Raw genomic sequence first — 107,297 nt, forward strand, 5'->3', positions numbered from 1 at the left:
GGCTTAAATTAATAAGTCTTAGCCCCGCAAGGCAGTACCACAAACGTGATTTACAAAGCGATACCGGAGTAACCGAAACTCTATTTTTCTGAAACTCGAATTTAGGTGCAGTAGCAGTCCGTAGTTTGAAACAAACGAAAATCAGTAATTTTACCAAATTAGCAACAACTAACGATTGAGAATCTTTGCGAAGTACCGAATGAGAGCTATTTCTATCAAATCGCGGGCCAAGCCGCGGTTAACAGCTAGTTTTCGTATAGAAACTCTTATCCGATTTGAATAAAACCAACGCGAAAGCGCTGTTTAGCGCGAGTGACGGAGGGCCCTCTAACCGACGCAAATACGAGGAAAGAATAGGAAACAAAGAAACGCTTTAAGTATAAATAGTAATTGGGGGCTGGCATATTATCGATCGGAACCAAAATACGTAGACGCTTTAATCGAGTTAACCAGAAACCAGCTAAACGCGAAGAGAATGCCGTTTTCGTGCCGTTATTACTTTACAAATAAATTTCTGTTTAAATTTAGGGAACCGAAAATTTTAACGTAAAAACGTAGAAAAAATCTTACCAGAAAAGTTGTGCGATAGCGCCGATTCGATGCACGTATGACTAGCGAGTAAACAGAAAATCGAGTTTTGTCGTGTAGTATATTTTCCGTGCCTATCGCAACCGGTTTACCCGCTTTTTTCTGCGCATATTTATTTATTTATCCGATTCTTGGCCAACTATCGATCACGCAACTTTTATAATTCTTCTTGTAAATTTTTATTTTATTTTACTTAAAATTTTCGGGTGAAGGAACTTTCTCGCCATTACAAATTCCTCCGTCCACGACGTAGTTAAATGCAGAAATTCGGTATTTATTTACCTCGGTCCAAACGTCATTTCTACGTCGGTAATAATGTTACATTATCATCCAACTATTCATTTTTGTTTCTTTTCTTCGCCTCTATTCTTCTTATAGATTCGTCGTTCGATGGAATTTATTGTCTGTCGAACGAGACATTTTATTTCTAGCGACGCCCGCGGAAGTTAAAACTACTTTCTGCATCCAGAATTCGTTTGTGCCTTTCGGGAGTGGCGTGGAATGACGCCATCGGCCCGGGAAGGGAACGTCTTCCGGAAAGACGTGCGGAAAACTCGGAAAACTCTAAGCGCTCGGTGGTTCAGCTACTCGACTGCCGGTGGCCCAATGATTTAGGAAATTTCGATTCGATTCGAGGGTAATTAGGTGAGTCGGCACGACGGGCGGTTCTCGAATTTCGAAAGTCGAATTAGCTTACGTAGGCTATTTTTCGTGGTTAAGCAAATAATCAACTATCGGCGAAACTATCTCGCTAAATCATCGAGGAATATCTCGAGAAGGTGATGGACTCTGCACTTCTGGACAAAATTACGAAAACTTTTCGCGTTTCCAATCGTACGCTGTTAATAACCGAATTAAATATTTTTAAACGTTTAATACTGTAAAAACTTTCGGTATTTACAGATTTACAAATATAATTTGAAGCTTTATTATTAATTAAATTTTTTATTTCATTCTTACAATTTTAACAGAAATAATCTCGAAAACAAAATTCTTAATAAAAAATCCCGCAACCGGGTGCTTAACTTTCCCGGCAACAAAGGTAAAATTGTGTGTCGCGAGATTTTATTTTGAAAGCGTTTTACATTATTAATTGTTAAAAAATGGTAAAAAGCTTAGTTTTGAGGGTGGAGACGACTTTTATATAAGGCTTTATAATTTATCGAAAGTTTATGGCACGGAGCTCCGTCTCGTCGATGAGTTGCCCTCGTCTATCGATGCCGTATTAAAGTTCGGCAATTAGGATTAAATGGTCGGCTAATACTTCTATCTAGGCAATGGCATTTTAGTTCCCTTTACCGAAATAAATGCTTCCGACCCGGTGGGCGCGTGATGTTTCGCGTACCGTTACACTCGCGGGAGACGTAATTCGTCGAGTTACACGCCAGATGCGTGTTATTTTACCTCGGTCCGACGAATAACTCGTCGCTCCCCGTCGTCCGACGACGAAAAACGACATTCGTCGGTAAACAAAACGGTATTTCGCTGCTCCGCCATCCAGCTTTGGCGTTTGCTTGTCCCTGGAAAACGAATGCGGTTCGTAAGTTTTGTTAGAAGTGGGCGTGACACGAGAAACCAATTCGATTCTTAAATGACGACCCGAAGTTTTTTAATAATCGAAACAATCATTTCTTGAGAAGGTCGCTTTAAAGGCGGCATTATATCGGCTTACGATTTTCTACATCGAACTATCCCAACGAAAATTGTCTAATATACAAGACGTGTAATGTTTATTTTAAAAACGTTTTCGTATATTTTCGTGTATATGAATTTTGTTTTTAAGATTATTTCTATTAAAATTCTGAGAAATAAAATTAAAAAGTATTTTAAAATAAAGCTTAGGAATTGTGTTTCTTACGTGACTTTTTGAGGCATTAAATATTTTTAAAACTATCTGTTACCACGAGCACGCGATAGGAAATGCGAAAAGTTTCCGTAATTTTGTCGGGCAGTGTAATTTTCTCGACGGGGGACACGCGTCCACACAATTTTTGTACGGTTTTCTTTACCTGTCCTAAAGTTCAAACCGCTTCCGACTGTGACGAATTCATTTTAATCAAACCGAATCACGCCAAACAGATTTTTCGCCGATCAATTCATCGCATTTCAGAAATTGGTGAAACTGTTTCGGCTTCTACGATTTATTACGTAGACGTATTATTTCTGCATTGCCGTAGGCTGTTATTTCTCGAAAACGTAATTTCTTCTTTTTATCGTTTCGGTCGACGGTTTTTTCCATCGCAGCCAAGAACGCAACGTTTTGTTAAACGACTTAAATTTTTTACAATAGACACTACGAAGAATATTTCCGCAAATTTCGTGCCTTTATAATTATAAAATCGAGTAACATTTACAAATTAATTATTTTCCCGACTGAACTCAATCTACAAATGTGTAGTTAAATATTGCTTTATTAACGTATTCGGCCACTTTTCGAAAGAAAAAAAAATCTATTTAAGTGGCTTTTTAACATAAAAAATGCCGCCTAAAAATAAAATTTAAAAACAGATAATCGGAAATTTAAAAAAGTTTTCGTGGAATTATTAATATTTTTATGAAAACTTTCGCCTTTTCAAAGTTTAAAATAAACTGCACGAGAAACGTAAACTTGTTTTCAAAAGTAGAAGATTATTTCGACAGAGACAAATTATACAACTTGTTCATTTATAATACGAAATTTATGCAAATGTTGGAAAAAAGAAAATTGACATTAGCTTTTATTATTAGGCCTATTATTAATTAACTGCAATTTTGTATAACATTTATATTTCCAGGGAATTTATTGCTTGATTAAAATATAATACGAGTAACGTCGTACGAATCGACGGCCGATCGTGTTAGCTTTGAAAAAATTTTAAAATGTGTAACAAATTGATATTTACTTTACTTACTGTTAGTGTGATTCTTCTGGCGATACAAACAATACATAGGCCTATACTATAATGGTAAACATCTTTCGAAAGGAAATGGAAATAACGCGTGCAAGATTCGACGGTCTCGGTTGACAAGAAACAAACCTACGAATATTGTCCCATAACTAAATAAAACTTCGTAGGTTAAAAGTTTTCTTGTCAAATTTTTGTATTTTATTTAAACGTAATATTTTAATAATTTACCTACAGTTCTCTAATAATTTACTTATCGAAGTTTAGTCGTTTTCGTGTCATTTTAATATTTTATTCCCACTGCGGTCCCCTAGAGTTGGTTCCCGCACCCAGTCGACTTTTTGCCTCCGGCTCTCTGGATATGTTCTGTGGCCCCGGGAACCACACGGCCCCACGGTTGAGAAACACCCTTGTAGGTGATGCGATAAGGGAACTCTCTGTCTAAACTTTTAAGTTGTTGGGTTGCAATTTGAAAAAAATCGTAAACCTGTAAATTCCCATTGTGGTCCGTTCGACTGTTTGTCTGTCCTTCCGTAATCTCCAGAACGGTGTTAGATCGACGAAAGTCGAGACCAGATAAGGAAAGCTCCAATTAATTATATACCAACTTCGGATCTAGAACGGAGTCAAGCCATTTTAATTCAAACATTTACCCCAGAATGGAATTACATAGATGATCGGCTGATATCAGGAAAAGTATGACGTACAGTACGGGGGCAAAACACTATTAATTTCAGGCGGAGAGCGTATACTGTATTTTAAATTAAGAATACCGTATAATTAAAAATTGCACCGTGTCGCGATAAATAATTGCTCGTTGTAAGTTGTAAACCTTTTCGAGCAATCGATCTCCTCGGACGTTTACGCAATAAAGTAAATAAACAATAATACATACGAATATAGACATCAAACGATTTTTTCGGTTTCTTAAACTTTAATGGAAAGTATGTAGTTACGTAAATTTAAATTTTGCAAAGTTTCTCGCGAAATACAAATAAAAAGAACAAACACAAAAATTGAACGGCGATAATTTCGCGTGTGAAAAGTTAACAGAATTCGTAGTTTGAGTAAACGCAGATACACTTGTTCGTCGTGCGCAGTGAGTAGACAAATTTTGGCACCTTCTCAATTTTTTTACAGAATTAATTCATTTATTGTATATACATAGGGACAATGCTAACGACGTTTACAATTAAATTCTACAGAAATCAAAGAAACAAAATGTATAGTCTCGCCTAAAATTATTTTCTTTAATGTCTAATTTATTGTTTTTAATTCGACTATTAGGTACTCGCTGCTATTATTCTTATATAATTGTATAGTAAACTCATTTTCCTGTAAAATTTTAATATTTTTACGCTCTGTGAACACCGAGTCACGTTCACTGATATCAAATTACCCGATTACCGGAATGATTTTTTTCAATATTACGTAGTTATTGGAATTTTTTTAATTACAGTACTTCAATGATAATCGAGAGAGATACGAGAGGAATACTTTTCGACCGCGATTTCGTTACAAGTTTGATTAAAAATAAACGATTTGTATATTTACTTATTTTACATAATTAGGAACGATAAACTTTTAAAAGATCACGAGTGAACGGTAACCCAAACGGAGTACTAAGGATCGATTGCGTCCGTCGAGTTACACCCGAACGAGGGTCTGCCGAGTAACTTGCCTGTAGAGAACTTGCACGAACGTCATTTCACGTGCACCATGTTTGTGGTGATACTGTATATGTAGATTTGCAATTTTTTTTTATAAAACTTATCCCTACTCAGAAAATTAATTCCCTTTTGCCATTTTATAATTAAAAATACAAAAAGTTTCTTTTAAATAAAATATCAACACAGACGACGACACTCGCAGTTTTAAATGTTGCCGAGAAAGTTAAGTAACTCGATGCTCGAGTTTTTACTAGATTATTTAACAACTCTTACTAGTCGAGACAGCGGTAAATTTTATAGTGGAGTCGATCCGCACGAAGATGACGAATTCGTTTTTAGAGGATCGTAGTTCGTGGCCGAATTGAGAATATGGCGACACCTTGTCTTAATGACCCGACTTTTAACTCTTAGCCACACAAAAACGCACAAGTCACTTATAGCCGAATTTTGTAGCAAGTGGCTGGGTCGATGCAACAATTTTGGCAGAGTTCTTAAAAACATACCTTTCCTAGCGAAAGAAATTTAAGTACCTTAGAACAAACTATAACACTTAATCGTTACATCTTTGTCCCGACTAAAAATGTACAGTACGTTTTATGACAGTTTTATTGCACATCGAACGTCATCGCTTCTAAGTGCCGCCTGGCGATTCTTTCCTTCGTAATTGTCGAAATTGTTTTATTTTGTTTCGTAATTTATTTACAGCTGTCTCTTCGTTAGACGAACCGATCAAAATTTACGATTTTCTCATTTAGTTCGCTTACTCTGTCGAGTATCGGCTGAGGTTTTAACGAAACGGAAACGTCGGAAATATGGCGCCGGTATTATTTATCTAATTCACGGATTACAGCAAAACACGAAACAATGTCGGCCGACAGGCCAAGCATTTCGTCGTCGACCTACCGCTCCGGGGAACCGTAATCGAATTCGGGAATTTTTAGGAAGGTCCGTCTCGGTCGTGTCTGCCCCTCGGTACTTCGACCGCCTCTTGGCCGAACCCACGACGGGCCTGCAATAACGACCCTGTTGGCTCCGACAGTCATAGAGTAAAAAATATTCTTAAAAGAGATGTACTAAATCGTCTCCGTTAAAGATTTAACGAAAAAATGACAAGAATGACAAGTTATTCACAAATGTCAATCACTGGTAACATCGAATAATTTCAAATTTGAAAACTGCTTTTCGTAAGGTAGAGGTATTTGGGCTTTTAGTCTGTCGACGCCATAATAATTGTACGTGGAAAGAGACGGTCGACGCGTAAAAGTCATCGGACAACGTTATTTGCATATTGAATTGATACGAAATAAATAAATGATTTGTGAAAACGGAAGTAAACGGAAAAATTCGATCAGACTCTTTTATAGGGGACCAACGGGAGGGAGGGTAAGCCGTGACCTTAGCTCCGGGTCTTAAGCTGTACGAGAACCGAGCAGAAATCTGTATAATATAACTTGGATTACAGCTTTGAAAATAAACCGAGAACGTGACGTCAGAAAAAGCGTAGAAGGATGCGGAGGCCTCGGCCCAGGGCCCGGCACCGCTTTCGTAAAAGACACTCTTATTCTTTGTTTAAACGGGGTATATCGATAGATACAAGGGTTGCTTTCTTTTAGTCGATCCGCGTCGTAATTACGGAAGAAAAATCAAATAAGACAATCAACCAAGTTTTTTGGAAGCGACTACGTCTTTTTATTTAATAAAGAAAATACCGATAAAAAATAAAAAGCATTAACGCAGTAGTAGGCCTATCGAAGGTTTCCAGATACGAATATTTTCTTATAACTGGCTTTTTTATATTTTCATTTGTGAAATTCTTTCCTTAAAGCGTAAATCTCCTTTTCTGGTAAAATGACGGCAGATAATTCCCGTTACGGAGTTTCTTCGTTTTTTGTTACGTCCTTCTTTAAACCTCTCGTTTACACTTTTCCAATCGGTTAAGTGTAGAATTGCGGTTTCTTTACGTCGTCTGAAGTATAAAAGTTTACGAGGCGACTATTTGATAATTTCCTACTTTTGCTGTTTTTCGTCTTTTCACTACGACTTTTTTGAGTTTTGTGGTTACTCAATCCCGACCTCAGTCGTCGCATTAACGTTTAGCTTTAATGATATTACGTCGACTATTCCGAAAGGTGACGATGGCAGCGCTCCTATCCCAGGGATACGGACTCCAGTGGAAAAAAGTAAGAAAAAACCTCCTAAATAATAAACTATAAAAACGCTCTTGGCTATTTTGTACTAAAATTATCGGAAATAAATTGAGAGTTAAACCGAAAATACAGGCCATAAATTAAAACTGTTCGACAGTTGCTGCGTTAATTAAAGTAATTAGAATAAACTAACAATTAATCATTGGCAGCATTAATTCTGCGAATGAATACGTAAGGAAGACGACCTTAACTATTCTCCGAAAACTCCGCAAGATTTTTGCGAAACACCCGAGGATTCGATTAGAAATTGTTTCTTTTTTCGATATTTTATGACGATCCCGGTGCCTCCACCGATATTTGACAAGTTTGACATTTTTTCTCGGTAATCACAATATAACCTTTATAGCTAAACGTACGACGATATAATAATTAACCGAATAAATTTAAAAAAATAAAAAGTGCCGTATTTTTGATCGAAGTACTATTTAAATTAAGATTGTCTCTACTCTGAAAAGTTTTTCCAGGAAAAAAGAAAGAAAAGAACAAGCGCTGGAAAGAAATAATTGCTGCATTGACAGACAAAGAATTTCCCTAGTAAATATAAATAAAAGCGATACCAAAGACAAACCAAGGTTATCAAATTAATCTTCGGAGTTTCATTACAGAACTTGGCTTCTATTCAAGTTTTTCGAAGACCCGTTTAATTTTATTACATTCATTACGTCGAAGCTAATTTACAATAGAGATAGAACAAACCGAATAAAAAGAACACCGAATTAAATCTTATAAAAATTGTATTTTCATTTATTTGCAATTAAATGATCATTTATTCTTAAAAAAAAAGTCGATTTGTTTTAATGTTTTGTAAAATCGTGTCGTATGAATAATACTCAAAGATGGCTTTTTTTATGTTACCAAATGTGTCGTCGTACGATTTGTTTCCATGACAATGACGATTAAACGACGGAGAATATTTAAGTTAATGAACGAATTTCACTTATAAATCTGGATAAAAGTAGACGCAAATATTCATTTTTATTTTGCTTACATTTATCGTTTTTGATCGAAGTTAAAAACACAATGCTTTGTGTTTCGTTCGAGCACAATCGTTTGACTGTTTATGTAACTTGAGCTGCCGGTTCGATGCGTGACAGGAATATTGATATTACTTGTTCGCTTATCTGTAAAATTTAAATTTCGTATTAGATTTTAAAATTTTCTGTCAATTCGAGTAGAAAAGGGTCCTTTTTGATGTAATATGTATATTTCACAGTTTTTGTTAAAATTATTAAATTATTATTATGATGCTGTGGAATGTGTTCTACTCGGTTTTTTACCGAAGTGTAAGTACCGTGTCGAATCAAGGTCAAGACCATTAGATAATTATCGTGTTACACGCTGTTCGTCTGGCTTATCTGTGTGATTTACGACAGTGGGTGATGTACAGTACTGTACGTGCCTTAATGTTTCTAAACGTCTGTGCAAGAAAAGACTACAGGTACAAAATCTGTATACCTCACTCTCATTTACGGATTCGATTACGTCTCCATTTCCGAGGTCAAAGTCTTTCTTTTTCGAGAGTCCTTCTTCAATAGGAAGTGTTTATTATTGCTATTATTTTACTTTATTGGCAAAATAAAGTACAGCTTTTAAAATAGCCAATCTACTATAACCAGTTAGAGTTATGCCAACGAAAAGGCCGATAGTAAATTATTAATACTATTATTTTAACCACGTCTGACAATTGGTCTTTGAAAAAAATCTTTCTCGCCCTTTGAATGTACTGTACAGTACGTTCTATGTGTTTTTTTTTATATTCACTGTAAACATCTATCGTGAAATATCTTTGCTAGTGTAATATTTTTCTACACATTTAATATTTTTTTGATATATTCGGATTAAAAGTTGAATGGATGTGAAGAAGGCTAACTATAACTTTTAAATTTTAATTAAGACAGTATAGTGTTTCAAATGAAAACATCAAAAAAATAAAAAAGTGGTTAAAATCGTTAGTAATTGAAATAAACGCAATTTAGATAATGGATGATACAAAATATCGTGGAACCAAACTACGAACTGTAGATAATACGGCGCACATCCGTGACTGAATAATTGGACAACTAAACGTAACCTATACGTACTGTACAGTACAGTAAGTACCGCGCAAATTGATGAAGCAATCATTACTTGTAATTAACGAAATGGACCGTTGTCTTTCGTTAAAATGTATTCGGAATCTCTTATACCGACGTGTGATAATTGTACATTTCGAATTGGTTTTAGAATGAGTTAATGATTTAGAACAAGAGAATAAGTTTGTGATGGTTATAATAAAATACGTTTAATCCAACACCAGCAGCCATCTTGCAAATCGTACGGCCAGACAAAAACAATGACCTGTTGATGAAACCGTGTCTCGTTCTATAATTTAGGCTTAGTAAACACTAGTGTTGTGTGTATTCCAAAGACACTTGGCAAGTTTTCCATCAAATATCTTTATTCATTTTAGTTGACTATCAACTAAAATGAATAAAGATATTTGATGGAAAACTTGCCAAGTGTCTTTGGAATACACACAACACTAGTGTTTACTAAGCCTAAAAGCAATGACGTCACTAGTAGAAGTTAGCGTAGATAAAAGAAGCTGACTGAACTAGCTAGAATTCTAGCGGTGGGAGGAGTCGAGCAGTAGTTTGAAACGGTTCAACATCGCAGCATTAGACTTAGCAAGAATTCTGCATTCTTCTTTCTTTCTGTCTTCCTTTGCTCGGGTATATATGGAGACTAGCCTAGAATTCTGCGTTATTGAACACGGCCCAGTTTATCTAGTAACCAGGATGCTACGATTATACTCGCTGCCATCTATCGACAACTAAGCTCCGCCCACAGGGAAGAAAGCCACCGGGTTTTAGAATTACGTAATTTTCTTGCCACCGTCCACCGCAGCTACACTTACTCCACGCTAGACACGATTTTTCCTTCGCTCCATCTAGTGGTCGGAATACAATTATACAGTAAGACCCCGCTTAACACTGCCTCGATTAACCCTATTTAATATAACGCGGTCTGCTCGAAGCCTAAAGAAAGCTCAGAATTTACGTTGATTCAAATTAACGCGACATGTCATCGATTCGTATATAATACGATTATTTCCAAACACGAACCAATCGGCAAAAGATGGCAATTCGTCGTAGCGCCGTACTTTCCTTAAATCTATGTTTGTTTGGTGCGATTTTTGAAAAAACATAACGTGGATGCCATAGGAAATATCAACTTGGCTCGGCAAGAATTAACTGATAAATGCGTGAACGGAATGTGGAAGAAGTTATGGCTGGAAGTATCCAAGAATTCTCGACGAGAAGAGCCTATTAGTCGTATCGTTAGGTTGACCAAATTGTCAACCTAATCGATACAGCGGAACTAGAAGTTGTAGACGAGCAGAATATTGGGGAGTTACTGCAGGTTTCTGGTGAAAACCTCACCAACGACGACCTTCGAGAACTGGCAGAACAAGAAATTCGTGTAGAAGCGGAAAATTGTTAAAAATTTGGTGACGATAAACGAAATCGCTGATCAAATTGTAACGAATGATCCAGATTTTGAAAGGAGTGCAAAATCAAAACCAGGCGTTTAGGATGCGATCTTCCGCTATCGATATTTGCTTTAAGGAAAGATTAAAAAAACACAAATGAAACTACACGACTTTATCGCAAAAAAAGAATTTCAGAAAAGCCAGGACTTTCGTCACAAAATATGAACTTTACGTTTGTGTGTGCCAGTGGCGTAGCGAACATAACTGGCGTCCCCTCCCTTCTCCAGAAAAACATATACAGGTAGTTTGTCTTGGAGACCATTTGGGCGCCCTTCTGCGAGTGGCGCTCGGGGCACGATACACCCTTGCACCCCCCTCGCTACGCCACTGCTGTGTGCATACGTTTATGTGTTATTTAACATTAACATATATTATTATGCAAATTAATATAAAAATAACTTAAAATTATAGTAAAATTTGTTATATATTTTGTCTACGAGGAGTTAGCCTATTAATACAAGGTGATCAATAAAGATTGATTATTTTCTCTGAATAAGGTTTTCCTCCATTGCTAAAGCCAGTGTAATACGTCCTATTAATAGGCTAAGTTCTCGTGGACAAAATATATAACAAATTGAAAATAAGGACATAGAAAAATATAAATTAATTATAGTAAAATTTGTTTTTTGTGGTCGTGTGTTTCTCTTTCCCTATTTACTCCATGTTAAAATGACCTCGTTTAACGCTGTTTCGCTTCAAGGTCCTAGAATGTAAGGTTAGCTCATACAGCCGATTTAGCCACTTCCTGCCAGATTCCGGATATACGTCATCCGTAGTCGAGCCGTGGTCGAGCGACCGCTTCACCACAGTAAGCCAAAGAAAATACAAAGAAAATTTTGGAATTTCACTATTTTTGTTACTTTGTTCGGCGTTTTTAGACTCATAATCTTCGAAGGTAAATATATCTATCGTTATTACTATTATTAAACACAATTATGTCGATAAAAATTGGAATACGGAAGTAACAAAAGTGTTCCTAGAACCGTTTGATATTCCGTCGTCGTCTTTACTCTTCGTTCTGTAGAAATTACAGAATGCGGTTACGGATAAAATATATTTATTACTAAAATACTTTAAAATACTAAGAATAGTTTTCTGCGTGTATAAAAATAGTATCCGCACGACGAAACGACGACTACAAATAATAAGCTGGCCCCGTAACGGGACGGTAACACTTTTAAGATAACTCGAGATGTAAAAAAGAAATCTTGTTTATTATTAATTAATATAACTTTTCTAAAACATGCATATTTGCGTAAAATGCATACAAATGCAAAATATAAAAATGTTTTATATATTTAGTATAAATTTATTATAGCGTTATTTATTTGTATAATAATTTTTATGTAAGAAATGTTAATACTTCTTTTTACCACTTCAAAATATTATATCTCGATTAGATTTATTTGGGAAAATAAAAAAAATACCTAAATTTTGTTATTATTATTTTTAGATGTTGGTGAGAGGTTAGAGCAAGGTGCGCTGTTGCAACTTGTAATAACGGCTATGGCAAAACAGTTATTAAACGGGAAAGTTGGTTATTTTAGATTTCCTAAGGATCCAATAAGAAGAAGAAAATGGATCCGTAATTGTAAAAGAAAAGACAAATTTAATCCCGATTCTCGTCACGTTCGCTCCGATCATTTCGCAGAAAATGATTTTGAGAGAAATTTAAAAGCCGAATTATTAGGTTTATTGGCAAGACCTAAACTAAAGAAAACTTCGCTACCGACAGTAAATTTAGGAAATACAGAAAATGAAAATATTAAGCAGTCGAATGAAAGAAAGAATCGTTTATTACAAAGAAATAGGAAAAAAAAAAATGGCAGGAAAACTTTTAGATGTAAATAAATGGGATAAACCGGAAGAATCTCTTAACAAATGTAACAATTGTAAAACTTTAGATCTTAATTTTAAATTTAAACACGAAAATTCTATTTTAAAAATGAAGATTAAACATATTGAGATAAGAATGCGAGCGATCCAGAGAAATCTGAAACTGTGGAAAAGTAAAACTGTCATCATTCAAAAAGAACACGAAAAATTGAAAAAATAAATGAAAAAATAAAAAAAGATTTTGTTATATCAATATTGAAAGGTACCTTTACCGAAACACAAATATATAATCTGCCGGAGGGAGAAAAAAATTAAATAGAAGAAAAAAGATATGAATCTGGCATTTAGTTTGAGATATTTAAGCGTAAGATCATATTTATACTTAAGAAATCGAACGAATATCCCGTTACCCGCGGTTTCGACGCTTCGACCGCGGGCTTCGAAAATAAATCTTTTCGAGGCGTATTAAATGATGTTATAAACATCGTGAAAATTAAAGGCTTCGAACTTTCGGAAGAGGAAAAACTTACAGTTCTTCGGTTCGATGGGATGAAGGTAAGTACTGTATGTACTGTACTCGTATTGATAAAACCACATAATTCAATAATTACTTTAATTTTCTGTTTTAACATTTTACTGATATTTCGGGTAAAGCGTATATATGAATATCATAAAGTGAGGGATAAATTTATTGGACCTGTAAAGGTCGCTTTTAACGTCCTAAGTCGAAAAGCCACGCGACCGAGATAATTGGACCCACCTGGCGTTGGGGCCATAAACGGCCGGAAAGATCAAAGGAGTGGCGCCTCCGTTTAAGGGTCAATGTGTTTGCTACGTGTCGGCCGGCTTGGGAAAAAAAAATGTAAACAAGGGACGGACGCGAATGTAAGCTACATCGTCGGGAAATAGGGCGGACGTCTTTGGAAGCTCCCAGGGGAAAAGAAGAATCTGATTGGCCGCAAGTTGTCGCCGTAGAATCCCTTAAATTGTAAGGGATACGCGAGAAACGGGGAGAAGGGCAAGAGATTGATAATACGGTAGTCTCAGGCACTTGGACAGCCCGCTGAGCGTAGAGAGAGTGTTCTCCTCTGACAACGATCTCAGGGACTGGTAAGTGCGGAGACTGGACAGGCCGTATAGTTTGAGCCATCTCCGAAATGCGACTTGAGTTCCCCGGAGTATAACAGTCCCCAGTAGACAAGCAGACGTGAGATACCACATCCTTGTTGCATAGTGTGTGTAATGTTGTCGAACATTGTACATCCTGTAAATATTTGTTGTGTAAATAAACTGTAAATATTTACTTGTTGAGTGTGGAGGTGTAGCTTTCCTCGAACCATTGCACGGACATTCTCGAGTCGCAAACCCCAACTCGAGACAGATCATCGTAAAGATCGTAACGGATTAATAAGGATCTTCACTGGACCCAATAATCAAGTTTTAGTATTGATGGCGAGAGGACTATTTGCATGGTGGAAACAACCAGTTTATTTGGATTTTGATGTTAAAATGAAAAAAACTTTTATTTACTTGTTATTTCAAAACTTTTTGATGCGGGATATACTGTTTTTGCTGTTGTTAGTGACTGCGGTGGACAAAATATAGGATTACGGAAGGAATTAGGGATAAATATATTCGATACTAAATTTATACGTCCATCTAATGAAAATAATATATATTATTTTCCAGATGCGCCTCATTTGTTAAAACTCATTAGAAATTGGTTTTTAGATACGGGTTTTCTAACTTCAGATCATACATTAATAAACAAGGACTCGTTACAACAGTTATTTCAAATAGATTCCAATGAAATAAAAGTTTGCCATAAATTAAAAGAAGAGCGTATTACGTGTCAAAAATTTTAACGACAAAATGTTAGATTAGCCTATAAATTATTTTCTAATTCTACAGCTATTGCTATTAAAAGATATATTAAAACCGAAAATGCCTTAGCAGCTTCTGAATTTATATCATCAATTAATGAATGGTTTGATGTTACCAATAGTACAACACCCATTTTTCGTTACAAAATTGATTATTTCTCCAAATGTGCTTACGGCATTAACATAACCGAACAAAATAATATACTCGATAATACTTACAGAATAATTGAAAGTACGAGATGTGTACGTAAACAATCGCTTCAAACATTTCAAAAAGGAATGCTTATACAAAAAACCTGCACCTGATCACTCGCTGAGAGGTATTTATTCTTAACACAAACGTTTTCCATCCAATCAATGGATCATCATCAGGTAAAATTAGAACATTACATAAAATAAAACAACAAGTTCAAAATACAAAAATATAACGGCTAACCAATATGTAACTAACAGCACAATAACGTTTCTAAATATCGAAAAATTAATAAAAATGCTGCTAAAATTAAAAATAAAGAAATAATATATAACAAACAAATAGTGTATACAAAATATTAATACCTCTGCCTTAATAAACAAATTAATAACATTAAATGTTAACACTGCTTAATAAGCTGTACAGAGTTTTTCATTTAACTATACATATTAATAAAGCTATTGCTCTTATTTGAAGTTTACAACTGCAAACTTCCATGCGGAAGGAAGTCCCTCGGCATCTCTTGCGTTGATGCAATTCCCTTTAAGCTTGCTTTTATAGATTTCTAATTTTTCGGCCGTTCTTGCCAAGGTCGGGGAGTGTATTTGTTTCAGTATATCTGCTTCATTCCATCTTACTATTGAGCCTTCCGTTTGCGCCATTTGTGACAATACTGTGGCATTAGAACCTTTTCTAACATCAAATCTGTGCTCTTTTATCCTTACCCCTAGGTTTCTGGTAGTAACCCCAACATAATCTTTATTTATTCCTAACATCTGATTCTCGTAAGGAATCTTATAAACGCCGGACTTATCCTCTTTTTTAATTATCCCTTTATCATTTCTAAGAATTCTGTACAGATTCGGAGCTCTTTTTAAGATTATTCTTGTATCCTTTATATTTGCGATTTCTTTCATAATGCTTCCTAAGTGTTTGTTGTACGTAAATTTTGTGTATGCAGATGGACGACGACCACGACCAGGTACTGCATCGGTACTAACTTCTAATTTATTGATAATCCCCTTTAACACATTCCTCTTGTAGCCCAATGCTTCCGCTACCTGCGCGATTCTTTCTATTTCTGCATCCCTATCTATAACACTTTCGCAGTATAAAAACGCCCTCCTGACTAACGCTCTAAAAGCTGCTAATTTATATTTATAGGGATCGTTAGAGCCAGCCGGAATATAAAGTGGGCTATCGAGTTGGTTTAATAAATACCCCGGTAGATATACGTCCCTCTCTAAACATAACCTTAATGTCCAAAAAATGTATCATAACAGAGCTTTTTTGCTCTAGTTTTAAGCTTAGGCCATCTTCATTATCATTAATCTTGTCAATAAATCTAGCAATTAATCGATTGCTTTTCCAAATTATGAATATATCATCAACATACCTTTTGTAGTATACGATGTTGTTCCTGAAATTACGCAAAACTTTAACCTCAAGCCTACTGACTATAAGCTCACATAATAGCCCAGAAATTGGGCTTCCCATAGGGACCCCTCGGCATTGCTTATACGTTTGTCCTTCATACGCAAAGAAGAATTCGCAGCAAACGAGGTTAACCATCATCATGAGTTGGTAGACAACTCATTTATATGATTTCTAAGGCAGGGTTTATTCTGGTCAAATAATCCAAAAGTGCTTCTACACAAGATTCAATCTTGATAGAAGGGAACATATTTTCGTAATCCAATACAGTCCCAACTTCGTCATCAACTAAGTAAACCTCTTGTAGTTCTTTGATTACCGTTACCGGATCCTTAGCCACCAATTCATTGCTTTCCATCTTGGAGGAGATATATTTATGCAACATTTTTTCGAGGAGAAACGTAGGCGCTTTCCGTCTTTCAACAATAGGTCTGATTATTAGCCCCTAGACTATTTGCCTTTGCTAAGACTCATAAGGAAGGCAAGAAAATCAGACCTATTGTTGAAAAACGGAAAGATACGGTGGGATACGGAGAATTGACCAACTGCGCGTGCGCTAAGTCGCCTCAGTCAATATACAATCGGAAGTTGTGCTGGAAGCAATCGACGAAACTTTGACGAATTGGTTGAAACGTAACTTTGGACCGACAATGCTGCTTCTGAATAATATAAAATTTTAAGATAAGAGTAACTTTGGTCATACAAAAATAGAAGAATGATAAAATGAATAAATAATTATAGTGTTAGATCTGGCAATAACTACCGATGATTTTGCGCATGCTCACGACGGACTGCTTATTAAACCGTGAAAAAAGTTTGTTCCTTTACGGATACGGAAAGGCCTTATGGTAGTTTATAACTATTGCTATAGATATCCAGTGTAGCAAACATTTACGAATACGGATACGGTTACGTTACGGGGTTTATAACTCGACCCTTAGCGCTTTGTCGTCTAGGAACGCATTCCCGCGTTAAGCGGGGTCTTACTGTATTTTATTACAATTGTCAGGGGCGAAAGAGAAAAAACATCAAAATGGATATGATTATATCTTTCACCAACTGACTGGCTTCCTTGTCCAGAAGTGACACATCCAAAAGATGTGTCACCAGAAACTAACGAAAAAATTTAACCCCCTTATCAACCATTATCACCGCCAATTTCCGCCTGGGTCAACCTGCCATCTTCCACCTGCCCTCCGAAGAACTATCGAAATGTCTAACATCCAGACGAATCTAGAGTTTCTCCACATAATCAAGGAACAAGGAACCAGCTTATCAAGTGTATAACGATTACAGGTATTTATCCTCGCTCGCACAAGTGTAAACTCTCTGTCTATCTCGCTCTTAAGTTTATATGTGAAAATAGTTATATAAATAAACGGGTATTATTCTTTTATAATTGAGTTATAGTGCACACTTCTTCCTTCCGATGCGCTGTCTCTCGGATCGTCTCCATCTCGAATCCGACCGCCAACAAACGCGACCGCTCGCGCATAAACGAAATTAGAGACCATCAAGGTTTCTGTGTCTGTCCTTAAAGACACAGTGGTGACAGAATCCTGACGTGGCATCAACAAAGTGGTGCCCCACCCTTCGGTCTCGTGGTGCGGAAGCATAGAGGGCGCTTCGCGCATTGTCACACAATATAAAATTGTTATTTTTTCATACCGGTAGGATAAGCCTACATAACACTCCCAAAACTGAATCTAGCACTCTGACGGTTAAAAGAGTGACGGATAATCGTGTTTTTACCGTATAACTGTATTATAAAATATTCAAGTTACAATACCTTCGTATGTATTACAAGTATTCGACAGTTATAGAATATAACTGTTAAATATAATTATTAACTATAGTTATAACGCGGAAATTTTACACTGATTTTTCTTACTTCCACTAAAGTCGCCATTTTTGTTCAGACAAATACAGATCGGTTTCGAACTAATAGCAATTACCTACGATCAGGGGCGAATCTACATAGGGACTAATAGGGCTTAAGTAGACCCTGGGCCCCAAGTGTTGAATTATCGTCATACTTTTTCATTAGCAATCAGCACTTATCGTATAATAAAAAATAGTTATTACTAATAATATAATTTATAGTATTATTTGTTTTAATGTAATCAACGTAACTTAATTGGTCAGGTCACCAAGTTGCAATTTTAAATCCAGTCTCGAATTCGAATGCTATAAGGAGACTAATAATAATGGCCAGCCTGCGTTATAAGGCAACGGCAATGCATGCAAGGAGGGGAAAAAAGGAAAGACAGAAAAAGCTACAGAAATGGTAAAATTATTTAGTGTAAGAGGCAAAAAATGGAGCACCATTAAACTTTAATAAGCCCTAGGCCCCGAAAAACATAGATCCGCCCCTGCGTACGATTAAAAATATTTTGCTACGACATTTATTTTTCTTAATTATTAAAGTTATTTGATATCATTAAAATCAGATGAAACGTAACTTATACGAATTATCTTGTTAAATACATTAAACATAATTAATTCTAGTTATGTATATACGAGGGGTGAGCATTTCATTTGGGGATTAGCAAAAACTTATTATCAGCCGCAACGATAACACTTCTCGCATTGTCGAAAATGACTTCCGAGACCTTTCTAATGCAACGCTGGAACAACGCAAGTTCGAGTTAGAGTATTTCGAAAAAGACAAATGGCCGGATGTAATAGAGAACATTCTCCATTACCTACAGGTTTTCGTTTAGCAAAGAGAAGATAAGTCGAAACACGAAAACAATTATGAGTTTGGATTCATTAGACATGCGTTACGTATTACAAGTCTATTTTTGTTACGTTCTTCTAAACCGCTTCGGTTACCGCTCTGCAAATTTTGTTTAGTTATCGTCTCAGTTTCTGTTCTCGACAGTATCGTTGAGACCGTGTTTGAAACTCCAGGATAAACCGGGTACACTATGACATTGTTGTTTTGAATAAATAAAATTCGCAGAATTTTTTGATTAATCAAAAATAGTTTTAAAGATTTTATTTTTTGTTTATAAAAATAACATTAATTTTTATAGGAACTTCTGCAGGCTCCGGAATTTTCTCCAGGTCCGGGAAAAATTTCCCTCTCTCCCCCGTTCTGTTTTCCAAATCTGTTCTTGTTAGTTTTTTTACCTATTCTTCAGAGCCCTAGCAAGTAGCAACAGGGTCTACGATGTGACTAAACTCTTTCGGATGGCAGTGCTCGTATGCGGTAAATATATATGCAGATACATAGCCAAACGATCGTCCTAAGTACCCGGGCTATAAATCACTTAACTTTTAATACTAAATAATTTGCTACTAGAGGTAGACGTTGGGCGCCACCTAAGTTAATAATTAATTAAGTAATTTAGAATGACCTGGAAGAAAAGAACTGGCCCGGGTTTGAACCTCCGCTTATCGCGCGGTGCGTTTGCCAGTTGCGGCATCCGGACACCGCACAAGCCTTTGCTTCCAGATATATTTAAATTTAGATATAACCTTACGCGGTTAAACACGTATTTAAGGCAATCGTTTGGCTAAAATCTATATGTGTGTCGGGCTTTGGATTGTTTAATATACTTATAATATATACTTTCGTTTTCAAATAGATTTAAGCTACAGTTACGTTTTTTACACTTGGACTGTAGCTATTAGGTTTATTTCTGGCTACAAAAAAAACTAATCCTAATTTTTTCAGCTTGCCCTGTAGTCTCTGCAGTGATTTATTCCTGGCTGCAAGACTACTGTTCCTGTTATGTTTCGCAATCTGGTTTGTTATGTTCTTTGTACCTGTTTCTCCAAAGTTGCATTGGCTACGGTCTCTGTATCAGTAACTTTTTCTATAACTTTTTCTGTAGTTGTATTGGTTACAATCTTTGTATCTGTTTCAGTTACGTTTTTTGTTGTTGTTTTGGTTACGGTCTCTGTAATTGTCTCCGTTCCGTTCTTCAAATCCGTACCTGTTTCGTTCTTCGAATGTGTGTCCGTTCCGTTCTTCGAATCGGTACCTGTTCCGTTCTTCGAATGTATGTCCGTTCCGTTTGTCAAATCGGTACCTGTTTCGTTCTTCGAATGTGTGTCCGTTCCGTTTGTCAGAATCGGTACCTGTTCCGTTCTTCGAATCGGTACCTGTTCCGTTCTTCGAATGTGTGTCCGTTCCGTTCGTCAAATCGGTACCTGTTCCGTTCTTCGAATGTGTGTCCGTTCCGTTTGTCAAATCGGTACCTGTTTCGTTCTTCGAATGTGTGTCCGTTCCGTTTGTCAAATCGGCACCTGTTCCGTTCTTCGAATGTGTGTCCGTTCCGTTCGTCAAATCGGTACCTGTTTCGTTCTTCGAATGTGTGTCCGTTCCGTTTGTCAAATCGGTACCTGTTTCGTTCTTCGAATGTGTGTCCGTTCCGTTTGTCAAATCGGCACCTGTTCCGTTCTTCGAATCGGTACCTGTTCCGTTCTTCGAATGTGTGTCCGTTCCGTTCGTCAAATCGGTACCTGTTCCGTTCTTCGAATGTGTGTCCGTTCCGTTTGTCAAATCGGTACCTGTTTCGTTCTTCGAATGTGTGTCCGTTCCGTTTGTCAAATCGGCACCTGTTCCGTTCTTCGAATCGGTACCTGTTCCGTTCTTCGAATGTGTGTCCGTTCCGTTCGTCAAATCGGTACCTGTTCCGTTCTTCGAATCGGTACCTGTTCCGTTCTTCGAATGTGTGTCCGTTCCGTTCGTCAAATCGGTACCTGTTCTCGTTCTTCGAATGTGTGTCCGTTCCGTTTGTCAAATCGGCACCTGTTCCGTTCTTCAAATCGGTACCTGTTCCGTTCTTCGAATGTGTGTCCGTTCCGTTCGTCAAATCGGTACCTGTTCCGTTCTTCAGATCTCTTTCTTTTTCGTTATCCGGATGGGTTACGTTTCCTAGAAGAGTTCCTGTTACGCTTACGACGTTCACTTCCGACATCTTGCTCATATTCGCTGCATTTTCGATCGTCTTCACGTTCACTAAATTAAAAACCGAATTCTCAGCCGATTTCAGTTTGGAGCAGACGGGTAACGCGAACCAAATCTGAAAAACATATTTTAAAAAAGTATTTAAGATTTTTAAACGCATATTTCATTTAAATTACGCGAAAAAGTTTTAATAAAATAAAATTAGTAAAAGCGAAATCTGAATGAACAAATTAAAGTAAATTGCTCAACTAAAGAAATAAAGTAGAGCAGCCGAATTTAGCCAAAAATGTTCCTGTATAGCCTAATTAAAATGATAAATGCCATGTGTAAAACACTACACGAAGAATCGGTACAGAGGAAGCTGTGTTCACTTAGCTTACAAATTTACAGATAAAGGTTAACTATGTCGAACAAAATATAAATGAAGAAAGAATGCAACAAAGCGTATTGTTAAGAGTAAGAATAAATGAAGGAATAGAAAAAATGGAAAGAAAGAAAAATATTCGTTATTAATAATAAACAGGATAAGAATCAAATGGCGTTGAATGACACCAAAATGGAAATATTTCTCAAACCGTACGTAAAAATATGAATATATTTAAGAGACTGGCTCTTCTCTCTCTTCTGCCAGCGAACAAAAATCAGTCGTTGACACCAGATACTGCAAGCGCTTAGGGCACTTCTAGGGCTGAATTTACATCAAATCCCTACTCGGCGAGAATATTATAGTCTACTCGATACGTGCAAAATATAGCGAAGTCTCGTATAACGGTGTACGTTTTCTTCTTCGACGTCTGGACCTACATTTAAATTTGCACAAAATCATCTGATAATGTGCATCTCGATAACGCGATTTCCTATAACACATTGTATAGGATCCGGGCGTTGTACGGAAGCTTAAAATTGTTACAATACTTTTTCCGTCACGGAAAAACAAGGCGAAAAAACAATAGAAATGGCAGACAATGCTTATGATAAACGTTATACGAAAAATGTAATAATAATTCTCATCATCATTCGGTACTAAGGTACTTTATTTTACTGTGGACGCATTATCTTTTCTCTGTAGCTACGCATCGGCTTTGTTCTTTATTCTGCGAGGCTGCGGAGTACTTAAGAAGGATGTCGGATCTCCGGAGGCTTTACGAATAAAATTTAAAGGAAAAATTCGTCTTAACAGATCTAAAATTAGATTTTAATAACTAATAATTTGATACGGATCGATTATTTCGTTTCTTAAAATAATAATAAGGTGCCGAGTTATCGAAGGCTGACTTAAACTACATCCTTTAAGAAGAGAGATCGTCGTTGCGATACGGAGTCGGTTCTCCCAGTTTCCTTCTATTTTACACGTGTATCGAGAACGTTCTATAACATTTGTCTGGTGGTATGTAAAAGACGCTCGTTTGTCGGCACCACGGGTAACGAACGCCTTATTTTTCATTCTGATTCCACTTTCTAGATGGTCCTCCCAAATCTCTTCCGGAGCAAAATCTTAGTCACACCTTTGCTGAGAGAAGTGACTTGTAGTTTTTGGACGTAAGTTGGATTGCATTGGATTGGCTCGATAGAAACGCAACACTAAGGCGATCTGCCAAGTGGGTACCACTTGGGAGGACTTTCTGTTAGAAACCGGCCGCTATTCGGGTGTTATACGGTGTTAAGAAAATCCGCCATCAACTTTCAGTGTTTGCTGGCTTATATCTACTCGGTCACTTTATTGGACTGAGCTTAAACGTCGTATAGTCAACTATAATTGTTTTCCCTGGTTTTCCAAACATTCCATTACAAGAATACAGGCCTTAACCAGTTTTAAGGTATTTCTCAATACGTATTTGTAAATCAAATTATTATTATTTTAACAAAAATACAATAGAATATCAAATACTACCTTGGAGATACATTCCAAACCTTTGACGCAGGAACAACGGGGTATAGTTCTGTACAGAGTGCCGCTGCCATCGTCGCAGAGAGCTCCTGGAGATATCGTTTCGTTGCTTAAATCGATCGATTCGATACAAAAAACTTGAAATTTCACCAACCTTCTTTCGGTTTAGGTTGACACGTTTTGCCTTGCCCCGGTATCGACAGGCAACATTGATAATCTTTACATTCGGAATCGTCTTGGCAGGACGGAAGATGAATCGTGGATGTCTGAAAGGAATAAGAGTCTCGTATTTTTTCTCCGCGAAAATTTTCCTTGTTCAATATTTCAAATTATTCCTACAGAGCGAGCGCTTTCTTCGTAAAGAAACTGCATTTCTTAAAAAATATGTCAAAAATAGTCATCATTTAAGAGTCATACGGACTGGGTTCATCAGTGGCCGAACGGTTCTGTCGCCGAACACTCGGAATTCGGTCGAGGATTTGCGCCGGGCCAGGACTGGTTAGCCACGTGGAGTTTTACCGGGTTTTCTCCTCGTCTGTAACGTCTGAATAGGAGCCAGATACCCTTAAAAGATCCCCCGGAAGTCATTTTCCCTCGCGAAACACGCGTATCCAGAAAAGGCAACGGGGAACCACTCTGGTACTAACTTCCTCCAGGATAACACTCCGCTCGCAAAGTAATTTAATTATTAAAACCAACGTTAAAGAAATTATGCATAAACTATATTTATAGAAATATTAAACAGAAAAGTTTTCGCTGTGCAGAAAGGATAGTGTTAAATCAAAAATGATAAGAAACTTTAAATAATTACAATAGGTCTATAATAGTTTTAAAATGTAGTTATTTTTAAATTAAGGCCGTGACATTATTAATAAACTTAACTCTTATCCACTTTGGGTGTACTATAGATTACCACCTATGGAATTTCGGGACTTTGAGTATATTTGAACTCAGAGGACCGAGACGAGTTCAACGATACTCTATTTTTGGGCCGGAGGCAAAAAATTAAAAAGTTATCATACTTTATTCGGCGATCGCGCGATGATCGAGAGTCGCGTCGCTCTCTCCCTAAGCTTATCGCGTGTTTAACAGGCAGTCCGGCAAGTCGGCCATATATCCTTCAACAAAGGCAGATGTTGATCCACGAGCCCACTGATCGTCTACAGTTCGAGTAAAGTCCTGTTTGCACACCCTTGCGCCTGCGGCCCGTCGACCTCGGGGGGCTACGGCTCCTCAGTCTCGCTATCGCTCGCGGTCGGCTAGTACTACGAACCGATCGCGCTATCGCGATCGGGAGTCGCGATGCTTGAACAAAAGGAAAAAAAAGAACTGGCGTTGGACTGTTCGCGCTTCCGACGGACTCCCCCGGGAGGGGAGCCGCCGGCAGGCCGCCGATTGTTTAACGTCACTAGTTATTGATTCACGGTAGTTCTTGAACAAAAGAAAAAAAGGAAGTGGCATTCGACTGTTCGTGCAATTTCTTTTTTTAATTTGTTTGCAGGCTTTACCGCGAGATGGCAGCACTAGCAACTATGGGGCCGTCTGCACGAAAGCATTAAAAAAACTATGATAACTTTCTTATTTTTCGTCTCCGGTCCAAAAGTAGGGTATCGTTAAACTCGTCTCGGTCCCCTCAGTTCAGATATATACTCAAAGTTCCGAAATTCCATAGGTGGTAATCTATAGTATCCGCTAAACTTTTAATGAACTCTTGTACGACAGGTAACAGAGCAAAAAATTATCCTAAAATTTGAATAATTTTTTAACAAAATACAGAAAATTACCTGACATCCCGTTACGAGAATTGCGACTAGAATATATACATTCATCTTGCTTCGTTCTCCTGTTTACAGCCAGAAAAGCGATTGTTAAAATGATTTTAACCACGAACGTAAACAGTTATATTTATTGTACAGTTTATCATTCTTTTATAGGTGAGAAAATATCCGTTTCGCCATAATACTTTTTATTACGCAATTAAAACCGACGTCGCAATTCGCAAGTAAGTAGAACACCAAAATAAGTTTTGATGAAATATTCGATTTTAAAAAACAATACGAAATATTTTTGAAAAATTATTTTGTTTTTATAATTTTATAACCAAAAGCAATTTTCGAGGAAATTAAAATCCGAAAGACGTTTCAAAAGTGCCGAGCGCGATATAAAGGTTTCGATGGTCGGGACAGCTCAGAAGTAAACATTTCTGTAAAGAATTTGCTTTTTATTTTTAAATCATTTTCTTAAAATTATTTAGTTAATTTTTATCGCCGATTTAAAATTTTATTATTAATTAGAGAAAGACAGAAACTAATGGTAAAACGTCGAGCAAAAGTTGGGATAATTTCGAATTGGGAATGTCTTTCGTTACTTGGTGTAACTTGGACGTATTAGTATGAACCGACACTCGATCTTCATTACGCATTTTCCATCGATTGATAAGTAAAAAGATTGATATGACATGTCTGAAACGATTTTTCAATTTCGGAATAAATATTTATATTTTCACAAGTCGATTATTAACATCGAGTCGAGGTGATCCTTTGGCACGAAATCTCTAAACTCGTTTCGAGCCATTTACTCGACCTCGACTAATTAAAAATATTTTTGGTATTCAGATTAACCGGAGAAAGTATTAAGTCACGATTACTCGTCATTACTTTTAATTCGAGTAAATTTAAAAAATTAAAATAGATTATGTGATGTTCTTCGTAACAAAATATCATCATTGCTTTATCTCGATGGAAACTTAAAAATGAATTGAAAATTACTTGGCCCTTCGAATCTACTTATTGAAATGATTTTTAATAATATTTATTAATCTATTTATATTTTGTGTCGCATTTTCACAATATTCTTGTCCACATTTATCACGAAATCTTTGCACCGTTGTTTGTCATCCTGCAGATATTTTATGAATAAATAAAATAACTGTTACAACAAAATTTAAAAAATTTCTGCATCTCAAACAAACTTTAGTTTGATAAACAGAATTGTTTTATACACAGAAGTTTATGAAAATATTCCAAAAATATGAACAAACTGATTTTTTTAAATAGCCGTTTTATTAATTCTTCCTTCCCTCCTTAAAAGGTTCTTCCAAACTAATTTTCATCGCATTAGATTTAGGTTTCAAATACTATAAAAAAGTATCTAGCTACAATTTTTGATGATATTCGCTAAAATATAAATGTGTAGTAAATATGTATTTTCCGTTTGAAAATATTATTGCATTGTAACAAACAATCGGTTAAAGAATTTTTAGGACTTCGGGAGTAAGAACAAAATTGCTATGTAGAACATGTCACACGGGAACACTATTTGACGAATAATCGAGACAGAGAGTTAGCGAAGCCTCTTCCGTGTGGCTTACAGAATTGCGTTTGTTCTCAAAATCCGTTCGATCGAAGTTAATTAAACTTTGTCATTTTCCATTAACTGTCGTGAGAAATCGAAAATGTAATTAAAAAAATGGGTGATTCGTGACATCGCTTTCGAGATATAAGGTCATTGCGTGAAGGCGCGCGACAAAGCGATATCGCACGAATCGCGCCGTGTCCCACGGTGGCTTGCGCGTCTTCTATGGGCTTGTCGAGTTGAGTTTGTTCTCGAAATTTAATGAGTCAATTTTGATAAAACCTTTCCATTTTTCATTAATTGAGACGAGTAATTCAAAAATGTAATGGGGGTTCATTTAAATGTAATAAATAGGTCATGACATAGTTTTCGATATACAGAGATATTAAACTGATCGTGTTTGTGCACTCTGACGAGCTCAGTCGCGCGAATCCTTTCAGTCGCGTCAGGTTTAAGCCTAGCGGTCAAATAAAAACAGCATTGCGTGTGCCTAACGAAAAATAGACGAGAAAAACGAACAATGGACGAGAACAAAGCGATAGTCGGAGATTGCTTTGTTCTTGGATCGCCTCTCCTTGTCGGCAAATGCAAAGTTCTCCTGTCCGCGTTTGTCAGATACAAGGATCACCTCTTCTGTGCCTAATGAATGCGAGAATAAATTCTTTCTTTTCTGATACGACAAAGTGGCACAATGTTCTAATAAGTTCTACCTACGTTGTTATTCATCAAATAGTGTTCCTGTGTGATAAGTTCTACGTAGCAATTTTGTGCGTACTTCCGAAGAACAAAAGAAAGAACAAGAAGCAATGAAGTACTAATATTTCAGGATCTATCTGTAAATTATGATTCATTTTTCATCTGTTGTATGCAATGTTTGTTGTTAAATAATATTAAAGAATGCTTCGTTTCTCACCTGATATTTTACGATATCGTTACAAAATATCTATCTATCGCCCGGGTTCCGGGTTCGAATCCTATGTTGATCCGGCATATTTCTTGAGTAATTTGGTTCGGTATTTCCACGTAGTCTAGTTGTTACGATACTGGCTTGAAAGCCAGGAGATCCGGGTTCGATTCCCGGCGTGGAAAGTTACTTTTCTTTGACGACCGGATGGCCCAGCGCAAGGGCGTCGCCAGGGGGGAAGGAGGGGCAGCTGCCCTCCCCTAGAAATTCAAAAAAATTTTAAAATGCTAAGTTTTAATTAAAATAATCTTAGGCTTCTTGTAAGTTAAAAAAATATTTTAATTAAGATATTTCTTTTCCGGTACATAGTAAATGATTAAAACTTTATGAATCGTTTTTATTTTACCTACATACAATTCATATCCTCTATCAATTTACATCATCTTGACCCTCCCCCCGGCCCATTGGCTGGCGTCGTTCTTGGCCTAGCAGTCAAGGTGGCAGCCTACCGCTCTGGGGGACCCGGGATGGAATTCGGACGGGTCGAAAAATCTCCAGAAATTTTTCGGGGGGTGGTCCGTCTGGATATGTCGGACCCCGTCTCTCACCACCCAGTCGCCCCATTGTCAGCCTGGCCGAACCCATAATGAGCATGCTCCCGCAGGGCGGAAAGAGTTTTAAAAAAAGTAATTTGGCTCGGCTCTACATTTATCTTTCGTTCTCGACCGACATAATTGCCATCCGACCCAATCGAGACGGGCGAATACTGGACTTGACCATAATGAGGAGATGGCTGCGCGGTAAACAATAACCACAAGATTATGCTACGTTTAACCATCACACGTATTAGCTTCCAAAAGTAAGAATCTATAGACTTTTAACCAATAAATACGTGGAGCGGGCACAATAAAAACTTTCATTCATTTCTTGGCGTATCTTCACTAACCCGAGAAATAAATTTCGAGTTAATTAGTTAAATCTTATATTTTATTTAATAATTAATTAGGTGATGAAATAAAATAGTTAAATAGTAATAATTTGAATAGAATAAATTATGTTTAAATATTATTTTTAATTTTCGTTTTAAATTAAAAAGAGAAAATTAGCGCCTCCTGCGGTCGTCTGCTACTATGGTCCCGATTGAGAGACGTCGAAGATGGCGTCTGAGTTGAAGATCGATCATCCCAACGAATCGATTGAGACTCTAAATCGCGAAGTGGAACAATTAAAAAACAGGTTAGAAGAAGAAAGGAAGAAACTAAACGATGTTGCCCGTGAGTATATTCTGGCATTTTGCTTTTTCATCCAACGTAATTTCCACTTACCGGTGATGTAAGCCTAAGTTTAGGGTTAAATTGTTTACTTTCGTACAAGTTTTGTTTACTTCAAATTTAAGCTTTCTATATTATTAAATGTATAGAAATTACGCAAATAATTCCTAATTTAAACATCCAATTCACTTTATATCCTCATTTTTTTTCAATTTTTACACGAAATAATCACCTGTAGGAAACCCATTTCACAGATACATTTTATGAAAATTAATATATTAAATGACTGCTTTTAATTGAATTAAAATGTCGTCTTGCTTCGGTTTGTATTGTTTGCTAGTTTTTTTTTCCTTAATTTATGAGTAAAATGCGGATGAAAGAAGCAACATTTACTCGTATTTCATTATTCATATAATAAATAAGCAGTAATAATTAGTAGATATTTGAAAATTAATTTATCACTGAACCGTATAATCATTTATAACAACTCTTGTACTAATATATTTACTTACGTGTATTGTACAGTTTATTTACAGTTTATTGTCAGTTATGACAGGTTATACCAGGTTTACCAAGCTTAAATCTGCTGTTTGCTAATAGATGGTGTAAGTGAGCGAATTAAGCTACCGTGGAGATGCCATACTTGTTTTTTGATGATTTTGACATCTATCGACATTAATTGGTGCACGTCGTCGGCAATTTCGTACAACAATGTACGTTTTTCCTTTGGTAATCGTGTCTAGTTTTGTGCCAGAAAAAGAGCGTGTGTGGCAAGCTCTGCTTTTCTGCTTCGATTTGAAGAAATCGGCTGCCGAAGCACGTTGAATGCTTGTGGAGGCCTATGGTGACGGTGCTTTGTCGGAAACCACGTGCAGAGATTGGTTTTGTCGGTTCAAAGACTGCAGTTTTGACCCGAGCGACGAGAAGCATGAAAATTGGCCCGGGAAGGTTGAGGACCGTCGATTGCAGGCTCTTTTGGATGAGGACGATACCCAATTGCAAGAAATGCTTGCCAAGCAGTTGGGTGTTACTCGACCGGCCATTTCCGTGTGTCTATGTGCCGTGGGAAAGATTCAGAAGACTGGAAAATGGATGCCGCACGAATTAAACAATAGGCAGATGGAGCAGTGCAAACACACGTGCAAAATCTTGCTCGCCAGACAAAAAAAGAAAATCGTTTCTGCATTGGATTGTAACAGATGATGAAAAGTGGATATATTTTGAGAATCCTAAACGCAAGAAATTGTGGGTTGATCCAGGCAAACCGTCAACATCTTCCCCGAGACCAAATTGCTTTAGACGGAAGATGATGCTGTGCGTTTGGTGGGATCGGCAGGGTATCGTCTACTATGAGCTGTTGAAACCTGGTGAAACTGTCAATGTCCACTGCTATCACCATCAGCTGATCAAATTGCACTGTGCTCTGCGTGAAAAAAGACCGGATTATCGGCAAAGACGCGACGAGCTGATTTGCCTCCGGGACAATGCACAATTGCACGCATCAACATTGGTTTGAAACTACTTGGAGACACTCGACTGGGAGGTGCTACCCCATCCTACTTATTCGCCAGACCTGGTCCTTTCTGACTATTGCCTGTTTCCGTTGATGGGCCATGCGCTCGTCAAGCGGCACTTTGATTCTTACAAAGACGTCCGAAAATGACTTGATGAGTGGTTTGCCTCGAAAGAGAAGGAATTTTTTGGCGTAGTATTCACACATTGCTCAAGAGGTGGAAAATACGTGTCACTAGTGAGGGAAAGTACTTTGAATAAATTTGTTTTTGCTTTCTATGAAAAAAACATGTTTCTCTGACTAAAAAACAGCGGATTTAAGCTTAAACACCCGGTAATTAGTTAAAATTAAAATATTATTATTTAAAATAAGAAAGAATTGATATTTATTCGGTAGACGTATTATTTCACTGAAGAAAAGAAATGAGAAAGATTTATAAATACAGTAGAGTGTCGTTAATCGGAATCGCCGGTAATTGGAACGATTTTCAGTCGGACTGTGTCGTGCCGAATCGAACGTTTTTGATACTAGATTTACTTCTAAAGTATAATTTTCATGTTTTTATATTCTTCAATATATTTATTTTGTTTGTACAAAATGAAGAAATAATTTTTAACGATACAATAGCCTCGATTATTATTATAAAAATTTTCGTTAGGCTTAAAATCGACGAAAATTCAACACAAAGCGACATGCAACGGAGAAAAATTTGAACATTGGACAGGTTAATATATTTTTTCATACATAATCGGTAATCGGAACAAATCACTAATCTGAACAACCCCATTCCCCAATTGATTTGGATTAATGACTTTCTACTGTATTTATAGAAAAGTTGCCCCACCATTTTATTATCGACGGTATCGAATTGGAAAAAATGACCCACGTCATTTTAAAAGAATAGGATTTACGTGTGCCACTTTGAGGTCATCTTTTGGTTTTGTTAGTTGTTATAATAGACCAAGGTTGTCTGACCTTTCTTCTTAATGGGCCAAATTAGAAATTTAGGTATACAGGTAACCCCCGTATAACACAGGATGTTTTGCTGTGTTATGCGAATCTGTGTTATACGAAACAAAGAACTAGTAAGAAAAGGGGGGTTAGGTTCCAAAAATTAAAAAACATGCAATTATATTTTCATAATTAAGATAAATATCTTTATTAAAATTTTCTTAAGAAGTGATACATAATAATATAAATTAAACAACATCAAAAGCAGAAGCGTCGAAATCTGGCAACACTGAAACAAGTTTCGAGAAGGAACGTGTATTGACAGAAGGTGGGAAAAGAAAATTTACATACTGTACTTAAGTACTAATAGTTCACAAAATTTATGCAGGAAAATCTGATAGTACATATGTGCTCAAATGAAAAATGTCAACTGAGGTATCTTTTGCACTTGAAAGCTTTATCAAGTTTGTTGAACTGTTGTATGTGGATTTCCCTAATTTCAAATTAGATAAAGTTCGCTTTCAATAGTTTTTATTATATTTCATGTTATATGAGGGTTTTACTTAATTCTCGAACCGTGTTAGAGTGAATCCGTGCTTTAAAAGAACCGTGTTATATGGGGGTTACCTGTATTTGGCAGGCCACAAAGGTAATTTATATAAATATATGCTTTTAAAAAGTTCAGAATGTGAATATCGAATTTTAATAACAAATATATATAATTACAAAAATACTGTATTGTTGACATTAAAAAAGAAAAGAAATTATACTTGTACAAAATAAAATTAATTCAATGCTATTTTTGACATTTCTTTTTTTAAATAATATTGTTATCTGCTTTTGTGGTACTAGTCTTAATTCTAAGAATGTCAGTTAAGTGGGAATCACTCAACCTATTTATTTCAGAAGCTTTGGAATTTTTCAAGTTTTGCAAAAAGAATTGTTTACAATAGTATGTACTACCCCACATGCATAACAATTTTCTAGATAAATTGATAGTTTTATCAAAGTCATTGAAAGAATGAATTTCTTTATAAAACTCAAGAAGGGAATGTTCTCTATGATAGTTTTCAAAGATTTCCCACTTTGAAGTTCAATGAGTTCTAGCTGGTATTCAGCTGATGCTTCCACATAATTAAATGAAAATGAATCACTTAACTAAAGTTCACAGGAAATTCTTCTTTTTTTTTTTTTTAATAAACTCTGAAAATGCACAATTTCACACGGCAATTTTATTGTGACAAATTAGGCAAATAATATTATCACGTTTCGATTATGAAATATTTTTCTGGCCAAAAGTTATTGAATTTTTTCTTTCTCTTCTGTTATTTTTCTTTTCTTAGTATTAGATGCCACAATCAAATGCTAGGTTATTAAAAATATAAATTTAAAATTAATGAAATAATTATAAATATAATTGGAGGTTGAAAATATTTAAATTATTACATTAACAATAGAAATATATAGATAGACCTATGTCTGTATTATATACCTATAATTGAAAAAATGCCCAAGTGGAAGGGTCTAATTTATTCTTTATTTCTATAAAGAATAAATTAGCCCTTTCCACTTGGGCATTAGTTCTAGCCTTGAGTCACTAAAAATGGATGACACTCTTTTGAAAAGAGGGATTACGTGTTTTTTTTGTTCACTCAATGAAAGGAGGTACCTATTCTTTATCACTAACAGCATTGTGTCATTATGAAAATCCTTAAAACTGAAACAATTAAACTGACAGACCATGCCAGCAACATTTTTGATTGGTCAGTTACAAATTATGCCACCAATTACGTCATTACGACATCAAAGTGTATTCAGTGAAATGAGAATAATTTTTATGACATACTTTACCAATATAAATGTAAATGTATCTAAAAATTTGAGAGTGCAGTGGGCCATATAAAAATATACAGTAGGTCCAACCCATGGTCCGCAGCCCGGCCTGCGGACCATGGGTTGGACATCCCTGTAATAGACTGCCTTTTTTTCTATGGTTTTGAAAATTTTGTTGTCGATATATTTTTAAAAATTTGTTAATTGATGATGTAACTATAAAAAATTTGTTTTGTCAATTAACAAATTCAGAACAGTTAAAGCTTACGCAGCAAGTAGCGTCGGAACAACACGGGTACAGAAAGCTGGTGCACAAATTAATACTTCGATACCAAAGCACAGCTCAAGACCTACCGCAAAGGGAAGAAAGACTGGATAAGGACAAGATCATCCCAATCACATATAATCCGTATGTCCGAAAGCTATATGGCAAGATAGCAAAAAAGAAACACCTACGCATCGCCTACAGAAGGTACAGGACATTATTTAACATCTTGACCAATGGAAAGATGAACCAAATAGAGATAAGCTGGCCGGAGTCTACACTGTTCTGCTTATGGATAGCAGATGGGACAGAAACCTTCTATATGTGGGCTCCACCAAACGATCACTTGAGATTAGACTTAAAGAGCACGCCACGGATATTCAGAGGCAAAGAAGCACAACAGCGCTGACAATGTACACATCCTATCCTGATGTTCACCCTGAATTAGATAAAGCCAGAATTATCCGCACCGCACGGCACCCACAACATATGAAATGGCTGGAGGCGGCCACCATATACCTAGCCAGCCTTAAGGAAAATCGGCGCATTAATTATAAGGACGAGATTACGCTTTCACTAGCGTGGCAGGCCCATATGAATGATAGTTTATGTTAGCCGAGTTGGTCAACTAATGCGCATGCATCAGTATTACGTAGACGGGAAACGTGAATTCGAACATAATTTCGACAAATTTGAAGTGATTCAAACGGCAGTTCCAACGAAATTCGTATTACCTGAGAACGTTTGTGGTTCGAAAACGTTTGTATACACCTATTTGTGTTACAAGTTTGGACAAAGAGGGATTACACACCGTGAAAGGTTAAGAGGTAATCAGAACAGTTAAATGTTTAAAAAGTATATATATTTTCCATATGCACTCCTTTTCTAAAATTAATTCTATCCAGTTGTTGAAAACATTTATCATCTTAATTTTTAAAAAAATTAAAAATATTTTAATGATAAATAATTTAAGAGAAACAAATTATGGCCGAAATGATACCGTGGAAAAAATGAGTGATGTCATTTTTTTACTTCTATTCTTAAGGACCGGTTGTGCAAGTTATCATTTAAACTAACTGTCTGTGGAATAAATTTAACTTTTTTGTTAATCTAAAGAATGAGCAATGCTTGTTTTAGGACTTGCTTTGACTTGGCAGATGGCTATTGGCCACTTAGCCGAAAATTCTTACCCTACAGTCATGTTACTGAGACGATGATAAACAAAATGGAGGACAAAAAAATGATTAGGTGAAAATGTGGAATGGATAGGAGTGTAGGCAAAAATATATATCTGTGGATTTGGTAGATACTATTTTCAATATTTTAATGTATGTATTGTACTTTGTAATGGAAAATGGTTAATTATTATGCTATATGAAGAAAGGTTCACTTTTAAAAATATTCTTCAATATTAGGATAAATGTCATTTAAATAATTAAGTCTGTTCTATAAGAAAAGATCAAACTACAATATGACAAGAACCTGCAACCTTTACTTACCATGATGATGAATTTCCAATTTCACTACATAGACCCTTCGCTTCCAGAGTTTAATCAGTTTAAGAGATATTGCTCATTAAATGCAATAACATCGTAAGTCAAAAATGACAAGTTTTGAGTTATTTGTACCAGTGGAATGGACTTTGAATATACTTTTAACCTCAAGAATATTGTATTAAGAGACAGAATAAAATGCCAATAGAGAGTGGTATTTCAAAATTTTTTTCATAGAAATGAATCAAAACTCTAGACTTCAAATGCATTATCTGAAAAATTACCATTTTTGAGTTATGATGTGCAATTGCATTTAATGAACAATATAATGGCAAATAACCTGTATGGGTTTATTTTTTAAATTACAGTAATTAGTCCAGAAGCAAAAAATCAGACAGAGGTCCAAGTAGCATAATTAGCAACACATATGCATGATAAGCAGAAGCTACAGATTTGAATCTTGCTTTAGGTTAATGTTTTCTTCTAAATTAGGTAGCATTTATGAAATTAATTAGTGAAGTTCTAGCCTGATAATTAATCTGGCCTTATTGTTTGATATTTATAACATTATTATTTTTTACATATACTTAAAATTGCATGAACTAAACTATATAATACATAAATCTGAACATGGAGTGGATCTATTTTAAAATATTTACAAGAAAACATTATCAGTTAAAATTATTGAGTTATGCAATTTTAAAATTTGACTATTAATACAAATAATTGGAATAGATATTGTTTTCATATTTTTACGTATTCATAGAAATGATTTAATTTCATTAGAAATCTTATTGGTTGTCAGGATGTAACATCAATACTGTTGGTTTATGAATAGTAGAAGTAAAGAGCTAGAACTTATTCAACAATTAACTTTATTAATTGAAGTAGGAATCCTTGATGTGTCTACAGTTTTGCCAATGTGACTGTAGACTTAGATGCCATCTTCATAAAATGCAGGGGTTCTGGATACAAGAAATTCTTGGCAGGTGATATTTGTTGCTTTTCAGTTATGGAATTTATTTCTGTGAAGAAACTAGTCAAGATGTTTGAATATATAACACTGCAACATATAGAAAGTCTCAAGGCCATTTCTGTGGTGGACAATGAATATACGACAGTCTTGGACTTCAAATCGATGTATCCTTCTATAAAAATACCTCCTCATTTTTGTGCAATAAGAGACTTCTTGTTTGCCAACATTGAAGATGTGCCAAAACATCACAATCGGATACTAGAACTTGCACGCCTGGTATCTTATGTCATTTTTTGAATTTGAGAACGAGGTATATTTACAAAGAAGAGGCAGTCCCACATCTGTGATTGTTTGTGAGTTGGTATTGCGACACTTGGAAAACATCATACTACCCAAATTTCAACACCTTATTTTATATACTAGATACGTGGACAATATATTCATCTTATGGCAGAGAAATCCAGACCTACAGCAATTTTTGGAAGAGTTCAATGATAACCTCCTATGAATTATTCCTACACTTATACCAAGAGAGTGATACTACTGTAAATTTTTTGGACATTTACATCACTTGCAAATATGGAGAAATTTGGACCAACGTACAGAAAATCATGTTTTCAACTTATTTTAATTCCAAGTAACTCTGTCAATCCTCTTCTCATCAAATTAGCAGCATTTAGATCCTGGACAAGCAGGGCTTATACACATTGTACAAGCATAAATGACACAATAACAGAGCTAGATTACATCTTAAGGATTGCAGAACAACAAGGATACCCGATAGAAATGATAAAGATTAATCTCAACCTTTGAAGCAACAAAACATCAGCATATCTCATTAGACCAAAAACAAAGAGTAGTTTTAAATTATATCCCATTTTTAATAGGAGTACATAAAATGGCAGCCGAGGCTGATAATCTTCAAGTGGTATATTGACGCAACCCTACAGTTTTCAGAATTTTAAGGAATGATAAAAAGCAATATGACCGTAATTTGGCCACGAGAATCTACTCCATTTCATTAAATGATCAATGTTTCGGATCTAATCTAGTCTATCTGGGTGCCACGATGTGTGACTTCAATAATGACTCAAGGAGCATAAATATACAATTGATAAGAAGCTTGATAACACCACACTATCAGCTTATGCATGGCAACAGGAAATTCACGTCCGGTGGGAACAAGCATCAGTTATCAAACCAACAACAAATGTACACACAGGGAAATATCTTGAAAGATTAGAGATTTTTAAGCGCACAAAAGAACTGGTTGCATCAACCATAGGGACGCGGACACGTTGGCTACCGCATGGCAATCGTTTTATAGAGATTAATTTTATTAAGAGACATTTATTTGTTGTTTATTTTATTGTCCACAACTACGTTTTCAGTTATTTATTTATGTATTTATCTCAGAATTCTTGTTGTCATTTATATTTAAATTTATGTTCTATTTTCATGTTCTATTTTATGGTAACCAAGGAAGATTGGTTAAAAATAATCAAAAACGTTTTTATTTTAGTAAATTTTATTTGCTGGATTGTTAAAGGTATGTTTTTTATCGTATTCTATTTATCCAGTATGTACAATATATGAGTATAAAGATATATGCTTGAGAAGCTGGGACATTTTAACAATATCAACTCAAAGCAATCTGTATTCTTTCCAGCAGAAAACTTTAATAGTCAAATGTTTTCAGCCTCACACATTCTGTTTTCCTATGTACTTGTGTTTTATTTTTGTGTATAGTATTGCATGTCAGAACTACTGTTCTGACATGCAATACTATACACAAAAATACACATGCAATACTATACACAAAAGCCCACCTGTCTTCAAAAAGAATCAGTACTGAAGAGTGAAAAGTTAAATCATTCACTGGCTTCAGGTCTACACACACAGTAATCTGCCACTTTCCCTAATCCAGCACACCTCTCTGAAAGGAATGACTGAATTAGTGAGGAACTACTGTAATACAGACTTGGGTTTCTCATTTCCCGGTATTTTGCTTGTCGCGGGATTTCAGGAAAAAAGTGAACTATTTCCCAGGATATAATTAATTATTTCTAAGATATAAATAAATCTTAAAATCGAATGATATAATTATTTTTCATTTTTAAGTAACTTAATACATCCTGCAATCTCTGAAATAATAATAATAATAATGCTGTGTAAAATATGTATAAAAAATTACTTTTGAGTTAAATAGAAATTTTCACACAGAAAAAGTTTATAAAAGTTTGTTGGAAACTGCTTACAACAAAAATGCCTTTTGAATTGAGTTGAAAATGTAAAGAAAAAAATGAACTTAGATCAAACTTCTAAGTTAGAAAGTAATTTTCATTATTTAAATAAAACAAACACAAAATATTATTATAAATTTTTATAAGAAGATTTTAAAAAGGAAAGATGATCGATACTCTTCCCATCACTCAATTTGATTCTTATTTTACTAAAGAAAAGTCCCGCTACCGAGAATACGCTTTTAAGCGCACAAAACAAATGATGTAGATGGAATCGTCTTTAATGTATTTAAGAGAAGACAGATGTTATGTGTTTTTTCACCCATAGCCTGAAGATTTCTAGTTTGTTTTTGAGATGCGTTGCAGTACTTTTTTGCCATCTAGTATTCCCGGTTTGTCTACCTTGGCTGCTTTAATAGTGGCATTAAGTTTACATCAGTAATTTGGCAGTTCGCTTGGCTTTAATAATCAGGTTTATGAAGAGAAACTTCATACTTGCCAGTGGCATGCCGTGACATTTGATGATAGGGAAGCTGCATTTCTGCAAGAAGCCGACTTCCAGGGGCAATCAGTTAATTGCGCGTCAGTGACGATCTTGGTTCCGTTCGTATTGTTTGTTCGATAAGCCAGTCAAAACCGTAGACTTCTCGAACTGTATTTTTAATATCACAATTACATTCCGAATCGCTAGCCACGATATAAGGGCTAAAATTATATGTAAAATAATAAAAACTTACTCGGCGAAATAAAATGTGCGGTGGATATACATACCCGGTACAATATATTGTTCAATTGTATGAATATACTTTTAAAAAAAATTATAATTAAATGTAGCTTTGTAAAGAAACGTACATAAAATCTTCTTTACTTTTTAAATCTTAAAACAATCCACTTAGTCAAATAGCTCCCTACGAGTGACTAATGGATGGAATCGGAGACGGCATGCACGCGGGCTGCCAAATCCCGAGGGTGCCGATACCGGTCAATGTCGAATGCCTCTTTTGTCGCATCACTCGTATACCTCAAAGGAGGCGACAGGTTTGTTGTACATTTCAAACGTTTCTGGCCATAGCTGTGAAAATCTAAATATGTTAAACTTAATAGATTGTCCGTCATTTGTTTTTTTAACTAATTCGTTTTAGGACTAGGGTCCACGAAAATTTCCAAAATTTACAACTTTTCAGTCACTCTCGTCGAACTGGAAAATTTTCAGTCTTTATTATGTAATATTTCGAAGAAATCAGTCCCTACTGTACTGGGCTAGAGATTGATTGGGTTAAGTTTTTGTTTAGTAAAATTCCAGCTCTTTTGGCAGGGTTTTATTTATGTTCCCAATTCCCTAATCTTTTAATTATTTAACTACTTCTTAAGTAGAAATAAGTCGAAACCGGTTACTTCGTACTGGAATATTTGTAGTCTTGGGAAAAAGTGGAAAGACAAATTTTTATGACAACGGATACATAAATCGTAAATTTAAGGAAAATAAATTCTAGAGCTTTTTTACCTTATGCATCTTTCGTTAAATTTAGTTGTAAATGATGCTGCCACAGTAATAGTTAATTTTTTTAACATTGTACAAGATTTGTACACGTTTTTTCTACATTTCCTTATAGACGGGACATATGAAATCGTAATATCACTTGTTCAATAACCTTGAAATTCGTAAGTAATATAAGATAGGCGAACGGAATAAAAATATCAAATATTTTAATGGATTTTCTAAAACTCCTGTCAACTATACAGCGCCATCATAAAAACATACCAGTAAACTTCTATCGGTTGGGTTAAGTTATAAATCTAGTCTACTCGTGATTCACATAATCGGGCGAGGGCGGCCGAATATCTAGCTGGCAGGCGGTTAACAGCCCAGAACTGGTCCTGGATAGAAACATTGGAAGCGTTATACGTGTGTAGCTTCCACCAGCTAAACCGGGTGAGGTTGATGCTCTGTAAAGCGCGTGCGCCAATGCGTATAATCTGGCTGCTTGGAAGCTGATCCAGTTTCGACAATATGGCGCTTCCATTTTGCCACTGATATTTGAATATACAATAGCAATCTTATCGGTTTTTTCACATGTAGTATAGAAATTTGTAATAAGATACATACTGCAATTATAATAAATTAATTTTAATTATATGAAAATAATCGCACAATAAGTATTTATTTTTTAGAAAATACAAGGGAAGCGGTGCTTCCACCGCTTCCAATGACGGCACGCCACTGACACTTGCATATTCGTACTTGTTTCTATTCTGGTCCAATTTGCACAACCTGGCATAATGCAGTTATTGAAGCTACTTGGCATGGTTAAAAATTAAGACAGCACAAGCACAATTATTCCAGATATTACAGGTTTTGACAAGTAAAGAATTTTCAGAGTCCTGCCACAAATTCATATCGATTATTGACAATCTGTGAGATGTCATAACAAGCAAAAATTTAAAAAACTAATAAACAGGCTTAAAATTTATAAATACAAATGTATTCTGATAGTTTATGAGTTAATTATGCTTTCTATTTGCAAAATTTCCTCAACCTTAACACCAAAATAAGAAAAAAGTGAATTTCTAAGACATTTGGGGGATTTCCCGGGACTTGAAGAATTTCCCAGGTTAAAAACAGCTGGGATTCCATTAGAGAAACCCTAATACAGACACAAATGTGCAAAAGTAAAAGATTGTAAATTTATTTCACTTTTAGTATAAGTATTAAATCAGATTTATTAATAATTATTTAATTGAAAGAATTATTTTTTCTGTTTTAATTTACTATATTGCTCAAATAAGAAAGTTGTTTTGGAAAAAAACATTAAAATGAATAAATAAAGCTAATCTCATGGCACTTAGAAACAAAGTACTATTTGGAATAAGCAAAATATTACAAATATACACATAACAGACTAAACAATATATTATATGGATATGTTTAATAAGCTATGATTGGATATTTGAGACTAAAATGGTCAAAAGATTCATTTGAAATATTAATCAATATTTAAAAATTGAAATGTAATTAAATATTTTTTGACAACAATAAAAATGTATAAAAATACAATAAGTATTTCTATGATGGTATAAAGAGTATACAAAATGTTCTTAGAAAACAGAAAGGAGAACAAAGTATTTCTATATACAGGTATGCCTCACCTTACGTCGATAACACTGGACAACAATGATTTTGTTTTGGGCTCAAAATTAGCATATTCTTATGTATTTTCATCTGCTGAATTCAAAAATCTCCATAAAAATGACCGATTAGCTCTTGCTTTGGAGATACAGTGATATGTTATTTTTTAGAGTCTGCATTTGTATTTTGGAGAAAATTTATTTTTTGGGAGTTGTCACACCTCTCACACTGAATAGCAAAACGTTCTCCATATGTTTGTAGGTTATAAACATAATAAATGTAGCTATGACTTTGAGTTTAATATTGCTTCTGTTTTTCTTGGTTAAAATTTCTGGTTTTGGAGTACTCTACATAACTTTATATCATCACAGCATAATAACATCTAATTGTAGTTATAGAATTATTTATGAATTATGATATACAATTGCAATGGTAAAATTGCTTTATTTGTTTTCAATTTTTGGAAAAATTATTATTATTCTGTATGTTTAACCTGTAGTAGTGTATAATATGCACCAGAAAATGTGTTGTAAAAATTGTTAAAATGGAAATAAAACCTTTGCATAATCTATATCATTACATACCTTGTACAGTACATCTGAAGTGGCCACTGAAAGCCTGACATTACTGGGGTGCAGTTTAGAAGGTACTATTTCAAACTTTTCGTTTATTGTTCTGTTTGATTTTCGTTAACTGTTCATTATAGATGAAATTATAAAAGAAGTGGAACACACAAAAATGGAATATACTGTATAAGATGAAATCTGCTCATCTAAAATATAAATGACTACTTAACACCCAAATTTTTTGTTGTTTTATTTTATTTCTATTTCATTTACTGAAGTAATACAGTAGAAGTTTGTTAATTTGGCACTTGATAATTGAGAATTAGTGTATATCCAGTAATCCATTATACTTTGAAAAATATCTGATAATCCAGCACACGCATACACGCACACACGTATATATGTGTATATATATATATATATATATATATATAATATATATATATACACAGTCTAACTTGGTTATAACGTCATCGGATATAATGACAACCCTTAATGTAAACGTCAAATTTTTATCGGTCACACAACTTTACTATACTAGATTATGTTAAAAAACCCACTTGTAACGACATAAAACCCTGTTTTAACGTCATATTTGAAGCACTCCCAAATTTACAAAATTAGATTGCAAATTTTATTTCACAAAGAAAATACTATGTGTTTAGCCCTAGGGTCAGAGTCCACTTCCTAGAACGACTGTGGGTGGTACTCTCACCACCTGACTTCGGTGGGGTGAGGTTTGCTACACAATAAGTAAACTAGCTACTAGAAAATAAACTATTAAAAAACAAAAACCTTAAACTTCCAGCAATAAAAAACATTTAATAATAATGTTTTCGACTGTTTTAAACAGCCATCATCAGTTAAAACGAACTTAAACAAAAGAATGCAGAAAAAAGAACTCAAGCAATACAAATATTTAAAAATTCAAAATAATTCCAAAGCAAAAACGCTGTCGTATATTAGAAACTAACAAACAGCGCATGCGCTAAATATCGTAGTAAGAATAAAAATAAAAGTAAAAATAAAAATAAAATAACAAAAATACTGCCACAAAAATATTTCTATTACAAGAAAGAACGTTATGCATTTCGGTAAAACGACTTCCATGCCGTGGATAAACCGTCTGCGTCTCTATGGTTAATGCAACCCGTGTTAACGTGAGCTTTGTAGATTTCAAGCTTTTCAAGATGTTTCAGCATTTGTTTGTTGGTCGTGGCCCTAATAATAGACGCTTTGTCCCAATGAACGTCGACCTCCTGATGCTTAGCGAAAGCTGCTAGCACAGTAGTATCCAAGCTCTTACTGATGGAGTATCTATGCTCCTTAAGCCTCTGCTTTAAATGTCTCATAGTTGCACCGACGTATACCAGATCTGTATTAAATCGACGATCCTTTAAAGGTATAGAATATACCCCTGTCTTAAAACTCTGGTTCTCTTTTTTCTTGTCGTTTCTCAACAGTCGATATATTGTAGGATTACGTCGATACAACAGGCTTATGTTGTTATTTCTGGCTACTTTCTTAACCATCGTGTGCAAGAAAGGAAAATAATTGAGAATCACTTTTCTTCCTTGATTCATAGGAGGAAGCTGCCGATTTTTTGTCTTCCGATATTTGTCGATAAGCCTATCAATCTCCTTACTCCGATATTCGTGTTGTAATGCTGTAGTGCGAATGTAACTTAATTCTTATAGGAGTAAGGAGATTGATAGGCTTATCGACAAATATCGGAAGACAAAAAATCGGCAGCTTCCTCCTATGAATCAAGGAAGAAAAGTGATTCTCAATTATTTTCCTTTCTTGCACACGATGGTTAAGAAAGTAGCCAGAAATAACAACATAAGCCTGTTGTATCGACGTAATCCTACAATATATCGACTGTTGAGAAACGACAAGAAAAAAGAGAACCAGAGTTTTAAGACAGGGGTATATTCTATACCTTTAAAGGATCGTCGATTTAATACAGATCTGGTATACGTCGGTGCAACTATGAGACATTTAAAGCAGAGGCTTAAGGAGCATAGATACTCCATCAGTAAGAGCTTGGATACTACTGTGCTAGCAGCTTTCGCTAAGCATCAGGAGGTCGACGTTCATTGGGACAAAGCGTCTATTATTAGGGCCACGACCAACAAACAAATGCTGAAACATCTTGAAAAGCTTGAAATCTACAAAGCTCACGTTAACACGGGTTGCATTAACCATAGAGACGCAGACGGTTTATCCACGGCATGGAAGTCGTTTTACCGAAATGCATAACGTTCTTTCTTGTAATAGAAATATTTTTGCGGCAGTATTTTTGTTATTTTATTTTTATTTTTACTTTTATTTTTATTCTTACTACGATATTTAGCGCATGCGCTGTTTGTTAGTTTCTAATATACGACGGCGTTTTTGCTTTGGAATTATTTTGAATTTTTAAATATTTGTATTGCTTGAGTTCTTTTTTCTGCATTCTTTTGTTTAAGTTCGTTTTAACTGATGATGGCTGTTTAAAACAGTCGAAAACATTATTATTAAATGTTTTTTATTGCTGGAAGTTTAAGGTTTTTGTTTTTTAATGGTTTGCTACACTTTTAACAACGTGACGATTGGTTACTATCTACTCATTTTTAAATTACTTTATGCTAAATTGTTAAATATCCTATTATTTTTAATATAACATATTACATTAAATAGTTTATAAAGAAATAATTGAATTATTTTTAATTGGCATACATTAGTTTAACCTTTTGTTGCCTTTTGATTCGACATTATTCTCAAAACCGCAAGTTTCACCATTATTGAAACTTATAGAAATTTCTTATAAAAGGTAATTTTTGAAATTTTTAATTACAGTCAAACTTGTTTTTGTGCGGGAGATAGGGACCGCATAAAAGAAAATGCATTAAAAAAATCACACGAAACTTCACGAGTGGCTATAAAAAATAGTTTTAGCAACACAATTAAAAAAATATTTTTTTTATGCGGTGAATAGGAACCGCATAAAAAAAGTCTCACGTAGAAAATAACTCGAAACCGTACGAAATAACTAGGAATTGCTTTTTTAACTCCTTGGGCCTTTTTCTGCAACACCTAATGGGGGAAAAAATCCTCTAAGAATTTTAATTTTTATATTAATTAATTATTTCCACTTAAATAGGAATCTAACATTAAAAAGTTAAAAATAATCGTAAATAATGATTTTATTTGATAAATATAGCTGCAGGAAGTGTTATTTCATTTAACAAGGCGTGAAATTTCACACTTGCAGTCTAAAGCTGGAGGGGAGCTAACTTACTGTATCTGTTCAAATATAACATAATATTTATGGTTTTATGCTATTAAAATAAGAGGGGACCGAAAATAAACATATGAGAAAAAAATTTTTCTGAATAAAAAATGAAAAAACCTGCTGATGTCATAGAAAACAACCAATAGAGTTTTTAAAAATTTTACAGGAGTTAATTATGTTCCAATTTGATTGAAATTTTCATATACAGCACAAAAAAAAATCGCACAAATAAAAATCGCACAGAAAAAGACCACACAAAAACAGGTTTGACTGTACATCGATGTAAACTTAGACATAATAATGTAAATAAAGTTGATTTAAACATGAAGTTTGCATTTTTATACATATGATAATAAATTTATTATGATAATAATAGATTTCGCAGATAACGACACATGGTTATAACGTCAAAAAATTGTCAGTTCCATGGATGACGTTATAAACGAGTTAGACTGTATATACATATATACATACATTCATCAGTTTTGCAGATGCATATTCTACTCATTCTTAAGGAATTTTTAAAACACTTAAATTTGATAAATATACAGAATATATATTTTTTGTTAAAAAAAATTAAATTTCTGATGTGGCAACATGAACAAAATATAAAAAAATAACAGTATGTTAAATTATAAAGTTTTAATTTTGATTTTATTTAGTAATTTACTTTATAATTATATGACAAAAAATTAATGTTTTATCTTATTTTATTTTTAGTAGCAACTGTTGCACAACGACTCGAACCAATAACAAATTTAAATATTAAACCAAGACGAGTTTTAAAAGGTCATCAAGGAAAAGTTTTATGTTCTGATTGGTCTCTTGATAAAAGACATATTGTTAGTTCTTCACAGGTAATAATAAATATATTTTTTGTATTTTAAAGTTTATCTTATTTTACATATTCAAAATAATGATACTTTGATTATTGTTGTTACAATACTATATAACCTAATATTTATAATATTTTATTCATTTTGTAATTTTATATTAATTAAAGTAAAATTATATATACAAACATTACATTATTAAAAAAAAAGAAGAAAGAGTTGGGAACCAGAAGAATCTTAGTGGTAAGGATTAAATATTATTACAGTGGAACCTCAACTAATGAGCATAATTTGTTCCAGAGTTTTACTCGTAATGCGAAACACTCGTTAAGAGAAACAATTTTTCCCATAGAAATTAATGTAAAATACGATAATGCATACCACGCCGAAAAAATGCTCAAATGTTTTATGTATAATGTTTATTCAAAAAAACTTGTACAATATACACTGTTAAGGAGTGTGCATCATCGTCATCTTTTCTTCTAGCATGGAATGAACCATCCTGGAATAAGAATTCAATTTGCAGAAACAAAAACAAAATCACAGGTAAAATATGTTTAATAAACACTCCAGACAATATGCCAAATTCTTTGGTTATGTAAAGGCTATAATTAAATATTAGAAATTAATTAATTTGACTAGAGGTAGGCAGTTATGTTTCTGTCTCGTATTAAATTTAATAATTATAAATAGTTAATTTTTAATTCAGACATTTCTAAAATTTAATTTGGAATCAGTCATTAAATTTAATGACCCAAGAATTTGGCACATCGTTTGGCGTGTTTATTATATAACAGACTATGGTTGTTGATGTTTATAAGTAATATGTGTGAACACAAGTTTGGAAAAATATGTGATCACAAGTGACACTAAGATGCTAGCAGAAGGAGTGCTAAACACAGACTAATGGAGCATGCCACATGAGCACAATTTGGGACTTCCCCTCTCCTCATCATTCGTTATGTGAAACATTGCTCGTTATGCGAAATACTCGTGCAAGATGATCGTTAAGTAAAGTTCTACTGTATGTGGATGAATGAACAATATTTTAGGTTGATAAGCTGAATTATTTAATTCTTTGCTCATAAAACAATATCAAAATAAATTTGGAACTTTTCTCAATATATTATTCACAAAATGCATTTTGTTAAAATTCACATAAAGAAATTTGAAGCATTGATTAAAAAGAAAATGAAATAGATCAGAGAGAGAAACATTATGAACTAGTACTTGAAAACTTTCAGATTATTGTTTGTATAAATTTTTGAAAATAATTTCTGCAACCAGTTTCTTTCAGTTTTTAATGCTGAATCTGAATTTACAGTAAGCCATTAGTTTGTGATTCATGGAAAAAGTGATGGTGAATATCAGTGTTTTGTTTGTCCATTGAAGATTAGATTTTTGGAAATGCATAGTATTTCCTGTTGGGAAATTCTGTTCTAAAGTATAGTTGTATAGGTCTAGGAAGTTCCTACACCCTTATGGCAACTTTGTTCTGTTGGCATTCAATTAGAAATTTAGTTTTTTTTGCAAAATTTTAAGTATAGATAATAAGACCAGCATAAGAAAAATTTAAACAAAAGTTGTGACAATGGAAAGAATCTTACTTCATTTGCTTAACTAAATAGGTTGTAGATCAGAATATACAATAAGCAGCACTGAGGAAGTTGTTCTAGCTCTTAAAAAGATCAAGAGAAAAGAAAGCAATATGTCAACAGTCATGGAATATATCAATTTTTCTTCAATCAAAATAGAAGCAGCAATAAATACCTCAAATAATTTTAACTTTATCTTTCCAGCATAATAATCTTCCAAATATACATGCTCTAATTATTTTATCTATAGCAGTACTGACTTTATTATGAATGTATCTTAAATGCTTTGAAAAATGTCCATTTGGCTGAAAAAAAAAAAACACCTTAATACTTATACTCATCAACAGCTATTTTACAATTCTGGTTGTACCAATTCTCATTTTAGGAATGTTTCCTTCCATTTTGGAATACCATTATTTTAGATTTATCAACATTAATGGAGAGTTGTAACTTCTATATTGCATTTTCCAAGAAATCAATCATTCTCTGTAAACCAATAGGAGATACATTAGCTATTTATATGAGCTTGATCCACGTTAGGCGTAGACAGGACAAAAGACACTTAGTACACTACTGCAAATGCTTAGATAGTAAGGTAGCTTTACACAGGATAGTCAGGTCTGATAACTGCATTAAACTTGTGCATCTCATACATCATATTCTCAGGCACTTAAATAACAACATTAAAGTAGATTTTCAATGGGTCCCTGGTCATGTGGGAATCCTCAGAAACAAGGCTGCTGACTGTCTTGCCAAATTGGCTGCTAAGTCTACAGTCACTAGCACTTTCAGTTAAATTCCTACTTCTTACATTGACATGCATGTCAAAAAACAAATTACCATTCTTTGGCAAGACAGCTGGGACCACAACAGTACCAGTAGGCTTGCCTGCACTTATCAACAGGATTGACATATTGCGACTCTTCCACAATTTTTTCCTAGCTTTACTCTCACTCAGTTTCTTACAGGCCATGGCAACTACAAGCACTATCTGCATAGGTTCAACCTTGGGGACAGTTTGTGATGAGAATGTGGATTGAATGAGGAACAAAAGGCTTATTCACTTAATTTTCCATTTTTACAGATATATGAACATTAAGGATAGGTTAATGAGAACAACAATTTTGGAGGGATACAACTGGTTTTGTACACCACAGCAACTCATCCAGACACATACAATGTACCATTGCTTACTTTCATTCATATCCCACAGCAAAGCCATTGTAGTCTCTCCCCTAATTGCACACACAACACATAGGTGTCCTTATTTGCATTGTATAGTTTCAGTTAAGGTTAACTGTACAGTTAGTTCTTGTGTTGTGTATCTTCCATTGCTCTTCATGTTGTCTTTAGTCGTCTTATATATAATAATAATAACAATAACAACAACAACAACAAATACAGATATTGCAAATTTTTCTACAAGAAATATCACAATTACATAAAGCAGTAACTCTAGCATACTGAAATGACACACCATTAAACTTACACTTGCATCATATGAACATGACACAACATATAAAAAGCATAGACACTATTAGCAATTGTGGGCTTGAAAGATGCTCCATGGCAGGCATCCCTACAACCTGTCCCAGGATTTTGTTGAAAATCTGCATAAAACAGCTGGTTAGCTCGGGGATGCCTTTTTGGGGAGATGGAAGGGATGCCATCATGATTGCCATACAGGATCAGGTCATAAATACTAAAAACTACAGAAAACACATACTCAAAGATACAACACTCACAAATGACACATGCAGAAAATGCCTCATCATGCCAGAAACCATACAACAAATCACTTCTGGTTGCAAGCTCTTGACCGGACAGATTATTTACATAGACATAATCAAGTAGCAAATATAATACACCAAGAGCTTGCAAACCAACAAATTATTAGACATCCAGGAATGATACTACAAATACATTTCAGAGACAGTATTGGAAAACAACGGACACAAAATGTACTATGACAGAGCCATATCACAGATAAAACAATTTACCACAACAAACCAGACATCACACTCCTTGACAAACACAATAAAATCACACACATTATAGACATCCATTCCAAACACTCACAATGTACAAAATACATGCATGGAAAAAATCAGCAAGTACACAGAACTCTCTCAGGAAATACGGCATCTGTGGAGGATGGATAAGGTGCTTATTGTAATGGTACCTGTTGTTCTCTCCTCTACAGGTGTCATACCACACATACTACACAAAAGCCTGGCTACATTACAATTGAATAGAAACACATACATCATTCTACAGAAGGCCACTATATTGAATACATGTCATATTGTTAGGAAATTCCTGAATACAGACATACACACTGACACACTTAATTAATTTTTGTCTGGTTTTGGTTGCTATGCCTTGACTCTGGTCTGGCATAGTACAGTCACCGGTGTCAACCGAGTATAGCGCATAAACCCAACATAATAATAATAAAAGAAAATTGGTGTATTGCTCATAGGTCTTTTGTCATAGCATGCTCTAGTCCAGTGAAAAATTCAAAGAAATTTATTTGACAATAAAAAATATAAGGCTTTTTTTTTAACAAATATCAGGCACCAGTAAAATAGTGAAATGAAATTATATTATTTATAAAAATAGAATAGCATACCTCACGTTGAATTCTTATGATGTAAAGTTTTTTAAAAGTATTTTTTATTAAATAAATATTTATACCTGTATGCATAAATAAAACCATTGTTTGATAAAATTGTGTGTTTTATTTGGACCTCTAATAAGGCAGAAACATAAACACAAATCCCAGAAATAATATCACTTTAACTACATTGATGATTAAAAGAAGTCTACTTTCTATCCATGAGTTGTGACAAAATTTCACACAAAATAGGGTTGGAAATGAAAATAGTTTGCGCACTACTGTTCTGGTCCAGTGGTCGCCAACCTTTCTGACCTCATTAATCACCACGCTCACATTTTTAAGTCTTGTGGACCACTATTATGAATTTTTTTAAACAATACAAACATTATAGAATAATAATCAGAAAAGTTCCATTTTATTTTATTAATATGAAATTCACTTGTTTAATTATCTCAAATTAGCATGAAGTTTGTTACTGCTTGTTTGAAATAAGTTTATGGATTTTTGGCTCTTTTAATTTTGGGAATTTATAGGTCTACAATTTTTTCAAATTGCAGTGCAATAATATAAAATTGTAAAATCAATAATGCTAAAATTTAATATATTTATATTATATAGTGAAAATAATGTATACTTAAAATAAAAAATGTAAATAATTCATAAATTTAAAAAAAATAAAAATGTTACAAAGAATACTATTTTACTGCTCAGTTATATAAAATATGTGTACAAGTTTTTTTGTATTGTAAAATATCATAATGCAAGATATATTCCATTGGACTAGAATGCAGTGCATTACAGTAAAAATGTGATTTGTGGGATATGGCTAACTGAAAGCAAGGCTATCCCATTTGTAGATTGAACCAGTAATTGTGTATTATACTAGTAATTTATAAAGAAATATAAAGTACTAGTATAATTTATAATAATAATTATAAATTATATCAGTAATTTATAAAAACAATTATAAAGATTTGGAATTTCAGATCCATTAGATGTTTTTAAATAGTTAAAAATTGGATCACACATTGATTTTGAGACATTTGGATTTATCTTAGGCAAACTATGTATAACTACACAAAAGATGCTTTTAAAGTATATAAAAGCTTAAAAGAGTGTAATTAGTCAATGATGTGTTTAATATTTTCAAACATTAGGTCTTTGAAAATATCTGGCAAGTTTTTTTAATTATATTCCTTTGTGGCCATTTAATTGTATTCTTTAGTACAATGTACTGTTAAATGGTAAACAGTATAATTAATCCTGTCATGAAATATCCTCCCAACTGTAAGTTCACTGATTTCAAATCAGAAACTTAGATCTTTATTAACAAATCCCTTTCGGTTTCATCGAGATCAGCATAGACTGATTTTCTTTTCTTGGTTGAAATTTATTAATATAACTGGAATAATTGCAGGTAAACCATAACAGTTTGGTAAACATTTCTTTATTTGGTAATCAACTATAAAATCATAAAAGAAAGTGATCTTCCTAAATATTAGTTATAATATCATGTTCGAACATTAAACATTTTTGTTTTCTAGATTCACCATTGTTTGGATGTAATGACATTTTTTAAATTTAATACAGTAGAGAGTCGTTAATCCAAATCAATTGGGGAATGGGGTTGTTCAGATTAGTGATTTGTTCGGATAACCGATTATGTACGAAAAAATATATTAACCTGTCCCATGTTGAAATTTTTCTCCGTCGCGTGTCACTTCGTGTTGAATTTTCGTCGATTTTAAGTCTAACGAAAATTTTTATATAATAATCGAGGCTATCGTATCGTTAAAAATTATTTCTGCATTTTGTACAAACAAAATAAATATATTGAAGAATATAAAAACATGAAAATTATACTTTAGAAGTAAATCTAGTATCAAAAACGTTCGATTCGGCACGACACAGTCCGACTGAAAATCGTTTTGATTACAGGGGTTCGGATTAACGACTCTCTACTGTACAGAGTGAAGATTCAGCTTCATTATTTTGCAAATGATATGCTGGTTCCTTGGTGCTTTTTTTCTGTGTGGAATTATTAGAAGACTGTTCAGCTGTCTTTTGTTCTTTAACATTTTTGAAAGAATTATCTGGATTTCATCTTTTATAGCAATTGTAGCATTCTATTTTATCTTTTATATTTTCTTTAGATTTATGAGGAAGCAATGATGGTATAGAGTGGATACCATCTTTGGATTATTTTGGACTGTTGGGATCGTTGGGTGGTTGATCTATGAAATTAACACAACATACTGTTCCTTACGTATTTTTAGGATGTAAATTTTCACTCGTTATCTCAAAACATCATAAAAAATATTTGTAGAAATACTCTTGCAACAACAGGAAGTTATAAATTGGAAGTGTTAGTAAGTTCCATAGCTGTACCATCTGTTTAGAAGTTTATTGTTGAATACAGTTTATAAACAAACAACAAAACAAATCTGATTTTGATTAAAGCAAGATGATATGCCAAAATGATAGCCTAATCATTCAGAGATAATACTAAGTTTTATACAATTTTATATAAATTATTTTTTATAAGTAATTTTGTTTTGAAAATATAGATTTAAATTATTCATAAATTGTGTTATAAAAATTACTTTTTATATTTATAATTAATAGAAAAATACAGTTATTTTTTGCTTACATACAGGATGGAAAAATGATTATTTGGGATGCATTTACTACTAACAAAGTAAGTAGAATTTATCTCAGTATTGTCTATGTTATCTGATATTTAAATTATCTGAATTTCTCCTGGATGAATATTACTTATTAAATATTGAATATATTGATATTTTGTTGATGGGTTTATTAATAATGAAGTATTGAAAATCATATTAAATAGAAAATTTTGAACTGTGAAGTTAGTGTTAAATTTATTATGTGATTTAATAAAAAGACAAAGAAATTAATAATAACAACAACAAAGAATAAAAAGTTTGTGTGTATAGGAGGCTCAAAATACTAAAATAGAATTTTCTGTAAAATTAACTAATTAAAACTAAATTAAATATAGTGTTAGATAAACAAATGTCATATAATCGAATTAATTTTTGATTAAACTATACTTAATATATTTATTTTTATTATACAGGGGGGGTACAAAAGTAGCTACACAATTGTTGTTATGAAAAAAAACATTTAGGGAGAAAATAGGAAGAAAAAACATTTATTTTTATGTATAAATTAAATCAGAAATAAGGAATATGAAGTAATGAAAGATAATAAAAAATAATAATAATCAATGCCAAACATTTGTATTTCTCAGATTCTCAATTCTATATCTACTTTTGCACCCTTCTGTATACAAATTTAATACTTTTGGTAGGAATTTTATAACCCTCATTTAATGTAATCATTGTAGAATTGTAATTGTGACTTTGAAAACAGACTTCTGTATTATAACTTGTAAACAGTTTTAATATCAGTTTATCATAATAAAATTTATTGTTGATTAGGAAAATAACATTACTTTTTTTGTTTTAAGAACCTTCAAACACTAAAAGTAATACATTATCCACAAGTACTACTACATTTACCAGAAATTCTTTATTTAAAAAAAAATATTTCAACTCTTTTAGAGTCATCATCTGTTTAACATTACAACCTTTAGATACTGCCATATTCTAAGAACAGTTTAATGAATAGAAGTTCGGAACAACTGCATTTTAAAAACTAAGAGACTGTGTTAACTAAAAGGAATTAATTTTTAAAATTTTTATATTCTGTTTACTCAGAATATAAAAATATGTATTAAATTGGTTATAATTGTAACAGCCTGGAATGACTTCTTTAAGAAGGCCAGAAACATTCACTTCAGTTGTATAAAGTATCTGCTGATTTATGAGTTTTGTTTTTTGTTTAGTATTAATCAGCTTAAGAAGTAATTCAAGAAATTTGGGATTTTAGAATATCAGGTGCTCTGACAGGAGGCTCTGGACAAGTCCAAACCCTTACAAAAATTTGCATTAAGGAAAAGAGAAGCTAGAAATAATTTTTTTGTATGAAAACATGATGTGGACATATAAACAATAGAAGAATGTAAATCCTAAGATTGACCATCTCCAGTTGGAATTGAGTTAAATGTTGACTTTGACCTCTCCTTTGATTTTATCTGAGATCTAGTAACCTAGAAATCAGTGATTAACCACTTGGAAAGCAAGAACAAGGAAAAGCAACTAATCAGAATGAGCAATCAAAGACAGAAATTAATAAAAACCTGGGATTTTCAGAATGCAATAGCTTCTTCTCCTGAACGTTTCAAGTGTCGGACCAATTGTTGTGTGTGTGTCTTGTGCCCATCTTTGTCTACATCTCCCTTCCTTGGATTGATTTCTTTGCATCATTGGGAGTTGACCACATCATCCTGGAGCCGTCAGAACATGGAACTCATTCACGAACCATGAACGCTTCTTCATTTGAGACTATCTTGGAAAAGAGAGGAAGGCCCAGAGGATGCTGCCAAATTAGAACTTCCAAAATTGTGGAAATCTTGTAAGCTCCTTTTCTGTCAAATAAACAGTTTATTATAACTGTAGAGTCTGTCTCAGTGCTGATCACACCCACATATGATCCTTTTCAGACTCTCATCAGTCCAGACAATTGCATCCTCATTGGCAATCTCACACAAGTGACTAGCGTTATTTCAGAAGGGATCAGTTGATTTTTGGGAGCACATATTGTCTTGCTGGCTACTCAAAGCTGGTAGAGCAGTGGAATAAGTGTTTATGTGAAGGGTAGATTGTGTTGAGAAGTGATCAATATCAGCAAAGTGTTGTTGAAGTTACAGTGGAATTAATTTGATACTCTTCATATTAAATAATATAGTTTAATTTCTATCTAAATACTACAATGTAATTGAAATTGTTGTATACATAATGAAATTAGTTTTCATTTAACTAATTTTATTATCTTTGTAACCTGTTTAGTAGTAGTTAGTAGGATTATTAATTTTCTTTTAATCAGTTTCATTATATATACAGGGTCATTCAAAATGAAGTCAATAAGTATAAACATTTCTTATGATTTGAGCTTATAATTAAATAAATGAAAAGAGGTAGCAAATTAAATTTTTACAATTGCACTGAGATTCAGATTTGAGAATATACTAGATTGTTGATTGGGGAATTCCAACTTCCATACTCATTTTGTTTGCTTATTTCCATGGACTTCTGATGCAGGCTTCCTGCCAGTGCAGTAAGTAGGTAGATGCAATGGCTTTATGGGCATGACTCAGAAGGAATGGGGATCCTGATGTGGGGTATCAGAAAAAATGATTAGTAGAAGTTGAATCTCTTTAACCAGCAATTTGCAATCCATTAACTCCCACAGTCTGGCATGTTTTGAATCTGCCACCACTAATTTATAGATCTGTTGTGTTTGTTTCAAAGAAAACTAATTAAAGAAAGCCAATGTACTAGTAATAAGCTATATTGCAATAGTCATTGAAGAATGTTGCTAAAACACTGTTAACACATTCTGACATAGAAAATCCATTTTACTGCACGTTCTATGCCTCCATGTACTGTACACACACCTGATGACTTGTATACTTTGAAGGCATTGCTGATTCTGAGATAACACTGTTCATGAAGACCTTGCTGACTTCTGATGTAATCTGAGTTACAGATACTACAAATTTCAGGTTTTGAGCTTTGTTATATAAAGTAATAAAAACCTTGTTTAGAGTGCTAATGATTGTATTATTTCCTATTTTAAGTTTGATTCTAAGTTTGATAACATTGCAATATGCCTAAACACCTACTCAAAAACCTTTAAATAGTGCAGCCAAAGTAGGTGTTTAGTTATATTATGCAGTCCCAGAAGAATTATTGCAATATGCATATGGAATAAGAATATTGTTATATAGGTGATTATCCTTAAAGGTCAGTTTTTGTAGTCTGACATTTTCTGTAATCTGGTAATGGCTAGGTTTCAGAAAAAGTTGCTGGATTAAGGAAGTTCAACCTTTTATATCTTTCTGCTGGCATTGCTGAAGATATCTTTTAATCTTCTAAGTGTTTCTCGATTGGAAGGAGTCATTTTCTTCAACTCGGGGGTTCGAGTTTCTTCTTTTGTTTCCCAACGATTGTTTATGGTCATGTTTTGCTTCGGAGCGCAAAGCCGTCATTCTGCTTCTGCTGCAAAGAAAAATATGGCCATAAACGATCGTCGGGAAATGAAAGAAGAAACTCAAGCCCCCGAGTTGAAGGAAGTTCAACCTGTATTATATTTTTATTTTCAAATTTTACCACTGTAGTGGATAATTTTTCCATAATATTTTTTGTTAAAGTTAAAAGAATAGCCAACCATTTCTATCGTATTTGTTTTTTATACTTTTTTTTTTAAAAAAGAATAACTAAATCTTGCTGAAAATGCTTGCTGCTTGAATAATGAAAATTGTTGAGGTATTGCTTCCCACACATATTCCACTGTTGCATCATCACTGCTTGGACTCTGTTTTTTTACATTTACAAATGCACCTATCCACTGTGAACTGTTTATATCACCTACGAATTGAGTTTCTAGAGGGTGAATACTTCTGAAACTTGTTTTGAAATGATCATTGGATTGCAACACTAGATTTTGTTTCATGATAAGTAAACCTAATTCAAAGACTTCTCACTACAGACTATTTTGGCACTACCAAGTGGTGTCATCTGTTGTCTACTATCATTTTGGGTAAACTTTAATAAGATATTAAACTGAACATCTGTGATGCGATATATTATTCATTATTCTCTAGAAAGAAGTTTTTTAAACTATGTTATTGACTTTATTTTTAATAATTCTGTAATAAAAATGAGTTTTTAAATATTAGAGAACTGAATTCATAAAAGGAAGTTAATTTGCAAATACAGTTAACTTGCATTAATACAAATTACTAGGGAAACAGTAGTTTGTTTGCTTTATCAAAAAATCATATTAACAATTTTCAGAGTGAAGGTATATAATTGTGTTATATAATTTATGGAATTAAGGATTAACAGGTAATCAAAATCTCTAAATTATAATATTTTGAATTAATTTACCAAATAAAGTTAAATAAAATTAAATTTATGTACAAAATTAAATTAATGATTAAATGATTTTCAAATCAAACAAAATGAGGAGGAGATGATATTCACTATTGAAGTGTGGAGCCTCATATCAGAGTGGTTAATTAAAACAAAGCTGAAAGAAATCTGTAATTTTTTTTTTTTTTTGTCTGTTGAAGATTTAAATCACATCATTAATCTTAATTTTATTTCTAGTAATATCGTAAAAATGATGAAAGTTTTTGAATTTTGTTAATATAAAATTTAAATAGAATACCTTAGTTGTAAAAATTTAATTAGGTAAATGTAATTTGTAAATTGCAAAAATATTTGAAGTTTTCATTCAAATCAAATGTAGAATGTGATAGAATGAACATTCTAAATGGAACACACACAACTTACCTGAAGCAGGACAGTTAAACTGTTTAAAAACATTTGTTGTTTTTAAGATTTTACTGGAAATAAAACTAAGGTTAATGATCCTTTGAAGATTGGTCAAAAAAGTAGAAAATGTTTTTTTGCACCAAAAGAGTAAATAAAGGAGCCAATTTGGTGTAAAATAGCTTAATCTCATATCATGTATGCATCTCCATATGCACACTAGCATGTGTTTGCATGGGACTGCATTCATTTGAAAAGGTGGACATTCTTAAACTTTAACCCCTGTTTTCAGAGTGGGTAAAATGGTCTGCTACAACCAGATGTTTGAAGAGCGTTACAATCAGAGGTCAAGCATGTCTTTGCTTACTAGGAGAAAATATATTCTACTCAAAATAGAACATTTATTACAATACCACTTTGTTTTTTATACTTTTCAGCATGAATAATAAAATCATGATTGGAAATAGTGTTAACTTATTTCTTGGAGATTGTGAAAATAATTTAGTTTGATATAACAACTTCTGGTAAAATTTTTGTTATTTTCTTTGTTCACTTTATCACATGAAAGTTAATGTTGTGTACCGGTAGATTTTTACACGACTCCCGACTCCGACTTTGATTTTGACTTTTTCTTACAATTTGACTCCGACTTCGACCAAGGGCGGACTTGTTAACAAAGTAGACCCGAAAATTCTGACATCATCACATGACCTCAGAATATTGGCATCAATAAATATAGTTCTAATAAAGATAGAACGTAGAAACTTTTTTATTCCAAAGCTAAAATATGCCTCTAAGTAATGAGTCAATACGATAATTTTTACTTTTCTGTTGTTATATATAACAGAGGAAAAGTGTAGCGATAGTTCAAAAAATGATCCCACCCTAAATTTTTGCATTTTTGGACTCGGGGCACCTCGAAATGTCGAGATTTGCAAAAGATTCGGTTTTTTTTTTCTGTATGTACGAATGTTAGACTGTACGGGAGGCACGATTTTGAATCGGAGTCGGATGGTTTAACACAGGAGTTATTAAGCTTGAAAATGGTTGAACTAAATCGGTTGGTACACATTCTAACAACCGTGCGTGCAGAAAAAATTCTGAATGCTTTTGCACTTCTCTACGTTTCGAAGCTTTCCGAGTCCAAAAGCGTAAAAATCTGAGAAAATCATTTTTTGACTGATCGTCATTCTTTTCCTTTGTTATAGGCCTTACTGTATAACAGCTGGGAAAGTAATAACGACGACGATTCTGATTATTTTTAAAAAATACAAAATAAAATGATTTTAAAAAATTAATTAAACATTAAAATTTGACACATCTACCGAATATATAAGTTCACATTTATTGACTTGTTTGATGATGGCATTGGTATTTGGTAAGCGTGTATGAATAAAAATAGTAAATACATTCTTATACAAACAAATTAGTTTAATAAAAATGTTGTACAGTACGTAATATACGAGTATATTGGATAATATATAAGTATACAGATACATTAAACTAAGTCAAGAATGAGAAATATAACATTTAGACTGGTAAAAAACAGGTTGCTTATTTTGCCACGTTGATTAATTTATTATTTTTCATCTCTGTTATAAACTGAATTACTCCTTACAAAAAAATCATTTCTATTAAGTCAGCATTCACCGAAGTTCTTAAATCATATTTAATAATTTTAAGAGCGGAAAATAAACGCTCTACCGAAACTTGGTTGGTGACAATGCCGTGACAATCAATGTTGTATTTTGGATAATGTCTGGATAGTGCAGTATTGCCGTTTTAACATCCAAACTCGAAGAGTGGTCAATGTGATTTATTTTTTCCAGTGCATAATAAATATCATCTTCAAATTTTGTAAGATTTCCTTTTCTGTCTGTTCTCATATTAGAACTCAAGCTTAATTTTGAAGATAGAGACGAGTTTTATAAAAAAAATAAAAAAAAAACTAGCAGATGAGCCAGATGTTGCTCAGGCAAAAAGTAACGATAACGAAAATTAAGAAATTTAGATTATAGCTGATTTTACTCATTTTCACTGGGTGCAAGAATTAGGTTTTCTCTTTTCCGAGACTAATTAGAGAATTTTTAGATGGGTCTAAAAGTATGTTCGATTTTTCACAAAAACGCAGAATACCGCATCTAAAATAGCACGGTAGAAACGGAGTTCTTCGGGGTAATCCTTAACCCTCTCCCTCTTCCCCCCGCGAGAGGAATTTCGAAAAATTCCTTCTTAGTGTACATTCTTATGATGTATCCTAACTGTGTACCAAATTTCAACTCTTAACCGTTTGAACTCTGAGCTTATCATCATTATTACAGTATTATTATTATTATTAACCCATCTCGATTATATTATAAGATTGCGAATGCTAATAACGAGTAAAATATTCATTAAGTCCGACCACACTGGAGATATGACGCGTGATCCCCTTCTGTGTGTCTACCCTGTCGACCTTTAATAAAGAACCAAAATTTAATAGCATTAATGCCCTTTATACACATGCTACTGTGTCAAATTTTGTTTCTTAAACTTTACTCATTCTGAGATATTGTTTAATTGTTCAGAGCAGAATAAAAAAATTAAACAAATTAGATGCCAACATATGTGCGTAGACGCACGAATTTTTTCCTTTATTTGACATTTTTTGGGTTCGAGAGATCTCCAAACGTATAGATTTGCAAAAAAACTCGGAGAGTCAAATAGTGACACGATTGAAATACTTTTTTGTTTTTTATATACATAACAAGTTGGGAAAGTGAAAAGGAGTCAGAGTCGGGGGGATTTTTGACGACTCCCAAGCCGTCTAAAATACCAAAACTCCACGACTCCGACTCCACAGCCCTGGTTGTGTCAATGGCAAAATTTGCATCAGTTTGAGAATTCACTTTATTGGCATTTATTTTAAGGCAAGTGGACTATAGTAATGGTGATATATCAGCTTTAATAAATAAATTATGATTGATGTCAAAAGCTTGCTTATTTTTAACTATTGTTACTGAAAGAAATTTTTTAATTTAGGAACATGCAGTCACTATGCCTACAACTTGGGTTATGGCCTGTGCTTATGCTCCATCAGGAAACATGGTAGCATGTGGGTAAGTACTTTAATGTATTGTTGGTTTTAAAAAGTGAAGTTTGATATTTCCTACAGCTGAAATGTTTAAAAATGCATTTATTGACATGTATTTTTTATTTATTTTGTCAATTATTTTTTAGTGGTTTAGACAATAAAGTAACTGTATATCCTCTAAGTTTTGAAGAAGATGTTTCAAGTAAGAAAAAAGCAGTTGGTACCCATACAAGCTATATGTCTTGCTGTCTGTTTCCTAATTCTGATCAGCAGGTAAATTATGAATTTAACGTTTACTAACATGCATATAGTTTTATTTAATATTTATAATTAATTAAAGTTAACTATGAACATCAGCACTGTAGTTTAAAGTACTAATACTGGAACAACTAACATGAAAACCATTCCTTTCATACTTTTCTAGCTTGGGTTTATTTAAGATAAACAAGCACATGTTTTTGGTTTATTCATAAACCTACTTCAGGTTTAGTATTAGCATTTGGAAAATGCATTATTGTTTTCTCTCCGTGTAAAGCTGCTTCTTGTTTCTAGAGCGTTGTCAAAGAACAGGGCTTAAAGTGACTCTCTTTTTTAGCTTTTTCTGAGGCAAACTCGCTTTTTTCACTACCCATGTGAAATTTTTTTTTCCAAATGTGCTCAGAAGCAAAATAGCAATTAGCACGCCTCCAAACGCCTTATCATGTGACTGTGCACCACACTGCCATCTACACATGTACTGTTCGTGTATATAGGCTAACATAAGTTCTAGTAACAGTATAAAGTCCTATTAATATGTGAAGTCCAAGTAAAAATACACAACAATATTCAAATTAAGGACAGTAAGGCTTTTACAATATGTTTTTGTTTTATAGTGTTTATACAGATTGTAATGTCAATTTGTCTCTTAAAAAATAATAATTTTAATAACCTAAGTTAGAAAAGCGTGCGTACTTAGATATTTTTCGAAATATTACCATTTAATTTCTCCTTAACTAAGTTATATTAACATCATATTCAATAGTTTAGTAATTGATGTAGGATAATTAAAAAAATGGAAGCAGTGGAATTTTCAAGTAGGCACTGGGAAAAAAATCTGAAGCATCTTCTTTTTCGTTCTTTCCTGGGATAGAGAACGTTCTCTAATACGATTGTGCAGTGCGAGTAGCATCCAGTCATCCATATTGGATATAATGAAATCGAGGCAAAAGACAAAAGACTGGTCGAAAGACAACTATCCGCTTGTCTCTGCAAAACGAGAATTTTCAAGAGAAAAAGTTGTCCAGAATCACGTTTGGAGAGACGCGATGATCTCTCGAGACATAAACAAATGATTAGCCAATCAGCAACCAGCTTGTGAGAGACGGTGGCCAGAATACAGCCCAGATGTTGAAAGAGGGTTTTTCATTTCTAGATGGGTTCTTACAGAAGACAGAGTTTCTGTGTCAGAATGAATGATGAATTGATTGTTAGTAAAAGATGCACTTCATGTATACAACAATAATGCTTTTTTGGTGCCAGTGACAAAGAAGTTACGTGGGTTGGCCCACAATGCTAATGCTACTTACAAGGTCTTTTTGGACAAGTAAAGTAAACTTGTAAAGTACTTAATTTTAGTAGCTTAGGAAACCGACTATAATTACGCTCGGTAAAACTTCCGTTAACCTAATGGGTACTTTACGCGGATTCGAGATTAGTTTGCCAGGCCTGGGCTTTTAAGCGTGCACCGAAAAATTAGTAATAATAACAACAAATATCAAGTCAAATCAAAAGTTCAAATATATTTAATTAATAACTAGAACGTACTACGTACAAATGTCAATAATTCCAAACAAAATTTATTAACGAAAATCAACAAGTCAACCCGACAATAAACTTAGCTACTTAGCTTAACTTAATAGTAATTCCCCTTTGAAATTCGACAAATCAAATACTTAGAAACTATGAACAAAATCTCTTACTAATTAAACGTCTATCCGTCACCTCACTATACGAAGAAAACTATTTCCTCAATACTTTCGATATCGTCAAATCGTCAATCGAACTCCTCTTTAACACCTTGGATCGTCCAACTATCAATCTGGACTTCTATCAGAAAATACTTCGCTTTCGAATTAACCTCTCTCTCAAAGTCGCCTCGATTTGGAACTCACCTCTCCTTCTTCGGTTAACGTACGGGTTTTATACTGTGAGGTGACGTCACACTTGAGCTGGGTTACTCCTCTTATTTACATACTTAGTTGCTAACATTAACTTTCTGTTCTGGCAGCTTTAAGTTTCTGACAAAGCTTATAAACCGTTTACAAAATATTTATCATAATTTTCCGGGATGTTTAAGACAGTTTATCAAGTATTTCTCTACTAGTGATTGTGGGGACTACCCCCTCCATTTTTTTTCTGCGGACTGTTACCTCCGCCGGGCAGCGCAAGTGCGCAAGATGTTTCCTATGGCGCTTATTTCTCCGTGAGTTGTTTTATCTTCATTTTTCATTACTAACAAGAGAGTGGTGGGAACCTTCGTCCTAAATAAACATAAACCCCAAACAAAAGATAATAAAACGGAAATAATAATAAAATAAAAAATAACGTTCGGACTCAGTTCCTTACAAACTGAAAGAAGAAAAGCAGTAAAAAGAACAAGAAGGAAGGGAGAGAAAAGAAGAGGATAAAATAAAAACACTTGATTAGGAGAGAAAGAAAATTGATACTTTTGAAGTCAAGCTGAAGAAAAAAGAAGAAGAAATTCAAAGAAAAATGAGGTCTAGAAAGTTCGAAGAAGCTACTAATAGACTATGAAATTCTGTTGAGAAAAACAACGTTGAAGAGAAACATCTTGCCTAAGGGCTATTGGAAGGTGCAAAGAAATTTCAGTGTGATGAAGAGGAGAAAACAAGAACAAGTGCAGAAACTGCAGCATAACTTAAAGAAAAGAAAATCTTTAATTACAAATTTTTTTAGCAAGAAATCAAAAAATGTACCTTGAAATTTGGCATGTTATATGAAAACACATTCTTGTAGTTATGTTACTCTTCCATTATACAGCATCATGATCTTGGTTAAGATCAAAAACATTCATTCATGTATTGTATCTTACCAGAAATTAAAGGTTTAGCAGTGATATACAGTAGAGTGTCGTTAATCGGAACTCCGGTAATCAGAATCGCCGGTAATCGGAACGATTTTCAGTCGGACTGTGTCGTGCCGAATCGAACGTTTTTGATACTAGATTTACTTCTAAAGTATAATTTTCATGTTTTTATATTCTTCAATATATTTATTTTGTTTGTACAAAATGAAGAAATAATTTTTAACGATACGATAGCCTCGATTATTATTATAAAAATTTTCGTTAGGCTTAAAATCGACGAAAATTCAACACGAAGTGACACGCAATGGAGAAAAATTTGAACATTGGACAAGTTAATATATTTTTTTGTACATAATTGGTAATTCGAACAAATCACTAATCTGAACAACCCCAGTCCTCAATTGATTCCGATTTTCGACTCTCTACTGTAGTAATTTTTATGTTGTAAATTCTCAACATAACAAAAACGTAGTTGTGAATGCAATGCCCTGTTTACTTTTAGTTATATTTAGAGTTACATGAACTATTGATGAAAATTCAAATTTGTATGATATTCAGTTATATATCAAAAGCATTAAAACAAGTCTTTCATATACAGTTGTATTATTGTACATTTGTATCCAATACTTTTTAATCATGATTTCATCAAGTTTAGTGGTATTATCAATATTATTTTCATGAAGAAATTTCATTGCAATGTGATTTCTGCTATAACTCTAATCATTTCCATATCTGCTTGAGACTTATGTACTGTACATGTCAAGTTTCACAGGGATACAACAACTTCTTGGTGTACTAAGTTTTATAGCAATGAGTATATTTAGAATAATTATTTTTGATATATTTATAAAGTGAGTTTTTTTTAATTTCATTATTTCAAATGTATATTAAGTTTACAAAAAACAAATTTAATTTGAGTGTAAAATTTACTTAAAGAAGAAGAAACATGAATTAATTTAGGTTTCCATAGTTAATTTTATTATTATTTCTGTAACATGATGACTTTTTAAGATATTTTATTACTAATATTTAAATATATATATTTTTTAATTTGTTTACAAATGGAACAAATTGTTCAATTTTAAACTGAAGAAGCCTTAATGTACTGAAAGGCTTTTCATGAATGAAATGATATTTAACATATTATTATTGTATTGTTGAAGAATTAGTGAAATTACTAAATTTAAAGGACTTTAGAAATTGAGAAGAAAATTAGATATCAGGTAACCAAATAAATAAATGTTTTAAAAAAAAAAATGTGAATAAAAAGGCATAAATTTTTTGTTTAAAATTTTATTCATTAATTAGCCTTTAATCCTTTTTTATATATATATATAATACAATATACTTTTTACAATTATGTAGTACCTAATTTTATTGAAGAGTTATCATACAATTGAAACTATTATTGCCTTATATGCCTCCTAAAATACATTTTGGTGCTTGGTTTTAATGGCCCTCATCAGTTAGATAATCATAGTTTAAATATAAGGCCAGAAAAAGGTTTTACAGTATTGCAAGACACACACCCATAAACTAATTAATATCATCAAAATAAGAATAGAATGATAAACATCATATCTTAGCTGTTGACAGCTTTACAATTACATGGCAAACATTTTAGCAATATATTATACAACATATCAAGTATCTAAAAACATGTTGTTTCACTGATATTGCTGTAATAAAACTTTATGGCATTGTTTTTTTCATTCATCTATGAACCATAATTATTTCTTTTAGATGATTTACTGTTAACATGGTCACATGATATGCCACATTTCAAGCCTTTGTACAGTAAATTCATCTTTTCCAGTTGAAGATTAGTAATACATGAACTTTAACACATTTGTGTATCACATACATTAATCACTAATCATGTAAATTAATCATCAGTATTATAACTTAAGTTACTCCATGCACAAAGGCAATATCTTTCATTTATCTTTTCATTGTTAATTATCCACCATGCAAACTTTGCATACACTGTAACCTTACACACCTGAATCTACTATGAAATCAAATGTGGCCAATGACTCTAAGGTAGTTTGAGTTGGACAGCATCAAAGTTGTTACATTAAAACATGCTTAGGTAATAATCAAAGCAGGGACTTTAATCAGTATTTTTCTTATGGTGAATAGATCTTTTTACTGTTAACTGAAAATTCTCAATATTATAACAGTTATGCATATATTATCTGTTATTACAGTAAAACCCCAATTTAACAAACTAATTCAGGCTAGAAATTGCCCATTAAAGCCGTATGTCGATTATGTAATAAAGCAGGTTTAATGAATGAATGTATTAAAAAATTGACAGATTACCTAGTTTGTTTTTATATTTACATAATTAAAATTAAGTATGTATGAGAAGGTTAATTTTACAGAAAATTTAATTTATGTATTATTGCTTACATACTCACTATAGTTCTGAGACTGTAATAAATAAGTTTATGATCTAAATAAAAAAAATTAACATGTTTTGGAAACTATACATTAATTATATTTGATTAAACAAATAAATAAATTTTTAAAAACCAACATTTTAACTTGACAAAAATGCAATTTTGTCAAATTAAAATTACCTATTGTGATCCAAAAATGATTGGATGATGATATTTAAGATACTTCCATTGTGGCATGAAGTTAAGAGCAGTGACTCTTAGATTTGAAATAATAAACCTATTAATTTAATTACATATAAAATGCATTTTAAAATTAATGGACTGTTAATTTTCAGTATGTCATAAAGACTGGAAATTTTGTCTGTTAAGTGGAGGTCCCTTAAATCGAGGTTTTATTGTATTTTAAAACAGAATTATTTTAAGTGTATAAAATTGAAATTTATTAACATTGTGTTTGTGTATTTTCAGATTCTTACAGGTAGTGGTGATAGCACATGTGCACTCTGGGATGTTGAATGTTCTCAATTATTACAAAGTTTTCATGGTCATACAGGCGATGTAATGGCTTTAGACTTATCTCCTTCAGAAACGCGGCAACACGTTTGTTTCTGCTGTAGGTGAAATAAAAATATTTTTATTATTCATAAAATAAGAATACAATTTTTTGTAAAATATCAGATTCAGTATTTTGTGAAAAATGATTTCTTAAAAATATAACAATATCTTAGCAATTTTTCTGATATTGGGGAGCATAAATAACAACAGATATTTTACAGTTCTTGTCACTATTTAAGCAAAGAATTGTAGAAAATATTGCAAAATTTGCAAGAAATAGTTTACACTTTCTGAAGTTTTGAAAAGTGTTTCTTAAATAGCACACAAATTGCAAAATTATTAGACATATTTCAAAAACGTTTTAGAATTGCATTATTACTGAAAACTTTTTCAGAAAAGACAGTGTACTTTGTGAGAAAAAGACACACATTTCATCTGTTATGATATGAATTTCAAGATTAGCATTTATTGAGGTAATATTGGAAAGAGCATTTCAGAAATTAATAAACTTTTGCAAAATTAGAGTAAAACTTTATAGCATTTTCAACAATCATGTTTGCAGAACACAAGTTGATTTAGGACTTTTGTACTTTGTGTACTGTTTATGTGCACTTTGTTTAATGTAATATTATGCTACAATATAATACAATTATTAAAACAGACATTATTTTACTGTCATGTAAGTAAGGCAATATATTTTGACAAGTATCTGGAATCTTCTTGTAAACATTTTTTACCACAATTGTGTTTCTCATCAATCATACACTGGAATTCATTGCTAAAAAGTTGATAATTTTGATTTAAAAAATTCCCATATACAATAGTACACCATGTAAACAATATTGAACTAAATTATTATTTTTTAACATAAACAATTAAATACATACCATTTATAAATTACTTGATACCATAATGTCTGTCAGAGGATTTTTGTTAGTCATACTTGGTTTCTCTTCATTGTAAAATGTAAATGAATCAATTATAAAATTCATTACCAACTTAATAAGTATTAACTTAAAAAGTTACAACTCATTGACATACTCATATATATATTCAAAGTACCATAATACATTTCATGTAGAATGAATATTCAAAACACTTATTTTACTTTTATTATGGTGCCAAGCCAATTTTTGCATACAAGAATACTTTTCTGATTAAAGGATGTCCATGAAAAACATGGAATGATTTAAAAATGGATTTTCAAACAATGTATATGTTACTGGCCAAACTAGTTTGTCTTAGGTCAAACTGATTTAGAATTATTATTCAAGTATATTAATGGTTAAAATAAAATTAAAAGGCAATCAATTAGATGAACAATATTTATTCAAACATAGTCTACTTAATTATAAAAAACGGGATTAATGTTACTCTAGGTATTGAAGGTGGCAGCTCGTCTCTGATTCCTGCAATCAGAAGACAGGGAACAGTGGGGACGCACATTCTAACCTAACCTAACCTATTCTAATAAATTACCATAATTATTAGCAACCAAATTATTAGAATAGGTTAGGTTAGGTTAGAATGTGCATCCCCACTGTTCCCTGTCTTCTGATTGCTAGAATCGGAGACGAGCTGCCATCTTCAATACCTAGGGTAACATTAACCAACTAGTTTGTCCTATGCATGTCAGGATATACTAGTTTAGCCCAGGACAATCTAGTTTGGCCTAAATACTTTAGACTTAACTAGTTTGACCTAAGTGGAACTGATTTATGTACTATAAATAGGTGCCAGTGTAAAAAAAAAAATGATTTTGTGTAATTTGAAATGCTTCCACAGTACACCCTGTAAAAATAAATAAAAGATTAAATATTTTATGTGTTACACTAAGAAGCACAAATAAGTTCATTTTTAATTTTAGTTTCACTCTAAAAGTTATTTTTATTATTTCGTTTGAATTTTTGAAAATATTTTCGAAAGTTAATTACCTTTAAAAGTGCATGGCTTAATAAAAAAAATACAAACTGATAAGTACCGATTAGCTTATTTTTATTGTATAGTTTTGTACAAGTGTTGTGTCACTTCTAATCAATACCAACTAGTTTGGCTGGTAACATATACATGTTATTTTGTAGATTATTAAATTATTTGCAATTTTTTCCTTAGTATCAATACATCAGGCTTTGGGATGTAAATACGTAGATTATAAAATAATTTATACTATTGTTGGATTATTACATTTTTACATTGGGTCTGTAGATGATGGCTTATGTATACTTTTATTGGATGATTTTAAACCGAAAACAGTTAATTATTTTTAAGAAAACATTTACAACTTTTCTATTAATGTTACAAGCATCCCCACATCATTGGATAGTTGCCCGGTTCCCACACTCCAGTTCATTTTGAATTGTATATGTCAACAGCATATCTAAACTTAGTTTATAGTTCATTGGAACCAAATGATTTGCTAAATTATTGGGCTATTATATGGCATTATAAATTATTTTTCATTTTTAATGTTATGCTTCTTATTGGTGTTCCCATCTTTTTGGTGATGCTTGAATTACGAGAGTTTGGTTTTTCATCACAATTTGTTATAGTTTTTCTTTATGCCATTTGACTTCGTTCATTGTCATCCTGAATTACACTAAACAAATAAAATAACAACTCATAATTTCAAATATATTTAAAATTCAGTCAGTAGAACAATAATCCCCTCTATAAAATACAATTTAAAAAAACTCCTCTTGAAATTGTTTTGATATTTTTGTGGACATCCTTTATTTCTTATTTCATTATATTTTAAATTCATTGTATTATTTTTTTTATTAATATAAATATTTAGTAATATAAATATAATTTTTTATTTTTATTAAATGCAATGTTTATTGCAATGTTTTTCTTTACCTATAATTTTAACTGACTGCTCGTTAATATTACATTGATGTTTATTTGTATGTAAATAAACTAGGGATGATAATTTAATTTTTCTCCTGCTAAATGTTATTTTAATTTAGTCTGTAATGTTCTCAAAGTTTCTCTTAAGTAACAACTGAGAACAAGCTCTTTGCACTCAAATTTATGCAGATTCTTTAAATGTATAAATACATTTAAAGGAAACTGTAGCTTTGTAAACGAAATATGTATACTAATTAATTTTCAAATTTATCAGTTACAACCTCATGACTTTTGTTAACAAATGGACCTATTGTGAATTACTTATGATATAAATACAATACAACATACTCAGAACACCTTGTAAATTTACAGCCGTATTTATTAAATAAAAAAAAAGTTAGTATTTAGTAAAAGTTAGTGTTCTGAGTATGTTGTATTGTATTTATATCATAAGTAATTCACAATAGGTCCATTTGTTAACAAAAGTCATGAGGTTTTAACTGATAAATTTGAAAATTAATTAGTATACATATTTCGTTTACAAAGCTACAGTTTCCTTTATGTATACTTTTAATAAAATTCATGTTTGGCTCAAGATTAGATCAAGTGTGGATCAAAACAGTGTTCTACGGCCCATTAATACAGAAAGTTGCTTATGTGTGGTATAATCAAACAATGAAATAAAAAACTTGAAAAATGTTTTACTTTTGACTCCCTGAATTTTGTTAGTTGTGGTAATTTATTTAAGATATTAAAATGGAATCACTAGTCAGAAAGAAAATATTTTTTAGACATTTGGTAATTTCAACTGCAAGAAAAGTTGTTGATTATTTATGTACCAAAATAAATTTATTTAGATTGTCATTTACATTTCTTTATGAAAGTAAGCAGTAATCGTGTTTTATTAGATAATAATAATTAAATTAATTTGAATTTTTAGGGTTGTGATCGACAAGCTCTGGTTTGGGATATGCGTACTGGTCAATGTGTGCAATCTTTTGAAGGACATGAAGCTGATATAAATACTGTAAAATTTTATCCTAGTGGAGATGCTATTGCCACAGGTTCTGATGATGCAACGGTAAATTATTTTAATAATTTTGCATAGTGTTCTCAAATCTATTCACTATATCATTTACATGAATGCATAAAATAATTATATGTACTAGATAAAATAGGAGACAGTAATCTTTTGTTGTACTTTAATGACTATGAACAAAATGAAATGAAAAGCAAGTATTCTGTCAATAAATTTATGCTCATCAAGCAAAAGATATAACTTAAATGGAATGGATTACAAATATACAAATATTTCATTTAAATTATACCTTTTGCTTGATGATGATAAATTCTTTGACTGGAGTATTTGCTTCTAGTTTACATTTTGTGTTTTTATTTATTAAAATAATTCCTAAAAATGGTTGTCTCCTGTTTTTTGTCAAAAATCTTGATTTATATCACTGTTATCTTTTTATAGTTATTAAGTATATACTTTTATATTATATTACTCATTTTAGTATTATTCTTATTGTTTTATTGCTTTTTTCTTATTGAAATAGAAATGAATGTTTTTTAATTGCAATATTATTATAGATCATATTAATCTACATTCAGTTAAGTCATCTTAATTTATTAGCTATTCATTTTGCAGATTAATATTAAGTTGTTCTTTCATATTTTATAATACTAAAGTTTTTCTAATTATAACTTTTTAAAATATGATTAAATTGATTTGCAGCATCATAATTGGTTTAGTTAGCTTTAATTTATAAATTATGAAATAATCGTCCAACTAATGCCGAATACTGTTGGCCTAGAAATGGCTATAATATTAATGATTTATAAGACAATTTGGCACTAGAGTTAGGCATTAGGTGCCATCTCTTGATAAATTTAATAATTATAATTTTAATTAAATAATTTAGAAATACTGGAAGAAAAGAATCGGCCCGGAGCGGGACTCGAACCCCAATCCTGCTTATTGTGCAGATGCGTTGCCAATTACGCTACCCGGACCACCGGTCCGATTTCTTCTTCCAGTATATATAAGCTTACATTATAATCATCAATGGTTATAATGTAATTTATAAATTTATTTATTATTGATTTTTTTAATAAAAATCTGGATCCTAAAATAAAAGGTTGGCATTCGATCAATTTTAAACTTTGTGTTAATTTTTTCAAGAATCTATTTATGTTGTTTTATGAAGAATTTATTATATTTTCAAGTCAACTTACTGTTACTTCTGTGTTGGATGGCAAAAAGGATTAAAGAAACAGACTAAAATATGTCTACTTAATTTTCAATTTTCTTAATAATTAATTAATGGTATGAAACAGTTTTCTTCAATAAAATCAATAATTAAGAAAATTGAATTTTTAATATTATTTATACTAAGTATTGGAAAAGTATTTTAAAATTTTAGGAATTTTGTTAAACTTATATTATTATTATTTATTTTTTTTTTTTACAGTGTCGATTGTTTGATTTACGAGCAGATAGAGAAGTAGCTGTATATTCAAAGCAAAGTATTATATTTGGTGTCAATTCTGTTGATTTTTCTGTTAGTGGTATGTATGATCTATTTTTTAATCTCTATTAAACCACTTATTTATTATTATTATGTTGGGTTTTGTGAGTTATACTTGGTTGACACCGGTGACTATGTACTATGCCAGATCAGAGTCAAGGCATAGCAACCAAAACAAGACAAAAATTAATTAAGTGTGTCAGTGTGTATGTCTGTATTTGGGAATTTCCTAACAATATGACATGTATTCAATATAGTGGCCTTCTGTAGTATGATGTATGTGCTTCTATTCAATTGTAATGTACCCAGGCTTTTGTGTAGTATGTGTGGTATGACACCTGTAGAGGAGAGAACAACAGGTACCATTACAATAAATACCTTATCCTTATCCAGATGCCTTATTTCCTGAGAGAGTTCTGTGTACTTGCTGATTTTTTCCATGCATGTATTTTGTACATTGTGAGTGTTTGGAATGGATATGTCTATAATGTATGTGATTTTATTGTGTTTGTCAAGGAGTGTGATGTCTGGTTTGTTGTGGTAAATTGTTTTATTTGTGATATGGCTCTGTCATAGTACATTTTGTGTTCGTTGTTTTCCAATACTGTCTCTGAAATGTATTTGTAGTATGGTTCCTGGATGTCTAATAATTTGTTTGCAAGCTCTTGGCATATTATATTTGCTACTTGATTATGTCTATGTAAATAATCTGTGTCAAGAGCTTGCAACCAGAAGTGATGTGTGGTATGGTTTCTGGCATGATGAGGCATTTTCTGCATGTGTCATTTGTGAGTGTTGTATCTTTGAGTGTGTGTTTTCTGTAGTTTTCAGTATTTATGACCTGATCCTGTATGGCAATCATGAACTCTTCCATCTGTTTTATGCAGTTTTGTCAACAAAATCCTGGGACAGGTTGTAGGATGAGTGTTCATATAGAAAGCATAGACACTATTAGCAATCACGGGCTTGAAAGACACTCCATGCCTATGATTGCTAATAGTGTCTATACTTTTTATATGTTGTGTCATGTTCGTATGATGTGAGTGTAAGTTTAATGGTGTGTCATTTCAGTATGCTAGAGTTGCTGCTTTATGTAATTGTGATGTTTCTTGTTTTTTGTTGAAAAACTCTCGCTGTATCTGTATTTGTTTGTAGTGAAAGTTAACTATGTCAATCAGGCCATGTCTGCCATCTTTATGTGGAAGGCTTAATCTTTCTATGGCAGATTTAGGATGATTTGCTTATGTTTAGTAAGTGTTCTTGTTTTCCTTTGGAGTTGCTCAAGATCTGTGTGAGTCCAATGTATAACTCCAAAGAATATGTGAGTACTGGGATGACATATGTGTTTATTGCTTTAACTGCGTGTTTTGCATTTAACTGTGTTCTGAGAATAGCATTTAACTCACTTTGGTATTTTTTAATTAAACTTTGCTCTATTTGTGTATGTTCTGTTAGTCTGGCCTGTTGGAATCCTAAATACTTGTAGAACTCGCCCTCTTCCATGGATTCAATAACATCTCCATTTCTAACTGCAAAATCTTTTTTCCTTGAGACTCCTTTTTCTATGTGAAGTGTTTTGCATTTGTCTAGGCCAGGGTTGTTCTTTTTTTCTAATGGGACAAATTAGAAATTTACATATATTCAGCTGGCCACAAAGGTACTTTATATTACAGTAGAGAACCGAAAATCGGAATCAATTGTGGACTGGGGTTGTTCAGATTAGTGATTTGTTCCGATGTTCAAATTTTTCTCTGTTGTGTGTCGCTTCGTGTTGAATTTTTCTCTGTTGCGTGTCACTTCGTGTTGAATTTTCGTCGATTTTCAGCCTAACGAAAATTTTTATAATAATAATCGAGGCTATTGTGTCGTTAAAAATTATTTCTGCATTTTGTACAAACAAAATAAATATATTGAAGAATATAAAAACATGAAAATTATACTTTAGAAGTAAATCTAGTATCAAAAACGTTCGATTCGGCACAACACAGTCCGACTGAAAATCGTTCCGATTACTGGGTTCCGATTAACAAGTCTCTACTGTATATGCTTTTAAAAAGTTCAAAATGTGAATATTAAATTTAAATTTAATTACAGATATATAATTACAAAAAATACTGTATTTTTGACAATAAAAAAGAATTATACTCACACAAATAAAAATAAATTCAATGTAATTTTTGACATTGCCTTCTTTTTATAATATTGTTAGTATCTGCTTTTATGGCACTAGTCTTAATTCTGAAAATGTTAGTTAAATGGGAATCATTTAACTTATTTCTTTCAGCAGTTTTGATGTTTTTTGTGCATGAAATGGTTCACAACAACATGATATGCATGTGAGATAGTACAGGTTTCTAGTACCAATTACCTCATTACATCAAAGTGTATCCAGTTTAAAACTTACTTTACCAAAATAAATTAAAATATACCTAAAAAATTTAGGATGCAGTGGGCTGCATAAAAATATTAAGTGGGGCACAAGTTGGACATCCCTGGTCTAGGCCAAACTCCATTTGTATGTCCTTGGTGTATGAATGTGTGATTTGTATGAAGTTGTTTTTGTGTGGATGCATAAAGTTTTATGCTATCCATGTATATTAGATGTGACAGTGTAACCATATTACATGTTGTTTAACATATTGGATAATGTGTTCAGGGCTAAGCAGAACCAGAAAGGACTCAAGGAATCTCCTTGAAAAATTTCATGCCTAATGAATATTTGGTTTGTTTGAATGGAAGTGTTATGAATCCTGAGATGTAGTGTTGTTCACCAGTGCTGCATTGTGTTTTGGAAGAATGCAGTGAATGATGGATGTATTTTGTACATGTATAGAATATGTAGCAGCCAACTGTGTGGAACACTGTCGAATACTTTTCTGTAGTCTATATATGCCAGGTTATGTTTCTGTGTTGTTTGTGTGCTTGCCATAGAATGACTGAATCTATGAGTAACTGTTCTTTGCATCCCCTGTGATTTCTAGGCAACCTTTTTGTTGTTCTGTAAGAATGTTGTGTTCTTGAACATGTTTGTATATTTTGTCTGCGATACAGGATGTCAATAATTTGTAGTGTGTTGGAAGACATGTAATAGGTCTGTATTGTGTGGGGTCTGTGGTATTGTTGTTTTTAGGTTTCATGTAGGTGATGCCTTGAGTAAGAAAATTTGGCATGTCTTGTAGATTGATGATCATGTGTGATTAGGTGTTTAGTTAGTTCCTGCTGCAGTGATAAAAATTTTTTGTACTAGAAATTGTGAATGTTGTCTACACCAAGTGTCTTCCAGTTGTGTGTTCCGTTAACAGTGTTTGGACATCGTGTATGTTTATTTCAGCACAGGGCACAGTTGGTATGTTATGCAAGTTTCTGTCCTCCTCCTTCATCCAACCTGCATCAGCATTGTGCGTGACAGCACTGGACCAAAGAGAAGACCAATATGTTGTGAGTTCTTCTTCTGTTGGTGTGCCACTGTGCTGTGTATCAGTGTTTGTCTTGTTACCAGTTTGTCTGTAAAAGAGTTTTACGAAAAGTGAAAGCTTTAGGACTGATCCCGTTCTTCTGAGCTAGCTTGATGATGCAGTTTATCTCTTCGTTTTTGTCTTGGGTACTATTGCAGTGTGTGTGTGCTCGTGCAGCGAGCGCTCAGAATGCTGCGAGTTTGTACGCTGGCGGGTCGTGCGAGTTCCATGGGATAAAGATTGGGTTGTAAGTAGTCTTTCTGTATACCTTAGTACGGAAAGCTCCTTGGTTGTCGAGCTGTATGGATAAATCTAGAAAGTGTATATGCTTATCGTTTTCTTGCTCGAGTTCGATCTCGAGGCCGAATTTGTTATCATTGATGTCCGTTATGAATTGGTGTAAGTTGGGTTCGACATTCCAGAAAACAACCACATCACCAACGTACCTTGCATATGTTAGGATTTGCGTTGCATATTTTGGCAGGAGTGCATTCTCCAGAGTTCTTAGGACCATCTCGCATAAAGTACCTGCCAGGGGGCTACCCATGGCCACACCCTTACATCGGAGCCACCAGAAGATCACTCAAGGAAAGGCTGGCGGAACATCAGAGAAATATAAGAAGCGAACAACCATGCACAGCATTGGCGACTTACGTTCTGGCAGATCCCGATGAAGTCCAAGCTGAATGGGCACAAGCAAGATTAGTACAAGCAGTTCGCAACATAAAGCACTTCCAGTATACAGAAGCTTGGCATATCTGCAAAGCAAGCCAGAAAGGACAATCTATCAACTTCAGAGAGGCTAGTAAAATATCTGCAGCCTGGCGCTCAGGCGACATGTAAACGTCAGAAACCGTAGTTATTGTCTCTGCACAGCTCCTCTCCTTCCCGATGTTTTGTGCGCCGTTCGGCTTGCACCATAGTTTATGTTTGTACTTTTCTTTTAATGTCTCCAAGGAGCATATTATTTTTCATTGTCTGTTATCTTATTCTCATGTAATGTGTTATTTAATACGCATCGATGTAGAGATGGCACATGCAATTCCCTTTAGAATATTTTTAAAAACGTTCCAAAGTTTGTTCGCTTTTGCAAAATTTCGATGTGTTCAATTTTTTCTTTTTGGATATTTTCCTGAAGAAGGTCGTTTAACACGACCGAAAACGTTCGTACCGAATAAACACGGCTGCATTTTATAAGGTGGCATATGTGTAGTGTTTTATGTCTATCTTATCAGTGGTGGTTGACGAAGTTTCTGTAATATCATTAGTGGTAGTTGTGTGTGTGCTATTATCTGTGCTTGTTGCTGGATTATCCTGAAAGGTTATGTGATCTTCATTAGTGTTAAATGTTTGTGTGTTGATGTATTTGGTCAGCAACTTGTTGTTTGATAAGTTCAAGTGTTGTTTGTGGGATAAGGTTGTTGTGTATAATTGTTCTTTTTTGACCCTTCGTTTGGTGACAATGAGGTTGTGTGAATCTATAGTGTAGTTGTTGTCTGTACGCTGTCATGTTTGTTTCAACTTTTGTGATTGCTTAGTAAGTACAGATGATAAACTCATTCATTTCTATTGTCCATTTCATCCGTTGGTGTGGTTTTCCAGCCTTTGTGGTCTGTGGATTCATTGCCACAGAAACATCGAGGCTGAGTTGGTTCCTCACATCTATTGAGGGCATTGCAGTAGCCATGCTTGGGCCAGTTCTCCACAGAATGTGGGTGTAGTCACTCATAGCTTAATTTCTCCTCATAGAGCTCACTGAATGGGTATCCCTACCAGGAGCTTGTGCTCCAGCCTGCATTGCTGTATGAATCAGTAAAATTACTGGGCTCTCTTATCATGACCAGATGGTGACCACGGGAGATTTATTATTGTTATTATTATTATTATTATTAATTATTTTCAGATTTCATTGATTTATTCAAAAACCAAAATTCTTTGCTATATGCTTCATTTTAAAAAAAAGATGATTAAGCTTTCTCTGCATTACAGATTTTGTAAACTTTTTATTGCCACATTGTAGTCACTGTTTCTGTCTTGCTGAAATTGCTGCTTTCATAACTTTATTTTAGAGACTAGGCATTCATACTAGAATATGCAGTGGATGTTTTGTTTTTCCATTTGAGGGTGTTGGTAACTATAGTGTGGGCTCCATACATGGCTTAGACAAGTAAGGCACTTCTATGGAAAATATTATTTATATTCTGCTACAAACATTTTTAATCCACATCCACATAAAATTTCCTGTCATTGATCTATACATGGTATTTCAAAACTATATGTCAGAAATGTAAAGGCAGGTAGAGGGGACCTAAATAAGCAGATTTCATAAATGAATGTGGGTGCAGAAATGCAGCGAGAGCGGTGCTGTTTGGTGGATGAAAGCGCTTTGCTGGCTTGAATCGTCATTCCCCAAACGGATTTGGAGCAACATGCATTGCTACATCAATACGGAGCTTGCCGACATGCATTTCATGTATGGGGCTGTGCAAGGAAATGCAGTGGCTGCTCACTTCAGCAGGATCATCAGGAATCACCTGGACGCTGTCTACGGCCAGCATTGGATAGGACAGGTGGATGGACACCGCGCTCCCCAGATTTGATGTGCTTGGATTTCTTCTTTTGGGGTCACATTAAGAGCATGGTGTACGATAGTCCCATAACATCTGAAGAAGATCTAGTTGCTCGATTGTCTGTTGCTGCTGGGAATGTGCATGACATACCTGACGTTTTTACTAATGTACGCCAATCCATACACTGCCACTGTGAATCTTGTTTTGATGTTGGTGGGCACTCTTTTGAGCAGCTATTGTAAATTTCTTGATAAATAAATTGTTGCTTTCCTTTCTCTTTACTTGTGTTTTCACTTACCTGTTGTTAATAATGCCTTATGTGCTAGTACTTCAACGCTGCATTTCCGCACCCACATTCATTTATGAAATTTGCTTATTTAGGCCCCTGCTACCTGCCTTTACATTTCTGACATATAGTTTTGAAACACCTTGTCTAAGATAACAGTAACTACATAGTTCTTCAGAAAATTTTTTAGTATATTTTTCAGTCCTTTAAAAATGATCATCAAGGATAATTTAGCTCCATTACCGAAAGCTGTTAAAGTCATGGTAAACACCTGTTCTTTTGTCTGTTGTTTTTCATTTAACTGACTTTATGCCATAGAAATCATAAGAATCTGAAGAAGAAAGGTCAAACCAGAAAGGACTTTGTTCGTGTGCCATACACTGCTTTTGTGGCCATTGCATGCAGTGAATAATGAACTTTATTGCTAGTTCTTTTGCACTTCCTGGAATTATCTGTGCTTTTGATGAAAAATCATGTTGAGTGAGCTTAACTTTAACATAAAAATCAGCCCACCATTCTCTGCTTGCTTTCAGTCTTGTATTGGAAGCTTTGCTAGTTTCTATTTATGGGCAAAAATGCATTTACATTTATAGCAAATCCTTTCTGTTTCTGCTTTTTTATTGATCTTACTAAAGTCTCTCCTAATCAAGATTTGTGCTATAGAATTCTGAAAGGCAACACTTTCTTACTTCAGAGATTGTTAAAAGTTGAGTTTCATTTCCTTTTGTCTTCACTATCTTGCCATTCTCTACCCGTTTACAACCTACTTTAAAGTTTTGACTACAGCAGAAGTATTTCAATCTCTCTTTTGTTGAACTGAACTAAAACTATGGTTTACTATACTACTGGTTTAAATATGGTAATATCATAACATTCTTGTTTTGTGGGATTTCTCAAAGATTAGAATTACTGGTAGTTGTCTTGAACACCTCTCTCAAGAATTCATGCCTCTCTTTCACAGTAAAGGCATTTTATGTATGGAACTCTCAAGTTTACTACTCAGGATATATATACTTTTCTAAGAAGTCCCTCCCCATATGGGACAACTGCATACATAGTTGTTTGGGGAGTGGTGCATTCTTCCATGGCCCAAGCTAGACATAGTGCTGTCTTGTTTTGTCTCCAATGTTTTTTCTTCTGTTTGTTGCATTTTTTCTTTTGTTTATCTTGCCACTGCTGTGGAATTTGCCACCCACATGTTTGCTGTGCATGGATATCCATATGCCAGAAAGGAGAATCCTGGTAGTTGAGGAGCAATGTCCCCAACACATTGCTTTGGCCTCTGCTTCCAATAAACAGGCAGCTCAAACCGGGTTGTGCTCTAGTCAATCAGCTGGTCATTGAGTCCTTAGGATCTCGGCTCTGAGTCAACTGATTGCTGTAGTCCAAGCAGATTAGTCTTCTGCCTTTTTATGTTGTGAGGGTATAGCTCCCTGGTGCATCAATAAATGTTGCTTGGTGATGTCAATAGATGTCACACTGTGTGGCATCCCCTTGTTGGGCTCGATGGTGGATGGGGTAACTGGAAGCTGAAATTATTTCTTGAAAGAAATTAATATTTTGTTACTCCAAATGTTTATCAGATAAAAATTTAAGATCACTGTCTTTCCGCATTAACAAAGTTTTGATGAGTAATGCACAAAATATCTCATAAACACTTTCAACATGTATGAAAAGTCTTCTTCAGGCAAAATGAAAACAAATTTTAGAATGCTGATATAAATTTTAACATTACAGTTAATATGTTCTAATTGGAGTGCATGTGTTACTTTTAAATGTTTAACATTAATTTGTACTAATTGGAACACACATGTTAAATTTAAATGCTGTGCTATTATACTTACACATTTAATCACCAGTCAAACTATTATTGAAAATTATTGGCAGCAGAGATTTAATTTCTTTAAATCATTAAATAGTGAAATCCATATTTTTTGGAGCTCAAGGGTGGGCTTATTTCTCAATAAATAATGTTTTCCAGATGAGTAAACAGTTGTCGTTTTCGCATTGTATGCGGATGGAAGATTCATTCCACAGGGGTGTAAAATAATGATTGAGAACCCTTATAACTACAACTAGCTAAGATCAACAATATCATCTTACATAGAATAAAAATTATGAAACATAGAATGAACAAAAAACTGCAAAGGCTCAAGTATTCCAGCAAGCAAAGGAAAAAGTATATTTCAGTAAAATATGAATATCACAATTACTCCAATGTTACAGTACTAGAACAAGTCCACCAAATCTTAGAATTTGGTCCCAAGCATTCATCCCTCCTCCATAAAGGATCTAAGCCAGCTAATTCCACCAGTTATGGCAGCAGTAAGGAACTGTTTGCAAGAAAATCAAAAAATAAACCTAGAAATTGCTGCCATTTTGGAAATACACTTGTCCCAGTGATATCAAACACCTAAGCTGATCAACAAGGATGTAATGCAGTGAAACAGTTCTTTTTAAAAAGAGAACTTAAGATTGATCATTTCAGACAAAGCACAGTTTGCACAGTTTGTGTTGTGCAAAAACAAGAATTTTCTACTTAGAGAAAACCAACTTTTTTACAATCTGGGTCTGTATTATTGGCTTTTGACCCAATGCCAACTGTTCTGAATAAAACAAAGAAGGTTATCACCTTGCCATTTAGATCCCTCCACTAATGTAGCATGTCCGAGATTATTCTTTGAAGCAAAAGTACACAAACCATAGTGGCTGTTGTTCCCCTTAGTAAATAAACACACACCCTACATATTTCTTAGAAAAGCAAATGGCAAAATTTCTAAAATCCCTAAAGCCCCCACTCTGATCTAGTTGTTACATCAGCCATCAAAGCAAAAATGATAATCAACAAAAATCTAGGTACTTTACCATAAAACTTGTATTCATTTTTCAAGATTGATGTTATCAATATTTTCCTTTATCCTTTGGTACCATATTTCAAGGCAGTAATGTTGGTAAATGCACCACTACTTAACAAAAGTTTATCTAGGCAACAAGTTTTAGAAATACATAAAGCTCTACTACTAATAATAGAAAACAATTATTTTTGTTTTAATAACCAAATTTTTCTTAAAAAACATGGAAGTGCCAATGGGATAGTTACAGAATTAATCATGAGAAATATTGAATTTAGAGTTTTCTTGCACATTTATTAATCCAGTACTATATATTAGATATGTAGATAATATATTAATAGTGTGGGATAGAACTAATTTCAAACTTTTGCATTTTATACAGCAATTATCTCAGATATACACTTCAGTCAATTTTACTGTAGAAAAAGAAAAAAGGTAGCAGTATCAGTTTCCTAGATTGTCTAATACAAAAAATGTTTGAAGGAGTTTAAACTTATGATATACATTGAAACAATCTATATTCTCGTGTTATATCAGCAACTTTATTCCAATCACCTAGCTACATAAACAATAACATAGCTGCACTTATTCAATAGAGCCTACATATTACCAACATTGCAACATTTGGTATGAAAAGTGTTACAATTTATTAATATGGCAAAGCATAGGGCAGAATACACTTACACGAAATTCAAGGGCATTCACACCATGTGCAAAAATCCCTCTTTTCACCATCAAAATTAGAAATAATAAAAAAGGATTGCATTTATATAAGCCTTTTCATTCCGTATCTTGGGTCTGTGTCCTTATACATTACCAGATTTCAAAAGTCAGGATTTAACTTTTCAATAAAACCACAGCTACCCTTATGCTATGTACCCTTATGTATCCTTACGTATCTTAAGTACCCTTATGCTATACTATGTACTGATAGAGCCAAATTAACTACATTAGAAAAATCAGGCATATATGTAATCAATAATATATGTCTACTGGAGTTAAACAAACTATAAAAGATATAAACAACACCTTTTTAACAATCCAGCAAATGTTTAATTTGCAGGATTGTTAAAAAGGTGGCACTATTGTTTATTATATTTAGTTGTTATATTTTCTTTTATATTTATTTTGTAATTTTGATTAACCCATAAGCACATTTCTGTTAGTCTGCACAACTGCGATTTTGAATTTATTTTTTGTAAATTTTGAATACTTTGTTCTTAACTGTAGAATAACTGATGAAGACCGCTGAAATTGGACGAAAACGTTTTTAACAAATTAAACATTTGCTGGATTGTTATAAAGGTGTTGTTTATATCTTTTATATATGTAATCCCCTTACAACACCAAAACAATGATGGAAAAACTGATATATATCAGGGCCACAACTAGAAACTTACAAAGCTGTATAGTAGAACATCAAGATGACATTTGTAAAAATAAAATTTCCACAGAACTATCTAGAAGGGTTCTCAGTCATTACTTTACACCCCTGTAGAATGAATCTTCCATCCTCAAATAATGTGAGGACCACAACTATTTACTCATCTGGGAAACATTATTTACTGAGAAATTGGAGCTGTATGGGTTTTATTGAGAAATATGCCCACTCTAGAGCTCCCAAAAATAAACTATTAAATAGTGAAATTCATAACTGTTAATTAAATGTGTAAGTGTAATAACACACCTCTATTTAAAATTTATTTTGTATACTAGTACTTTCTATATATTAACAGGACTTATTATACTGGAAATTATGGATGCAGATATTTAGTCTTAGAGATCAAAAATAATGTTCTTTATTTAGTTCACCTGAACACATACACTTTAAACATGTGTTTCGGACTTGTTTGTCCCTCCTCAGCAGGCCTTTAGACGACACTTCCTACAATTAACAATAAAAACATTTCTCGGTACAATTACAACTAAAATTAGTTTAAAAAACAAACATTTCTCGACAATAAATTTAAATTCTTACAATTTCTGTATTTCCGATCTTCGCTACATTTCCACTTAAACTCGCGATCCACAGCAACCATACAATTTTACACATTCCTAATTTTTATACATTAAAATCAGTTTAAAATGATAATTTACTATTTTAAACTGATTTTAATGTATAAAAATTAGGAATGTGTAAAATTGTATGGTTGCTGTGGATCGCGAGTTTAAGTGGAAATGTAGCGAAGATCGGAAATACAGAAATTGTAAGAATTTAAATTTATTGTCGAGAAATGTTTGTTTTTTAAACTAATTTTAGTTGTAATTGTACCGAGAAATGTTTTTATTGTTAATTGTAGGAAGTGTCGTCTAAGGCCTGCTGAGGAGGGACAAACAAGTCCGAAACACATGTTTAAAGTGTATGTGTTCAGGTGAACTAAATAAAGAACATTATTTTTGATCTCTAAGACTAAATATCTGCATCCATAATTTCCAGTATAATAAGTCCTGTTAATATATAGAAAGTACTAGCATACAAAATAAATTTTAAATAGACTTAATTATTATGCCTTTGTGTCCTTTTTAAGTAATAACACACCATTTAAATTTAATATGTATGTTCCAATTAGAACATTAACAATAATGTTAAAATTTATATCAACATTCTAAAATTTGTTTTTGTTTTGCCTGAAGAAGACTTTCTATAAATGTTGAAAATGCTTGTGAGATATTTTGTGTTTATTTTTGTGCAATACTCATCAAAACTTTGTTAATGCAGAAAAGACAGTGATTTTATCTGAAATTATTTTTTTAATTATGGAGTCTGTAAAGTACTATTTTAGTTTACAACGATTATCGATTCTACCGTGTGCTGGAAATAACCGTTAACCTACCGGGTACTTTACGCGGATTCGCGTTAGCGTGCCAGGCCTGGACTTTAAGTGTGCACCGAATTAAATAATGACAAGATTTGTCAATAGAAAAAAATCAAAGATTTAATTAGTCATTTAGCAATAACTATGTACAATATTTAGTAAAAATCAAACAATAATTTATTCAATGAAATTCAACAAAATCAACCCGACAATACTCAATTCAATCTATTTCTAACTTAATTCTATTCCCCTTGGGAATCCGACAAAACCAAAGCCTTAACTTATAACAATAATTCTTATAAACTATAGATCCTAATCGTCACCTCAATATAGGGTAGATGTACCAGTTTTGGCCAGTGTAGTACCAGTTCTGGCCAGAAAACAAATTTAACTTAAAAATATAGTCACAAATGAAACAAACTTTTATTGTTAACTGTGTGAACAGTTAACAATAAAAGTTTGTTTCATTGGACAGATTTGAATATGTGGTGATTATATTTTTAAGTTAAATTTGTTTTCTGGCCAGAACTGGTACACCGGCCAAAACTGGTACATCTACCCTACTCGGAACCTATTTCATCAACTCTCAAGACTTCCTATCGTCGATCCAATATTCGAATCACTTCAAAATCACCTTGGAACTATTCGATCCTATCGGACACCTCTCTCGTTTACTGCTACGAAGCTCACCAAGCTCGTTGCTATCCGGAATTCACCTCTCCGTCTTCACTTGAGACTCGGGATTTATAGTGTGAGGTGACGTCACAATTCTGAATGCGATCACTCCCCTCATTTGCATACTTAATGCAGAAAAGAGTCGGAAAAGAGGCTGCCAGACGACGAAACAATAACTTGTTTTGTCGTCTGGCAGCCTCTTTTCCGACAATTACTCACTAACCTTTTACATTATTTGTTTTTACAATTTTCCGGGACGGTTTTATTATTTAAGGTCTAGCGAGTTCCTATCTCGTTCTTGTGGGGTGTCCCCCCTCTTTCTCGGTGCGGACTTATTCTTTGCCGCTCGGGAAGCGCAAATGTGCGCGAGTCCGATGGCGCTTTTTTTTCCGTCGGTGAGTCGGTTTTTATTTCTTCTCTTTTTAAATGCTTAAGATGAATGGTGAGGAAACCTTCGTCCTAACAAAACATAAGCCCCAAACAAAAATAGAATAATAAGCTAAATAAAAGTAAAATAAAAATAACGCTCGGACTTGGTTCCTTACAAGTCATTAACAAGTAAATGACCACGTACTCATTTTGCTGGACCTGTGCAGCCACATTATCTTATTTTATATTCAAATACTGATTATATGTTGGAAGCTCTATTCCCTTTCTAAGCCAAAAGTTGTTAGAATCTGCCAATGGCAACCCTCAAAAAATTCAAAAATTATGATCTGGTGATCTTATAGAAACAGTATCTTCAAACATCTGAGAAATTTATGAAAACAAAGACATTAGGAGATATCTCAATTACTCAATATGTTTCTCCACATGCCATGTTTAACTTTTCTTGGGGAGTGATATCAGAAAAAGATTACCTTTCCAAGCCAGAAACGCCCATTCTTGACAGATTGGCCGACGAAGGAGTAGTGACAGTTTGTTATATTAACATTTATAAAGATGGGCAACAGATCAGCAGAAACAATATAATTTTGACATTTTACACCCCCGAACTGCCATCTTTCGTTATTGCCAGATACCCGCAATGTCCATTTCGTCCGTACATACCAAATCTGTTTCAGTGTTATCAATGCTAACAGTTTGGTCATTCAAAGGTATCTTGCCGGAGAATCAATCTTTGTGCCAGAGGTGGACTTTCAGGTCACAAAAGTACCACATGTAGTGTTTACCCTTGTGTGAATTGCAAGAAGACCATCCCTCCCGTTCACGTACACGTCCTTTGTGGCAGCACGAAAAACAAATACAGGAATTAAAAGTCTCGTGGAACATTTCCTTTGTTCAAGCTAGAAAGATCATAATGCCTCCACTGGCACAGCAACAGACTTCCTATGCTACTGTGGTAAATCCGTCCAATCTCTCTGTTTAAACAAATATTTCTGTATCGCCGTACGAATCTCCAATACAACACAAGCGACCAGTACGAAACAAACTCTTCAAAAGACAGCTCAAAAGAATAACGGCAGAATATCTCCACGGAAGAGAGTGGTCATTAAAAAGACAACAGTATCAAACACCCCGATCTCTATCAGTGAATTCTCCGACTATTCCAAATCCAGCGAAGATACGGAAGTGGGAGCAAAGTGAGGCTTACGAGGGATGTGGCACACGCTAAACACTCACCATCCTAATATTATTTTATATTACATATATATAGTTTCACTGTTTTCTAAGTTTTTTAATTATTTTTATCACTAACCCATCAATGTATTGCATATTGCTATTTTATATTTTCTACATTTGTTTTTGTTGTTTACTTTTATGGAGTTTTTAACATTTTTATACCCACTTTGTACTTGTTATCTTATTTTACTTCAATTTAATTGTATTTTGGCACTTGTTTTTTGTTATTTTATACATTTGCATTTTTTAGTTTTGATTTTGTTGAATGATTTTATGCAACTTTTAGTATTTTTATATAATTTTTTAACTTTTACATAGTTTTATGATTTTATTTACTGGTCCTTGGTAATTTTATTTTACATATTTTCTACTTTTTATGTCGGTGACTTAATAACCATATGGTTGGCACAGCTTGACCCAAAAGGCCCTTGCTCTATTAAAAGGCAATAAACAAAACCAAACCTAAGAAATTCCTATACGAAATAGTGGGAGGAGAATGGTACAGCTAATAACCTGTTGCACGGATTCTGACTTATTTTTCAATACTAAGTAGATTTAATGAATGGAAATTAGTAATAGTAAGAAATAGTAAAAATATTAAAGCTATTTCTATTTTGTATTTACGTTTTTAAGTGATCTTGCTATCAATTTATCAGTTCCAATTTTATTAAGTTTAATTTTATTCACTTTTATATATTAATTTTTATACTTAAAATATATTGGTAATCTATTTTATAATCTAGAAGATTAACACTTTATAAGATTTATTAAAATTTAAATGCAGTTTTGAACTTTATTTTTACTACGGTAGTCAATTAATTCTGAGTGTGGTAAGCTTCCATTCAATGATTTTCACACAATAATTTGTTTGTCTCTCTTACATTTGTATTTATTATACTCCAGTCTTTTTGTAAAGTATAATGCACAATTAATATTTTTTTATGCAGGTCGATTGCTATTTGCCGGTTATAACGATTACACCGTTAATGTATGGGATACATTGAAATGTGTTCGTCTGAATATTTTGTACGGTCACGAAAACAGAGTAACTTGTTTAAAAGTCTCGCCTGACGGAACTGCGTTATCCACCGGAAGTTGGGATTTTACATTAAGGGTACGATTAAAGTATTTTCTAAATTTTTTTTTTCATTTTTTCGTATTTCAAAATTTAAAGAATCCTAATAGATAACATGTAGTGTTTATCGAAATTGATTAGTAAATATTACGTTTGATTAAAGTATAAATTTAAGAAATGTGATTAAGAACTAATGTTTACACATAATGATAATCTTTTATGTATTGAAGATCTAATAGAGAGAAATGAAAATTAATTTAATTATTAACTTTAAAAAATGCTAGTAATATAGGTTAATTATTTAATAAGAATAATACTTTTATGATTTTAAGATGTAAACAATTTAGTTTTAATTAATTAAACACTCTTCTATTTTATATTCTTCTTTGATGTTTTATATACATCAACGTCATAGATGGCGGAAAAAGTCCTTCTTTGATACCTTGATACAAATCGTAACTCGCTATCTTCAATAGTAATCTGGTGACGTTTTGTGGAAACATTATCACATTAACAGCATCACCAAATTACCGATTCTTACCCCACAATTAATTTTGTTCGGATTCTTTTTGTATAATCCTTATTCAAAGGTTATGCTTTAACTGTTTGACAGGTATGGGCTTGAACACTTTGCTTCTGTAGAAAAGGAAGGAAGGATTATAGCACCAGAAGAGCTTTCCGAAAACAGCACCTGGTGAATTCCGTTAGGATGTGAACATTCCATATCCATCTTTCTTTTGTAATAATCAGATCTGGGTGTTCAGACTCCAGCCCTATCTACCAAAGATTCGCTTACAATAGAATTACTGCCTGCTGGCCCCTTTATTGCTTAGGATGTGACGTATATCAATATGTTATGGCTGCCAGGTAGGTATTTGCTGCCAATGCGTGTTATGTACGTAGGCTTTCACGATTATACGAACGACGACTTTATTCGGCGGATTATAACCAAATGACTGTAATTGTCTAGTAGGCATCATCTTCCTTATCGATTTAATTGAACTTAATATATTTACGAATAGTTTTCGGTTTATTTTTTTCAGACGAATACATTAAAATAGGTAACGACGAACCGATTAAACCAACTTTTTACGGATTAAAATCGATCTCCACCTATACTTAAGTTGCTAGATAATTTTATGCCATCCTTTGGCGGATCGGCATTTCTGTAAACAATAGAATGCGTTAAGTTATAAGTTATCAAGGGGACCACTTCTGATATTCTGTGAACGTAAATTTGATTTAATTATCTGCGTTGTCATTTTAATATAAATAGAAATAGCATCCTCATAAACTTCATATATACATATATATATAATATATACACTGTATATCCGGATAGCTTTGCATAGAAGAACTATGCATAACATTTCCTTCCGATCTTTTCGACAGCGTTATTTTCACGACGGAACGTTTTAGTTGGATTATAGTCATTACGCTTATTTTACTACGAAATTATTACGAACTTTTTGTGGCAATATATTAATATCCGGATAGCGTAAGACACACGGAAAGCTAGTCATTGTTTCGTATTGATTTTAGACATATCGTCTATTTATTTCTTTTGTTTTTTATCTTTAGATATTTATATCCAATTATTTTGTTATATTGGACGAATTTTAAAAGTTCTGACGGGCCATATTTTAAGTCATTCGTCAACAGTCTAGAGCTTCGAGTGTAGAAAGATAGCTTTTGTACCGAAGCGGTTCGTGTGGGCATAATACATTTCCTAGATTAGATGGGTGATAAGATTTAGAGACGAGAAAACCCGGGCGTCGTTTAAAAACATTTAGTACGCAGCGAACGAGAAAAACAATTAACCAAAACAACAGCCGGGAAACCATTTTATGTGATATCTGTACAGAGTGATATGTGTAAGTAGATCAATTAATAGTCGGCCAATCATCTTCATAAAATGAATATTTTCATTCATTGTGTAAAACGAGTCGAGATTGTTGTGAATTTTACTCAGCTGTAAACTGTATAATAACCGAATATAAAAATAAATTACTGGTACTGTCACACCACGCAAGCTAAATTATATTGAATTCGTTCGATGTATATAAATAAATAGGAATGCCAGCGATGCACTAAATATATATCATTTAATATATTATGTAATAAGACGGTAGATTTAAGAGTTAGAAAGGATTTGAAAAACTAAGTTTGTACGTTCGGTGGTGGCATTTTTCTTCCGTCGGCCCGCACTCCGGATCTTCGTTAACACGGCGCTTAAATTTTGAATATGTATCTTTAAAATGGTAACAATGCTGCCAAAGTTGTACGAGAATAACTTTAGCCGTTTCTGTATTTATCTGTAAGGTATCTCGCGCGTTCGTCTAATTAGTGACTACGAATTCATCCCCACCGCCGTGGCCTCCACGCGTCTTTTATGATTAAACGTTATAACAAAAGTAGGCTCGACGTTTATACGGATGTGAAACGAATTCGGTCGAGGGCCACCGACAGAAAGAAGAGTAGTCACGAATTAGACGTTAATTAGGTGAAATTTTTGTGACCATTGTTTTCTTTTTGTTTGGTTAACCGACGATTCCGGTGCAATATTTTTGTATCTTTGTTTACGTATACATCCCGTGCAATATTCGTTCTCGCATTCCCTGTACCTCGCGAATTTTTTCCCGACTGCGAAGAGAAATAGCTTCGTTTTCCTAACGACGACCGCATTTATTTTTTATTTTTTGCTTTTTTGTCAAAAATAGAATTGTAAAACGAGACGTGTCGAGTAACTGATTGGATACTCTCTTACTTTTTTAAAGTTTCGTTCTGATAAAATAAATAAAATTTGCAACCATCTCTCTCTTGTCTGGTCTGATATTTAGTTTTTCGTCCACTCGTAAAGCGTTTATACAAAATTTATATTTTTCTGACGTTTGGCCACGCAAATAATGAATATTTGAACCATTATCTTTTATTAAACTGTGCGAAAATTTATTCGAACTCCGTTCAAGTAGGTTCACTCGATACTTCGGAGTTCCGATTCGAATATCAATTTTCGATCGTTCCCAAGAAATGCCAGTACTTCATCGAAACCCATAAATATAAAATCTGTAAAGACGTCGGCGATTGGACGAAATTAGTCACCTAACGATAAAGTATCGGGCGCTTGTTGGTAATACGTAGTATAAAGAAGTGTTAATTCCGTTATAAACCTAAGCGTCGAAAGTTCCTACTTAAGAAAGTCTCGTCGAATCGCGACTCGATAACAATCGGAGACGAAATGGTTTTTAACGAACACTTCGGCCTTAACTATTGATATAGCAACGATGTCGGGTGATAGGAGTGTCTTAACGAAACGACTTTTACTACAAACCGAACAACGCGTCGTTCGGTTCGTAGTAAAAGAACCGACAGGTTAATTTCTACCCGTCGCGACGGGTACAAATTAACCTGTCGGTCGAAGGTTCGTCACGCAAATCGGAAAACTCTGATTATTATCGGCGACGGAGAAAACCGTAAATTTTAACGTCTTGGAATTTGTTGATTCAAATTGTATTACTCGCAGACCGAAAGAAACTCCTCATTATGCACAATTGTCGTTGTCAGACACCTTTGGTTTTGCCTAGGACGCATGGCCAACCTTTTTCACTCCGCTTGCCGTATAGTTATATTTGTTTTAGAATGTGTATGCGTGCCGAAGTTTTAAACTTCGAATAACGATATTTACAAATTCCAGCAAAAACGTGTCAGATGTAACACATGTTTCCCCAAGTAAAAATTGACGACAATTTAGACGACGGTCAAAGTTTTCCTTTGGTAAAGACAAGCTTGGCGCTTTGAAGCGGATATCCAAGATTTTTACCCGCATTTACTTTACATTTCGCAAGCTTGTCTTTACCAAACGAAAACTTTGACCGTCGTCTAAAATGTCGTAAATTTTTACTTGGCGAAATTTTTTACATCTCGGATGTTTTTAATTGGATATCAATTGTTTTCGTTTAATAATTGTATTATTACGTCAAGACCGAGAAGTTTTCGATACGCCGTTTAGAAAAATAGTTGTAAAAAGTTTCAATTGGCATAAATTTGAGCTTTTGTAATTCCGAGTAACATTTTGAATAAAATTCATTTCTTTCCGTGCAATTTTATCTTTGTAAGCATAAAATTAAGCCGTTTAAACTGAATTAGCTGTATGGGAAATCCCGTGGACTTCGATTTATCGATCCGGAATTTTGGCCGGCACCTCGCTGATAACCTGTAGTTTTTTCTCTACGAACTTCTTCGGTGCCGGATGAATAAAAAAGAAAATTCGGCTTTTTTGGCGATTTTTGCATTTTTCGATTGCTTATACTGTACTTTGGCAATCGCTTTATAGAAAATCTCGAAATTTTGCACACTCCCAAAGAAAACATTTATCTTTCGAACGAGATATTCGGAATTACTTCGGGTGTTTGTGGGCGGAAAAATCGGCAACTCCTGTGTATCTAGTCGTCGGTGACTTTTTACTTGGCGAGGGATAAACAGCGGTGTCTCCCGAAAACGAATACGCTTTAATTAGAACGAATGCCGATCGAGAAAGGGGTGATCGAAATCCTCTGATGCGTTACGTGCCACGGGTTCGCCACTCTTGGCCTAGGATTACCCCACCACGGACGTCCCCTCGTTTTGCCAGTAAAAATTACCATCGCACGCACTTCGGCCAATTTCCCTTTCTTTTCGTATTTGCGACGTTTCGAGGTAAGTAAATTTTTCCCGCTCTCAAAAGAGCGGGAGAAAAAATTTAAAATGTCAAAAATGAGCAATCATTTATGCCGGCTTCAATTTTTAATCAAATTTTTAATTTGTTTGTTTAAAAATATACGTTCTCCACCTTAAATTAGTAGTGGCTTGCCCCCGTACATCATACTTTTCCTTTAGCATTAGTGTCGGTCATGTAACTCCTTTCGGGGAAAATTTTTGAATCGAAATAACGTGTCTTCCGGTTTGCATCGGACGTTCGTATGTAGTTAATGGGGGCCTCCCGCCACTAAACTTTCCATATCTGCTCTTGAATTTCATTTATCTAACACCGTCCTCGAGATTAAGGAAGGAAAGACGGACAGACCGACAACAGTGGGAATTTATAGGTATGACGTTCAATTGGGCTGCAATTTGAAAAAATTGCAGCCCAATTGATTCCATGTAATTTTCTCGTGTAGCGACCTCGTGTGAAATTTATTGCCGCGTTGTTTGAAATTCTTCAACTTTGATATTTATTTTATACTTTTGCTACTCTCACTCAGACTCTATTTAACTGTAAGACACACACACCTTCATGCTGAGAACTATAAATTTAAATTTAATCATAAAAAACAAACATTTTCGGCCACTCCACTGGCCATCATCAGGTTAACTATATTCGAATACTATTTCGAACAACCCGTTCAAAATTGAAATAGATTACAATAGAACTCACGCGCTCAACTACGTAAACCAAATGTAATATAAATAACATAGAAAAATAAATAAAACAAAATAAATAAAATAAAACATGCCAATGGTACATGTAAACATAGCAATATCTATATATCTATAGGCAATCATTTGCGCCTAGTTAATGTGTTCTTGTGACTTTTTTAATTAGAAACTTCCAAGCTGATGGTAAAATGGTCGCATCTTTGTAATTTAAGCATTTTTTGGTTAAGCTGGACTTATAAATTTCACATTTTTCGGTTGTCGCTGCAAGTGTCGGCGAATGGACAGGTGTTATGATTTTGGCTTCTTCCCATTTAACAACGGATCCCTCCGTCTGCGCCATTTTTGCTAACGTTGTTGTGCATTTACTTTTCGTCACATCATATCTGTGTTCCTTAAGTCTTTTAGTTAGGCTTCTCGTCGTAACCCCGATGTATTCTTTCTCTATCCCTAGTTGGTCGTTGCTGTACGGTATCGAGTACACCCCCGGCTGCTCACTCCGTTTAATTTCTTCCTTGTCGTTTCTTAGTAATTTATATATCGAGGGAGCTCTTTTGTACACAATATTGCTGTTCCTGTGGCTCGCAATACACTCCATAACAGAGGATAGACGCTTATTATACGTGAATTTCGTGATGCCGTTTGTAAGATCTCGTTTTTTCTTGTTTTTCTTAGGATTCTTGTACGCTGCAATCAAACGTTCAACTGTTCTTGGACCATATCCCAGCATCTTGGCCACTTGCCTGATTCTCTCCAGTTTCCGCATCGTATCCATTATGTTAGAGCAATATTGAAACGCTCTTCTAATTAACGCTCTAAATGCTGAGAGTTTATAGGTAATAGGATCATTGGATGTTGACGGTATATATAGCGGGTCGTGTGTAGGCTTTATATAAACTTTCGTGTTTATTGATCCGTTCTTAAATGTAATACCAATGTCCAAAAAATGTAATTCGTCGCCACTAAGTTGCTCCAAGTTTAGCCGTAGGCCATGATCGTTGGAATTCATGGCATTTAAGAATTGGTGTATCCTTGCGTGGTTCTTCCATATGACAAGCACATCATCCACATATCTTCTGTACAAGATTATGTCTTCCTTGAAGTTGATCAGTGTGATGCGCTCCATTTTTCTTACCACCAATTCACACAGCAGACCAGACATTGGGCTGCCCATCGGGACACCTTTTAACTGTTTATAGATTTTACTCTCGAACACGAAAAACGATTGCCCGCATACCAGATCTGCCATCATCTCCAGGTCCTTACGGTACGCTGCCGCCGTCGGATGCAAGCCATATAACAATTCCATTAGTGCATCAAAACATGAGGATGGTTTGATTGACGGATACATACTCTCGAAGTCCATTACCGACCCAACTTCGTTATCCATTAAGACTAACTCCTGCAAATCCTTTACTACACTCATCGGGCTCTTTGTAACAAATTGGTAATCCCCAATCAACTCCGACAAATACGAATGCATACGTTTCTCCAGTTTATACGTGGGGCCCTTACATTTCTCCACCACAGGTCTAATTTCTTTGTTGGTTTTATGGGTCTTCGCGAAACCAAACAACCTGGGTACTCCTGGGTTCGTGACGTGTGCACCTTCCGTTGTTAAATGGGAAGAAGCCAAAATCATAACACCTGTCCATTCGCCGACACTTGCAGCGACAACCGAAAAATGTGAAATTTATAAGTCCAGCTTAACCAAAAAATGCTTAAATTACAAAGATGCGACCATTTTACCATCAGCTTGGAAGTTTCTAATTAAAAAAGTCACAAGAACACATTAACTAGGCGCAAAAGATTGCCTATAGATATATAGATATTGCTATGTTTACATGTACCATTGGCATGTTTTATTTTATTTATTTTGTTTTATTTATTTTCTATGTTATTTATATTACATTTGGTTTACGTAGTTGAGCGCGTGAGTTCTATTGTAATCTATTTCAATTTTGAACGGGTTGTTCGAAATAGTATTCGAATATAGTTAACCTGATGATGGCCAGTGGAGTGGCCGAAAACGTTTGTTTTTTATGATTAAATTTAAATTTATAGTTCTCAGCATGAAGGTGTGTGTGTCTTACAGTTAAATAGAGTCTGAGTGAGAGTAGCAAAAGAATTAATGGCTCCACCGGTCTGTTTTTATAAGAGGTACAGAAAGTTAGCAGTTAAAATTGTGAAGTTAAACTCCAAGTTAGAATTCTTAAAGGAGTGTCGGTTAAACGGCGTCTTTCCAGTGTTGATATGGCGGATCAGGATTCCAGAGGAATGCATATCCTTGCGAGAAAAAGTAAGAATTCTTTGCTTGAATGAATCAATTAAGAATGCAAAAAACATGAAGTATAGAGCGATTAAGGATCTGGTGGACCTGGAAGAACTAGTGTTCACTGAGGACCCGAATGCTTTGGCGTGTATCAATTTAAAGATAGTCGAATTAACCGACCGGATAGAAAGGCGTTTAAATAGGAAGTACAGGAAGAAGCTACATTGGTTATGTTCAATGCAACCGAATAAAAAATCGAAGAAAGTGAAGCCAACCCCATACATTTTATGGGACCAGGTCCAAATCCCCCTGAATGTCAAACGCCTCCTAGAAAAAGGGCCTAATTATGCTCTTGACAATGATGGAAACTGGCGAGGCAGGATAGCTGAAATTGAAAGAGGACTCCTAGGTATGGATGAGATCGAAAAAGAGTATTTTAGATGGAAAGCGGCGTTCAGAAGTGAGAAATGTGCAGGGAAACGTAATGAAGGGACAGATGTTAAAAACGCGATGAAATGGTTGACGGACAATAGTTTGGTAATCACCAGGGCGGATAAAAGCAAGCATTTGGTGGTAATGAAAAAGCAACGCTATGTGGAGGCACTAGAAGAGTATATAAGAAAAACGGAATGCGAAAGGGTAGAACATGACATAGTAAGAAAATTTGAAGGAAAGGTAAAAAGGTTGGAGAGATCTCCTTTAACATCAATCTTCCCTTTCCTGAAAGGTGCACACGTCATGAACCCAGGAGTACCCAGGTTGTTTGGTTTCGCGAAGACCCATAAAACCAACAAAGAAATTAGACCTGTGGTGGAGAAATGTAAGGGCCCCACGTATAAACTGGAGAAACGTATGCATTCGTATTTGTCGGAGTTGATTGGGGATTACCAATTTGTTACAAAGAGCCCGATGAGTGTAGTAAAGGATTTGCAGGAGTTAGCCTTAATGGATAACGAAGTTGGGTCGGTAATGGACTTCGAGAGTATGTATCCGTCAATCAAACCATCCTCATGTTTTGATGCACTAATGGAATTGTTATATGGCTTGCATCCGACGGCGGCAGCGTACCGTAAGGACCTGGAGATGATGGCAGATCTGGTATGCGGGCAATCGTTTTTCGTGTTCGAGAGTAAAATCTATAAACAGTTAAAAGGTGTCCCGATGGGCAGCCCAATGTCTGGTCTGCTGTGTGAATTGGTGGTAAGAAAAATGGAGCGCATCACACTGATCAACTTCAAGGAAGACATAATCTTGTACAGAAGATATGTGGATGATGTGCTTGTCATATGGAAGAACCACGCAAGGATACACCAATTCTTAAATGCCATGAATTCCAACGATCATGGCCTACGGCTAAACTTGGAGCAACTTAGTGGCGACGAATTACATTTTTTGGACATTGGTATTACATTTAAGAACGGAGCAATAAACACGAAAGTTTATATAAAGCCTACACACGACCCGCTATATATACCGTCAACATCCAATGATCCTATTACCTATAAACTCTCAGCATTTAGAGCGTTAATTAGAAGAGCGTTTCAATATTGCTCTAACATAATGGATACGATGCGGAAACTGGAGAGAATCAGGCAAGTGGCCAAGATGCTGGGATATGGTCCAAGAACGGTTGAACGTTTGATTGCAGCGTACAAGAATCCTAAGAAAAACAAGAAAAAACGAGATCTTACAAACGGCATCACGAAATTCACGTATAATAAGCGTCTATCCTCTGTTATGGAGTGTATTGCGAGCCACAGGAACAGCAATATTGTGTACAAAAGAGCTCCCTCGATATATAAATTACTAAGAAACGACAAGGAAGAAATTAAACGGAGTGAGCAGCCGGGGGTGTACTCGATACCGTACAGCAACGACCAACTAGGGATAGAGAAAGAATACATCGGGGTTACGACGAGAAGCCTAACTAAAAGACTTAAGGAACACAGATATGATGTGACGAAAAGTAAATGCACAACAACGTTAGCAAAAATGGCGCAGACGGAGGGATCCGTTGTTAAATGGGAAGAAGCCAAAATCATAACACCTGTCCATTCGCCGACACTTGCAGCGACAACCGAAAAATGTGAAATTTATAAGTCCAGCTTAACCAAAAAATGCTTAAATTACAAAGATGCGACCATTTTACCATCAGCTTGGAAGTTTCTAATTAAAAAAGTCACAAGAACACATTAACTAGGCGCAAATGATTGCCTATAGATATATAGATATTGCTATGTTTACATGTACCATTGGCATGTTTTATTTTATTTATTTTGTTTTATTTATTTTTCTATGTTATTTATATTACATTTGGTTTACGTAGTTGAGCGCGTGAGTTCTATTGTAATCTATTTCAATTTTGAACGGGTTGTTCGAAATAGTATTCGAATATAGTTAACCTGATGATGGCCAGTGGAGTGGCCGAAAACGTTTGTTTTTTATGATTAAATTTAAATTTATAGTTCTCAGCATGAAGGTGTGTGTGTCTTACATTTATTTTATAACCGATTTCGACCGGCGAGGTTAATTTTCAGTCGAAATAAACAGGAAAATAAAATTAATTGCACACGAGACAAACATTATTCGAAATGTTTCAGCCGAAATTTCAATTTCTGCTGCTCTGACGAAGAAAGAAAGAAAAAACCAATTATCTTCTATTGACTAAAAGCTTCAACAGATGGCGCGAGAATATGACGCAAATTACAGTTGTTACTCGTATACGGGGTGGCACAATTGGTATAAGGTTGAAGAACTCCCGTAAGAAGTGTGTCGAAAAAGCGTCTAGAGGCAAACTTTGCAACCGGGGCGACACTGCCGGCGAGTCAATCCACGTTGGTTACTGCTATAGCGGGTTTGTTAATATAGAAATCGTTTGGCTTTGATATAATAATGCTCTTAAGCGCCGTGTTCCGGGGTGTAAAAGCAGCTTGTAAATAAAAGTCTTGGGCCATGTTTTCCTTTCCGAGAGATGCGGAAAAACAAAATGCGTGGAGAAGGAATCGAAATCACCAAGAACTGCTTTGTGTGTTGTATTTTGGTAGTCGTTATATCGTAAGGACATATTAAGGGCAAACATACATCGAAGCGTTTACAACCAACACTAATGGAGCGCAGGATGCAATTTCTATTTTTCGCAGGAGCAGAAGGGACCGAGAGAAGATTGTAGGGCCGATCGTAACCAAAAGTCACGGAAGACTCCTGCATCCTTCCAAACAGCTGCTGCATTTACTACTGTTAAGTGAAAAACACATTTCTCGGTATGTGGAATATAAAAAATTTGTTGTTAGGGTTGTAAAGATAATTATTTACGATTAGTTTCACACACCATTCAGTTTTACGTAACCACAAGAATTCATTTTTTCACGAGAGCGGTTAATAAGTCCATAAGTAACAAAATGGCCAATAAAAGTGCCAGGAAACTGTAAATTATAAGTAACTAATAAAATAAACTTTGGCTACGGAGGAATTTTTAATTTTCATCGATGTTTTCAAATGATTTCACAAATCATCGTCAAATGGATCGACATTTGAATACGAAGGTTTACAATATAGAATAACTTACAACATAATTATGTTACCATACAAATAAAATAAAAAAATAAATAGATAGAGTGATTACATGAAAATACAAAATAAAAGAATGTGATATTTTGTATTAATAAGAAATAACATAATTGTATTTAACTTGTTATTGTAACATGAAATAACGGTGCGTAAATGACAGTTTCGTTATCCGACGAAATACATTTAATTCGTATACATCGGTATAAACTATATATGCACGATACAGTATATACCAGACACGGGCAAATGCGGCTCTTGCCTAAAGTGTTAATTTCTGCTTTTTATTATTATTATTACAATTTTATTTCCACAATTTTGTGAAAATGTGTAATTATATATATGTAATATTTAGTAATTTATTTCCAAGTTGGTGCAATAAATTAAATTGACATTTCAAATCTATTTTTTTAAAACAAGTTCTCGACCCGGATGGGGGACACCTTATCCTTTCCCGCCTTACCATACTATCTGCCACCACGGTACAGAGCTGCGGTTCCCACGCATTTTGCAAAACCTACATTTCGGCTCCCACTGAACTCTTCCTTGCCCACCTCTGGTATATACTGCGAGTACAGTTTAATGCTATATTGTGCGTCGCGTCACATACTCTGGATGAAAATAGGTCCGAGTAGAGAGTCTATAATGAGAGAGTGATCGTACGAATAGTTTCCGCCATATCTTTTCCAAACCGCTCGTTTAGTAGTGGTCACACATACTAAGTCGAGGGAACGGAAATAATCTAGCGCATTGTTTAAATGGAAATTCGGGCAGAAGGAAATAAATATCGTTTTCGATTTTTAAGGATTAATTTTTACCATTATTATTTGTTTAATAAGTTTTAGAATTTATTACCAACATTTATCCGACTGGACGAGCGACCAGCCAATTGTTTTATTTTTAATATTCCGAATGTGAATAATGCAAAAATTAAAGTGGCTTTATGTTATGTTCTAAAAGTAGATTAAATTTAAATAAAGGTGACAAAATGATAGAAAACGTCTCGGAAACAAAAGTATCGCGTCGTCCCGCTTATATAAGAACTAAAGAATAAAAATACTTCGAGAAAATAAAGCGGCACTTTATTTTCTCGAAGTATTTTCAATTTAAAATAGTCAGTTCGAATAAATTGCAATTATAAAAAAGTCTTACGAATTTACTGAAAAATAAAAGATATTTTTAGCGGTTCATTATATTATATATAAACTGTCATATAATAATTAACTTTCAATTTAATAAAGATTTTTAACTTCTCCGTATACAAATAACATTACTAATAAATTGTCTTCGGTTATTGCTAAGTTTATGGATTTCATTTTTACGTAAAGGTGGTTTTAATAAGTTATTTCTCGGTGACTTTTTAGTTTGTTAATCGACACTACGGCTTATTTAAACGTTCTATTTGAATTTAAACAGTCTGTCACGGGGATTTGTGATTATATGTTTGGCTTACGGTCGAAAACCTTCCGTCTATTAAAAAATTTTTGTTTTCTGAATTTAGCACATTCCTAGATAATTTACTGAAGTAAATTAACAAAAAGGACATTTCAGTAATGTTCGTTTAAAATACTGAACAAATAGAACTTTGAATAATACACAAACGAAACATTTAATACGACAAAGATCAACATTATCCTAACAAATTGAAAATTAAACCATAATTTAAAAATATAAATGGTGCATTTCAGTTTATTGAAATTCAATAAAAATTTCTTTGAAAATTTCATGATTTAGGAAATTAACGTAACGATATTCCTGTATATAACATGGAATGTGTTTTCATTTAAAATCTTTGCGTAAATTTAATATACAGGTATACCTCGAGTTACGTCGTTCTCGATTATACGTCGTTGGTCAAAAAAGTACAGTAGAGCATCGTTATCCGACTTAATTGGGGACTGGGGTTGGTCGGATAACCGAAAAGTATGAAAAAATACATTATTAGTATAGTGTATTATGCCTGGTTTAAACACTAGCTTCCCTTTCGTGGTCGAGCCGTGTTGCCAGCTTAAACACGCAAAAATTTAAAAAAAATAATAAAGTAGCCAAGACATAACCGAATATTGTAGCGCCACGTCACTAGCGGACATTTGAATTTGCCGACTTGAACGCGGTCGGTTAATCGGGGGTCGGATACTCGATGCTCTACTGTATATGGAAAAATAAAAATCGAGTTTAAGTCATTTTACTCGACTTTACATCCGTCCGCCACAAATATCGAAATCGTAATATCACTAGAAAAGCGTTAAAAGCGCATAAAATCATATTAAAATATGTACATTTACAGTAAATGTTAATATAATCATCATAAATCTTAGAGAACGAAACGTGAAAACATCTGTGTTTCTGTGTTGTCGCCAGGGGGAGGGGCAGAGGGGCAGTTGCCCTCCCCTAGAAATTCGAAAAAGTTATTTAAATGCTAAGTTTTAATTAAAATAATCTTCTTAGGCTTCTTGTAAGTTAAAGAAAATGTTTTATTTGAGATATTTCTTTTCCGGTACATAGAAACGATTCATAAAGTTTTAATCATTTACTATTTTACCTACATACAATTCATATCCTCTATCAATTTACATCATCTTGCCCCCCCTTACCCATTGGCTGGCGTCGTCCTTGTTGTCGTCTTATTTAGCGGTCTTTAAGTGCTCATTATTGGCGTTTTTCTACCGTAGTTTCGACTTACGTCGTAACTTCACAAATAAATTCGACTTACGTCGCCTCACCTGGAACCAATTACCGACGTAAGGCGAGGTATGCCTGTATTTATAACCGTGACAGTTTAAAATTTCACTACATATTTTTGCACTTTTTTAAATTTTGGATAATCGGTTGATTATCTCGTGTATTAAGGCAATTCTATTTAAAATGCTTGAAAGTGTTGTAATATGCTGATTATTCAATAGACCTGAATGTTATTGGCGAGGTTGCGACAGACGTTTTTATCGCGAAAACGTGTACGTCGGACGTTCGGCGCCGCCTTCCCGTACGCCTCGGAGTTTGACAATGGTTGGAACGTCGAGCGTGATTCCACTGACTTTCCAAACGCCATTGTCAAACTCCGAGGCGTACGGGAAGGCGGCGCCGAACGTCCGACGTACACGTTTTCGCGATAAAAACGTCTGTCGCAACCTCGCCAATAACATTCAGGTCTATTGAATAATCAGCATATTACAACACTTTCAAGCATTTTAAATAGAATTGCCTTAATACACGAGATAATCAACCGATTATCCAAAATTTAAAAAAGTGCAAAAATATGTAGTGAAATTTTAAACAATGTCACGGTTATAAATACAGGCATACCTCGCCTTACGTCGGTAATTGGTTCCAGGTGAGGCGACGTAAGTCGAATTTATTTGTGAAGTTACGACGTAAGTCGAAACTACGGTAGAAAAACGCCAATAATGAGCACTTAAAGACCGCTAAATAAGACGACAACAAGGACGACGCCAGCCAATGGGTAAGGGGGGGCAAGATGATGTAAATTGATAGAGGATATTAACATTTACTGTAAATGTACATATTTTAATATGATTTTATGTGCTTTCAACGCTTTTCTAGTGATATTACGACTTCAATGTTTATGGCGGACGGATTTAAAGTCGAATAAACTGACTTAAACTCGATTTTTATTTTTCCATATACTTTTTTGACAAACGACGTATAATCGGGAACGACGCAACTCGAGAGCGACGTAACTCGAGGTATACCTGTACTTCTTGTGAAATTCGGCATCTCGACTTACTGAAAGTGAGAATAGTTATATAAATTTCACGCATTATTACATTTATTGAAATATGACCTGCAGGCGCGATATTAAACTGTTTCCCGAATGCACGCTGGGTTGCAATGACCGAACGGCCGTTGGAAAAGTACTGCACTTTACGTCGCCACGGCGAACGCGCGCTCCTCTCTCGTCCACTGCATGATCGTTACTAAACTAACCGTACAAAAAACATTAGGCCACGCCCTTTCGGATGCGCTCAACCCCACTCTCCAAGGAGTAACGGCCGCTGTGTGGCACGCGTTTTAAATAAGGAAGTTCCCGCGCCGCACCCTGTATTACCGTTTGATTGTTGTCACTTATTTCTTTCACGAAGATACATTTGTACACTGACAGTTACGATTGAAAATAAATTATTCATAAGAATAATTTTTCATAAGAAAATGATTTTTTGTATTCAATAATCATAACAACATCGAAAAACTTAATTCATATATATTTTTGTAACTTAATTTTTAAATATGCTTAACTGGATACCTACGAAACCGAGTTACGTAGCTGCCGATATTTGTTATTATCGCCCGCTTGTATAGCGAAGCATCGTTAATTCGGAAAGGGCAAGATACTTTCAGCGTTTGAAAACGGCAAAATAAATGTTTTAAGAGAAGCTGGTGAGTCAATAAGGCCAAAAACAGCGAGTTCGATTTGCTTGGTCGGGAGTTATTTCGAGTTAGGCGAAGAACATGGAATTAAGGAAAGCCCCGGAAGGCCGCAAAACTTGCGTCTCGGGAGAAACGAGCAATTTTAAGGGAAACTGCGAATAGAGCGAGCTCTCTCGGAAATATTACTGCAAAACCCGAATATAGAGTGAGCTCGGGAACAGCTTGGACCCAATTGTCTCCAATGCGCCGAAAGGACGTCGGAAACAAAGCTTACAGACAAGTATAGGGCTGACTCGGGCCAGGAAGGAACAGTGAAAGAATGTGGTGCGGTCGGACGAAAACAAGTTCAATTTACGTGGACGCGGTGGTAGCCAATACTATAAGAAAGGAGAGGGCAATCGACTCCAAACGACAAACGGGTGGGGGTTCCGTCTTGGCTTGGAATGCTTTTGCAGAGCGAGAGAAAACAAATATTGCCTTGTCCCAAGAAATCAGAATTGGGGATGTCCCGACATCACAAAAGTATCGGCATCGGGTATCGAAACCGGAAATCTCGTCGGATTTCTCTGTTCAGTCTGTGCCCGAGAAGATACTATACTCGTATGAAAGCCGAGTGGACCCCAGAACAGCAATTAATCGTTTGTTGGTTATTCCGGGGAATTACTGTAATTCCCGTTCTCTGGTTCAGAAGTCAGTGCGTCAATCACTATTTCAGTTTGCACTCGTATGATGAGTATAGGTGTAGGACCTAGAGAGGTCTTACGCTTATAGTCCTACTAATGGTTCTGTTTGGTACCCGCTCCGCTACCGCTTATTTAGGTGTTACAAACGTGAAGAAAACGCGGAAAACTCTACGTGACTAGCCTGTTGGCGAGCACGAACCCCGCGACGAGTGTTCAAAAGTCGTGGGTTCGCCTTCCTTATTGGAAATAACATCAACTAGCAACGGGATCGGGATGGATAAAAAGTCATTTAGGAAGAGGTACCGTACAATAGTGTCTTTACACTATTACAATTGAAAGTTCTTTATTGTGTTCAAATTCTATCGTGTCGGCTCAAACAAGTATGCTATATACAAATTGTAGCTTTTTTCGTATGTTTTGCGCTAGCGCACTTTCCCTATAGACTTATCAAACTGGATAGTCACGAACAGAATGACCTCGAGACAGTTTTCTTCTACGTATTTATTTTTGATACGCATTTCAGATCCTGCTCAGCCATAATACATAGATTCTTTTTGGATTTTTTGGCATAAGCATATACATTATTAGTTTTATATATGTGCGTACGCCAAAAAAATCCAAAAACAAAAAAAAAAGATCTATGTATTATGACTGAGGAAGGACATGTTAAGACAAAAGCAATCCGAATAATATAAATTGTAGTTCTTTTTAAACATCGGTTATGGTCTAAGTCGATTAACAAACAGGCATACACAGATTGTGGAAATGAAATTTGATGTAGCAAATGTATTGATTTTTGGTCATTAATATTTACTATAAAAGTTTAACTTAACAAAATAATGTGAGTCGGTTTTGGTCGAACCTTATCTGTCTGCGAGATATATAACGATACCGGATTCCATGGGTATCGATACGATATCGGCAGTATCGGGGCGTCCCTAGGCGGAATGCTAAAGAATACACCCGGCAGCTATAAATGCATCTACTTTTCTTTGGAGACAGACTGAGGACGATGGGTGGCAGTTCCAGCGAGATAACGCTCACGTTCGTACTACCAACATTACCCGGAAATGGTGTCCGAGTTCGTGTCAACGGATTCGAACCCCGTGCAGAATGTCTGGGGACTTCTGGTCGGATCGGTCTCGAGTGGAAAGCAATACGATAACACCGCAGACCCGAAAACTATAATCGTGGAGGAAATTTTTCGGGACTTTCTTCAAAAGTCAATCCAGTCGACGAGGGACGGAATTTTCAAAGTAATGGCGAGAGAAGGCGAGCATTCCGAATTTTTACTTTCATAAATAACTTGGAAAATATCATTTACTGTCTACGTTATTATTCGTAAGCGATCTTATACTTAATTAATGAACACTTCGAGAAACTCATTTCTCTAATAAAATGATTCTATTGTTTATAGTAGAGCTTGATTCTTTATATATAAATGTAAAAACACGTCGAAATATATAAAATTAAATTTGGCTATAATCTATTTCATTACCCGAAATAAATTTTAAAACTCCGGGTGTTCTTACCTTTATTGAACGCACTGTATATTAAAATTTCTTCCAGAATTGCGCGGTTATACAATTATTTATTACCGAATTTTCATTACGCATTTCACAATTATTCAATTGAATCCGAATGTTATTGTATGAATCTGTAGTATATTTTTGAAGTCCACTATACAGATATAACAGAAAGATAATTTTACTCGAATTTCAAATAATTGCACCGATTGTCCTATCCAGATAGTGGAGATTGTTATAAATTTCGCTGCCGTGTTAATCAATCGAAGCTTTTTTGTGTATTTCATTAATTTGACGTATCGAAAGCGAAACTAGTGATACGAATTTCGCGAAATTATTACATTCGTCCGAAATAATATTTCTCGAGATTTCGTGAAATAGTTTCTTCTTTTATTATTTGCTTTTCAAAGTTTTGTGTATTTTGTGAAGTATCCGTATATTTACTTTTGTCGAAAGTGTTTTTTGTGTCCGAATGTATTGTATTTTTAACCATCGGTATCGTCGAGCAACTCACAGTTTACCGAAATTCAATTACAATTTCTTTGTAAATTTCACGCGTTGCCACTTTCTTAAATTTGACACACGAAATGTATAAATGAAAATTCTGGCCAACATTTTTTATATTTATCCTAATTATTGTGGTTACCACAATAATTAGCTGTTAAAAATTTCACAAAGTATTTCGAAATTTTCTGTAAATTACGCGAGTCATTCTGTTTTTTACGATAATTTTGTATAAAACTTCGAAAGCTTTTTACATTGTGGTATAGTTATTCCTTTGACCGATAATTTCGGCCAAACCTTAATTGGTGTTTCGAACTTCATAAATCTTATTTACGCGAAGAGTCAATACCGTAGTAAATTTTACTCGTCATTTTATTCCAGTGTAATAGTTTTTATTGGTATTGTTTAATATTTATCTAACCGTTAAATATAGTTTATATTTTATAAGTCCGTTAAATCATTTATCGCTTACATTAATCGAGTTACAAATACGGTCGTCCCGGTGTTAGTCACCCGGTAAATGTCATTTTCGCGTTGTGTCTGCGTATTTGGCTAATACCCGCGCCAGTCAATATCGTCACTTTCCCTTTTCCGTAAATTTCGTGGATTACTGTATTTTAAGCTTCCGTTGGTAGTAAATTTTATGGGATGAAATATCCCATAAAATTTATTACCTCGGGTGGACGAAAAGGAGTTTTTATAAATTTCGCGACAACTCGGGTACGGTTATAAAATTTCGCCGACACTTTCGATGGAATAAAGGAGACCGACGTAATAAGGGCTAAGATATTGTTAAAAGGTGAGGTGTTAGTGTGCATGCGCCCATTGGCTGCGGCGTAATACTCAGCTGCGGGCGGCTTTTACTAGAGACCAATGTGGGACATTCGCTGTTTCTCCATTCCTTACGGCAAATTGCGCGCAATCCGAGGAGACGAATGTTCGCCTACGTTCTCGTGTTCGGTGGTGGTGGTGGCTATTTTAATGCTTTTAAAAGTAGATGTCGTCTTTGATTCTCGAATCGGTTCGAGTTTTAATATTTACTTTACTTTTTCTGAAATACCGTTTTATTCTGTCGTATTTTGAAAATTCCTTACTTTTTCGCCTTGGCATTTTTTTGCTTTGGCCAAGCTTCTCTTCTTTTAGTTCTTTTCCTCCGCGGCTGCAAAAGCGGCGACACAAATTATCGTCGGGCGATTCGCCACTTTCTACGCCTCTCGCCGATATTATTTACAACGTATTTACTTCCGGCGGGTTGGCAATTGGCGAGAATATTGTTACTCCGGGTGCCGAAAAGACGTTTACGTAAAACGAAGTTATTGCCGTTTGGTAAAGTTGCCACGCACTTATTGGACGATTTAATTAAGAGGGCGCGGTTCCTAACACCAGATTACGACTAAAAAAGGACGCGAATGAGAAGGACGGCAATTTTATCCTTCTGGTATCGTCCCGTTATTTTGTCGACTTTTTGTATTTACATTCGTCTCCAAACAATGGCACCGCCGTTAAATTTGCGCGTTCGGAAGTTAAACGGAATGTCCATCCGATACAATTAGGAAGGTGAAACCGCTCGGTAATAACGTTTCGTTGTTAATTATAGACCGGCAGGGTTTCGGCTGAATAAATACGACCAACGGTTGGCCGGGTAAAAAATTTGCGGAAGACGACGGGCGTTCTTCTTCTTCTGGTTAATATGGAGACGACGGGCGTTTCTGCATTAGACAATTTAAGGAAGCCGTCGCTACGGTTAATTGTTTTCCGAAGACGGCAAAGTAGACGGGATCACCGGAAACCACTGGTCGGCCTTCGTCCCTGCGTTCTGA

The 107,297-nt window shown here is 34.1% G+C and overlaps 4 protein-coding genes across 6 annotated transcripts; 2 read left to right on the forward strand and 2 right to left on the reverse strand.

The window, feature by feature from the left end:
* Window positions 1-19,214: 19,214 nt before the first annotated feature.
* LOC136981984 (putative per-hexamer repeat protein 5) lies at window positions 19,215-24,918 on the reverse strand. Of its 3 annotated transcripts, XM_067278407.1 has the most exons (6): window positions 24,822-24,918; window positions 23,192-23,303; window positions 23,041-23,126; window positions 21,015-21,264; window positions 20,342-20,941; window positions 19,215-20,268 (listed from the first exon to the last, which is right to left on the reverse strand). In XM_067278407.1, the coding sequence occupies exons 1-6, from the start codon at window positions 24,864-24,866 to the stop codon at window positions 19,988-19,990; spliced, it is 1,374 nt and encodes a 457-aa protein (XP_067134508.1). In that variant the 5' UTR covers window positions 24,867-24,918; the 3' UTR covers window positions 19,215-19,987. The 3 variants fall into 3 exon arrangements, with proteins under 3 accessions (XP_067134508.1, XP_067134510.1, XP_067134509.1); XM_067278409.1 differs by lacking the exons at window positions 23,041-23,126; window positions 23,192-23,303; XM_067278408.1 differs by lacking the exons at window positions 23,192-23,303; window positions 24,822-24,918 and having other exon boundaries at window positions 23,061-23,181.
* A 3,486-nt stretch (window positions 24,919-28,404) lies between these two features.
* LOC136982004 (guanine nucleotide-binding protein subunit beta-5-like) lies at window positions 28,405-89,944 on the forward strand. Its single transcript, XM_067278439.1, is given in 11 exon segments — window positions 28,405-28,569; window positions 45,531-45,667; window positions 52,515-52,556; window positions 60,304-60,380; window positions 60,502-60,628; window positions 66,314-66,436; window positions 66,438-66,458; window positions 70,188-70,328; window positions 71,722-71,818; window positions 87,003-87,169; window positions 87,744-89,944. Coding segments are annotated over 11 exon segments (1,062 nt in total). The 5' UTR covers window positions 28,405-28,451; the 3' UTR covers window positions 87,756-89,944.
* Window positions 89,945-92,681: 2,737 nt separating this feature from the next.
* LOC136982018 (uncharacterized) lies at window positions 92,682-94,184 on the reverse strand. Its single transcript, XM_067278457.1, has one exon. The coding sequence runs from the start codon at window positions 94,182-94,184 to the stop codon at window positions 92,682-92,684; it is 1,503 nt and encodes a 500-aa protein (XP_067134558.1).
* Window positions 94,185-94,886: 702 nt separating this feature from the next.
* Window positions 94,887-97,010, forward strand: LOC136982020 (uncharacterized). The gene has a single exon (XM_067278458.1). The coding sequence runs from the start codon at window positions 94,887-94,889 to the stop codon at window positions 97,008-97,010; it is 2,124 nt and encodes a 707-aa protein (XP_067134559.1).
* Window positions 97,011-107,297: the final 10,287 nt, after the last annotated feature.

This window comes from Centruroides vittatus, unplaced genomic scaffold, assembly GCF_030686945.1.
Source record: "Centruroides vittatus isolate TY-2023 unplaced genomic scaffold, ASM3068694v2 contig_8, whole genome shotgun sequence".
Taxonomy (NCBI): domain Eukaryota; kingdom Metazoa; phylum Arthropoda; class Arachnida; order Scorpiones; family Buthidae; genus Centruroides; species Centruroides vittatus.

Coding starts and splice junctions, on each gene's coding strand:
- LOC136981984 (XM_067278407.1), bottom strand. CDS start 24,866: ATGAATGTATATATTCTAGTCGCAATTCTCGTAACGGGATGTCAG. Junction 23,127..23,191: donor TCAACCTAAACCGAAAGAAG/GTTGGTGAAATT, acceptor CGATATCTCCAG/GAGCTCTCTGCGACGATGGC. Junction 20,269..20,341: donor ACATTCGAAGAACGGAACAG/GTACCGATTCGA, acceptor AGAACGAAACAG/GTACCGATTTGACAAACGGA.
- LOC136982018 (XM_067278457.1), bottom strand. CDS start 94,184: ATGATTTTGGCTTCTTCCCATTTAACAACGGAAGGTGCACACGTCACG.
- LOC136982020 (XM_067278458.1), top strand. CDS start 94,887: ATGAAGTATAGAGCGATTAAGGATCTGGTGGACCTGGAAGAACTAGTG.